The sequence below is a fragment of the Camelus bactrianus genome, chromosome 9 (assembly GCF_048773025.1).
Source record: "Camelus bactrianus isolate YW-2024 breed Bactrian camel chromosome 9, ASM4877302v1, whole genome shotgun sequence".
Lineage (NCBI taxonomy): Eukaryota > Metazoa > Chordata > Mammalia > Artiodactyla > Camelidae > Camelus > Camelus bactrianus.
Genome location: NC_133547.1, coordinates 40,838,310 through 40,982,488, shown reverse-complemented (window position 1 = coordinate 40,982,488; position 144,179 = coordinate 40,838,310). Strand labels below are relative to the sequence as shown.

Sequence of the window (144,179 nt, the reverse complement as noted above, 5' to 3'; positions counted from 1 at the left end):
GAGACCCCAGGACATATGTTTTGAAGGCTGGTAAGGCTTAATTTCAGGAACCCCTAAAGGACTGGGGGAAACAGAAACTTCACTCTCTTGGGAAGTGTACACAGTATCTTGCATGCACCAGGTCCAAGGGCATGGGCAGTGATTTCATAAGAACTTGGGCCAGACCTGCCTGCTGGTTTTGGAAGTTCTCCTGGGGAGGTAGGGGATGGCTGCAGCTCAACCAGGGGACATAAAAGCTGGTGGTGGACATTCCAGGAGTGCTTATCTACATGAGCTTTCCTGGAGGCTAATATCTTGATTGGATCATTAGCACCAAGACCTAGCCGTACCTGACAGCCTGTAGGCTTACGGACTTGGAAGCTTCAGGCCAAACAACATACTGGGTGGGAATAGCCTGACTCATCAACAGACTTCCTGCCACAAACACCTCTAGATAAGCCTCTATATATGGCCCTACCCACCAGAGGTCCAGGACTAAGCTTCACCCAGCAGTGGGCAGGCACCAACTGCTCCTGCCAGGAATCCTGCATAAGCCTCTAGTCCAGCCTCATCTACAATAGGGAAGATACCAGAAATAAGATTCCTTCCTGTGGAAGGAATCCACAAACACATGCCAGACTCTACACTGGAACCAGCTGGAGTCTTGGGTGACAAGAGAGGAGTGTAATGCTGGGACACATAGGATCTCTCCCACAGAGGGCCACTTCTCCAAGGACAAGAAACATAACTAACCTACCTAAAAATACAAATAGAAAGATAGACAATTCAAGGAGGCAGAGGAATATCTTCCAGGCCAAGGTACAAGATAAAATCCCAGAAGAAGAAATAAGTGATGAGGAGATAGATAATTTATCCAAGAAAGAACTTAGAGCAATGATGGTGAAGATGTTCAGAGAATTCAAGAGGAATATAGATGCACAAAGCAAAGTTTTTAGCAAAGAGTTGGAAAAATATAGAATACCCAGAGTTGAAGAATAAAATTACTGAAATGAATAACACACTAGAAGGAACCAAGAATAGACTAAATGAGGCAGAAGAACAGATCAGTGAGCTAGAAGACAGATTAGTGGAAATCACTACTGCAGAACAGAAAAAAAGAGTTGAATGTAAAACCTGAAAGCATAAAATTCCTAGAAGAAAATATAGTCATAACCTCACTGACATTGGTCTTAGCAGTGTTTTTGTGGATCAAATTCAAAGGCAAGGGAAACAAAACCAAAAATAAACAGTTGGAATTACATGAAACTAAAAAGATTTTGCACAGTGAAGGAAATGATCAACAAAACAAGAAGGAAACCTACTGAATGGGAGAAGATATTGACAAATCATATATCTGATAAGGGATCAATATCTAAAATTTATAAAGAACACACACAAATCACTATCAAAACACCAAGCAACTTGTTTAAGAAATGGGCAGAGGATCTGAATATTCATTTTTCCAAAGAATACAGATGGCTAACAGGCATATGAAAAATGTTCAACATCACTAATTATCAGGGAAATGTAAATCAGAACCACAATGGGATATCACTTCACACCCTTTAGGAAGGCTATTATCAGAAAGACAAGTAACAACTATTGGAGAGGTTGTGGAGAAAATAGAACTCATATACTGTTGATGGGAATGTAAAATGATGCAATCACTATGAAAAACCACATGGAGATTCTTCAAAAAATTAATAGAACTACCATATGATCCAGCTATTCTACATATGAGTATTTTTCTGAAGAATATAAAAAGGCTAATTTGAAAAGATATATGCACCCCTGTATTCATTGCAGTGTTATTTATAATAGCCAAGATAGGAAAACAACCTAAGTGGTCATTGATGGATAAATGGATAAGGACAATGTAGTGTATATATATAAAATGGAATATAATGGAATAAACAGAATAAAATCCTGCCCTTTGTGACAACATGAAGGGACCTTAAGGGCATTATGCTAAGTAAAATAAGTTATAAGTCAAAGGTAGAAAGATATCATATGATCACTCATATTTGGAATCTAGAAAGCAAAACAAAACATAAAAGCAAAATAAACATAATAAAATTCACAGATACAGAGAAGAAACTGGTGTTTATCAGAGGGGAAGAGCATTTGAGGGTGGGCAAAATGGTTGAAAGGAGTTAATTGTATTGTGATGGATGGTAACTAGACTTACAGTGGTGATCACTGTTGTGTATGCAGATATTAAACTATAATGCTGTGCACCTGAATCTTCCATAATAAAAAATAGTTAAAATAGTAAGTTTTATGGCATGTATAATTTAGCCACAATAAAAACACTTAAAAATAAAAATAAAACAGTACAGAACAAAATTCAAAAAGGCAACTGACACAATGGGAGAACATAGTGGTAAGTCATATATCTATTAAGGGATTGATATCCAGAATATATAAAGAACTCCTAGAACTCAATTTAAAAAGACCCGACCCAGTTCAAAAAAGGGCAAAGAACTTGAATAGACATTTGTCCAAAGAAATTATACAAATGACTGATAAACATGTAAAAAGATATTTGATTCCATTAGTCATTAAGGAAATGAAAATCAAAACCACAATAAGATAACATTTAACACACAGGAGGATGACTATAATAAAAAAAAATAGGAATGTAATAAGTGTTGGCAAGGATGTGGAGTAATTACTGTTGTTACTATAAAATGGTGCATCTGCTGTTGAAAATAGGTTAAATATTCCTCAAAAAGTTAAAATTACCATATGATTCAGCAATCCTAGGGAACTGAAAACAGATATTCAAAAAAATACTTGTACATAAATGTTCATAGCAGCATTATTCACAATAGCCAAAAAGTAGAAACAACCCAAATGTACATCAATAGATAACTGCATAGACAAAATGTGGAATACTCATTCAATAGAACATTATTCAACCATAAAAAGAAATGAAGTATTGATACATGCTACAATGGATAGAAACCTAAAAAATATTATCCTATGTAAAAGAAGCCAGACACAAAAGGTAACATATGAGGATTGTATTTATATTTTGGTAATATACCTATTACCAAAATAGGTAAATCCATAGAGGCAGAAAACAAATTAGTGGTTGGCAGGAGCTCAGGGGAGTGGGTAATGAAAGGTTACTGCTAATTTGCATCGGATCATTAAAATGTTTTGAAACTAGAGGTAATGGTTGCACAACCTTGTGAATGTGCTAAGTGACACTGAATTGTATACTTTAAATGGTTAATTTTATGTTACATGAATTTTACCTCAACAATAAAATTAAGCCAAAAAAGTAAGATTCCTAGAAATTTATGTAACAAAGATATGCAAGATCTTTAAGAAGAGAACTATAAAATTGTATAACAAGATATCAGAGAAGATATAAATAAATTAGGCTATATAACATCTTCATGGGTAGGAAGCCATAACACCATAATAATGCAAATACTCCACAAACTATAGATTCAGTGAAATTCTGAACACAAAACCAGTTTTTAAATGAAATTTGCAAGCAAATCTAAAATTCAGTTCACACAATGTATATCATGTGACCATAATAGAATTAAGTTAGAAATCAATAACAGAAAGATATCTGAAAAAAACTCTCAATATCTGAAAACTAAGTAATACAATTCTAAATTACCCATTGGTCAAGAAAGAAATCAAAAGGGAAATTAGAAGGTATTTTTTAACTGAATAAAAAAAGACATCAAAATTCATAGGATACTCTTAGAAGCTAATGTCAGAGAAAATCCAAGTGACCTTGGATGTGTTGATGACTTCTTAGTTACACTAGAAGCATAAGCCATAAAAGGAAAAAAAAAAGGTTAAACTTCATTAAAATTTAAAACATCTGCTCTACAAAAGACATTGTTAAGAGAATGAAAAGACAAGCAACAGACTGGGAGAAAAATCTTTGCAAAATACAAATCAAATGAAGTACAACTATCCAAAATATAAAAGAATTCTTAAAACTGAACAAAAATAATATGAACAACCCAATTTAAAATAGGCAAGTGGTCTAAAAAGACATCTCCCTGAAGAAGATATGCAGATGGCAAATAAGCATACAAAAAGATGTTCAGGATTATACGTCACTAGGGAGTTGCAAAATAAAACAGCGAGATACAACTACACACCTATTACAATGGCTAAAACCTAAACAATTGACAGCATCATACACTGGTGAGGACGTGAAGCAATGGGAACTCTCATTCATTGCTGGTTGGAATGCAAAATGGTAGAGCCACTTTGGAAGACAGTTTAGAGGTTTCTTACAAAATTAAACATACTCTTACCATATGATTCAGCAATTGTTCTCCTGGGTATTTAACCAAATGAATTGAAACTTTATATCTACACAAAAACCTGCACACGAATGTTTATAGCAACTTTATTTATAATTCCCAAAACTTGGAAGCAACCAGCATGTCCTTCAATAGGTGAATGGATAAACAAATTATGGTATATCCATGTGATGAAATAATGTTCAGTGATAAAAAGAAATGAGCTATTAAGCCATGAAAAGACATGGAGGAAACATAAATATATATTACCAAGTAAAAGAAGCCAATCTGAAAGGTTACATACTGTATGACTCCAATTATATGACATTCTTGGAAAGGCAAAACTATGGAGACAGTAAAAAGTTTAGTGGTTGCCAGGGGCTTTGGTGGAGGGAGGGAGGGAGGAAAAGAAGGAGGGATGAATGCATAGAGCACAGGGGATTTTGAGGGCAATGAAATATTCTGTATGATTCTGTAATGGTGGATACATGTCAATATACATTTATTAAAACCCATGAAATTTGCAACAAAGAGTGAACCCTAACATAAACTATGGCCTTTAGTTAATCATAATGTGTCATTGGTAAATAAATTATAACAAATGTTCCACAATAATGCAAGATGTTAATAAAAGGGGAAACTGGGAAGGGGGGAGACAAAGGGGTATATGGGAGCCCTCAGTGTTTTTCAATTTCCCTGTAAACCTAAAGTTGTTCAAAAATAAAGCCTATTAATTAAAAAATTAATTCAAATTGTACTTAACAGGAAATTTATGGCAGTAAATGTCTATATTAGAAAAGAAAAAAGTCTGAAATCAATTACATCAGTTTGCTTCTTGTATTGTTCAGGATTCAGGATTCTGCAAAGAACCAATCTTATTCTCCTGTAGAATTCTCCAGAGAACAGAGGTGTGTACACACACACACACACACACACACACACACACACACACGTGATTTAAGTAATTGTCTCACACAATATGGAGGCTGGCAAGTCCAAACTCTGCAGAATGGGCCAGCAGACTGGAGATCCAAGGGAGAGTCAATGCTAAAGTTCAAGTCCAAAGGCCGTCAGTTTGGAGAATCCCCTCTTGCTCTGAAGAGGTCAGTTTTTTGTTGTTGTTGTACTATTCAGGCCTTCAACTGATTGGATGAATGCCAACCACATTGTAGAGGGTAATTTGTTTATTCAAAGTCTACCAATTTTTTTCACCTTCCAATTTTATTGAGATATAATTGACGTACAGCACTGTAGAAATTTGAGAGTAGCATAATCATTTGATTTATACATTATGAAATAATTATCACAATAAGCTTAGTGAACATCCATCATCTCATATAGATTAAAAAATTAAAGAAATAGAAAAAACATTTTTTCCTTGTGATGGGGACTCAGGATTTACTCTCTTAACAACCTTTACATGTAATATACGGCAGTGTTAATTATATTTATCATGTTGTAAGTTATATCCCTAGTATTTACTTTATAACTAGAAATTTATACATTTTGACTTCCTTCATCCAATCCCTGCACCTCCCCTGACAACCCTAGCCTCTGGTAACCACAAAATCTGGTTTCTTTTTCTATGAGTTTGTTTGTTTTTGAGGTGTAATTGACTTACAACACTGTATTAGATCCTGTTACAAAACACAGTCATCTGATATTTGTATACACTTCAAACATAACACCATAAGCCTGGTTATGTCACTGTACAAAGATATTACACAGTTATTGACTATATTTTCCACACTGTTCATTAATACCTGTGACTCATTTATTTTGCAACTGAAAGGTTGTACCTCTTAATCTCCCTCACCAATTTCTTTCCTACTGCTCTTCTCCCCTCTGGAAATTACTTGTTTATTCTCTGTATCTATATCTTTGTTTCTGCTATGTTCTGTTCATTCATTTGTTTTGTTTCTTAGAGTCCATATACAAGTGAAATCATATAGTATATTTCTTGGTCTGACTTACTTCACTTAGTATAATATTCTCTAGGGCCATTCATGTTGTTGCAAATTGCAAGATTTCATTAATTTTTCTGGTTGAATAATATTTCATTGTGTGTCTAACCCACACCATGCACACATCACATCTTCTTTATTCATTTATCTATTAATGGACACATACATTGCTTCTGTATCTTGGTTATTATAAACAATACTGTAAGGAACATATGGTTGCATATATCTTTTCTAATTAGTGTTTTAATTTTCTTTGGATAAATACCCAGGAGTGGAATTGCTGGACCATATGATAGTTCTATTCTTAGTGGCTACACCATTTTACATTCCCACAAACAGCGTATGGAGAGTTCCCTTTTCTCCGCAACTTCTTCAATACTTAATTTGTTGTCTTTTTAATAACAGCCATTCTAATGGGTGTGAGGTGATATCTCATTGTAGTTTTGATGTGTATTTCCCTGATGATTAGTGATGTTGAGCATCTTTTCATGTGCCTGTTGGCCATCTTTATGTCTTTGGGAAAATGTCTGTTCAGGTCCTTTGCCCATTTTATAATTAGGTTGTTTGGGTTTTGTTTTGTTTTGTTTTGTTTATTTTGATGTTGAGCTGTATGAGTCCTTCCTATATTTTGAATATTAACCCCTATCAGATATATTATTTGCAAATATCTTCCCTCATTCAGTAAGTGGTCTTTTCATTTTGTTGATAGGTTTTTTTGTTTTTGTTTTTGCTGTGCAAAAGCTTTTTAGTTTTATGTAATCCCATTTGTTTCACTTGCTTAAGGGGACATATCCCAAAAAAATTACTAAGACTGATATCAAAGAAATTACTGCGTATGTTTCCTTCTACGAGTTTAAAGAATTCTGATCTTACATTTAGGTCTTTAATACATTTGAGTCTATCTTTGTATATTGTGTGAGAAAATATTCTAATTTTATTTTTTTTTTACATGTAGTTTTCCCAGCACCACTTATTGAAGAGATTGTCTTTTCCCCAAAGTACATTCTTGCCTCCCTTGTCTACTAATTCAGCATAAGTGCATAGGTTTATTTCCGGGCTCTCCATTGTATTTCACTGATTTATGTGTCTGTTTTTGCACTAGTACCATACTGTTTGGATTACTGTAGCTTTGTAGTATAGTCTGAAGTCAGGGAGCAATTTCTTTCTCAAGATTTTTTTGACTATATGCGATCATTTGTGTTTCCATATAAATTTTAGAATTGTTTGTTCTAGTTCTGTGAAAAATATCATTGGTATTTTAATAGGGATTACATTAAATATGTAGATGGCTTTGGGTAGTATTGTCACTTTAACAATAATTCTTCCAATCTATGAACATGATATGCCTTTCTATCTCTTTGTGTCATCTTCAATGTCTTTGATCAGCATCATATAGTTTTTAGTGTACAGGTTTCTTGCCTCCTTATGTAGGTTTATTTCCAGGTATCTTATTCTTATTGATGTGATGCTAAATTAGATTATTTCCTTAATTTCTCTTTTTGATATTTCATTATTAGTGTATAGAAATACAACAGATTTCTGTATATTAATTTTGTATCCTGCAACTTTGCCAAATTCGTTGATGAGCTCTCGTAGTTTTCTGGTAGTCCCTTTAAGATTTTCTATGTATGGTATCATGTCATCTGCAAACAATGACAGTTTTACTTCTTTTGAATTTGGATGACTTTTATTTATTTTTCTTGTCTATTGCTGTGGCTAGGATTTCAAAACCTATATTGAATAAAAGTGGCAATAGTGAGCATCCTTGTCTTGTTCCTGATCTTAGAGGAAATACTTTAAGATTTTCACTGTTGAGTTTTGATGTTAGCTATGGGTTTACTATATATGGCCTTTATTATGTTGAGTCATATTTCCCCTATACTTATTTTGTTGAGAGTTTTTTTTTCAACTTGACGAAGGTTGAATTTTATCAAAAACTTTTTCTGCACCTACTGGGATGATCATAATATTTTTATTCTTTTTTATTCTTCATTTTGTTAATGTGGTGTATAATTATTCACATTAGTCTCAAGATCCTATGTATTTCTGTGGTGTCAGTTATAACTTCTCTTGTTTCATTTCTGATTTTATTGATTTAGGCCCTCTTTATTTTTTACTTGATAAGTCTGGCTAAAGGTTTATCAATTTTGTTTATTTTTTCGTAAAATCAGCTCTTAGTTTTACTAGGTTTTTCCCTTATTTTTAAGTCTCTATTTCATTTATTTTTGCTCTTATCTTTAAGATTTCTTTCCTTTAATTTTTGAGTTTCATTTGTTCTTTTTTAAATTTCTTTAGGTGTAAGTTTAGGCTATTTATTTGAGATTTCTTTGTCATGAGATAAGCTTGTATCACTTTAAAATTCTCTTATAACTGCAATGTCCAACAATTTATTTATTTTTAAATATATTTTATTAAGTTATAGTCATTTGACAATGTTGTGTCAAATTCCAGTGTAGAGCACACTTTTTTTCAGTTATACATGAACATATATATATTCATTGTTACATTTTTTCCTCTGTGAGCTACCATAAGATCTTGTATATATTTCCCTGTGCTATACAATATAATCTTGTTTATCTATTCTACATTTTGAAATCCCAGTCTGTCCCTTCCCACGCCCTGCCCCCTTGGCAACCACAAGTTTGTATTCTATGTCTATGAGTCTGTTTCTGTTTTGTATTTATCTTTTTTTTAGATTCCACATATGAGCGATCTCATATGATATTTTCTTTCTCTTTCTGGCTTACTTCACTTAGAATGACATTCTCCAGGAACATTCATGTTGCTGCAAATGGCGTTATGTTGTCAGTTTTTGTGGCTGAATGGTATTCCATTGTATAAATATACCACTTGTTTTTTATCCAGTCAGCTGTTGATGGACATTTAGGCTGTTTCCATGTCTTGGCTATTGTAAATAGTGCTGCTATGAACATTGGGGTGCAGGTGTCATTTTGAAGTAGGGTTCCTTCTGGATATAGGCACAGGAGCGGGATTCCTGGGTCATATGGTAAGTCTATTCCTAGTCTTTTGAGGAATCTCCATACTGTTTTCCGCAGTGGCTGCACCAAACTGCAATCCCACCAGAAGTGTAGGAGGGTTCCCTTTTCTCCACAGCCTCTCCAGCATTTGTCATTTGTGGACTTTTGAATGATGGCCATTCTGACTGATGTGAGGTGATACCTCATTGTAGTTTTGATTTGCATTTCTCTGATAATTAGTGATATTGAGCATTTTTTCATGTGCCTATTGATCATTTGTATTTATTCCTTGGAGAATTGCTTGTTTAGGTCTTTTGCCCAATTTTGGATTGGGTTGTTTGATTTTTCTTATTAAGTCATATGAGCTGCTTATATATTCTGGAGATCAAGCCTTTGTCAGTTTCATTTGCAAAAATTTTCTCCCATTCTGTAGGTTGTCGTTTTGTCTTATTTCTGGTTTCCTTTGCTGTGCAGAAGCTTGTAAGTTTCATTAGGTCCCATTTGTTTATTCTTGCTTTTATTTCTATTGCTTGGGTAGACTGCCCTAGGAGAACATTTTTGAGATGTATGTCAGATAATGTTTTGCCTATATTTTCTTTTAGGAGGTTTATTGTATCCTGTCTTATGTTTAAGTGTTTGATCCATTTTGAGTTTATTTTTCTGTATGGTGTAAGGGAGTGTTCTAGCTTCATTGATTTACATGTTGCTGTGCAGTTTTCCCATTGCCATTTGCTGAAGAGACTCTCTTTATTCCATTGTATATTCTTGCCTCCTTTGTCAAAGATTAGTTGACCAAAAGATTGTGGGATCATTTCTGGGCTCTCTATTCTGTTCCAATGGTCCATATGTCTGTTTTTGTACCAATACCATGCTGTCTTGATGACTGTAGCTCTACAGTATTGTCTGAAGTCTGGGAGAGTTATTCCTCAAGCCTCTTTCTTTTTCTTCAGTAATGCTTTGACAATTCTAGGTGTTTAGTGGCTCCATATAAACTTTATTATGATTTATTCTAGTTCTGTGAACTATATCCTGGGTAATTTGATAGGGATTGCATTAAATCTGTAGATTGCCTTGGGCAGTGTGACCATTTTAACAATATTGACTCTTCCAATTCAGGAGCATGGGATATCTTTCCATTTTTTAAAGTCTTCTTTTCTTTCCTTCATCAATGGTTTATAGTTTTCTATATGTAAGTCTTCACCTCCCTGGTTATATTTATTCCTAGGTATTTGATTACTTTCAGTGCTATTTTAAAGGGAATTGTTTCTTTACTTTCATTTTCTATTGATTCATTGTTAGTGTAAAGAAATGAACTGATTTTTGAACGTTTGTTTCATTTTTTTATGGCTGAGTCATATTCCATTGTATATATACAATGGATATATACAATGGAATATATATATATATATATACACACACACACACACACACACACACACACAATGGAAAAAAGATATATACATATATCTATCTCACATCTTTATTCAGTCGTCTGTTGATGGACATTAGGTTGTTTCCACGTCTCAGCTATTGTAAGTAGTGATACTATGAACATTGGGATGCACGTATCTTTTTAAATTACAGTTTTCTCTGGATATATGCCCAAGAGTAGGATTGCTGGGTCATATGATAAGTCTATTTTTCATTACTTAAGGAAATTCCTACTGTCCTACATAGTGGATGCACCATCTTACATTCCCACCAACAGGGTAGGCAGGTTCCTTTTTTGGCATGAGAAACTTTTAATGTAATCTCTGTAAAGTTAATCTTGTAACCTGCTACCTTGCTGAATTCTTCGATCAGCTCTAGCAGTGTTTGTGTGGACCTTTTTGGGTTTTCTATATATAGTAACATGTCATCGGCTTATAGTGACACTTTTACCCCTTGTTTTCCAATTTGGATCCCTTTTATTTCTCTCTCTTGCCTAATTGCTGTGGCTAGGACTTCCAAGACTATGTTGAATAGGAGTGGTGATAGTGGGCAGCCTTGTCTTGTCCCAGATTTTAATGGGAAGCTTTTGAGTTTTTCACGTTGAGTACTATGCTGGCTGTAGGTTTGTCATATATAGCTTTTATTATGTTGATATATGTTCCCTCTATACCCACTTTGGTGAGAGTTTTTATCATAAATGGGTGTTGAAGTTTATCAAATGCTTTTTCTGCATTTATTGAGATGATCATGTGGTTTTTGTCCTTTCTCTTGTTCATGTGATGTATTACATTGATTGATTTGCGTGTGTTGAACCACCCTTGTTTCCCTGAGATGAACCCCACTTGATCATGATGTATAATCTTTTTTATGTGCTGTTGGATTCTATTTGCTAATATTTTGTTGAGGGTTTTTGCATCTATGTTCATCAGTGATATTGGCCTATAATTCTCTTTTTTGGTAGTGTCATTTCCTGGTTTTAGTATCAGGGTGATGGTGGCTCCATAGAATGAGTTTGGGAGTATTCCCTCCTTTTCAATCTTCTGGAAGAGTTTGAGAAGAACTGGTAAGAGTTCTTCTTTGTACGTTGGTAGAATTCCCTGGTGAAGCCATCCAGTCCTGGACTTTTATTTGTAGGGAGGTTTTTTATTGCTATTTCAATTTCATTTCTAGTGATCAGTTTGTTCAAGTGGTCAGTTTCTTCTTGGTTCACTCTTGGTGGACTGTATGTTTGCAGAAACTTCTCCATCTCCTCTAGGTTATTCATTTTGGTTTCATATAGTTTTTCATAATATTCTCATATGATATTCTGTATTTCTATGTTATTCGTTGTAATTTCTCCATTTTCCTTTCTTATTTTGCTCATTAGTGCTCTCTCTTTTTTCTTCTTTGTGAATTTGGCCAGAGGTTTGTCGATTTTATTTACTTTTTCAAAAAAACAGCTTTTGGTTTGATTGATTTTTTTCTATGTTTCTTTTAATCTCTATTTTATTTATTTCCTCCCTAATGTTTATGATTTCCTTCCTTCTCCTGCCTTTTTGGGTTTTTTGCTCTTCTTTTTCTAATTCTTTTAGCGGGTGGGTTAGATTGTTTATTTGAGATTGTTCTTCTTTTTTGAGGAAGGCCTATATCACTATAAACTTCCCTCTTACCACTGCCTTTTTGCGTCCCATAAATTTTGTGTGGTTGTGTTTTCATTTTCATTTGTTTCAAGGTATTTTTTAATTTCAACTTTGATTTCCTCATTGACATATTGTTTTTTTTTAATAGCATATTGTTTAATCTCCATGCTGTCCTTTTTTTCTCCTTTGTTTCTCTGTAGTCGATTTCTAGTTTCATGGCATTGTGATCAGTAAAGATGTTTGAGATAATTTCTATCTTCTTAAAATTGTTGAGACTTGTTTTGTGCCCAAGTACATGATCAGTCCTAGAAAATGTCCCATATGCTCTTGAAAAGAATGTATATCCTATTTTTGAGGGGTGTAATGCTATGAAAATATCCACCAAATCTAATTTTTCTGTTGTATCATTTAATTTCTCTGTTGCCTTACTTATTTTCTGTCTGGAAAATCTGTCTAGTGATGTTAATGTGGTGTTAAAATCTCCGGCAATGATTGTATTCCTATCAATATCCCCCTTTATCTCTGTTATTGTTTTATGTACTTAGGTGCTCCTGTATTGGGTGCATATATGTTAACAAGTGTAATATCCTCATCTTGTATTACTCCTTTAATCATTATAAAATGTCCTTCTTTATCTTTCTTTATGGCCTTTGTTTTAAAGTCTATTTTGTCTGGAATCAGTACTGCTACACCTGCTTTTTTGGCTTTTCCATTTGCATGGAATATCCTTTTCCATCCTTTCACTCTCAATCTATATGTGTCCTTCTCCCTAAACTGGGTCTCTCGTATGCAGCATATTGAAGGTTCTTGCTTTATTATCCAGTCTGCCACTCTATGTCTTTTGATTGGAGCATTTAGTCCATTAACAGTTACAGTAATTAATGATAGATGTATGTTTATTGCCATTTTGAACTTATTTTTGCAGTTGATTTGGTATTTCCTCTTTGTTCCTTTCTTCTTCCTTTTGTGGTTTGGTAATTTTTGTTTGTATTATCTTGGATTTTATTTAGTTTTTGTGATTCACTTGTAAGTTTTTGGCTTGTGGTTACCCTTTTTTGTAAGTCTATTAACCCATTACTATAACTGTTTGTATAAAACAGATAGTAATATCTCAAACCCATCCTACCAAGAACAAAACATTTTAAAAAGACAGAACAAAAAATACTCTATATTTTTTTGCTTCCTTCTCCCACTGTTAATGATTTAGATGTCTTCTTTTACTAATTTTGTGTTTATTCTATTTGGAATTCATGGTAGTTATACCTTTACAGTTATGAGTTTCTCATTTCTGTAACATCCTGCTTCTTTTCTATTTAGAGTAGATCTGTCAATATTTCTTTTAGCATGGGTTTAGTGTTGCTAAACTCTTTTAGTTTTTGCCTATCTGTGAAATTCTTTATATCTCCTATTCTAAAGGATAGCCTTGCTGGATAGAGTATCCTAGGCTGCATCTTTTTTTCATTCAGGACTTTGAATATATCTTGCCACTCCCTTCTGGCCTGTAGTGTTTGTGTAGAGAAATCAGCTGAGAGCCTTATGGGGGTTCCTTTGTAACTCACTCTTTGTTTTTCTCTTGCTGCCTTTAGGATCATTTCTTTATCCATGACTCTGGCCATCTTGATTATGATATGTCTTGGTGTGGGTGTGTTTGGGTTCTTCCTCTTTGGGACCCTCTGAGCCTACTGTACTTGGATATCTGATTCATTCTTTAGGTTTGGGAAGTTTTCTGTCATGATTTCTTCCAATACCTTTTCAATCCCCTTTGTTCTTTCTTCCCCTTCTGGAACCCCTATTATGCATATTGTCATGCTTTATATTATTCCATAGGTCCCTTATGTTGTTTTCATTGGTTTTTATTTGTTTTTCTCTTAGCTGTTCTGATTGGGTGCTTTCTGTTGTCCTGTCTTCTAGGTCACTTATTCGTTCCTCTGCATTATCTAGTCTGCTTTGTACAGCCTTTAGGTTAGCTCTCATCTCAGCAAATGAGTTTACCAATTCTACTTGGTTCTTCTTTATAGCTTTAATTTCATTTTTGACATATTTTATATCTCTAAACGCTATTTATTTTAGTTCCTTCAGTAATTTGATCACTCCTTTTTTGAAATCTTGATCTAGTAGGCCATCAATGTCTATTTCATTGACCATTCTTTCAGGGGGTTTCTCTTGCTCTTTTAGTTGGGAGTGGTTCCTCTGGATCTTCATCTTGCTCCTATCTCTCTGGCACTGTGGCTTATGGAGTATCAGTTATCTATTGTGGTCCTTAAGTAGTTCATTTATTTATCTATCTAATGCCTATGCAGGAATAAAATTTAAAAAAGAGAGAGAGAAAGAGAATTTTAAAAGAAGGGAGAAAAAAAGTTTGAAAACAGTGTATAATCAATAATAGAAGAGCAATTTGAATCAGACTAGTAATCAAGTTGAGACGTCTTTTTAAAAACCTTAGAAAAGGGAAAAAGAGCAAAAAACAATATTTGAAACCTGTGTATAATCAATAACAGGAGATCAAAACCAAGAGAAATGAAAATCAAATCAGGTGGATTTTTAAAAATAATAATAACAAAAATATTTTAAAAGAAAAATTAAAAAGGGATTAAAACTAGAAGCATATACAATTGTTAGAAAGTAAAACTTAAAAAGGCAATAGAAAATACAACAGATAAAAAGAGAATAAATAAAAAGAGAATTTTAAAGAAGGGAGAAAAAAAGGTTTGAAAACAGTTTATAATGAATAATAGAAGAGCAAGTGAGGCAGAATATCAGTCAGGTTAAGACGTCTTTTAAAAACCTTTAAAAAAGGAGAAAAAAGCAAAAAAATATTGAAACCTGTATATAATCATTAACAGGAGATCAAAACCAAGAGAAATAAAAATGAAATGAGGTGGATTGTTTAAAAATAATAATAATGAAACTATTTTTAAAGAAAAATTTTAAAGGGATTAAAACTGGAAGCATATATAATTGTTTTAAAGGTAAAACTTATAAAGGTAATAGAAAATAGAGCAGATTAAAAAAAGGTTAAAAGGGGGGGGGGAGTGTTCTCGTGGAGACTGTACGCTCTTAATGAGAAGTCTTTCTGTCTTCGCCCTGTTTTGTGAACTCAGCTTGCTGCTTCCAGAGGCCTTCTGTGGCGCCCTTGTCTCTGCTGCTCCCAGTGCCTGTCGGCAAGCAGATCGCGCCCCCTCCCAACACTGGGTCAGGTGCTGCCATTCCTGCCAGGAAGGCGGGTGGCTGCCCACCCTCTCCCAGTGCTGGTCGCTCCCCTGCTTTGTGCAGCTGCCCACTCTGCCTTGGGTCCGAGCTCTGTTAGCAGCTTGGGGAAGACTGTGGAACAGCCCCACCTCTGCTCCATGCCCAAACTCAGCTCCTTGTTTGTCTTGGCAGCACAAGTTCTCTGAGGTACCAGGGCAGAAAGATCCTGTCTGCCTCTGGCTGTAAACAAGTCTCCGTCTGGCCTTTGAGGCTGCTAAGCTGTTAGGTACAGATTCAGGTTTTGACCCTGCCCCTGCCTAGGTGCTAAGTGCCAGAGGATATGGTGGCTGTGCCTCAACCCTGCCTCTCTGCAGGTTTTCAGAGATGGGGGTATGGCACACTTCCCCCCAGGGCACATCAGCCTTTTTGTTTTATGGAGGGCCCAGGTTGTTCTGCCCTGTTTACCACTCTTCCACGGCACGCAGCACCCTGTGGACCCCCGGGGCTGCCTCAGTGCAGCTGCCCCAGTCCTCCACCTGGCTCGGGCAGCCTGTCTGGTCCCCCAGCTGCCGGCTGGCATTTCAGGCTGGGTGTTGCAGGGACCCTTTGTGCCCATTTAACTTAGTTCTGTCAGTCAAGGGGTGCATCATACAGATCCGAGCCTCAGAGGCTCACCCTCTGTCCTGCTGGCCTCTCCGTTGGAGAGGGGGAGACCCAGCACACGAGCGCTATTCCTCCTTTGCCCCTGCCTCCCCACGGGACCAGTCCAGCACTGCTTTGCCTTTTCTTACTTCTTTTTCCCTTTTCTCCTACCAGATTCTTGGCGTCTTTGTCTTTTGAAGAAGGCAATGTTCTGTCAGAGTTTGGCAGGTGCTCTGGTTAGCTGAGTGGGTCCATGGTTGTGAGTTTTGGTGTAGTTGTGGGAGAGGATGAGCTACGAGCATCCTTCTACTCTGCCATCTTGGCCTCCTCCAATCTGCATTGTCCACCAATTTAAATGTGAATTTGTTCAAAACCATCTTCACAGAAACATGCAAAATAATTTTTCACTACATATCTGTGCATTATGGTCCAGCCAACTTGACACATAAAATTAATCATTACAAGTTGACTCCTTGTCAACTTCTCACCTGTATGCATCTCTTTATGCCATGCTTAATTTCCAAATAAAGATGATAACAAGATTCCACTTTTGCTTGAAGTGATGCAGCTATTCTGCATATAACTGAAAATGCAATGACCTCTTCCCCAGAAGAGGATGCAAAGTCCTTGAGTGATATTTACTCTTATTCTTGATATCCCATAACTTAAATGCTATGATGTAAAGTTAAAAATACCTAAATAGTATGATATAAGTCAATACATTTTATATTATATTAAAAAGGATAAGACAGAGAAGAAAACATATATTTGATATATATAAATATATTTATTGATATATATACTTAGTATACTTAATTGATGCATATTTGAGGCTTATCTATCTGAATAAGGCATTCTGTCCATCCACTGGTGGTAGTTTTCACAGATATATGTATCTGGAGGGATAACCTAAATCTTCATCCCTAAAAAGTCTGGTCCATTAGTATTCCTGTCTTGATTTGTTCTAATTTTCTTTACTCACAGGGCATAGTTTGACTTTACTCACAGGGCATAGTTACTAAGACACAGTAAGGGATAAATTGTATTCCAGCATGCTCTTTTATTTCTTTTACTAGATTAATTTTTTTTCCATGGGGCTTACTTTTGGGAGTCCCAGGGGACTGGGTGAAACAGAGACTCCACTCTTAAAGGATGCACACAAAATCTCACATCATCTGGAACCTAGGGAAGAAGAAGAAATATGAAAGGAGCCAGGGTCAGATGTAACTGCTAATGTTGGGAAAGTCTCCTGGAGAAGCAGGAGGCAACCAAAGCTCACCCTGGGGACATAGACACTGGTGGCAGCCATTTTTTGGAGCTTTTCCTACCACATGGACACTGCTGCAGGCAAGCCCCATTTTGGATTCCTTCCACTGGCTCATAAGCCTCAGAACCCAGGCCTACTCCCAATCTACAGCCTGTAGTTGCCAGTATGGGGACATCTCAGGCCAAGCAACTTACTGTGGTGGGGCAGGACACAGCCCTAACCACCAGCAGAAAGGCTGTTTTAAGACCCTCTGAGTCCACAGCCACCCCTAGATACATCCCTGTTCACCAGAAGGCCCAGGACCTGGCCCTACACACCAGTGTGCAGACATTAGACCTGGGACTCCCCAAGGTGCTGCAGCCAGAGACCCAGGGACCCAACTTCACCAAAAAGTGTGTAGGTACCAGCCCTAGAATCCCTGGCCACACCCAACAGTGAGCCTGCTTTAGATTTGAGATCAGCCTCATCCACCAGTAAGCAGACACCAGCCTCAGAACAACAACAACCCATAGCCTGTAGACCCAGCCCACTTACCAGCAGGCCAGAAGCCCTAGGACCAGCTGGGCCCTGATCCCACCCTCCAGAAGGCCAACACAAGCTTCAGGACATCTCAGATCCAAAGCTAGCTGTGTCAGGAACAGGCCTCACGCACCAGTAGTCCATCACCAGCTCTGGGACCCCTGGTCCCTGCAGCCAGACTCCAGGACTTGGCTTCATCTACCAAAGGGCAGGCATCGGCACTGGAGTCTCTTGGACTCTGACTGCCCACCAGTGAGCTAGGACTAGGGGCCCAATGGGGTTCCATAGCCAGCCACCTTGTGACCTAGCCCGACCAACCAGTGGCTAGTAGCTTCTACAAAAGGCAGAGCCTGGCAACCAACTAAGTCTACCAGACCATCCATAGTAGTCAGTCTGCAAACAGAAGGAAGCATGCAGCCCACATAGAGAGCACCCTAGAGTATATAGCACTGGTGATGAGAGAGGGGTGGGCAGCTGAGATGCATATGACTCTCCTACAAAAGGCCACTTCTCTAAGGTTGGGAAATGTAACCAACCTACCAGATTCATAGAAATAAAAACAGCAAGTTAGGCAAAATGAGGCAACAGAGGAACACATTACAAATGAAGGAAGAACATAAGAAGAAAAGCTAAGTGATGTGAAGATAGGCAATTTACCCAGGAAAGAGTTCAGGGTAACCCAGAATCAAGCACACAGGAAAAAGAATATGAAATGTTGAATAGGGCATAGGAGGCACATGAGAAGTTGATTAAAATAAAGGTCTAACATATGTGTAATCGCAGTACAGGAAGATATGTGGGGTGGGGGGAGAGAGAGAAAAAAAGAGACAGAGAGAGTGGGAGAAGTAATCTTTAAAGAAATACTAGGGGAATTTTCCAAAATTAAGGTTATCAAAATATAGATTCAAGAAGCCCTATAAATCCTAGATAAGATAAATACATAGAAAACCATAACTAAGGTAAAGGACTAAGCTTTAAAGCCCACTTATCATTTTTTTTGCAACATCCAATCTTTTATTAATCCAAACTAGTATGTTTTTGTATTTCAGTACTAGCTTTTCTCTCTGAAAAAAAAATGTACTTGAATCTTTTTGATATTATCCATGTCCTAACTTTTTGAACATATGGTATACACTTATAAAACCTGTATTAATATCTTTTGCTAATTCTAACACCTAGGTTAGTTTTGCTTGATTATTTTCATTATAGATCATATTTTATTGCCTCTTTTTATGCCTGATAATCTTGGATTGGATTGTAACATGCCACTATTATCTTTCAAGGTGTCAGATATTTTTATATTGCTAAACATTTTCTTGATTTTTGCTCTGGGAGACAGTTAGTTTACTTGGAAACAGTTGGATACTTCCAGGTCTTGTTTTTATGGTTCATTAGGTTGCTCTGGAGTGTACTCTACAGCATTCATGATATATGAGTTTTTCCAGTCCAGATGTGAGAACAGGCACTGTTTCCAACCCTGTGTTAGTGTTAGGTACTGTTTCCATCTATCCCTTTTGGATGGTTCTTTCTCCAGCTCCAGATTATTTCCTTATACTTATGTGTTTATTATTACTCTGCTGAATACTCGAGGGATTTTTAGCAGATCTCTGAGGTTCTACTTCTATGCAGTCATTTCCTCCTACAGTCTCTTATTAACTATAATTACTTTATATCCTGGACTATTAGTTCTATCTTCACATTCAGCTGGTCTGACAAGCTCTTCCTCAGTTTCCCCCCACCTAAGCCATAATGTGGAAATTCTCTCAAAGCAGTAATCTGAGGCAATTGTAAGATTTATCTCATTTGTTTCCCATAGTTTAGGAACTGTTGTCTGGTATGGACTGGATGTTTGTGTCCTCCAAAATTCATATATTGAGACTCTACCCACCCTGCTATCTGATGGATTTGGAGGTGGGGCCTTTGCGAGGTAATCAGGATTACAAAACAGCATGAGGATGGAATCCTCCTTAGTGAGATTAATGCCTTTATAAGAGTTAAGAGAATTTTTTCCTCTCCCTGCTCTCTTTCACTTGAGGATACAATGAGAATTTGATAGTCTGAAACCCAGAAGAGGGCCCTCAGCAGAATCTGACCATGCTGGCATACTGATCTTGGACTTTCAGCCTCAAGAACTGTGAGAGTTTAACTTCTGTTTCTTATAAGCCACCTATTTTATAGTATTTTGTTATAGTAGCCTGAGCTAAGACACTGTTCATTATCTAATTGTCTTGAAAAGTATTGTTTCATGTATTCTTGTCTGTGTTTGTTATTGTCATTGCTCTAAGTAGGAGGCTAACCTGGTCCCTGTTACCCTATCTTGTCCAGAAGTGGCTTTACAAAGGCTTTTGGTGATTATTGTAGTTAGTTCTGCTATAACATGACAAATACATTCCTAAAAATCACCACACTATTTAAAATTACACAATTAAAACCCATTTGGCTCATGGGAAGGTTATGAGCACAATCCCAAAAAATTCTGACACACTAAACAAAAAGATAGGGACCAAAGAAAAATGGAAGTACAGTTTTTCACATGTCAAATGATTAATAAATACATAAATACAATAATGAACATGGCACTTTACCTTGTAAAATACCTGAAATTTACTTACATTAAGTTCGTGCCCATTCTCCTGCCAGCCTGCCCACCTCCTACTCCCCTCATGCTGTATGTGTGAGGAAGAGAACAAAAGAGAGTTTTTTTAAGTGGAAGCATTTGGAGACATAAAAGAAAGACTATTTCCTCTGAGAAATAGTCTTCTGAGTGGACAGACATTAATTATCCCAAGGCAATGTGGGAGTGAGACAACAGAAATAAAACTGCCTTTCTCCAATCTATTCTTTCATTGTTTTCTGTAACTGTGCTCCATCCCAGATTGCAGCTACTCTCTTTTCTACATATGCATTTTAAGACAGCCTTCAGCTCCCTCAGGAGTTCTCAAAATTTATCTTAGTCCTTAGAATATATGTTTCCCTTTTACAATTTAGAGAAAGGAATCAGCAGCTCATGGTAGTTCATTGTAGCAGAATTCAGCAAATGTTACAATTGTTGTTCATAATTCTCACAAAGAAAAAAAATCTTTGCTGTACTTACAGTTGTTTCCCCTTTTCATTCTGTATTTTGCTTACTTGTATATTACTGCATTGTTTTTGTTGTTATATGCTTAACTTATTCTTCTTTGCTAATGTTACTTTCTAAAATGCTTCTAAATTGAATGCTTAAGTCATTTGCTTAAACTTTCTTATTTTATGACAAATGTATCTAAATTACTTAATTTCCACTATGATTTCATCTTTAATCCAAGGGTAACTTAGTAATAGGTCATTCAGTTTCTAACTGTGTCTTAAAGCTATTCTTAATTGTCTGAATAGCTAATTTTAATCAATTTATGGTTGGAAAACATAGTATGTATAGTACATCCTTTGGAGCTAATAGAGCTTCCTTTGCAGCCTAATACATTATTTTAATACATATTATATTTGTGCCCCAAAATAAGGTGAACAATCTGATGATAGTAGAGTTATTTACATATCTGATGGCTTGAACTGGTTCATTGTATTGTTTGGAAATTTGTTATCTATGCCTATCTTTTTTTTTTAAATTGCTTACTCAGCTTTATTAACAACTCACTAGGCAGACCATAAAACCTCAGATTTTTCACCTTAATATATGTCCCTGCTCCTGTTAGGTATTTAGATAAATAGGGGCACTGGGCAGATAGATGGAGGAGAGGGAGGATGGTCTGGAAGATGGTGTTAGGCCCCTCTCCAACATAAAGGAGCTTTACTTTCTCTAAATGAGTGCCAGCAAGACACTGATTAGAACCCAACAGCCGCAACTGTGCAGTAGTGAGAAGGACCACTGACATGACCCAGTGCTCACTGTAATATAATTAACATTGAGGTTTAGGTACCCCCATGCGTTATTCTGTGTGCATCCCACAATACTCATTGTAATGTAATTACATAGTCACTACATCTTCTTTATCCATTCATCTGTTGATGGACATTTAGGTTGCTTCTATATCTTTACTGTCACAAATAATGCTGAAGTGAACATAGACATTCATATATCTTTTCAAATTTGTGTTTTTGTTTTCTTCAGATAAATACCCAGAAATGGAATTGCTGGATTGTATGGTAATTCTGTTTTTAATATTTTGAGGACTCTCCATACTGTTTTCCATAGTGGCTGCACCAATTTAAATTTCCACCAACAATGTACAAGGGTGCCCTTTTCCACGCATACTTGACACCAACATTTGTTACCTTTTTGATTATAGCCATTCTGATAGGTATGAAGTGATACCTCATTGTGGTTTTGATTTGCATTTCTCTGATGATTAGTTATGTTGAGCATCTTTTCATGTGCCTGTTGGCCATCTGTATGTCTTCCTTGGAAAAACATCTATTCAGGTCCTCTACCCATTTTTTGATTGGGTCATTTGTTTTTTGATGATTAGTTGTATGAGTTATTCGTATATTGGGGATATATTGTTTGCGATTAACTTCTTCCATTCAGTAAGTGGCCTTTCTGTTTCATTGATAGTTTCCTTTGCTGTGCAAAAGGTTTTTAGTTTGATGCAGTCCCATTTGTTTATTTTTGCTTTTGGTTCCCTTGCCTGAGGAGACACATCCAAAAAGAATCCCTAAGACCAATGTCAGAGAATGTGCTGCCTGTTTTCTTCTAGAAAGTTTACGGTCCTGGTTTAAGTCTTTAATCCATTTTGAATTTATTTTTGCATGTGGTGTGAGAAAGTAGTCCAATTCGATCCTTTTGCATGTAGCTGTCCATTTTTCCCAACAACATTTATTAAAGAGGCTGTCTTTCCTTACTGTATATCCTTGACCCCTTTGTCTTAGATAAGTTGCCTATGTAAGTGTAGTTTTATTTCTGGGCTCTCAATTCTGTTCCATTGATCTACGTGTCTGTTTTTGTGCCAATAGCATACTGTTTGGATAGCTGTAGCTTTGTTATCTATGCCTATCTTTTGTCTGCTTCAATTATTAATTTCTCAGAGATGTACGTGTATAAAATCATCCCCTGGATTTGTTGACTTATTAATCTACTCATTTCTGTTAGTTCCTGCTTAGAATTGTCACTCTATATTCCAGCTAAATAGATCCATATTTAACATTCTTTAATTTCTTTTTGGTCTTTCACCCCTTTATCCATGTTCTTACTTTATTCTCTGTGCATGAGTTTCTTCATCTGAATGTAATCATTTTTACTAGTTGTTAAGAGTAAATAAGTTAATATTTGTAAAGCACGTAGAATAGTACTTGGCACGCAGTATTGTGTAAGTATTTGGTTAGTATAGCAATCGCTAGAGGTGGTAATTGAAGCCGTAGGCATGGCTGAAATCACTTGAGGAGCCAGGAAATAAGTTTGAGAAAATAAGAGGCTCAATGATCAAGATTTAAAGGACTCTTCTGGGTGAGGGTATAGATCAAGTGGTAGAATGCCTGCTTAGCATGCAGGAGATCCTGGGTTCAATCCCCAGTACCCTCCTCTAAAATAAATAAATAAACCAATTATCACCCCCACAAAAAAATAAAGAACTCTTCTGTTTAACGGCCAAAGAAGGGATAAATCTTCAAATCGAGAGTGAAGATATAATAATGCTGCTGAGTAAAGATTTGAACAAATGTAATAAACAGCATTAACTGCAACAGCTGAATGAGTTGTTTAATGAGCACAGTGGGTGCTATGATGACTCTCCCAGACCTCCCTTGAGAAATGAAGGTCTTATTCCACCAGTTACTGGGAGTGCTGCCTGCAGACATGCCTCAGCTATCAGCTTCTTGAGTAATTGCCTCAGCTAAGGAGATCCTCCTTGCCTAAGGTCAGACACCCCTCTTTGGCAATCCTGCATGTCATTGGGGAAAACTTCAAAAGTTCATCTTAATTTTAGAGCTGTATGTGCGATAGTCTAAGGCCTTTGTTGACACTGGGCATCACAACATAACTTCACCCTCTGCCCAATTCTACTTCTTTTTCTTCCCTTCACAGATAATGATCCCTAATAAACCTTCTGCATACCAAAGTCCATCGCAAGAGTCTGCTTCCCAGGGAACCCAATCTATGACAATAAGTTTCATTTATAAGAAGTGGTTAATGGATATGAGAAGTCAAACTGCGAAAGAAATAGTGAGAAAACGGGAACAAGCCAAAAATGGGCAACTCGTTAAAGTCATTTTTGCTTTCACAGATAAGATGATGACCAAAACCACGACAGTATAAAGGGCTTACCATTCTGCCCGCTCTGTAGTAATACGGGAGATATCTGACTGAAAGATAGATGCCAGTTATACAGACAGGATTAGATATCGCTAAAATTAACCTTTAACAAAGAGTGAACAGTAGTTAAAACATTACTTTCTGTTAATGTATCAGGCATTAAGGTCTTTCATCTATATTAGCTCATTAAGGAGTCAGGAGAATAAGTAAGCAGGATTTTTAAAAAAACAAAATAAACTTTTAAATTGGCTATCTTATATCAATCTAAATTTTAACAGTACGCGTCAGTTTACTTTTTACTGCTTATAGCTGACAAATCTGGATCTTCTAAACCACTCTTCCCACAGCTTCCTTGTAGCCTCAGCTGAACTAGACTGTCCCTCAAGCCAGAGACCTAACTTGTTTTTCGGGTAAGTGATTTAACAGCAGGAATCAAGAGACTTCTGAAAAGTTTTTTCTCTGGAAATCCAAATAAAGATGCCAAAAAGTATATTTATACGTGGAATGAAACTTTAAGAGAATAAACTAATTATAAGACAATAACAATTTCGAGCGAGGCATGAGCGTGGGGTGGCGGGAGCTGTTAGTTAAAGTCTCCAGGAAAAGCTTCACGAAAGAGGAAAAAAAACGACAAACCCTCAGGAAGTAGTAATAACACAAAGGCTCGCCACAGGCAGGCGTCTAAAATTTTCTCAAGTCAGGAGTGCATACGACTCCAAAAGATCCTGCCGATGTCTTTTAAAACACTGGCGGGGCAGGAAAACTTATACTAGCGGCGAACGAAAAGCAGAAAATTTGCGATTGACCCCGGAAACATTTTATTTTGCGTAGATATCTTAAAGAATTTTCCTTTGCGATTCGTTACTTGATCCGGAAGAAGAGACAGCAAGCATCACCTACGATTGGACTGTAGCATAAGGGCGGGGCTTTAGCGAGCCAGTCACCTAGGCAACCGGATATGACGATTCCGGAAGGTGCCGGGCTGAGCTTTGCTCGTGCAGGCGGCTTCTGTGGGTGGGGTCCACCGAGCCTGCCTGGCTTGGTCTTCACCACTGATCCGGCGCCGGTAGGGGCGGTGCCACTAAGGGCCACGCCTCCCGCGCTGATTCCGGATGACTGGAGCGGCGGCCTACGCTCTCAGGGGGCGGGGACTCGAAGCTGCTGCTCTTTCAGAGGCTAGGGCTGGAGCCGCCCCGTCAGCCGCTCCGATTCTTCCGGTTTCTGGTGGCTGCGCCGCCTTCTCCGAAGCCTGAGGATACGCCCTCCCGAGACCGCGTCGAATCCCTCGTAGTTGCTCCAGGGCAACTCCAGCCCAACATTCTCTCGCTCTGGTTCTCGCCCCTTGGAGGACCTCGGCCCCTATACTCCCCGCTTTCCTGGATGTACTGCCCCCTCCCACCTGTCTAAAATGTCCAATAACCTACAGAGGGTCTTCCTGAAACCTGCAGAGGAAAAGTCAGGCAGCGCCTCGCATTGGTAAGTACCGGTTTCGAATCTCCCTCGACACAACCCGCCCCTCGCCCGTCTCTTAGCAGGAAGTCGAATCGGCCGTCGTTTCCTGACGTTCTGCAGTTCAGACGCGAGTGGGTGAGCACTCCAGGGGAAGGGCGCGGCACTTCGGCATTTAGAGCCCTAGAGCGCTTCCCTCTTGGAAACGTAAAACCTCAGGGCCTGACGCAGTCAGCCTCTGCCCTTGCTCCGCAGGACTCCAGCGTCTGAAGTTTCATAGGCTGACAGAGTAGATCTCCACGGGAGAGGAAAAGCAACATGGCGGGCGCGTCTGTGTCACCAAATCCTTCTGGAAGATTCTCGCGCACTCGCAGAAAGACACGCAGCAAGCAGCGCGGATTATTAGCAAGTGCAGCTCAGGTGGCGCTGGATCTTCAGTGAAAATAGCTGTAATTTAAGAGATTTAGGAGGAAAAGACACGTTTTTGTTGTAATTGATGAGTACATGAATATAGAAACAAAAATTGTCCTGAAATAAGAGAAAAGGAGTTTTTTTTTTAATTTAGAGTAATATTTTTATTTGAAGATAAGAAAAGTAAAAATAGAAAAATTATGTAAAATCAATCCATTGTAACAGCGTATTTGAAGCAGGTGTAATGAGAATGCTGTCTCGAATTTGATGTATATGCCGAGGAACTACATTTGACAGGTGGAGATTCCAGTATTTTTTGGAAAGACTTATTTTTAAGCTTAGACGATAGTTTATCACTCAGTAGATTTTTTTAAAGCTTATATTAAGACGAAATAAAACAGGAACAAAATTGTTAGCTAAGGTAGAGTATTTTAAGTTGTACTCTCCATGGTTTGTGAATATAAAAGTGGTGAGAAAAAAAAGTTAATGGGTCTCTGCAGAAGGAAAATGTGAAGAAGAGATTATGGAAGTGGATATTTAAAAATTAAGAAAGAGCATTTATGCTTGAAGAAAATCAGGCTCCCTGGTTTTAATCCTAGATTTGTAATAACAAAAAAATCTGTGAGACCCAGTGACCTGGTTTCCAGTGTGTAAATAAGAGCACTTAAGAGATATTTTAAGTACTAAATGAATTAATATACTAAAATACTTAGTATACGAAAATGGAAAAGCATTATTTAAATGTTAGCTATTGTTATTATCATAAGATACAACTTTACTTCTGTACAAATTTTAGCCCAGGAAGTAGGTAGTTACGAGTAGATACAAAACCTAATTGTAATAAATACTTTGTTAAAAAGCACGCATAATATTCTGAAAAGAAATAGTCACCAGAAGTGGTGAGCTAAAAATATATTGAAGAACTGCCAAGAAAGAGTTGATTTCAAATAGTAACAAGAACCAGCTTTTGTGTACGTATATTTTTTTGGCTTATTTTTGGTGGAAGTTGAGGGTAGGGTGGGGGCGAGGGTGAGGGGAGGCAGAGACTGCCCTGTATAGTTATGCAAAAATAGAATTACTCTTTGATGATGGTTCATTTCTTCTGTCTTATTTTAGTACCTGGATATTTGATGACATCTACTTTACCCAAATCTAACACAGTTTGTTTCAGGATTGCATTCTTTTTCAATACCAGAAATCAGAAACCTTACATTTTTATTTATGGTATATTTGAACTGTATTATCCAGTTTCAGATCCTTTTGACTATCTCTATATTTTTTAAAACATTACAAATTGAATTTTGTTTTAGTTATATTCATCAATAATAAGGAGTTCACTAACTCATTGGTTTATGCATTGTTTTCATCATCTTTGAATGCATTTATTTCTTCAAATCCCTGAGGTTTTAAATCACATATTTGGGTTACCAGATGTCTTTGTGAAGCTATTTGACACTTATTTTGGTTATTGGTTTCATATTTGGTTCTATTCTGTTTTGCAAGTAACAATCTGCATGACGTCCAAGTAAACTCTTGTAGATCATTGGGTTAATGTCAGCTCGTTCGTTTATTGGAAGGTTAATTTTCTTATTTTTTTCTGGTAATATTTTTTGTTGGTACTAAGTCATTTATTTTCTTTATAACCTTAAAATGACTAAATGATTTTCTTATTTTCTTTAGATACTTGAGTTTTTCTTGAGTTACTTATTTCCTTTTGTAAAATTTCTCAGTAATGTGGTACAGAATGCTTATTGTTTAGAAGTATCCCTTACTTCATCAGAGCATAAAATGTAAAACCCAAATTTAATCTTACAGTACAAAGTAAAAATCTGGAAGGTATTTGTGACAGTAGGCATTAAGTTTATTTAGATTTGGGCTTTATATGCAAAGAACAAAGTAGGAGTCAGAATGGTACAGTAGAAAGAAGATAGAGTTAAAGAGACCTAGGTTCATATGCTAGTTCACCATTTATTATCAGTATAGTTCAAACAATTGGTTAAAAAATGTTCACTGAGTGCCTACTTTATGATAGACTGTGCTAAATGGAGAGACTTACTCCATTTAGGATATGGGCAAAGCCCATGAAAAACCTTCAAGTCTAGAGGGGAATATGATACAGTACACTTTTTCATAGTGTTATGTATACGATGATGCTTTGAGGGCATAGAGAAAGGGAATTCTAGGAAAGGTTTCTGGAGGGGCTGAGTTGGGGAATGTAAGTATTAGCCATCCAATTAAAGATGATACAGGCTATGCCCAGGCAGAGGGAATAGATAAATAAAGCACCAGTATGACGTATTACTAGTAACTGGTGTTTATTTAATACCATGCTACTAGCAGGATAAATAGATAGTTCTTAAGGATTTGCTAAAGAGGTTAGACTTCATCTGTTGGAGATCCTTCAGAGGATTTTAGGAAAAGAACTATCATGATCAGATGTCATTTTATGTAACTGATGTCAGTGTGGATTTGGGGGTGAGGGATCGGGCATATTAAAGATTCTATTTCAGTTGTCCTTTTAGAGATTCTGAGAGTCTGCACTAGCTGATATAGAATGGGTTGGATTCAAAGAAATATAGAGGGGGAAATAGGCAGACCTTGTCAGTGAATTGGCATGAAGAAAAGGGGATCAATTATGATGCCAATTTTCTGGTAGATATTGGTAAATTAATTTGAGATGAGGAACACACCAAGAAAGCAATCAGAGAGATATTTGAATTTGGAACTCAGGCAGGGTCAGAGCTGGAAATTAGAGACTTGTGAGTCATCAGCTTGGAGGTATTATAATAAAAGCCTGTGATGATACATCCTACAATAATAGCAATTAGGATGTCATGTGATTGGCAGTTGGCTTCTATCCGCCTTTGACCCTTTGTTCTTAATTAGGGAGCTAAAATGAGTGTCCTCAGCAGGGGGCTTGGTTTGATTAGAAAGATTATATTTCATTGTCAGTTCAGTGTGCCTTTATTAGTTTTGTTTAGTTTTCTACAGTGTAAGTGTTTTTATCGTTACTTTTGTGATTTGTGTGTGTGTGAGAGAGAAAGAGAGACACACATACCATACAGGCTAACTGAAATCTGTTTCTTACTTATTTCTCCATTTATGCATGAATATTTTGGGACCCTGTTATGCTGGGGTTATGTTAAAGTAAATACAGAAAAGTGGATGGGATTGCCCAAGACAGCATGTCATTCTAAATAAGTAATTTAATGTTACTGAACTTAAATTTTCTCAACTATAAAATGGAAATGGCAGTAACTACCTTGCTGGACTGCTTATTATTACAATTATTTATAAAAACGTATCTATATAGTATTATATGATTTATCTTATCATATATCCTGTTACATTATGTACTTGCATATACTATGTATGTACATAATGTTAAATCATAGAGAGTAAGATGGAAAAAGGTCTACTAGCAGTGGAAAAATATATTTTGCAAAATTATCTACAAAATGTTCATTAACCTGCAAGATTTTTATCATTCCATATTCTAATCTGTGAATGCTTCATGTAAAAATTAGAATAGTGAAAAATGTCAGAAATTACATAACATTGTAAGTATGTTTAATGTATCTTTTATTAAGGTTCTCACATTTTCAAAAGATTACATGATTCATTTATTTACTTGTTCTTGGGCACCAATTATATAGTTTAATGGAAGATGACATCTAGCATATATTGGGAGTTTACCATAATCCCAGCCAGTTATTTCATTTACTTCTCATAGCAAGTCTTATTGTCCCCATTTTACAAATGAAGAGTCAAAGAGGTTAAGTAAATTTACCAAAGTCAATCAACTAATAATTGGAAGGGCCAGGATTAGAAGCCCATAATCTTTCTAATGTTTTCCTCCATTCTCTTTTAAAGCCTTAAACTGTGTTATTTTCCCAGTGTAATTTCTCAGTTCAGATCCTAGCTGGTTTAAAGTAATTAACATGTTGATTATTCTTAAGTGATGTACTAGAGTGTAGGATGCAGAATCTGGTTCTAGATTTAGTTCTAATTTTGGCTAACAGAATATGGTCTTTAAGAAAACAGATTCTTTATAGGGTTTTAGTATCTTAAAAGGGAGGTTGGTCTCTTCTAGATCTGGAAAAAATGTATATTGATTGAAGAAATATGAACTTCACCCTGATTTATCACTTCTCTCCTTAGCATTCTGCATTTCAGTTTAACTTTTAGAATTCATTTCATTTGTTACTAAGAAATCACGGATTTTTAAAAATTATAGCTTGTGGGATTCAGTTCAGCTAATATTACTGTCTTCTATGTGCCAGTTGCTCTGTTAGGTGTAGAGAATATAAGTATGAATAGGATAACACACTCTTAAGGATTTTATGGTCTCTGGTAGATTATATGAATCTTGACTGATATATTCACATAGAAGAAACTGTATTTTCTTCCCCTTTTTAGAGGGGAAATGGGAGGAGAAGAGCGGGAATATCTGCTTAGATTTGAAAATAGTTTGTGCAATATAAATGTTTTTTATAAAGTGGAAATATAGCAGCCAAATAATAAAATATGTGAATGAAGTATCAGAAGCGTGTGTGATTTGTTTAAATACAATGCCAATTAAAATGTGCTTGCCCTGCTCAAATAATTATAAAAGCATGGGTCTTGTTTGTTGAAGCGTCTATTGTTAGCCAGCTGTTACTGACAAATGAAGTACATAAACTAAATGAGACTAAATAATAAAAGGTATTGAGACAGTTCAATATTTGAAATATTTGCTTTGTTTGAAAGAGCTGCATTATTTTTTATATAATTTTTGAGGGCCTACTATGCTTGATATTGGATGAACAGTTACAAAATCAATGATATGGTCTCTAACCTTGAAGAGTTTCAATCTCATTGAGGAAAGCAATACTTTATTTATCTTTAAAAATTAGCTAACAGATCAAAGGCAATACAGAAAGGCAACATAGAAGGCAATATTTAACTCCTAGCATTAATGGCACCAATGGGAGTGCTTTAGGGATTCCAGGTTGGAAGAAATTAATGTGAGTTTGAGTGACTAGCATATATTCCAGGGAGAAGATGAATTGATTAACAATTTACAACTGTTTTAAATTATTAGAGAAGAAAAAAAAAAAACCTTGAAGAATATTTAGAGTAAATAATGTACATAGGAATCTGGAATAGCAGAGACCTCTCTGGTAAGACCAGAGATTTTATGTTGAGAAGTTATAGGTGGTACTGTTGTAGAGGTTGGTTAGGGCTAGTTTGTAGATGATTTTCATGTCAAGCTGAGTTGGCAATGATGAATTATTGAACTTTGAGCAAAGAGGATGAAAATAATTATTTAGTTTGACAGAAATATATAATTATAATGGCAATAGTCAGAAAAACTAGTTTAAAAGTTAGAACCAAATGTGGGGATGAGATAATAAGGACTAGACACAAGGTGATGCAGGTCTGATCTAGGTAGTGGAAGTGGCAATGGTCAAGAAAGAGAACGAGTAAGAACTGTAAAAGGGGAAAAAAGCTTTATAGAATCGATAATTCAATCAGTACACATTTATTGAATGTTTACCCTTTGTAAACATCTATATAAGGTACTGTGGGTGAATCAAAGGTTAATATGGAGGGTGGTAAAGATAGAGATGGTTAGATGTTTTAAGACCCAAGTGACTTAGAGTATAGTGCTGACACATGACTGGATGGTAAGATAGAGTACTAGTTTCTAGTAGAGAGTAATTTTATCTTTAAAGTATTAAAAGTGAAAATATTTGATCAGACATCACAGATGTAGAACTGAGGTCAATATTAGGGGTAAGGAATGAAGGGATAATGACTGTGAGAGTCATTATTGCAAAGGAGATAGTTGCAGGTAATAGCTGAAGCCTTCAACATTGGTACAGTCTTTAAGGAAGAATGTCTTGAAAGAAAAACAGGGTCAAAAAAGTGCTTTAGGGAGTAGTCATAGTTGGATGCTTAAAATGCAGAAAACGAATAAGAAAGGGAACATTAAGAATGACAAAAGAAACATTGTACACAATGGAACTCATGATAGGAAGAAGTTCAAGATGGAGGGATAATTAGCTAGCTGTGCCTATTTCAGCCAAGTACCTTAGGGAATGAGGATAGAGTAAAGCCAGGTTTAACTATGAGGATATTTTTGGTAATCTTTGAGAATAAGGTAGAGTAGAATAATGGGAAAGAAAATAGATTGCAGAAGAGAGTGGGCTTCAAGACAACTTTCTGGTACATCAGTGACCAGAAGTTGGTAAATGATCCTAATTGTGGTTCATTAATACCATCTACTAACTTCCTGTCACTGAACTTGGCACTCACGACTCAATCTTCTCTCTAATCCTACATGACTTCTCTCTAATCCTACATATGGATAACTTCTTTGTCACCTGGTCTTTCAGTACAAAGATCGTTATTTCCAGTTTGTTTTCCATTCTATCACTAGCTAGTCACTTCTGTAGTTCTTGTTATCAGATGAAATTGCTGCATCTACAAAGTTCTTGATTCAGACATCCTTCTTTCCAAACACCAGTTCCTATATTTCTAGCTTAGTTGTTTAAGTACTCCTACTCTATTTTTTACCTTTATCTGGCCTTTCAGTCCATTCCCTTTATTTTCTCCCTATTTTAGCCTTCATGTTCTCATTTCCATCCCATCTAGTATAGATTTTGTATTTCATCATTTGATCATTTTTTCAATACCCTAAAATCTTTTGTTCCTCTTTGATTTTTGTTGTAGTGTTCTGAAGACACCCCAACCCTGGATGAACTCATTGACTTACTTTCTCTTTGCCTATACCCCATGAAACAAGGGAAATCTCCCAAGAGCAGAGATTGATATCACTATAAATTTATAATCATTACCAATCTCCCTGGGCAATCAGTGCTGCCTGATGAATCTAATATTTTATGAGGTCAGCTTATTTTCTCACAAAAGCTATTTCAAATCTTACAGATTTTCCTCAAGTCTCTTCCTCTTTTTGCTCCTCTTCTTAGCAGATGATGTCATGTCCTTTTTCACAGCTCAGATAAAAGGTACTAGATCAGAATTAACCTTCTAGCACCAAAGCTTTAAATTGATCTGCAGTTGAACCTCTCTTCCAGTTCCAGTGAAGAGAAATATTTCATCAGCTCTCTTTATGATTCAATCTCCACCTGTCTTCTGGTCCCAATTTCCTACCTCCTTTTCAAACTTTACGTTATTAATTATCCCTCTTTCTCCTTTATTAACAGTCTCTTCCTCTTGATGACTAACATGAGCATTTATGCTCTGGTTCACCTAACATTAAAAACAAGAAAAAAGATATTTTCTTTGACCCCATTTAACCTCCAACTATTTACCAGTTTTTCTCTTCCCCTTTATGGTCAAAGTTCATAAAAGAGTTGTCTGTCCTTGCCATCTTCATATTCTTTCTTCATAATTCTCTCCTGGCAACTTCTTTCCCCACCAAACTGCTCTTTTAAAGCCATCAGTGATACTTATGCCATTAATTTCAGTGTACATTTTTAACCTGTATCCTACGTGGCCTCTCAGAAACTTTCAATAGACTTGGCCAATGTTTTTGAAACTCTCTCTTCCTTTGACTTCCATTGTATCAGAATCTCTTGGTTTCTTTTCTACCACTCAAAGGAAATGGGAAGCTGCTGACATATTTTAAGCAAAGAAGGGACAGCTTTCAAGTGTGAAATAATTTGAAAAGGAGAAGATATGAAGCTACTGTAAATGTCCAAGCCAGAGATGATGTCTGTTTGGACTATAGTAGTGACAGTTGATTTGAAAAGAAATGAACAGATCAAGAGAAATTTAAGAGGTAATATCAATAGGATTTTGTGATAGGTTAAATACAGACAGTAAGAAAGCAGAAATTAACTTGTTCGGACATAGGCTTTTAAGATAGTTGGGATGCCACTTACTGAAGGAAAAACACTGGGGAAGGCCATGTTGAGTTTTAAGAGCATTTGAGATTCTGAGTGGAAATGTCAAAAGCCTGAATCTCAAAAGAGCTAAGATACAAATATTTGAATTGTTGATATTGAAATGGTAATTTAACTGATGTCATGCATCTAAAATAAGTCATCTAGAGAGAGCTTACAGAGTAAGAAGAGAAGAATTCACTCTAAACTTTGGTGAATTCCAATGTTTGAAGGTTGATTCAAGTAGGATGAGTTGGCAAAGAAGATTGAGGAGTCATACAGGGGTAAACGTGTCACATCTAGGAAACCTTGAGGAGAGAATGTTTTAAGAAAAGGTGAGCATTTTGGTACTCATCCAAATACATCATTTATCTCACTTAATAATTGCCTATCTTCATGTCCATGTTTCCAGCAGTTTAAGTTCTTTCAGGAATTGTGAGTTGAACTAGCTTGGAGGCTAACAAATATTTTCTGTAAAGGGCCAGATAGTAAATATTTTAGGCATTATAGGCCATGTGATCTCTGTGGCAACTTCTCAACTCTGTTGTTGCAGCATGAAAGCAGCCATGTACAATGCATAAAAAAATGGATATGAGTGTGTACTAATAAAATTTTATTTATAAATACTGGGTTTTGAAACTCATGTAATTTTCACATATCACAAAATATTATTCTTGTGATTTTTTTCAAATTCAAAATATAAAGGCAATTCTTAGCTTGTGTACTGCACAGGAACAAGGTGGGGGACAGATATAGCCCACAGGCTATAGTTTATTGACCTTTTCCCCATAACTAAACCTACTACCTCAACCGTAACAGACACTTTAAATTTTGGTTTAATACGTTAAAGTTGAATGAGTTCTGATCCAGTTTATATTTGCTTTTTGGGGTATGGGGAGGTGGTGAAGGTGGGTTTTTCTCTTCACGTCATTAAAGCAAGAACTCATACTTTTCTTTGTTCGTGTGTCTCTTTAAAGATTACCTTTTAATTTATTGAAAGTAATAGAACATTTTGAAGTACTGTCAAATGGCAAGAAAACTGTTTTAAACATTTGTAAAGATATAATTATGTTATTTTGGGTTGCAGAAAGGTAAAACTGAGTTCCAGTGCATCCTAGGATGCATAGAATTTTTGGCTTTGATTCGTGTTAATACCCGAGGGTTTAAAAGTACCTGTAGGCAGTAAAACACACCTTTGCACTAATGAGAAGTCTGCTTATTATATTTTGTTAAGTTTTTTTCTTCATTGACCTTAGTCATAGAAGGTCATACTGGGTCTGTAAGACATGGACTCTTTACCCACGTTGCTGGAATTTAGCATAAGAGACAGTGTGTTGACTAGTGAAAAATATTAATATATGATGACAACTTGTGGTACCATGAAGGAAATTGATAGATGTAATACTATTAATTATAAAGGAAGGTCAAGGGTAGTTAAGGTGGCCTGAGAATGTATCTCCTGGGAAGTATCATTTATGTTGAGACTTAAGTTATGTGGATGGGAGAGAAATACCTAGGTAGCATGTGTGATGGCCCTGAGTCCTGTGAGGGCTTAGTATTTTCCAAGAACTGAAAGGTGATTTTAGGTATCTACAACTTGAAGAGTCTGCATTCAAGAAATCTACGAATAATTGATTATACAGAGACTGTTATGTATTAGATTTTAAAAAAAAATCAGACAACCTGTGCTAAGAACTAGTTCATAAGTATCAGGATTAAAATAGGCTAGGTTGAAAAAAAATGACTTCCGGTGTATTCCGTGTTCATTGAAAACCTTTCAGCTAAATGATGTTGCTGTTATAAATACGGACTGACAGACAGTTGGAACTAATATGAGTAATTGCCACACCAAGATCTATTTAGCACCAAATATCAAAAATGTGCTGAAACAATAAATCAAAGAAGAAACTGGTTCCTACATGAGTAACTAAGTTTAGTCTCCAGAAATAGTGGCACCCTAAGGTATCAACGTAAGAGATGCCTTAAGCAAAGAAGTATGGCTGACAGTAGAACTTGTGAGTCATTATTAGAGGGAAGAACATAGAACAGATTGGGTGAAGGGAGAAAAGAGTGAGGGAAGTGGAATAAGCATAAATGGAGATGAAATGAGAGTCCTGATTAGTAATAATAAAGGAGAAAACAAGAGGAAAGAATTTAAGGAAAAGGAGAAAGGAAAATGCTAATAGTGTAAGAGGAGCATGTTCTAGTAGGCAAAATTTTATCCAGCATAAAACCTTAGAAAAGTCTACTTTTAGTTTTAGGAATAAATGCTAATATCTTATACCTATTGCCTAATCATGTGAGAAGATCTAAATCAAAGCTGATCATATCTTTGATTATTTCTTCTACTTCTTCAAAATCTTTGTTTTGCAGTATATCACTTTGAAAATGCAAAGTGACAAATTACATTTATTTTATGAATTTTTGTATTTTAAAAATAATATTTGCAAATATGTTTTTAAATAAAATGTATATACCATGTAGTATGTTGTATTTATTTACTCAATGTTCTTTTAAGTGTTTCAGGCTGCATGTACCAAGTAGTTCAGACGATTGGCTCGGATGGAAAAAATCTTCTGCAATTACTTCCAATTCCTAATTCCTCTGGAAATCTTATACCGCTAGTTCAATCTTCAGTCATGTCTGATGCTTTGAAAGGGAATACAGGAAGCCCAGTTCAAGTTACTTTTAAGACTCAGATTTCCAGCTCTTCCACAAGTTCATCAGTTCAATTGCCCATTTTTCAGCCAGCCAGTTCTTCAAACTATTTTCTTACAAGAACAGTAGATACAGCAGAAAAAGTTAGAGTTACTTCTGTGGGAACTGAAAATTTTACTTCATCAGTTTCTAAAGTTCAGAGTCATGGTGTGAAAATTGATGGACTCACCATGCAAACATTTGCTGTTTCTCCCTCCTCAACACAAAATGATTCATCTTATATTTTAGTAAATACCCAGAGTCTTCCAATGACTGTCAAGTCTCCAGTTTTGCCTTCTGGGCATCATTTACAGATTCCAGCCCATGCTGAAGTGAAATCTGTACCAGCGTCATCATTGCCTCCTTCAGTTCAGCAAAAGATACTTGCATCTGCAACCACAAGTACCTCAGGAACAGTTGAGGCCTCCCAAATACCGACTGTTATTTATGTATCTCCTGTAAATACAGTGAAAAATGTAGTTACCAAGAACTTTCAAAACATTTACCCAAAACCTGTTACAGAAATAGCAAAGCCAGTGATACTAAATACCACACAAATTCCAGTGAATGTTGCTAAGGAGACACAATTAAAAGGTGGTCAGCATTCTCAAGCTGCTCCAGTGAAATGGATTTTTCAAGAAAATCTACAGCCTTGCACTCCATCTCTTGTTCCTGTTAAATCTTCAAATAATGTGGCTTCAAAGATTTTAAAAACTTTTGTAGATAGGAAAAGTTTGGGAGACAATATTATTAATATGCCACCATTGAGTACCATCAGTCCTGGTGGGACACAATCCAAAAGTATGCCTATTAAAGATAATGCTTTGGTTATGTTTAATGGGAAAGTCTACCTGTTGGCTAAAAAGGGGACAGATGTTTTGCCATCACTAATTGACCAACAGAATTCTGTTTCTCCTGATATTCCAAGAAAAGATACATCTCAGATAGTGAGTTCAAGTCCAGTCACAGAAATATCCAGAGAGGTTGTAAATATTGTTTTGGCTAAAAGTAAATCTTCCCAGATGGAGACAAAATCACTTTCAAATACCCGACTTGCTTCCATGGCCAATCTAAGGGCAGAGAAGAATAAAAAAGTGGAGAAACCATTTCTTTCTACCCCAGATCCACATAATATGAACCAATCCATTAACTGCTTAAAACAGAGTAAGACTTTATTCACAAAGCCAGACTTTCCAGATGGATTTAGTACAGGACAGAATGCCCCCAGAAAAGGAAATATCATCCAGAGCGTAGAGAAAATAAGTTCCTCTGTTGATGCAACAACTGTTACTTCACAACAGTGTGTTTTCAGAGACCAAGAACCAAAGGTAATTCTCCCATGTCAGGGTGTTCTTTTTATCTATGTATATAGAAATCTTTTCTTTCTTAATTCTCAAAAGTTATCTGTGATACCTCTTTTCCACTCCTCTCCCAACCTCCTCTTCATCACACACATACCATACAGACATGAATGCTTAAATAAGTCAAAGCTTTCATCAGAAGAAAACTCTTCAGGAGTGTGATAGAGAGAACTCAAGCAATATCTTTCTCTTGAATCATTTGGCATGCCAAGTCTTTAAAACAAAATTAAACAAATCACAGAGCAACAAGGTTTAGAAGAGTTGGAGAAGGACAATGTGAATTCAAAGCTTAGTAAAACTGTGTGTGTGTATATGTGCATACTTATATTTGTACACCGAAATACATATACACACATAAATATTTCAGAGCCTACTTTGAGTATATGCACAGATTATTATTATGCATAGAGGAGAGCTGGGATTTGTTTGTTTGTTTGTTTTGTGTGTTAGGGAGATATCTGGCAGTTTTTTTTTTTAGGTAGGTGGTGGAAGGGGTAGGACAGGGCTTATCTTTCAGTCATTTGTGGAAATAGGATTTATCAACGTCTTGATTGGGTTGGGTTTTTTTTTTTTTTCAGTAGACGTGTCCTTTTCCTTTTTTTAGCCCTTCTTTCTGACACCTCATTCAATTATCCAACATATTCACATAGTTACCTTTCTGTTCTACTTAAGATACGTGTGTCTGTGCTCACTAAGTATTTGTACCCACCTTTTCCTTCTTAGGGGTCTACTTAATAACGTCAGCATTTCTCCCCTTCAGTACAGAATTCACTGAACTTCAGAGATGTAAGGAGGTACATTCTGATTAAGTATAAGATTGATTAAAGGCATAAGAGTTTTCCAAAACATGACAGTTTCCAAAATAAAGCCATATAGATTACTTTTAACTTGTCATTAGTCTCTATTCTCATTTCATTTGTTTCAGAATTGACTACCTGCTACTTTTCTAGTGCAAGGAAGTAAAATTGCAAGGGAACATTGTGGATTTGCTTAGTTAAGTTCAGGTTTTCAAGTGTGGGTAGTAAGGCAAGAGTAAAGCAGTCCAACCATTTAGGACTTTAAAGCGTGACATTTTAAGTAAGATGAGATAATCACTTAGTTGCTAGTCTGATAAAATAGCTTAAGTAATTGGCAGTATTGTTTGTGTGTTTTTTTTTCCTAATTCCAGATCCAGAATGAGATGGCATCAACATTAGAAAAAGTTACTCAAGAAAGAAATAACAGGAAAAATTCTCAAGGAAGAAGCAATAAGGCATATCTGAAGAATGATGCTGAACTTAAAAAGATATTTGGTCTCACTAAAGATTTGAGAGTATGCCTTACTCGGATTCCTCACCATTTGGGCTCTGGAGAATGTTTTGATTTATTTAGCAATTTGGTGAAGAGTGATACTTACAAAGAGACACAATTTATAGTGAAGGAGGAAGGGAGAAAACAGGTAATAGATTTTAAAGTGTCCTTTGTATGTACTCCAAAGATACATAAATGTATTAACTTTCTTGATAGGGTTTTTTGTCTTGTGCATTAATATGAATGATAGTTGTTACCAAATTTGAGTTATATATGTATTATACCAGAGTGGTTTTGAAAAGAACCATGTATGCACAGATAAAAATACATTCCCAGTTAATTTTTTTTTAATTTTAAGTATTTTTATTCACCTGCTGTTTATCATAAAATTATAAGAAAATGACTTTTTAATTAGTTATCCTACTTTGAAGACCATATCTAAAATAAATAACAGAACTGTAGAGGAAATATAAGCATGCAAATATTCACTACAGTATTACTCTTAATATAAAAAACAGCTTAAGAAATCTACACAATAATGATGAAAAAAAATATCCCTCTAGCTTTGCCTTCTGTCATTCTACTTATAAATATTTTACCATTGTTTAATATCCTGAGCTACAGATCAGAGACCAGTCAGTCTTTCCCAGTGGTAAGCTATATATGCCTACCATGCAGAGGAAAAAATAAATTCTATTTCTTAGACTCTTCACAAATTGTTATGTTTTGGTAGTAGACCAGTACAGCTCCTAATACTCAACTTAAGCAGGAAAATGTGAATTAAGCAATTCTCAGTGAATACCATCAGGACATTGCTATTCACTTTGATACCATACAGTAGTAAATGCTAATTTCTTGCTGTAGTTGTTCTCAATAGATCTTGTTGAGTTGAATTTAATTGCTAAATATTTATATCTGCAAACTTCATTAAATTTGAGAGTACACTATATATACAGCGATAATATTTGTTTTTCTTTTGGAATCTTACTCACAATTGCAACAGGGTTTTGATAAGAAAAGAAAAGCAAAAACAGCTAAGAAGATGGATCACACAAAGAAGAGAAAAACTGAGAATATTTGTAACACAGCTCTAAATGGAGGAACTAATGTCACTAGCTCGCAAGACTTTAGCAGTATTTTACCAACTTCAGATGTATCACACTGTAGCAATCTCTCAAGCCTCAGCAAAACCAGGGAAGAAGAGAGACCTGAGATAGAAGATTGTACCCAAGAGAACCAAGAGAAAGGCACACTGAGTTCAAGTGCAGCTTTTGAACAAAGCCATTCCTTCAATAAAAATTATACTGATGATATTTTCCCCATGACACCACCAGAGTTAGAAGAAACCATTAGAGATGAAAAAATAAGAAGACTTAAGCAGGCGCTGAGAGAGAAAGAAGCAGCTCTTGAAGAAATGCGTAAGAAGATGCACCAAAAATAATAAAATATTGCTATGCTAAAAGACTTGAATGAAATAGCTGTGTTTTTCATATACTTTTGCATTAAGTTAATTATAGATGCATTCTGAAAGCATCTTTGAAGATGAAACTTGTCTTTTCATTATAAAATTGATTATAAAATTTTATTTAAGGAGTACGGAAAAGGTTGATTCACTTTTGACTTTTGTGAATAATCTACATGGGCTATCTGGGTCTTTGTCCAGACCTTTTTTTGGAAGGAGAATTTTTCTATTTTTCTTCTACTTTAACTAGAATTCCCCAAGTTGGAATATTTGTTATTGTTTATATCTTTAGCTAAATTGCACAGATGTTATTCCAGCAATAGGTATTTATTGTGTACTGCTGAAATTAATAATCCAAGAGAGGAAATCAGCTCTAAACAGCTTTGTCAATTGACTTGTGTATGTATATGTCTTTTTATCCATAAAATGATGATAGCTTCTACTCACCATTGATGTAAATATTTTTTTAATTTCATGAAAGAAAATGTATTATAGCAGCATTACTTAAAAATTCAAACATTTCTCAAGCGTGAGGGACACTTGTTTTGTAACTTTGACAAAGTAGTTTCATATAATCCAAAATGGGTTTTAGAATTTAGGCTATATAATGTATTGTTTGCTTAAAGTGATATGTTATTATTCCTAGGTGAATGGTTCCTTGTTTTTTTTTTTTTTTGATATGTACATATGTGATTTGGATTGTATGAGAAGTAAATCTGAATATGGCCATATTTCATACTTTTTAAAATTGTAAAGTGTAGTTTTCCTAATAGAGGCAAACAAACATTTTTCTATCTGGTTGTCTTTGATTTGGAGAGTGGTGTAGAGATAGAGATTAAGGAGAAGGAGGAAAAGGTTATTTTTTTTTAACAATTAACAAATTCCTGGAAGTAAGTCAAATAAAATCTGTACATTTCCAACAAAATAGAAAACAGTAAATCAGAAAATACTGAGAAGGAGCAGAACAAATGCAAACTGAGCACCAGCCAGATTCTCATGCCTTTTTGGTATTTTTGTAACAGCTTTATTGAGATAATTCACATACCATAAAATTCACCCATTTAAAGTGTATAATTCAGTGGTGTTCATTGTATTCACAGAGCTGCACAGCCATCAAATGATCTAATTTTAGAACATCTTTATTCCCTTAGAAATCTCATAAGCATTAGCAGTCACTCCCCAGACTCTCCTTTTCCCAGCCCTTGGCAGCCACTAGTACACTTTCTATCTGTATATTTGACTATTTTGGACATTCATATGCATAAACTAAATCATTCAGCATATTTTCTTTTGTGACTGATTTCTTTCACTTAGCTTAATGTTTTCAAGTTTCATTGTGCTGTGTCAGGTCTATTAGTACTTAATTCTTTTTAAAATTGCTGAGTAATATTCCATTGTATGGATATACCACACTTCATTTATCCATACATTTGTTTATAGACTTTTGGGTTGTGTACATTTTGGCTAGTAGGATGTTATGTTTCTGTGTTGCTATGAATATTTGGTACGTGTTTTTGTGTGGACATATGTTTTCAGTTCTCTTGAGTACATACGTAGGAGTGTAATTGCTGGGTCATATCCTCTTTGAAGGACTGCCAAACTTTTCCAGGCAGGTTTTGCTCCCCTTACCACACCAAAATAGATCTTGTTAAGGACACCAGTGACTTCCATGTTGCTATAACTAATGGTCACTTGTCAGTCTTCTTAATTTATCTATTAGTGGGAATATAAGTTCATTAATTACCACCTATGAAAAATTTTAACATTTTATTATTAAAGAAACGTGTGCTTTGTGGGAAAAATTAAAACAAGTTAAAATATTAAAAATTAACATTTCATATTCCCATCAAGCTAAAATATTAAATTTGGGCACTAGGAGATACATAGTTATAGGCCATCAGTAAACAGATATTATTTAAAGTCATAGGTCTGGATATATTCACTTAGGGAAATAGTATAAACGAATAAGATACAATTGTGGGCTCTTATATCTGAGTACATTTAAAGGTTTGAAGAAGGACAATCTCAAGTGGAATTTGAGGATTGGAAGAGATTATTGAATTTGTATTTATAAATCCTTCAATAGTGCCTGACACATAGCAATGTATCATTGTTTTTAATTCTTATTTTTTATTGACATGTCAATTTACAATGTTAGTTTCAGGTATACAGCAAAGTGATCCAACTATACATATACTATCAGTGTTTGTTAAATAAATTCAACTAAAATCATCCTAAGAGACATATTGCCTCCATCCTCATTTCATTTCATTTTTTTCTTTAACCTCTTTTCAGCCTACTTTCTCCTTTTGATTTTTTGGCTTATTATTAAGATTTTTTTGTTCATGGAATCAAGCACCCACATTTCTTCTCATAATGTATTTCATGATATGGAAATGTGGCTTGAATACTTTACAGCAAAATTCTTAAAATTTGTCTATACTGATGATCTTAAACTCCTACCCTCTCATTCTAAAATTCACTCAAATTAGGGTTTTATTTTTACCAGTCTACTAAAGCTGTTTTTCTCAAGGTCTCCAACAGTCATTGTATTGCTACATCTAACAGTCAATTCTTAGTCTTTATCTTACTTGACCTGTCAGTAGCATTTGCTACTTTTTATGTCTGTCTTTGAAATTTTTTCTTAACTCTGCTACCAGGACACCATATTTTTTATTTCCTACTACCTTATTGGCTGCTCCTCTTCAGTCTCTTTGGCTGATTCCTCCCCTCCTCCTTGATCTCTTATTGTTGGAGTTACTTATTGCTCAGGTCTTACATGTCTGTTTTACACCTATATTCACTTGTGATAATCTCATATAGCTTTTTTTTTCTTTTTTTTAAATTGAAGTATAGTCAGTTTACAATCTGTCAATTTCTGGTGTTCAGCATAATGTTTCAGTCATACATATACATACATATATTCCTTTTCTTATTCTTCATTATAGGTTCACCTGGAATCTGACCATTGTTTACCACCTCCACTGTGACAACCTTGCATTATCTCTCATTAGAATCATTGAAATAACTGTCTCCCTGCTTCCACCAGTGTCCTTCTACAACCTTTACTTAGCACAATAGCCAAGTAATTGTGTTAGAAGTGTAAGTTAAGGAGGAGGAAAGGACCAAAAACCAAATAGAAAAATGAGGAAAATATATGAACAGACAATTCGCCATGAAAGATTTTTTTTTTAAAAAACCCTCAAACATATGAGAAGTATTCAAATTCACTCAAAATGAAATAAATAAAAATTAAAACCACTCAGATACCATTTCTCATTGGTCAGAATGGAACATTTAAGAATATAGCAACACATTCTGTTGGCAAAGCTGTGAAGAAATAGGCATGTTCATACATTGCTGATGAGAATGCAAATTGGTACATGTAAATTGGGAATGCAAATTCTTCTGGAGGGAAATTTGGCAATGTCTAACCAAATTACATATGTATTTACCTTTCAATCAATGGGGCCAGCAATTCTGTTTCTAAGAATCTATCCTGAAGCTATACCTCCAACAATATGAAAATATATAGCTACAAAATGTATTAGCTACAATGTTGTTTTTAATTGCAAAGTATTGGAAACAACATAAATGCCCATTAATAGGAGAGTAGTTGAAAAAAAACATACTATAAAATGAAAAAAAAAAAAGCAAAGCACAAAAGAGTATTCATCACATGTTACCCTTTATATTAAGAAGAGCTGTGAGAACATACATAAACATCTGTTCACTTGTGCAAAAAAAACACAGGAAAGGTAAACTAAAAACTATCAAGACGGACTACCAAAGGGGCAGGGATAGAAAGAAGAGGGGAATGGCAATGTGTTAGCAAGGAATATTTCTCTATCTTTTTGTATAGCTCTTAGAATCATGCTAATGTCTTGCATAATCTTCACATAATCCTAAATAAATGATTAAAACCAAACAGGAAATGGGGGCAACCCAAACTGGAATACAAATGCTAACAAATGAAAGTAAATGTATTGTGAAAGAATACATGATAATACTTAAGGGGATGAAAAAGAAAACTAACTAACCAAAGTAACCTAGAAGCAGTAAAGACACTGGGCACAAAGCTAAAGACTTAAGCACTGTAATCTAGTTAGTAAAAGTTTTTCTCAGGGGTATGAGTCAGCAGTCCTGAACTACTTTTGCGTGTACGCTAGAATTGAACAAATGAGTACATATATTGCAGATAATGAGAGCCAGGTTTCTGACTGTTGGAGGAAGACATTATGAGGAAAGGAAGAAAGCAAAAATAAATCCTGTAGTATTGAATTGGAACAAGAGGCATCAGTATAAGCTCGTGGTTTTTAATATATATTCAGACAGATAAAGAAATACACATATGGGTCTATGTGTGGCATACATTCACGTATTTCCTAACTCATTCACTGAGGGCCGAGAAGCAGTGATACTCCAGAACAAAGAGCACACCCAGCATCAGTTTTTGGCTTCTAAATACCATTCTCCAACGTAAGGAACCAGGGCTCCTTGAATAAGTTGATTCCAGGGTGGGCTGGAGCAAAGGAAATACAAGATGATCCTAGAACATTTTGTGATGTCAGAAGGTAAGGGGGAATGTTCCTCCTAAAGATGGAGGCTCATCAAAAACAGAGAAGACACTCTGAAAAAGTGCCTATTAACCAAAACTGGAATAATTTGAACAACAATTATGATAGTGTTTGACTTTAAACCCTGGAATAAAATATACCCAGTGAGTCTATGCTATATATATATATATATATATATATATATATATATATATATATATATATATAATCAAATGCATAAATGAGGGAGAAGGCCCCCAGTGCCTCAGGGCCGCACCCGGGAGCAGGGCGGCTGGGAGCCACGGAGAGGGCCGCAGGAGGGCCGCGGCCCGGGCTCGGAGTGGGCCGCTGCCAGGGGCCTCGAGTGGACCTTGGCGGGTGGCGAGGCGGCGGCGGGGCGGGTTGTGCAGCGCGAGGCCTGCCCCCCGGGCTGGATGCGAGGCATGTCGGGAACCGCACTTCCTCCTCAGTGGCCTTGAGAAAACCATAGGGCGCAGAGACAGGCAGGCCGCCCCCGGGGAGCCGACAGGATGGCCGAGGGCAAGGCGGGCGGCGCCGCCGGCCTCTTCACCAAGCAGGTGGATAAGAAGTTCAGCAGGGCCCAGGAGAAGGTACTGCAGAAGTTGGGGAAAACTGTGGAAACCAAAGATGCACGGTTTGAGCAAAGTGTCAGCAACTTCTACCAACAGGCTGAAGGCCACAAGCTATACAAGGACCTGAAGAACTTCCTCAGGAGCCGTCAAAGTGATGCGTGAAAGTTCAAAGAGAGTGTCGGAAACCCTGCAGGAGATTTACAGCAGCAACTGGGATGTTCGTGAGGAGCTGAAGTCCATCGTAGCCAATAATGATCTCCTTTGGGAAGACTATGAACAGAAGTTAGCTGACCAGGCTTTGAGGACCATGGAGAACTATGTAGACCAGTTCAGTGAGATTAAGGAAAGAATCGCCTAGCGGGGCCGGAAACTCGTGGAGTATAACAGTGCCCGACACCACCTGGAGGCAGTGCTGAACGCCAAGAAGAAAGATGACGCCAAGACTGCCAAGGCAGAGGATGAGTTCAACAAAGCCCAGATTGTGTTTGAAGATCTGAACCAGGAACTACTAGAGGAGCTGCCCATTCTTTATAATAGTCGTATTGGCTGTTATGTGACCATCTTCCAAAACATTTCCAACTTGAAGGACGTCTTCTACAGGGAGATGAGCAAGCTGAACCACAATCTCTATGAGGTGATGAGCAAACTGGAGAAGCAACATTCTGACAAAGTCTTTGTGGTGAAGGGACTCTCAAGCAGCAGCAGGCGCTCCTTAGTCATCTCTCCCCCGATCCGAACAGCCAGTCACCAGCCCTCTGACTTCACCTACCAGCGCCTCTGCACTTTCCTTGAAGAGCGAGAGGGACTCCATCTCAGCAAGTGAAGAAGAACTGGCGTCTGATCCAGGCCAGAGAGAAGACAACTCCAAGATTAAAGAAGAGCCCTTGCAAAACAAGGAAATAGAGGAGGAGGCCGAGGCAAGTTCCTCTGAGGAAGAAGAGCCGCTGCTCGCCTGTAATGGCCCCACCCAGGCCCAGGCCTCCCCCACCACTGACAGTGGGGAGTCCCAGGAGGAAGTTTTTTCTTGCTCCCCAGCTCCATCACCAGGCAGAATCCTGATCTCTTCAGAGCAGGCTTCATTTTTCCCAGAAGCAGTCGTCCGAATCCACACCTCAAGTGAAGGATCTGAATGGCCAAAGAAGACAGCCTCAGTGCAGAGGGCCTCTGCACCCCACAACAGGCCGCCTCTGCCCAGGGCCACTCCCAGCCCTAGGTTCTCCTTGAGAAATGCACTCTCCAGCCCTTCTGCCTCCGAACAGGGTTATCTGCCAGCCCTAAGGCCTCCTCAGGGGCTGAGGCCCCAAGTCCTAGGGCCTCCTTAGAGGCCTCTCCTGATCCACAGCTGCCAAGAGAAGCCAGCAGGAACTCCTGAGGCCAGAAAAAAGGAAAACATTGACAATCTGAACCCAAAAGAACTTGGTTCTTCCCCTACCGTGATGACCTCTCAGCACCAAGCTCTTCAGCTTCCTGTGTGTGCAATTCCAGGAGAGAGCCACATCACAGCACCTGAGCCCCAAGACGAGGTATCTATGATTGAAAATGCACAGCTCTGAAAAGGAACTGCCAAGACCTCCACACACACACACCTCCCCAGAGAAGCTCCTCAGCTGGAGGATATAGGTCAGAGGGACTTAAGATCCAGCATTCATGTCTGGTTTCCCAGATAGTATGAACACTGGCGGTCTCTAAAGATCTAGCATTAATGGAGGTTTTAGCACTGTTAGACTAATAAGACTTTATATGTTAGTTAAAGTGGGGCTAAAATGACTATAAAAAGCAAAAGCTTCTGCAGACACAAACATTCGTCCACACAGAGACATATAAGCACACATACTCAGAGAATAGTGAACAGATCTTTGATTTACCACTCATTTTGTAAGATTTAAAACCAAACGAATGGATTTTCAGATTGTTATATAAAGTATTACCCTGAAAAATACTAAATAAATGAGGGAGAAGGGACACCTCTTCCTTACAGTTGAAATTCAGTTAATAAGTGTAGATGGAAAGGGGAAATAGAGAATTATCATTGTAAGTGTCCTAGTAGTAACTGTTGCAGACAAGATTCATCAATGAGTGCTACAATTAGTGGGCAGAAGTTAGAGAAGAAACAGGATTTGCTGCCTCAAACTATCTCCCCCAAAATACTCTTTACTTATAGTAACTTTATAGGGGAGAAACCTACCAGACACCAACCTATCCAAATGATCAAGATAAATACAAGTAATAAGACACACCAATATCATAAATCCCTTGATATGCTGCATAAAGTCTTTTGTGTGTGTGTGGTAGTCCTTCCAAAAATACAAAACCTTTGTTATGGACTGAATTGTTGTGTCCTCCCTAAAATTAATATATTGAGGCCCTAACCCCCCCCCCCAGCCAGTGTGGAGATGGGGCCTCTAAGGAAGTAATTAAGGGTAAATCAATGAAGTTAGAACACTCCCTCACAACATACACAGAAATAAACTCAAAATGGCTTGAAGACTTAAATATAAGACAAGACACTATAAACCTCCTAGAAGAAAACATAGGCAATACATTTTCTAACATAAATCTTAGCAGTCTTCTCCTAGGGCAGTCTACCCAGGTAATAGAAATAAAAGCAAAAATAAACAAATGGGACCTAATTAAACTTTTGCACAGCAAAGGAAACCATAAATAAAACAAAACAACATATGGAATGGGAGAAAATATCTGCAAATGATGCAACTGAAAAGGTTTAATTTCCAAACTATACAAACAGCTCATACAACTTAACAAAAAAACAAACAACCCAATCCAAAAATGGGCAGAAGACCTAAACAAGCAATTCTCAAATGAAGACATACAAATGACCAATAGACACATGAAAAAATGCTCAATATCACTAATTATCAGAGAAATGCAAATCAAAACTACAATGAGGTATCACCACACACCAGTCAGAATGGCCATCATTAAAAAGTCTACAAACGATAAATGCTGGAGAGGGTGTGGAGAAAAGGGAACCCTCCTACACTGCTGGTGGGAATGTAGTTTGGTGCAGCCACTGTGGAAAACAGTATGGAGATTCCTCAAGAGACTAAAAATAGACTTAGCATATGATCCAGCAGTCCCACTCCTGGGCATATATCCAGAGGGAACCTTAATTCAAAAAGATACATGCACCCCAATGTTCAAAGCAGCACTATTTACAATAGCCAAGACATGGAAGCAACCTGAATGTCCATTGGCAGATGACTGGGTAAAGAAGTTGTGGTATATTTATGCAATGAAATACTACTCTGCAATAAAAAAGAATAAATGCCATTTGCAGCAATATGGGTAGACCTGGAAATCATCATTTTAAGTGAAGTAAGTGAAAAAGAGAAAGAAAAGTACCATAGATATCACTCATATGTGAAATATAAAAAAGAAAAGAAAGAAAAAAGGACACTATGAACTCATCTACAAAACAGAAACAGACTTGCAGACATAGTAAACAATCTTATGGTTACCAGGGGAAAGGGGGTGGGAAGGGATAAATTTGGGAGTTTGATATTTGCAAATGTTAGCCACTATATTTAAAAATAGATTTAAAAACAAATTTCTGTAAAGCACAGGGAACTATATTCAATATCTTATAATAACCTTTAATGAAAAAGGATATGAAAATGAATATATGTATGTATATGCATGACCGAAGCATTATGCTGTATACAAGAAATTGATACATTGTAACTGACTATACTTCAAAAAAAAAAAAAAGATGGTAAAATGAGGTCATAAGGATGGGGCTTTGATCCAATAGGATTAGTGTCCTTACAAGATGAGACATCAGAGTGATCCCCACAACACCACTGCCAAGGAGAATGCACTGAGACAGCATGCTCACACCGAAGATCAGTGAGGACATAGTGGGGATGCTGCCATCTGCAAGCCAGGAAGAGTACTTTCACCAGAAACTGAATTGGCTGGAACCTTGCTCTTGGACTTGCAGCCTCCAGAACTGTGAGAGATAGATAGCTGTTATTGAAGCCACCCAATCTGTGGTATTTTGTTATGGCAGCCTGAACTGATTAATACTCTTTCCAACCATGAGAAAATATCAGATGAACACAATTTGAGGGGCATTCTACAAAACTGCTGATTAGTGTTCTTCTAAAGTGTCAGGGTCATGGAAGAAGGAAAAGAGTAACGAACTGTTGCAGACTGGAAGAGGCTAAGAAGGAAAGAAACAAAAAGAACAAAACTGCATGCAATATGGGAACTAGGATAGGATTCTGGAAAAGAAAAAGGCATAAGTGAAGAAAAAATGTGAAATTTGAATAAGAATCTGAAGTTTGGTTAATAATATTGCACTAGTGTTAATTTCCTATGTTTGACGTAGGTGTTAACACAGGGTAAGTGGGATAAGGGATATAAGGGAACTTTTTGTACAATTTTTGCAATTTTTCTGTAAGTCTAAAATTAAATCAAATCAAAAGTTTAAATACAAAGCAAAAGAAAAGCTTTTTAAAATGTAAATCATTTTAAAATTTCCCCCCTGTTCAAAATCCTCTATTAACTATCTATCTCATTCATATTAGATGACAAATTCTGCACAATAGCCTAAAAGCCCTCCACTTCCTCTCTAACTTCATCTCCTGTTAGTCCACCCATCCCCACTGAACTTTTCCAAACTAGTTTCTTGTTTTTCCTTGAATATAGCAGACACATTCCTGGCTCAGACCTTTGCATTGGTTTATTCCTCACTACCATTGGTTCCTCCTCTAGCTAACTGCATGGCCTGCTCTCTTTTTTTGTCTTTAGTCAAATGTTATCCTATCAGTGAAACGTTCCTCATCACCCTATTTAATTTTGCACCCACCAGTGTCCTAGAATTCCATATTCTGATATTTTTTCATTGCTTTTATTATGGTCAATATTCTTCATATTTTACTTATTTAATTATATTATTATATGTTGATATACAGCAGAGTTTCAGCTGAACCAATGTTTAAGTTAGAGAAAATGTCTTTGATTGTTTTGTTCACTGGTGTATTGCAAGTGAACATTAAGGGAGAAGGAATAGTCACATGGAGGCTGCTCCACCTCCAATGTCTCATTCCAATTTCAAGATCAGGAATAAAGAAGTTAAAAAGAAGAGATCACTGGCCAAACTACACGACCACCTCTAACTACACTGAAGGCTGGGAATTTTTTTTTGGCTGGGAACATTATTGTTCAAACAAAATTTAGTTTCTGATGGATAAAGAAGCAAGGGAGTGGATACTGGGTAGGCTACTGATAATGTCTGCTGCAAGAACCATATCTACCACATTTTGACAAAAAGTTTACATTATAAGGACAAAAAATGAATACTACAAGCTATTCAGACAAAAAAATAATATTGCTTAAAAGGTAGCCAAAAACTTTCATGAATTTCTGCTTTCATTTCAGTAATATTAAGAGGAAAAACACAGAACAACTTTTATAGAGTTCTGAGGGAAAAAATAAAATCAAGAATTTTCTCCATACTTAAGTTTTTAATGAAATATGATATCAAGAAAAAGATATTCTCAAATACTTAAGAGCCCAGAAAGTATACCTCTCATCTTTCCTTCTTAAATAAAAATTACTTAAACATGTGTTATTACAACTGTTTATTGTATCTTCTCTAAGAAAAGTATTTCCATCTCTGGTGGTTTGTGTTATGTCAGCTTGGCTAGGCTAAACTACATTTCCCAGAATTCCCTTGTGTATAGTATTTCTAGTTAGGTTAGATTACTAGAAAAACTGTCTTGTGGGAGAGTTGGAGGACAAAAGCAAGAAGCAGCCACTTTGTAGATCACACACATTGTCTCTGATTTACTAGATCATCTCAATGATGTGAGGTGTGGCCAGAACTCAAACTACTTTATCTTTCCTTGGCACTCTCTACATCTTCTCTTACTTCTTGGCCAGGTGACTGTGTTTAACTCCGTGACATTGAGGACATGGCTTTTGGAGGATATGTGTACCATCAAGGTCAGAGACAACAAGAACTGACACAGATTTCAATCTGTCCTGTGGCCCTCAGCTTGCCCCTGTGTGTTTCATTTTGTTCTTCCTCTCCCTCCTGCCACGTTCATCTTTTCTTCCTGATTTTCTGCCCTGTGGACTTCAAGTCCCAGGATCAGATAAGGAGAAATATCTCCTCACAGGGAGGCAAGAAGTCCAGATTCCTGGAACAAGTCCTTTTATACATACAACAAACACATACACATATTTCACATTCTAGTGGTTCTGCTTTTCTGATTGAACTCTGACTTATACACTACTCTGAATTTATTTAAAAAATTCTCCAATCATTTCTGCTAAGAGTTTTAGAATTTTCCCTTTCAAAGATTGATTTTTAATTCACCTCATATTGATTTTTTGCATATATAGTGTAAATAAGGAGTCCAATTCCATTTCTTTCCAAATAGTTAATCAATTGTTTAAAGATTCTTAATTGAAAAGTCCATCTGTCTTTTCTCGACTGGCATATAATACCTATTTTATAATATAGCAAGTGTCTGTACATGTGTGGATTTATTTTCTGGTCTTTATCTTAGTATTACAATAGCTTTAATATAAATCTTGGCAAGTACCCTATCTTACTCTTCATCAAGAATATCTTGGCATTTTTATCCTTTGCACTTTTGTATATATTTTATAATTATCTTGTAAAATTCCATAATGTAATCTGTTGGGCATTATTCAGGTTAAATAAAATTAATAGATTAATTTGCAGATAATTGACATGTACATAATGTTGATAGATAACAATCTCTAAGCATGGTATATTTCTCCATTTATTTAAGTCTTCTGCAATGCCTTTCAACTGAGTTTTAAAATATTCTCCAAGATTCCTTAAAAAACTAAAAACAGGCTTAGCATGTAACCCAGCAATCCCACTCCTGGGCATTTATGTTGAGGGAACTCTAATTCAAAAAGATACATAACATGCACCCCAATGTTCACAGCAACACTATTTACAATAACAAGACATGGAAACAACCTAAATGTCCATTGACAGATGACTGGATAAAGAAGTGTGGTATATTTATACAATGGAATACTACCCAGCCATAAAAAAGAATAAAATAATGCCATTTGCTGCAACATGGATGGACCTAGAGATCATCATTCTAAGTGAAGTAAGCCAGAAAGAAAAAGAAAAATACCATATGATATTACTTATAATTTTGAATCTTTAAAAATGAGACAAACTAACTTATTTACAAAACAGAAACAGACTCACAGTCATAGAAAACAAACTTACGGTTACGAGAGGGGGAAGAGGTGGGAAGGGATAAATTGAGTTTGAGATTTGCAGATATGAACTACTATATATAGAATAGACAAAAAATAAGTTTATACTGTATAGCACAGGGAATTATTCAATATCTTGTAGTAACCTTTAATGAAAAAGAATATGAAAATGAATATTTCTATGTATACGTATGACTAAAACATTATGCTGTACACCAGAAATTAACACAATATTTTAAACTGACTATACTTTAATTAAAAAATATTCTTCTCCAAAAAGGTCTTGCATAACTTCTTAGAGATTTATTTCTAGATACTTGATATTTTTGATATATTAAAAACGATAATTAAACATTTGGGGTATGAAATATAACATACATAACTCTAAAGGTACTTAAAAAAAGCATACTGCATATATTTGTCAGAGGGCTGGTTTTTTGTTCAATATTATGTTTTAAAAATTCATCCATTAGTTCATTCATTTTTATTGCCATGTGGTATTTCATTGTATAAATACGTCACAATTTATCCATTCTATTGTTGATAGTCATTAGGACTTTTCCCAATGTTTAGCTGTTATAGACAATGCTTCTATAAAATGAATTTATACTTGTGTCCTTGTGCAGTAACTGCATTTCTGTAGAATACTTATCTAAGAGTGGAATTACTGCATCATAGAAAATGTCACACTGTTATAAAAGGAGTTATATTAAACTATATACTTAACAGCAGCGTATAACAGTTCCCAATATTCCATATCCTATCTCACACAGGAACAAGTCAGCTCTTTTATTTACTTAGCCAAAGTGATGTATGCAATGATATTTTATTTCCCTGACTCCTAATCAGTCTGAGTAATTTATCATATTTACCAGCCATTTGAATTTCATTGTTTAGGAAGTGCCTTGTCCAGTCTTTTCTACATTTTCTAAATATTGTATTTTTCTTATCCATTTGTAGGAATTCTTCACCCATTCTGGATATAAGCTCTTTGCTGATTATCTGTGAGCCAGATATTTTCTCCTCCTCTGTGGTTTGTCCAGTATTTGGGGATGTTCTTTGATAGGTAGAAGATAATCAAATTCATCAGTTTTTTCTTTTTGTGATTATTGTCATGTTTTCAAAAATTCCTTATCTACCCCAAGATCAAGAATGAATTTTCCTATATTATCTTCTACAAAACTTTGTTTCTCTTCTTTCATAGTTAAGGTATTTTTATCACCTGGAATTGGTCTTTGTAAGAGTACGATTGTTTATTTCCATAGTGGTACTCAAATATCACAGCACCATGTGTTAAGAAACCCATAATTTCTCCAGTGCTCTATAGTGCCACATCTGTCATATATCTAGTTTCTATGTATGCATGAGTATGTTTCTCTATTTTGTCTTCTATTCCAAAGGTCTGTCTATCTGTCCCTATGCCAACATTATCTTGATTACTCTAGCTTTATAATGTGTTTATATTTCATCGATCAAGTCTCCTACCTTACACTTCTTCAGGAGTATCTTGTCTATTTCCAGTTCTTTCAGTTTCCATATACATTTTAGAATCATTGAAAACTGTTGCCTTACACATACACAATATTGTGCTTTTGATTGTATCTTTTACAATATTTATCTTATAAATCAGCTTGGGGGAAATGACATTTTTATCAATCTTTTCAGTTCATGAGATGGTGTATCCATTTATTTAGGTCTATCTTAATTTCAATAAAGTTTTGTGGTTTTCTCTGAATAATTATTCACATCTGTTTTTAGATTTGTCCTCTGATTTACTTGATTTTAAAATGTTTTATATCAGATTACAATTTTATTTTCTACCAGACTGTTGTTGGCATATAAAAATGTAAATTATTTTTTGTTTGTTGATTGTGTATCTTATTAATTCTAATAGTTTATAAGTAGATGCTTTAGGTTTTCTACATATACAGCCACATATCATATGTAAATAATGGTGGTTTTTATCCTTCCTTTCTCATCCTTTTATCTCATTTATTTTCTTTGCCTTATTCACTTGCTCTAGCACCTCTGACATAATACTAAACAATTATTTCCTCCTCAATATAAAAGAGAAAATTTTCCCATGAAAACCAATGTTGTATTTTTTTGGTAAATATTCTTTTCTAGGTGTATCAGTCAGCATTCTTCAGAGAAACCAGTAAGGTGTATGTATGCAGACATATGTGTATATATCTATTATATGTAGTTGACCCATGAAGACATGGATTTGAACTGTGAGGGTCCACTTATGGGTGGATTTTAACCAATAAATATATAGTTGGCCCTTTGTATTTACCAGTTTTGCATCCATGGATTCAACCAACCTCAGATTGATATTTCCATCCATAGTTCATTGAATCTGCAGATGCAGAACTTAAGCCCTTCAGTAAGGGCTGACTATGGGACTTGAACATCTGGGGATTTTGGTATCTACAGTGGCTCTTGGAACCAATCCCCTGCAGATACCAAAAGAGGTCTGGAAAGATAGGGAGAAGGAAGGGAGAGGGAGAAGGAAAGAGAGATTTATTTTAAGAAAGTGGCTCATGCAATTGTGGAGGCTAGAATATCTGCTGGGAGGCTGAGAGTTTCAGTTTAATTCTGAAAGCAGTCTGCTGACAGAATTCCCTCTTCTATTGGAGGAGGTCAGTATTCTTAAGACCTCCAACTAACTGAGATCCACCCACATTATGTAGGGCATTCTGGTTTACTCAAAATCTGCTGATTAAAATGTTAATCTCAAGCAAAAGTACCTTCACAGAAACATCTAGAATAGTGTTTTATCTAGTATCTGGGTGCTGTTACCTAGCCAAGGTCATATAAAATTAACCATCACAATAGGTTAAGAAAGTTCTCTTCTATTACTAGTTTATTAAGAGGTATTTGGTTTTTGTTTTAATAATTAATGAAAGTTAAATTTTATCAAATGCTTTTTTTGCATCTATTGAGGTTTGTTTTTATCCTTGGTCAGTGTGGTGAGTTACATTGATTTTCTAATGCATTCTTAAGATAAGCTTAACATGATCATGATGTTTTATCCAGAAATTTATTCCAGAATTAATTCTGCTAATATTTTAAGATTTTTGGAGATATATTCATCATTGAAAATGGTTATTAATTTCCTGTCTCATATTGTTTTTTAAGTTTTTGGTGTCAAGTTCACCTTGAGGAGTATTCTATCTTATACTTATACTCTGGGCATTTTTTTTTTTTTTGCAAGATTAATTGCTTACTTAAATATTTGTTAAAACTCACTCATGAAGCCATCTGGGCCTAGATTTTCTTTTTGAGAATATTTTTGATTATTGATTCAATTTTATAAAGTTATTAGACTATTCATGTTTTCTACTTAAAATTGTTTTGATAAATTATTTCAAGACTTTTCCCAATTCAACTAAATTTTTAAATGTATTATCATGAAGTTATTCACAATACTTTTACTTCTGTTTAATGTCTCTGGAATCTCTGAAAATATCTCCTTTTCATTCGTATTTTTAATTTGTGCCTTTTTCTTTTTTTTCCCCTAACACAATCTTACCAGAAGTTAAAATACTAGATTTTTTTAAACAAAATCTATTTCTAGTCCTATTGATCCTATCTGCAACATATTGTTATGTATCTAATTCCTGTTTATATTTTGTTATTTATTTTGTTTTACTTTCAGGTTATTTTGCCATTCTGTTTTGACTTCCGGAGGTGAATGCTCAGTCTTTTTAATCTTCTAATACATGAATTTAGGAAATAAATCCCAGTGTAGCACTCATTTTAACTCCATCTCATACATTTCATCTGTTCTGAAAAATTCTCAGCCATTATTCCTTAACAATATTAAAAAAATGTTTAGTTTAAATATTTCCTAATTGTCATTGTTTACTTCTTCATGCATGGAAGTTTAGGCATGTACTTCTTAATTTCCAAATATATAGACATCTTCTTGCTATTTTTTGTTATTGATTTCTTGCAAAATTGCATTATGGTTTTTAATCCCTTGATAATTTTTACTTGATTTATGACCCTTATATAGAGTCAAATTTAATAAATGTTTATTTATGTGGTAGACTACATAATTGAGCCCTAAAGATGTTGATGTCTAGAGCCCAAAACCTATAAATATGTTACCTTACACAGTAAAAGGGACTTAGTAGATGTGCTAAGAATGAACCTTGAGGTGGGGAAGTTATGCAGGATTATCCCTGTAGGTCCAATGTAATCACAAGAGGAGGGTGGGTTAGATTTGACTATAGAGGGAGTAAGGCCATGAAGCAGAGTTTGGAGTGATGCAGCCAGAAGCAAAGGAATGCCACAACCTCTAGAAGTTAAAAGAGGAACATATTCTCCCCTAGAGCCTTCAGGAGGAACCAGACCTACTGGCATCTTGACTTTAATCCCTTAAGACCCATTTTGGACATTGGATATCCTGAACTATAGGAGAATAAATTTCTGTTGTTTTGAGCCACTAAATTTGTGGCAATTTGTTACATAGAAATAGGAAAATAATATTATGTATGTTTGAAAACAATCTATATTGTTCAGATTGGAGGGATAGCATTCTGTAAGAGTCTGCTAGGTTGATTTTATGAATCATGCTTCCTAAATCTTTACTGATTTTTCCTATGTTTGTTTTTGTCTATCACTGAAAGAAGTTTGCTAGAAATATTTCACTATAATTATTTATTTGTCTATTTCTCCCCATGGTCCTGTCAATTTTTGTCTTTAAGACTATATAATTAGGTACATACAAAATTTTAAACTTATATATATTTTTCTAGGGAATTGAAGTGATACTTCACCTATAATAATGCTGTTTTCCTTAAAGTATTTTTTGACCAATTTAAAGACAGCTTTTGTTGTTATTGTTAGTTTAATTTTGTTTTTACCAAGTTTAATGATGTTTTAAAAATTGCACCTTTAATCATTTTTCATTTAGTTTTTCTATTGAAATAGTTGGGCTTATCTTCGCAAATTTATTTGGGGCTTTCTGTTAGTCCTACTCATAGAAAGTTCCTTTCTTGATATTTTTAGATTGAGAAATATTCTCTCTTAATCATTTCACTTTTTATCTCTACTAGTTTGGAATATTTACCAATATTTCTGTTCTTTCGTTGGCAACTCACCAATGACAACGTGTAAACTTAATTTACCAAAGTCTTTATTTAATGAAACTCCCTTTGGTGAGAATGGTTGATTTCTACTCTTTTAGCAGTTTTCAATTACACAATATAGTGTTATCAACTATAGATACCATGTTATACATTAGATCATCAGACCCTATTGATCGTATAAGTTGGTACTCTTTTACCAGACTCTCCCTAATTCCCCAACCTCCCAGCCCTTGGCAACGACTTTACTACACTCTGTTTCAATGAGTTTGACATTTTTAAAGAAGTTTCCACAGGGAGGAGGGTATAGCTCAAGTGGTAGCTTAGCACGCATGAGGTCATGGGTCCAATCCCCAGTACCTCCTCTAAAAAAAATTAAACCTAATTACCTCCCCCACCCCTGTCAAAATGAAATAAATAATAAATTTTTAAAGAAGTTTCCACATATAAGTGATATCACACAGTACTTATCTTTTTCTGTCTGTCTTATTACACTTAACATAATGCTCTCCATCACGTAAGAGAGAGAAATAAAAAGGGCCCAAATTGGAAAAGAAGAGGTTAAAGTGTCACTATATGCTGATGGCATGATACTGTATATAGAAAACCCTATAAGGTCCACACAAAAACTACTAGAGCCGATCGAAGAATTCTGCAAGGTAGCAGGTTACAAGATTAACATTCAAAAATCAATGGCATTTCTTTACATTTACATTTCTAACAATGAATCAACAGAAAAAGAAAGTAAAGAAATAATCCCCTTTAAAATAGCACCCATAGTAATAAAATACCTAGGAATAAATCTAACCAAGGAGGTGAAAGAATTATACACAGAAAACTTTAAACCATTGATGAAGGAAATTAAAGAAGACTTTAAAAAATGGAAGGATATCCCATGCTCCTGGATCGGAATAATCAATATTGTTAAAATGGTCACACTGCCCAAGGCAATCTACAGATTTAATGCAATCCCTATCAAATTACCCAGGATATAGTTCACAAAATTAGAATAAATCATAATAAAGTTTATATGGAGCCACTAAACACCTAGAATTGCCAAAGCATTACTGAAGAAAAAGAAAGAGGCTGGAGGAATAACTCTCCCAGACTTCAGACAATACTATAGAGCTACAGTCATCAAGACAGCATGGTATTGGTACAAAAACAGACATATAGACCAGTGGAACAGAATAGAGAGCCCAGAAATGAACCCACAAACTTTTGGTCAACTAATCTTCGACAAAGGAGGCAAGAATATACAATAGATAAAGACAGTCTCTTCAGCAAATGGTGTTGGGAAAACTGGACAGCAGCATGTAAAGCAATGAAGCTAGAACACTCCCTTACACCTTAGACAGAAATAAACTCAAAATGGATCAAACACTTAAACATAAGACAAGATACAATAAACCTCCTAGAAGAAAATATAGGGAAAACATTATCTGACATACATCTCAAAAATGTTCTCCTAGGACAGTCTACCCAAGCAATAGAAATAAAAGAAAGAATAAACAAATGGGACCTAATGAAACTTACAAGCTTCTGCACAGCAAAGGAAACCATAAGTAAAACAAAATAACAACCTAAGGAATGGGAGAAAATTTTTGCAAATGAAACTAACAAAGGCTTGATCTCCAGAATATATAAGCAGCTCATACGACTTAATAAGAAAAAAACAAACAACCCAATCCAAAAACGGGCAAAAGACCTAAACAAGCAATTCTCCAAGGAATAAATACAAATGATCAATAGGCACATGAAAAAATGCTCAAAATCACTAATTACCAGAGAAATGCAAATCAAAACTACAATGAGGTATCACCTCACATCAGTCAGAATGGCCATCATTCAAAAGTCCACAAATGACAAATGCTGGAGAGGCTCTGGAGAAAAGGGAACCCTCCTACACTTCTGGTGGGATTGCAGTTTGGTGCAGCCACTGCGGAAAACAGTATGGAGATTCCTCAAAAGACTAGGAATAGACTTACCATATGACCCAGGAATCCCACTCCTGTGCATATATCCAGAAGGAACCCTACTCCAAAATGACACCTGCACCCCAATGTTCATAGCAGCACTATTTACAATAGCCAAGACATGGAAACAGCCTAAATGTCTATCAACAGATGACTGGATAAAGAATAAGTGGTATATTTATACAATGGAATACTATTCAGCCATAAAAACTGACAACATAACGCCATTTGCAGCAACATGGATGTTCCTGGAGAATGTCATTCTAAGTGAAGTAAGCCAGAAAGAGAAAGAAAAATATCATATGAGGTCATTCATATGTGGAATCTAAAAAAAAAAAAACATAAATACAAAACAGAAACAGACTCATAGACAATAGAATACAAACTTGTGGTTGCCAAGGTGGCAGAGGGTGGGAAGGGAGAGACTGGGATTTCAAAATGTAGAATAGATTAAACAAGATTATACTGTATAGCACAGGGAAATATACACAAGATCTTATGGTAGCTCACAGCGAAAAAAAATGAGAATGAATATATGTATGTTCATGCATAACTGAAAAATTGTGCTTTACACTGGAATTTGACACAACATTGTAAAATGACTGTAACTCAAGAAAAAAATGTTTAAAAAAATAATTGCCAAGACCAATGTCAAGGAGCTTATAGTCTCCATTTTCATCTAAGAGTTCTATGGTTTCAGATCTTATGTTCAAGCCTTTAATACATTTTGAGTTGATTTTTGTGTATGGTGTAAGACAGGGGTCAGGTTCCTTTCGTTTGCATATAGCTGATTACATATAGTTTTCTCAACACCATTTATTGAAGAGACTGTTGTTTCTCCATTGTATATTTGTGGCTCCTTTGTCCTAAATTAATTGACCATATATACATACATTTATTTCTGGACCCTATTCTGGTCCAGTGATCTATATGTATGTTTTTATGCCAATACCATTTTTTTTATTATTATACTTCATAAAATAATCTGAAGTCAGGAAATATGGTGCCTCCAGCTTTGTTCTTTCTCAAGATTGCTTTGGCTATTTGTGGTCTTTTGTGGTTCCATATAAATTTTAGGATTGTATTTATTATTTCTGAGAAAAATATCATTGGAATTTGTAGGGACTACATTGAATCCATAGATTGCTTTAGGAAGTATGAACTTTTAACAATATTAATTCTTCCAGTTCATAAACCAGAACATCTTTCCATTCTTTGGATTTTCTTCAGTTTCTTTTAGTTTTCAGTGAATAGAACTTGCAACTTCTAGGCTAAATTTATTCCTAAGTATTTTATTCCCTTTGATGGTATGGTAAATGGGATTCTCTTCTTAATTTCTCTTTCTGATAGTCATTGTTGGTGTATAGAAACATTATTTTTGTATACCAGTTTTGTATCCTGCAACTTTACTGAACTCATTTATTAGTTCTAACAGTGTTTTTGGTGGGGTTTTCAGAGTTTTCTATGCATAATATTATGTTAAATGCAATAGAAATAATTTTACATCTTTCTTTCTTTTTTGGACGCCTTTTATTTCTTTTTCTTGCCTAATTGCTCTGGCTGTGAATTTTAGTACTACATTGAATAAAATTGAAAATAGTGAATATCTTTGTCTTGTTCCTTGTCTTAGAGAAAAAGAATTCAATATTTCACTATTGAGCATGATGTTAGCTGTGGGCTTATAATATATAGATTTTATTATGTGAGATACATTCCCCCTATAGTCAATTTGCTAAGAATTTTTATCATGAAATGATGAATTTTGTCCTTTTTTCTGTATCTATGAAGATGATCATATAATTTTTATTTTTCAGTTTGTTAATGTATCACACTGATTTACTTGTGGATGTTAAATCATTTTTATATCTCTGGAATAAATCCCACTTGGTCATGGTGTGTGATATTTTTCAAATTGTTAATATTTTATTGAAGATTTTTGCATCTATATTTGTCAGGGATTTTGGACTGTAATTCTCTCTTCTTGTAGTGTTCTTGCTTGGCTTAGGTATCAGGGTATTGTTGGCCTTACAAAAAAGATTTGGAAATGTTCCTTCCTCTTTAATTTCTTGGAAGAGTTCTCAAAGGATTAGTATTAGTTCTTCAAATGTTTGGTAGAGTTTTTCAGTGAATGCTTCTGGTTCTGAACTTTTCTTTTTTGGGAGGTTTTTGATTACTAACTCAACCTCTTTACTAGTAATTGGATTGTTCAGATTTTTTATTTCTTCAATATTCAATCTTGGAAGATTTTATGTTTCTGGGAATTTATCCATTTCTTCTAGATTTTCAATTAGTTGGCATATGCTTGTTCATAGTAGTCTCTGTATTTCTGTGGTATTAGTTGTAATGACTCCTTTTCCATTTCTGATTTTATTTATTTGAATTCTTTCTCTTTTTTTCTTGTTAACTATAACTAAAAGTTTGTCTTTTTCTTTAAAAAAAGCTCTTGGTTTCATTGACTTTTATATTTTTTTTTAGTCTTTATTTCATTTATTTTTATTTTCATCTTTATTACTTTCTTCCTTCTACTATCTCGGGGCTTAGTTTCTTCTTATTATTCTAGTTTCAGTTAGTTTATATCTTTTTTCCTTAATGTAAGCATTTATTGCTGTAAATTTTCCTCTTAGAATTGCTTTTGCTTCATCCCATGAATTTTAGTATGTTGTGTTTCCATTTTCATTTGTCTCAAGGTATTTTTAAATTTTTCCTTCCATTTCTTCTTTGACCTTTTGGTTGTTCAGGAGCATGTTGTTTATTCTCCATGTAGTTGTGAATTTTCTAGTTTTCTTCTTGTATTTGATTTCTAGTTTCATACAGTTGTGGCAGGAAAAGATGCTGGATATGATATCAGTATTCTTATATATATTAAGACTTTTGTGACCTAATTTATGATCTGTCTTGGAGAATGTTTCATGTGAGCTTGAGAAAAATGTGTATTCTACTACTGTTGGATGGAATGTTCTGTAAATATTTGTTATGTTCATCTGATCTAATATGTAAAATCCAATGTTTCCTTATTAATTTTATGTCAGGATGATCTATACATTATTGAATGTGCATTATTTAAGTTCTCTACTATTATTTTATTGCTGTCTGTTTCTCCCTTTAGATCTGTTAATATTTTCTTTATATATTTAGGTGCTTCTACATTTTGGTTCAGAACTATTTACTAATAGTATATGCCCTTTGATGAATTGACCCCCTTTTCATTATATAATAACCTTCTTTGTCTCTTGTTATAGTCATTGGCTTAAATCCTGTTTTGTCTGATATAAGTATAGCTACCCCTGATTTCTTTCAATTTTCATTTGCATGGAAAATCTTTTGTCTATCCCTTCACTTTTAGTCACATGTGCCCTTAAAGCTGAGATATATCTCCAGTACATAGCATATAGGTGGGTTTTTTTTTTCAATCTAGTTTTTCTGTGTGTTTTAAGTGGAAAATTTAGTCCTTTTACATTTAAAGTAATTATTGATAGGTGTGGACTTACCATTGCCACCTTTTGTAGTGGTATTCTTTGATTTCTTCCTCTTTATCTTCTTTGTATCTACTACAATTTTTCACCTTGTTGTTAGCTTGATGTTTATTTAAAATATATTATATTTATAACCATCTCTTTTAAGTTGATAATAACTTAAAATCTTTGGATATATACAAACCTAACATTTTTACACTCCTTCTCCCCACATATTGTTTTGATGTCACAATTTATATCTTTTTACATTGTTTATCCACTCACAAACTGTTGTTGTTCAAGCTGTTTTTAATACTTTAGTTTTATACTTTTATATATTTTTCTGTTATTAGAGTCCTTTTGTTTCAGCCTGAAGACTTTCTTTAACATTTCTTATTAGGTTAGTCTAGTGGTAATTAACTCCCTAAGCTTTTGTTTGTCTGGAAAACACTTTATATTTCCTTCAGTTTTAAAGGCCTACTGTGCCAGGTAGTGTAATATTGGTTGGCATTTTTTTGTTCAGCACTTTGAATACATCTTCTGGCCTGAAAAATTTCTCCTGAAATATCTGCTGAAAGTTTTATGTAACAAGTTGCTTTTTTCTTGCTGCTTTTAAGACTCCTTGTCTTTTTGACAATTTAGTTATATGTCTTGGTATGGGTCTTTGGGTTTATCTTACTTGGACTTCTATCTGGCCTTCCTGAACCTGGATGTCTGTATTTTTCCCCAGGTTAGGGACATTTTCAGGCATTCTTTTCTTTTTTTGCCATTATTTCTTTGTTTTAAATATTTTTAAAAATTTTATTTATGTGTAGTTGATTTACAATGTTTTATAGTTTCTGTTCTACAGCATAGTGATTCATATATATATATATATATATATATATATATATATATATATATATATATATATATATTCTTTTTCATATTTCTTTTCATTATAGGTTACTATAAGCCTTTTAATATAGTTCCCTGTGCTATAGAATAGGACCCTATTGTTTATCTGTTCTGTACATAGCAGTTTGTATCTGCCAGTCTCAAACTCCCAATTTATACCTTCTTCCCCTCTTTCTCCCTGGTAACCATAAGTTTATTTTCTATGTCTGTGTGTCTCTTTGTTTTATAAATAAGTTCATTTGTGTCATTTTAAGATTCAACATATAAGTGATATTATATGATATTTGTCTTTCTCTGTCTGACTTCACTCAGTATGATCATCTCTGAGTCTCTCAGTATTGCTGCAAATGGCATTATTTCATTCCTTTTTATGGCTGAGTAATATTATACACACACACACACACACAATATATGATATATATCCCATTTCTTCATCCATTCATCTACTGATGGACATTTAGGTTATTTCCATATCTTGGCTATTGTAAATAGTGTTACAATGAACATTGGGGGTGCATGTATTTTTTTGAATTAGAGTTCCCTCCAGATATATGCCCAGGAGTGGGATCGCTGGATCATATGGTAACTCTATTTTTAGTTTTTAAAGGGACCTACATACTGTTTTCCATAGTGGCTGCAGCAATTTACATTCCCACCAACACTGTAGGAGGGTTCCATTTTCTCCACACCCTGTTCAACATTTATTATTTGTAGACTTTGACTATGTCCATTCTGACTGATGTGAGGTGATACTTCATTGTAGTTTTGATTTGCATTTCTCAAATAATTAGTGATGTTGTGCATCCTTTCATGTGCCTTCTGTCTATATATCTTCTTATTTGTGAATTGTACCTTTCATTGCTTCTGGAATATTCTTAGACATTATAACTTTAAGTATGGTGTCTACCATGCTTTGTATCTTCTCTCTCTGTAACTCTAGTCATACTTATGTTAGATTATCTAACCCAATCCTCATCATTTTTTGACTTCACTTTCATATTTTTCACTCTTTCTATGTGCTACTATATTCGTTTACTAAAACTGTTGGAACAAATATCATGAATTTGGTGACTTCAAACTACAGAAACTTATTCTCTCATGGTTTTGAAAGCTAGAAGTCCAAAAATCAAGGTCTCTTCAGGGCTTGTTCCTTCTGGATGCTCTGAGGAAGAATCTGTTCCATACCACTCTCCTATCTTCTGGTGTTTGTTGACAGTTCTTGGTGTTCTTTGGCTTATAGACACATCACTCATATCCTTGCCTCTGACTTCACATGGTCTTCCCCATGGGTCTTCTCTTCTGTATCTGTGTTTCAAATCTTCCACTCTTTTCTCTTATAAGGACACCAGACATTGGATTTAGGGTCCACCCTAATTCTAGGACGATCTCATCCCAAGATCACTAACTTAAATCACATCCACAAAAACCCTGTTTCTAAATAAGGTCATATTCATAGGCACCAAGGGTTAGGATTTGGATATCTTTCTTAGGTGTGGGGGACATGATTCAACACACTGCAGCTACATTCTGATTAATTTACTCATATAAATCTTCCTATTTATTAATCTATCTTTAGTTATATCAAATCTACTATTAAATATATTCATTTATGGTTTTAAATTTTCAATTATTAAATTTTTATTCTTCAAAATACTTTTGTCTTTTTAAAATTTTTCTCTGCATGTTTTAAAACTGTTCTTAATTTTTGTAAATATATAGAAACATGGCTATTTATATTTTGTGTCAAGTAACTACAATATCTAAAGTTTTGTGGACCCCTTCCTATTTTGCTGTTTCTCTTGGTTCAGAGTGCCTTCCTTGTTTTCTCATGTGTTTGGTGAATTTTGATTGTGAGTAGTTCAATTTCACTGAAAATTTGCTTTTTGAGATTCATGGAGACTTGGTATTAATGTGAGTTCCTTCAGAAAGTGTGTGTATTGCTTCTGCCAGAGCCCAAGATAACTTACTTGGAACTACTTTAAATTTTTAGTTTGAGACTTTGAGAATGATTCAGACTATAAATTTGTACTTTAAGTCAACATGGTAGCTGGGTTATAAATTCAATTTCTTAAGGATATTGCCTTCCTCTGCCAAATTGCCAAGTTTCAGACAAATTTTCATGTAATCTTTGCTGAAAGTGGGTGGTATTTCTAGTTCCCTCTTACATTAAGGTAAAGCCCTTTGGAGTCTTTGATTTAAAAGAAGAAAAATCTCTGCTTAGGCTCTCCACCTTAAGCATATTTTGAAATTTGCTTCCTGTACTCCAGGTGCCACAAGACCATGAAAGCTGATACCCAAGTTCACCTAGTTTGTCAAATGTCCTCAAATTCCTCTTACCTCTCTGGTTCACATCATCACTATGTCTCTGGCTTGAGAATTTCTTACTTTGAAGCTCAACAGTTCTCATAATAAAACATTTTAAAGGTTTTATCTGGCATTTTAGTTATTTAAAAAGGGGAGTTTAGCCTACTAACATTGTCTGTTGTCTTATCAGAAACAGAAATCTTATTTTTCTTTTTGAATCAATATGGATAATTTCTGTGATTTTAGAAAATTACCTATAGCATCTACATTAAAAAATGATTAGTCTAATTTTTTAATCATATTCTCTCATGGACTTCAGAATCTTAACTATATCTGTGGTTATGGCCCAATTTTTATTTATAATTAATTTTAATTTATGGTTAGTTTATTTATAGGTGATCTTTTCTCTCTCTCTTTCTAACTTGATCAGGCCAATGATTAATAAAGACAAAAAGTGATTAAAATAAAATGTGATAATATCTATGAAGCTTCTGTGAGTGGGTTATGGAGGTAAACACAAGAGACATTTTGTGAAGAATTAAATGAGAAGATGCATGAAAGCTTTTAGCACATTGTCTCATACTTGGAAAAACCTCAATAGCTGTTAAACTTTGTAGTATTAGGAAACCTTACTTAGAGAAAGGAGAGAGTAAGAATTGCCCAGACAAAGGGGAACAGTGGAAGAGTGGGAAAAAGTTGATTAGTATTGATAAAGCCTAGAGTAACTAAATGAACTTTAATATAACTAAAGCATAGAGTAGAAGAGTGATAATTGCAGGAGGTGAGACTAAAGAGCTTAGAGTAGAGCATATCATGTAGGGTTTGGTAGACATAATAAGGAATCTGGACTTTATCCTAAGAGAACATAATTATTGAAGGGTTTCAAGCAGGAAAGTATCCTGATTATATTTATCCTTTAGAAATATTATTTTGGCTACTGTATGGAGAATAGCTTAGATAGGGTTAATAGTGGGTACTAGGAGAACAGATAGTGGATAACTGAAGGAATACAGTAAGAAATGAAATGAGGAAATGGAAGAATTTGATATTTTGTAGATGAATCCTTAGAACTTCATGACTGACTGGATGTTGAGAGTGAAGGACAGGCTAGGGTTAGGACAAAACTCAGATTTATGGCTAGGGCAATCAGAGGATTGTCTTATTCATTGATATGGGGAGCAAAGAAGAAGAGCAGGTTTGGAAGATACAATGGTAAGTTTTATTTTGTACATGTTGAATGTGAGATACTTTTGATACTCACAATACTCATGAGAATGTCTCCTCTGCTTCTTTGCCTCAGGAAAGTGTAAAAGATACAGGTTTCTCTATAAATAGCTAAGAATTTGATCAATTTTCCTTAAAGGGAGGTGGGAGAGCCTACACAAAACTTTGAGAGTAGAAACCAATTCTTCCATTCCTTTCTTTGACTCCTCTACGTTTGACTTTGTGTTAAATATGGTCTCATCGTTGGCTTTACAGAATATGGCTATCATGTAGACAATTCAATTTAGCTTCTCCTGACCCAGCAAACATGGTATAGTTGGATACCTCTCAGATAGCCCCCAGTGATCTCCACCCCATAGTATCCACACCCTTGTGAAATTTCCTCCCCTTGAATGCGGGCTCAATTTTCAACTTACTTCTAAGGAATAGAGTGCGGCACAACTGATGTGATGGCTCTCCTGAGTTAGAATATTAAAGGACTATGGCTTTTATGTTTGGGTTCTGTATTTCATGCTGTCTCTTAAATGTCTTGCTATGGGGGAAGCCAGCTGCCATCTCATAAGTCAGTGCTGTGGAAACATGCAATGTGGCAAAGAACTGATGCCTACTAAGAGCCGTAAGAGAGCTTGAGATTGTATCCTCTGCTAGTTGAGACTTGAGATGACTGCAGCTGACTTTTTGTTTGTCAAGTGAGAGATCATGAACCAGAATCACCCAGCTAAGCTGCTCCCAGATTCATGACTCACAAAAACTGTAAGATAATAAATGTTTGTTGTTTACAACTACAAATTTTGGAGTAATTTGTTATGCAGCAATAGATAAATAATATCCCTAACTTGCTCGTAAGGCAATCAGGCTGAGTCATGAAGATTGTATTTGAGATATAAGAATAAGCATGTAATGATTGAGAGATCAAAGCTATTTTATTTATTGAAGTATTAAAATAGTACCTGAACAGAATCTTATCTGACATAGAAATAACACCAGAACTCTACTGAATGTGATTATCACCTAAGCCACCAGAGATACTGATCCTGCTGAGTTTCTTCACAGTTATGTAAATCAAAGGCTGAGAGACTGGCTGAAATCAGGATGTAAATCATTGGATAGTTTCTTTTGGAAAGCCTTACAATGAATCAAAAGGAATTTTTAATAAGAAATTGAAATGAAACCTCACCTTTGGAGAAAGAGTACTCTGTCATTCCTGTAGCCAAGGCACCCAGTCAAAGAAAACATAGGATTATGACAACGATCCTGTGAATTGAGTCCTGGGGCTCTCTTAACCTTGTTTCTTACTTGACTCTGGAGAGTGGACTGGGCATGATTTAGAGGCTAAAGACTGGTTCAACAATGGGAAGATGCAAAAATTCAAGTTGCAGACCCATCCTTTGATCTTGAGCCATTAGTACCACAGATCCTCTTGGCCTTTCATGTCTGACAAATTCTCAGGTATTGGTGACATGACTGCTGCTATGAGTGGGTAAAGGACTGTCCTGCTGTCTGAAATGGGAAGTGCCTGGCCAACACCCTCTTCTCTGGTTGTATGAGACAGGGACCCAAACAGGGAAGAGATGGGAGGGGGACAAAGACACCAGTTCAGAAGGTGATCATTTAGGGCTTCATGCTACAAGTGATTTTGGATTTCCAAAGATGAAACAAGTCTCTCCAGTACAAGGCAGCTGCAGGTCACAGTCCTAGGACCTGGCTGGTTTTGTCAATCTGGCAGTTCAGAGTCAGCGCAAAGGACATCCCCAACACCTGAGAAAAGAGTTGGGAAAATGTGAGGTCTTTACATGTGGAACTATCTCACCCATGAACCCTGGGATCAGCCCCAGAGAAAAAGAAAGTGTCCGTCACACTGAGACTACTCTTGCTATCACTTTCAATTCCTTCTCAGGGTTTTGTCCTTTAATTTTAGAATGGCAATGGGGAGACAAGTGAGGGTGATGATGGCAAGGCAGTAGGGTATGAAGCATTGGGACATCTTTTGTGTCCTTAAGAAATCATAGAAGTCCTGCTGCTAGTATAACAAGTTCTGCACAAGTCAACACTTTGTGCAATGAGTCACCTCTACTCATGTCTTAGGCCTCCAAGGTTTCCAAGAAGAGAAAAATTGTTTCTCTCTCAGCTTTTTGATTAAGTCTTAGCTAATTGTGATATACTCAAGACACTTGGTATAAAAATGGTAGAAATCTCACATAATAAAAAAGAACACAAAACTACCCCCTAGCTACCAATGATTTATCAAACTAAGCAGAGAAACAATGTGGAAGTTGATTACAATTTCCATCAGCAACTTCTGCTTAGCATATAAGGCCAATTTTTCCAGTGGAATATTTTATTCACCACACGCTTTTCCAGACCAGCTGAGTGAGGGACCACAGTAAGGTTCTGCCTGGTGACATTTAACTTGATTATGAGACACTCTTATCTCTTAGGGATAAGTTGACCAGATAGATCTTACAGCATATTTTTGTATGCATTAAATTGGTAATAATGTCATTTGCTACTTGACTGGGGGAGCTCATATTTATTGAGCACATACCATGTATCTGGTACTGTTCTAAAGATTACATGACTTAACTCATTTAATCCTCAAAGTAGTCCTGTGATTAAGCTCTTACCTGGATCACACATACACAGATAGTGATGATTCCAATATACAGGAAATTGGAGTGAAACCACAGTTTTGCTTTTACATAGCAACCCTGGAAAAAATTACAAGTACAAATGATACTACTATATTATTCAACTTTGTATTAGTAGGTTTATTTGGAGAGTTTCTATTTTGCCTTATGCCAAGAGACTTAGGCCCAGTATTATATTTTCATTTTCTTTAAATGGATGAAAAAACAGGAATAAAGTAAAGAATATTAAACTACAGACTTTTCTTGTATCATTATCATTATAATTATAATTGCACCTAAATTAGAAGTCTTAGGTGTTTACTCACTGAGTTAAAATGGCTTCCAAGAGGCAGGTCAGCAACATATGTTCTGGTGGTCTTTGAACATTCACTGCTGACTTGGGGTTGACAAAGGGGACTATAGGCTATGCAATCCTAGGACTGGTTGATTTCAGCTTCTATTTCAAAAGCCAATAAACCTACCACAGCCCTACCAAGCTCCAGGCAGGTGGCTGATTGGTGGGTGTCCCAGTCTTTCTTCACAGTCTTCAAGACTGGGAAAAATTGCAGAAATGTCCAAACCATCCAAGTGGGTAACATGGGATAACAGGACCTTAGGGACTTGTTCTAGTTAGAAGATGATTTTGGATTCTTCTGTGGGCCTCATCTGAAGGTTCAAATTAAGTCAACAGTTCCATCAACACTCTCTCTCCCAACTCCTTACACCTTTGCTTATGATTCATTCTGCTAAGGAGCTGGAGGATGCTGCCATCTCCAAGGAAGGAGAGCAGGGGAACAGGTAGAAGGAGATTTTCTGCCTCAACCTTAAAATTTTACTTTCAACCATAGGAAGACCTCAATTCTCATTCTTGCTCAAGAAAAATCTAGACATAGTCTTCTGCCAGTATCACATAAACGTTTCTTTGCTAATGTCATAATTTAGAGTAAATAGATAGATTCTTAATGGCATTTCTAGACTAAATGAGCTTGTTCCTTTTTTTCTGATTTGTCTAGTTACCTGGGTTATTTTTCTGGTCTCTATTTTGTTAAAGGCTTCCTCTTTCTGGCTGGGAGGAGTAGGTCCTGTATGACTAGAGTTTCTAAGGTAATTAAAAGTTTAACCAAAGGAGTCAATAGCAGAAAAGTCTCCCCCCCACACACACACAAATTACCTTAACTTGCGGATCTGGGGGGCAAGATGCTGGTGGGCTGCCTATCCAATCACTCGTGCCATTTACACCACAACACTTCAGCTAAAAGTCAAACCCCAAAAAAGTTATGGTTAGAAAGCTAACAGAAATAAAACCACAGGTCTTGGGAAAAAGGTGGACCCTTCAGCTCTGACTCTATAGCAGAAAATCTAGAATTGGCCTGACTACAATGTTCCTTAGAACTAAGCACTTTCAAATCTGTTATACCATTTCACTCACATAAAACTTCTTCAAGTAGAGAGGTAATACTTAATTTATTCACATTTTACAGATTAAAAAAACTCAGGCATACTGGGGACTTTATAATGGAAGGATCAGACTGACCATACCTAGACCCCTAGGCTGTTAGCATACTGATGCCATCTTAGGCCTTTTATAGTTTTTCCTGTCCTACAGCGAACCCTACCCAGGATTGTACTGTGCAGTAAATCATTTCTCTATCATCAAGGGCTTTGTAATTAATAGATATTGTGGTCTCTATGCTCTGTTAGTCCACAAATAATAATGAAAATCTTTGTTGACATATGCTCAGCTCCCACAAGACTAGATACCCATTCATGAATCTTGACTTAGGAATGGCTGTTCTGTTTCCAAGCACTTACCTTCAAACCCTCAGTTAACTATAAAATTGTCCCAGTAACCCCTTGGCAGTGCAGAGTGCAGCTGCAAATGCTTCCAGATTATTGTCCACCTGATTCCAATCCCTGTGAATAAGTCACCCTATAACAAACTGATTCAGTGATTATATGGAGCTGTCTGCCTTGTTTTTTGGCCTAAAGATGTCTTTTGAGTTCAGTAGGCACTTTTCATTCCCTCCATCCCTGGACAATTGGTAGGCCAGGCAGGAGACAGAAAATGATGCAGAAATGGATACGGGGGCCAAGCAAGGAAAAGCTCATTATCAGTAGGGGAAATCACACACTGGCCAGCCATTTCCATGTGGCGTGATCTGGTTACGTTTATGGAAAACTTCAGGCTGGTGCAAGAGTACCCTGAAAAAGTGAAGGGCTCACTAGATCTATTAAGCGGTTGGAAAATGCAAATGGAAAAAAAGTGAGCAAGCTATTGCAGCTGTTGCATGGCCTTTGTTCTGCGGTTTAAGGATGAGCGCAGACAAGGAATTACAGTTCAGCTGGGAACTAGAGAAGACTAAAGAGGCACTAGCACTAGACAGGGATGTCTGGATGGCATGTTCTGCCACTTCAGACATTTTTTCAAAGAAAATACAACAGGAAGAATATAGTGAAGTGATGGGATGTAAGATAGCTAAATGTAGGGCCATAGGCTGCCCTGTTCAAAGGTGAGGACTATTATTTCACAGGAGAACTGGGACTCGAAGAGGTGGAATCCTTGGGCTAATGACTTGTCAGAAGACAAGGACATAACTATGGAGGAGGAAGAGGACCTATGGGCCTGGCTTCTGATCCAAACTAAATCACAGGCCACTAGAGAACGAAGAGATAATAGAGAGGAAATCCTTATGAGCCAAAAAGCAACCATGCGGGAATTTTCCTCCCTGAATTAGTAGAATTAACCAGCAGATTTAAACAAGAGTGAGGACTGCATTGCAGCCTAGGTGCTCCATTTATGGGATACTAGGGGAGATGGCATTATGTTAAACGGGTAAAATGGCTTTGGTTACAGCACAGCCTGCCTTCTGGCACTGTTTGTATGTGACTGAGGTGGGAGAAAATTGAGGGCACCCAGCCAACTTGATTGAATGGATTCATGTAGGTATAGATATGATTTGGCCAAATGAGAGAGAAGAGCTGTCACCCCCTAAGATGGGCATCTATGGAAAAGTTACAAGAAATAGTGAGGGAATTAGGAATGAAGTGTGCTATCTATGCTCTTAATTTCCAAAGACCTAAAGAGGAGTTATTTACAACAGGCATGAAGGATTGTATCTTGCAGTCCACTCCAAGAGTTTGGTAGGGAAACTTAGATTCAGTTTTGGCTCCAGTGGTTAATCCACTCATTCATATGGTGGTGGCCATGATAGCTGATCTAAATGACACTGAAAGGATCCAACATAGGGAAATAGATAATTAGACTTAGATAAAGCCAAAGAGAAAAAACAAAACATGAGGAAACTAAAGAAAGGGGCCTGACTAGAATTTCTTGCAAGCAATTGTGGCAAGACCTGGTATTAGCCAGGACCCCTAAGGAGAATACAGATAAACAACCTAAGTCGGTCCTTTTAAACTTATGGAAAGTATTAACCTAAAGAAAAACAGTTTAAACTGAAAAATTGTGCTCTACGCTGGAATTTGACACAACATTGTAAAATGACTTTAACTCAATAAAAAAAAGTTTTAAAAATAAATAAAGAAAATAAAGAAAAACAGTTTACTCCTCTGGCAACAAGAGAAAAAGAAGAATGGCACAACCCAGTGGTCTACCACTGAGAGAAGATGAAGAACAGGGGTGGATACCCCCAACTCCTAGGGAGTAGGAGTGGGGTCAATGTTGCTCCTTGGAGGGGATGAATGGAGGCCCCATGATGAACAGACTATTGTTCCTGCATCAATAAAAAGATTGTTCTGGCTTTAGTGGATACTGGTGCCAAGTACACCCTGATTTGTGGGAATCTATCCAAGTTCCAAGGGGAAAAATGAGCCATTGATGGAAATGGAGGCCAAATGTTGTAGTGAAACAAATGAACTTGTATTTACAAATTGGAAGATTGCCTCCCTGATTCCTTTTGTTTATTTTTACCCATACCTGAGTATACTTCAGGTATGGATGTCCTACAAGACCTGGACCTCAAAAGGCAAGTTCTGCTTTTGGATCAGAGAGCTCAAGCCTGTAATCAAGGGTTATGCTAAATAAGGCCCCATGAAGTTGCCTATCCCCTGGAGATTGATGACAACAAAACAATATCACTTACCTGGGGGACAGGAATAAATAACAGCTATCATGAAGGAATTAGAGAAAGTGGTGGTATATGACTAGCACAAAGCCTTTTCAGTAGCCCCATGTGGCTGGGGGAAAAACCAAGCCCCACCTGGTACATGACAGCAGACTACAGAGAATTAAACAAGGTAGTACACCTTATCTATGCAGCAGTTCCATAGAACTCTTGAGTATGCTCTCTTCCTCTCTTAAAACATAGCATTGTGTCTTTCTTAGATTTGTCTAACAACTTTTTCAGCAAACTCTTAGATAAGAGGTCCCAGGACCAGTACACCTTCACATGGTAAGGGAGACAATGGACTTTTACTGTCTTACCCCAAGGTTATCTGCATAGTCCTGCTATATGTCATGGGATGGTGGCCCTGGGCTTGGAGAAACGGGCTCTCCCTCCCTCTTTAGTTCTCTGTCATTACATTGATCATATTTTGTTAGCCTGTAATGGCTTGTTTTCTCTTTCCTAAGCCTCTGCATCTCTTCAGGAACATTTAAACATGGGGATGGGAGTTAAACCCTGAGAAGGTGCAAGGACAGGTACAATCAGTAAAGTTTTTTAGCTGATTTCTTGGCAGAAACTTTGCAGGCCAGAAGGGAGTGGCATGACATATTCAAAATGCTGAAAAGGAAAAACCTGCAACATAAGATACTCTACTTTAGGATGGAAGGAGAGTTTTAAAATTTCTTACATTAGCCAAAACTAAAAGAGTTCATTGATACAAAACCTACCCTAAAATAAATTTTAAAAGATTTTCTCCAAGTAGCAAAGTAAGGAAGCTACAGAAAAGGGAAAATCTAACTAGAAAAGGCAAATATATAGTAAAGACTAAGGATCAACCACTTAAATAAGCCAGTATAAAGATTAAAAGACAAAAAATATAAAAGTAATTATAACTATAATAAGCAGTTAAGAGATAAACATGAAGATGTAAAATAGGACAGCAACAAATACAAAATTTCAGTTAAGGGAGTGAAAAAAAGTAGATCTTTTAGAATGTGTTTGAACTTAAATGACTACCAGTTTAAAACAAGTAGAAATACCTATAGGTCAACATATATAAACCCAATGGTAACCACAAATTAAAAACCAACAATAGACACACAAAAACCAAAAAGAAAGGAACACAAGATGCTACTAAAGAAAATCATCAAACCACAAGGGAAGAAAGAAAAAGAAGAAGAAATGAACAGAGAAGAACTACAAAAACAACTGAAAAACAAGTAATAGGATGGCAATAAGCACATATCTATCAATAATTACTTTAAATGTCAATGAACTAATGTTCCAATCAAAAGTAATAGGATGGATGATTGGATTAAAAAAAGGCTCTTCTATGTGATGCCTATAAGAGATTCACTTGAGAGCTAAAGTCACACACAGACTGAAAGGAGGAGATGGAAAAAGATATTTCATTCAAATGGAAATGATAAGAAAGCAGAGGTAGCAATACTCATATCAGACAAATGGACCCAAAAACAAAAGGTGTAGCAGAAGATAAAGAAGGGCATTATACAATGACAAAGGGATAAATTCAAGAGGACATTACACTTGTTAAATGTATGCACTAATACAGGAGCATCTAAAAGTATAAAGCAAATACTAACTGTCATAAAGGAAGAAATTGACAATAATACAATATTAGGAGACTTTAACACCCCACTTACATCAATGGAGAGATCATCCAGACAGAAAATCAAAAAGGTGATACTGGTCTTAAATGACACAATAGACCAGTAGAACCCAGTAACTATCTATAGGACATTACATTCAAAACCATCAGAATACACATTCTTTTCAACTATATTGGAGCTTTCACCAAGATAGATCACACACTAGGCCACAAAACAAATCTTAACACATTTCAGAGGATAAAAAATTATATCAAGCATTTTTTTGTACCACCATGGTATGAAACAAGAGATCAATGACAGAAAGAAAAATGGGAAAAGAATACTAAAAAAAAAAAAAAAAAAAAAAAAAAGCTACTAAAAAAAAAAAAATGAGTCAATGAAGAAATCAGGAGGGGATTAGAAAATATTTTGAAACAAATGAAAATGGAAACACAATGCTCCAAAATCTATGGGAGATGCAGCAAAAACAGTGAAAAAATGGAAGTTTATAATAATTCAGGCCTTCCTAGAGAACAAGAAAAATCACAAATAAACAATCTTACCTACCACCTAAAGGTCTTAGAAAGAGAATGGCAAAGCCCAAAGTCAGCAGAAGGAAATAAATAACAAAATCAGTGAAGAAATAAATGAAATAGAGATTTTTTAAAATAGAAAAAAATCAATGAAACCATAGATTTTTCTTTCTTTCTTTCTTTTTTTTTTTGAAAAGTAACTAAAATTGATAAACCTTTAGCTAGGCACACCAAGAAGAAAAGAGAGAGGACCCAAATAAACAGAATAAGGAATGAAAGAGGAGAAATAACAACCAATACCAGAGATAGAAAAAATAATGGGAGTACTACAAATAGTTATATGCCAACAAATCATGCAACCTAGAAGAAATGGACAAATTTATAGAAACAAAGAACCTGTCAAGACTGAATCAAGAAGAAACAGACAATTTTAACAGACTGATAACTAGAAGTGAAATTGAATTTGTAATTTAAAAAAAGAGCTTCCCAGAAAACAAAAGTCCAGGACCACATTTTCACGAAGGGAATTTTACCAAACATATAAAGAAGAACTAATACTACTCTTCTTAAGATATTCCAAGAAATTGAATAGAATGGAACAATATCAAATTCATTGTATAAGGCCACAATTATCCTGATATTAAAACCAGAAAAAGATACTATAAAAAATACAGGACAATATTTTTGATGAATATAGATGCAAAAACACACAACAAAATATTAGCAGAGTAAATCCAACAATATATAAAAAGGATCATACACCATGACCAAGTTGGATTTATTCCAGGGACACAAGGATGATTCAATATTTGAAATCAATCAGTGTGATACACCACATTAAGAAAGAGAAGGATAAAACTCACGTGATTATCTCAATAGATGTAGAAAAAGAATTTAACAAAATTCAATATCCATTCATGATAAAATTTCTCATCAAAGTGAGTATAGAGGAAACACACCTCAGCATAATAAAAGCCATTTATGACAAACCCACAGCCAGTGGTGAAAAGCTGAAAGCCAGCATTATCCTAATAGCAAAATCAGACAAATATATTACAAGGAAAGAAAACTAAGGACAAATGTCTCATGAACATAGATGCAAAAATCCTCAAAAATTTGAAATTGAATCCAAAAAGTATGTACAGGAGCATACACCATGACCAAGCAGGATTTATTCCAGACTTGCTGATTCAACATTTAAAAATGAATAAGCTCTAGAGATCTCCTATATAACCTAAACACTACTGATTATTGTACCTATAATTAACAATAATGTGCTGTTAAGTTTGTAAAGAAGATAGATCTCATGTTAAATGTTCTCATCACAATAAAATTGAATTAAGGCTAGGTCAACATTAGATAATCAATTAATGTAATTTGTTGTATCAACAAACTGAAAAAGAAAAATCATATGATTGTAGCCAGCCATAGATGCAGGAAAAGCATTTGACAAAATCCAACACCCGTTCATGATTTAAAAAAAGACTCAGCAAACTTGGAATAGAATGGAACTAGCTTAACTTGATAAAAAAAAAAAAACTACAAAAAAAAATACAGTTAGCATCATGCTTAGTGGTAAGAAACCTGAAGCTTTCCCACTAAGATCAGGTACAAGTCAAGGATGTCCCCTCTCACCAATCTTCTTCAACATTATACTGGGAGTCTTTGCTAATTCAATAAGGCATAAGAGGCATAAAGAAAGGATGAAAGAAAGAGAGAAAGAGAAAGAGAAAGAGAAAGAGAAAGAGAAAGAGAAAGAGAAAGAGAAAGAGAGGAAGGAAGGAAGGAAAGGAAGGAAGGAAGGAAGGAAGGAAGGAAATACAGATTGGAAAGGAAGACATAAAACTGTTTTTGTTCACTGGTGAAATGATTAATTATGTAGAGAATCTGAAAGAATTAACAAAAAGATTCCTGGAACTAACAAACAATTATAGTAAGGTTGCAGGATACAAGGTTAATATACAAAAATCAGTTGTTTTTCTATATTGCAACAATGAATAAATGGAATTTGAAATTAGAAACACAATACCATTTACATTAGCATCCCCCCAAATGAAATACTTAGGTATGGATCTAACAAAATAGGTAAAAGATCTGTATGAGGAAAACTCTGATAAACAATCAAAGAAGAACTAAATAAATGGAGAGATATGCCATGTTTATGGATAGGAAAACTCAATATTATTAACATGTCAGTTCTTCCCAACTTGATCTATAGATTAAATGCTACATCAATCAAAATCCCAGCAAATTATTTAATGGATATCAAACAACTGATTCTAAAGTTTATGTAGAGAAACAAAAAACACAGAATAGACAATACAATATTGAAGGAAAAGAACAAGATGGAAGACTTACACTACTCAACTTCAAAACTTACTATAAACCTACTATCAAGACAGGATGGTATTGATGAATAAATGGACAAATAGTTTTAGAGAGTCCAATAACAGACCTGCATATAGTCAACTGATCTTTGACAAAGAAGCAAAGGCAATACAATAGAGAAAAGATAGTCTGTTCAACAAATGGTGCTGGAATAACTGGACATTCACAAGCAAAAAAAACGAAAAAAAAAAAAAAAGAAAAGAAAAAGAAGAAGAATCTAGACAGATAGCTTACACCCTTCACAAGAATTAACTCAAAATAGATCATAGAGCCAAAAGTAAAACACAAAACTATAGAAATCCTAGAAGATAATATAGGAGAAAACCTACATGACCTTGGTTGTGATGATACATTTTTAGAAACAACACCAAAGGTCTTATCCATGAAAGATGTAATTAATGAGCTGGACTTCATTAGAATTAAAATTTTCTGTTCTGCAAAAGCGGTGTCAGGAGAATTAGAAGACAAGCCATAGACTGGGAGAAAATATTTGCAAAAGACATCTGATAAAAGACTTTTATCTAAATAGTTATATATTTTTAAAAACCACTTAAAACTTTACAATAAGAAAACAACAAACCTGATTTAAAAATGAACTGGACCAAGTGCCAAGATGGTGGAGTAGAAGGACGCTCATAGCTCACCCTCTCCCACAAGTACACCAAAACTCACATCCACGGACCCACTCAGCCAACCAGAGCACCTGCCAAACTCCAACAGAACATCACCCTCTTCAAAAGAATCTGGTAGGAGAAAAGGAATAAAGAAAGAAGAAAAAGAAAAACAGTGTGGGACTGGTCCCATGGGGGAGGGAGCAGCAAAGAAGGAATAGTGCTCATTCACTGAATCTCCCCCTCTCCAACAGAGAGGCCAGCAGGACAGAGGGGGAACCTCTGAGGCTCTGTTCTGTATGGAGCAGCCCTTGACCGACAGAACTAAGTTAAACAGGCATAGAAAGTCTCCGAAACTCCCAGCCTTAGAGGCAAAGTGGCAGGTGGGGGATGGGACAGGCTGCTCAAGACGGGCGGAGGACTGGGGCAGCTACACTGAGGCACCTCCGGGGGACTTCAGGGTGCTGTGTACCATGGATGAGTGGGTACACAGGGCAGAACAACCTGGGCCCTCCATAAAACAACATGGCTGATGTGCCCTGGGGGGAAGTGTGCCATACCCCCATCTCTAAAACCCACCCAAGGTTTTTGGGAGAAGAGGGGCAGGGCTCAGGCACAGCTGCCATATCCTCTGGCGCTTAACACCCAGGCAGGGGTGGGGTTGAAACCTGAATCTGTACCTAAGGGCTTAGCAGCCTCAAAGGCTGGACAGAGAATTGTCTACAGCCCCAGGCAGATAGGATCTTTCTGCCCATGTACCTCAGAGAACTTGCTCCACCAAGACAAAAAGACAAACAGGGAGCTGAGTTTTGGCACGGACCAGGGGCAGGACTGTCCCACCATCTTCCCCAGTCTTCAACAAGGCCACCTACAGAGCGCAGACCTCAGGCAGAGTGGGCAGCTTCACAGAGTAGGGGAGCAACCTGCGGCAGGAGAGGGCAGGCGGCCACCCGCCTTCCTGGCAGGAGCACAGCACCTGACTGCAGTGCTGGGAGGGGATGCAATCTGCTTGCCGAAAGGCACTGGGAGCAGCACTGATGAGGGGCGCAAACAGAGGGCCTCTGGAAGCAGCAGGCTGAGTTTGCAAAACAGTGAAGACAGAAAGACTTCTCAATAAAATCATTAAGAGCTTACAGTCTCCACAAGAAAACATCCCCCCTCTTTTTTTTAATCTTTTAAAAAATCTGTTATATTTTCTATTGCCTTTTTAATTTTTACTTTTTAAAAAATTGTATATGCTTCCAGTTTTAATCCCTTTAAAATTTTTCTTTTAAAATATTATTATTATTATTTTTAAAAATCCACCACATTTCATTTTTATTTCTCTTGGTTTTGATTTCCTGTTATTGATTATACACAGGTTTCAAATATCATTTTTTTGCTCTTTTCTCCTTTTTTTTTAAAGCTTTTAAAAGATGTTTCAACTCGACTGATAGTCTGATTCAAATTTCTCTTCTATTATTGATTATACATGGTTTTCAACCTTTTTTTTCTCCTTTCTTTTAAAATTCTCTTTCTCTTTTTTTTAAAGTTTTATTCCTGCATAGGAGTTAGATAGATAAATAAATAAACTCCTTAAGGACCGCAATAGATAACTGATACTCCATAAGCCACAATGCCAGAGAGATATGAGCAAGATGAAGATCCAGAGGAACCACTCCCAATTAAAAGAGCAAGAGAAATCCCCTGAAAGAACAATCAATAAAGACATCGATAGCCTACTAGATCAAGATTTCAAAAAAGGAGTGATCAAAGTACTGAAGGAATTAAAAGACATAGTATTTAGAGATATAAAATATGTCAAAAATGAAATTGAAGCTATAAAGAAGAGCCAAGTAGAATTGGTAAACTCACTTGCTGAGATGAGAGCTGACCTAAAGGCTGTACAAAGCAGACTAGATAATGCAGAGGAATGAATAAGTGACCTAGAAGACAGGACAACAGAAAGCCCTAGTCAGAAAAGCTGAGAGAAAAAAGGTAAAAACCAATGAAAACAACATAAGGGACCTATGGGATAATATAAAGCGTGCTAATCTTCACGTAATAGGAGTTCCAGAAGGGGAATAAAAAACAAAGGGGATTGAAAAGGTATTGGAAGAAATCATGACTGAAAACTTCCCAAAACTAAAGAAGGAATCAGATATCCAAGCACAGGAGGCTCAGAGGGTCCCAAACAGGAAGAACCCAAATAGACCCACACCAAGATGACATAATCAAGATGGCCAGAGTCACAGATAAAGAAACGATCCTAAAAGCAGCAAGAGAAAAACAGAGTGAGTTACAAGGGAAGCCCCATAAGGCTCTTAGCTGATTTCTCTACACAAACACTACAGGCCAGAAGGGAGTGGCAAGATATATTCAAAGTCCTGAATGAAAAAAGATGCAGCCTAGGATCCTTAATCCAGCAAGGCTATCCTTTAGAATAGAAGGAGACATACAGAATTTCACACACAAGCAAAAACTAGAAGAGTTTAGCAACACTAAACCCATGCTAAAAGAAATATTGAAAGGTCTACTCTAAATAGAAAAGAAGCAGGATGCTATAGAAATGAAAATCTCATAACTAGAAAGGTGATAACTCATGAATTACAAATAAAATAAACACAAAATTGTAAAATAAGACATCTAAATCATTAAGAGTGGGAGAGGGAAGCAATAAAATATAGAGTATTTTTTGTTCTTTCTTTTTTAAGAAAGCTTTTTTAAGTTTTGTTTTCAGTAGGATGGGTTTGAAATTATATTACTATCTGTTTAATACAAACAGTTATAGTAATGGGTTAATAGACTTACAAAAAAAGGGTAACCACAAGCCAAAAACTTACAAGTGAATCACAAAAACTAAATAAAATGCAAGATAATATAAACAAAAATTACTAAACCACAAAAGGAAGAAGAAAGGAACAAAGAGGAAATACCAAATCAACTGCAAAAATAAGTTCAAAATGGCAATAAACACACATCTCTCATTAATTACTGTAAATGTTAATGGACTAAATGCTCCAATCAAAAGACATAGAGTGGCAGACTGGATAATAAAGCAAGAACCTTCAATATGCTGCATACAAGAGGCTCACTTTAGGGAGAAGGACACATATAGATTGAGAGTGAAAGGATGGAAAAGGATATTCCATGCAAATGGAAAAGCCAAGAAAGCAGGTGTAGCAATACTGATTCCAGACAAAACAAAGGCCATAAAGAAAGATAAAGAAGGACATTTTATAATGATTAAAGGAGTAATACAAGATGAGGATATTACACTTTTTAATATATATGCACCCAATATAGGAGCACCTAAGTACATAAAACAATTAGTAACAGAGATAAAGGGGGATATTGATGGGAACACAATCATTGTTGGAGATTTTAACACCACATTAACATCACTAAACAGATCTTCCAGACAGAAAATAAATAAGGCAACAGAGAAATTAAATGATACAACAGAAAAATTAGATTTGGTGGATATTTTCATAGCATTACACCCCTCAAAAATAGGATAAACAGTCTTTTCAAGTGCACATGGAACATTTTCTAGGATTGATCATGTACTTGGGCACAAAAGAAACCTCAACAATCTTAAGAAGATAGATATTATCTCAAGCATCTTTACTGACCACAATGCCATGAAACTAGAAATCAACTATAGAGAAACAAAGGAGAAAAAAAAGAAAGCATAGAGATTAAACAATATACTATTAAAAAAAAAAAACAATGGGCCAATGATGAAACCAAAGTTGAAGTTAAATATACCATGAGACAAATGAAAACACTACCACACAAAATTTATGGGATGAAGCAAAGGCAGTGATAGTGATATAGGCCTTCCTCAAAAAAGAAGAACAATCTCAAATAAACAATCTAACCCACCCGCTAAAAGAATTAGAAAAAGAAGAGCAAAATACCCCAAAAGGCAGCAGAAGGAAGGAAAGAATAAACATAATAAACATTAGGGAGGAAATAAATAAAATAGAGATTTAAAAAAATTGAAAAAAATCAATCAAACCAAAAGCTGTTTTTTTGAAAGAGTAAAATTGACAAACCTCTGGCCAAACTCAAAAGGAGAAAAAATAGAGAGCACAAATAAGCAAAATAAGAAAAGAAAATGGAGAAATTACAAATAACATAGAAATACAGAATATCATACGCGAATATTATGAAAAACTATATGGAATCAAAATGGATAACCTAGAGGAGATGGACAAGTTTCTGCAAACATAAAGTCCACCAAGAGTGAACCAAGAAGAAACTGACCACTTGAACAAACCTATCACTAGAAATGAAATCGATTTTGCAATAAAAAAAACCTCTCTACAAATAAAAGTCCAGGACCGGACGGCTTCACCAGGGAATTCTACCAAACATACAAAGAAGAACTCTTACCAGTCCTTCTCAAACTCTTCCAGAAGATTGAAAAGGAGGGAATACTCCCAAACTCATTCTATGAAGCCACCATCACCCTGACACCAAAACCAGGAAAAGACACTACCCAAAGAATTATAGGCCAATATCACTGATGAAAATAGATGCCAAAATCCTTACCAAAATATTAGCAAATAGAGTCCAACAGCACATAAAAAAGATTATACATCATGATCAAGTGGGGTTCATCCCAGGGACACAAGGGTGGTTCAACATATGCAAATCAATCAATGTAATACATCACATCAACAAGAGAAAGGACAAAAACCACATGATCATCTCAATAGATGCAGAAAAAACATCTGATAAAATTCAACACCCATTTATGATAAAAACTCTCACCAAAGTGGGTATAGAGGGAACATATCTCAACATAATAAAAGCTATATATGACAAACCTACAGCCAGCATAGTACTCAACGGTGAAAAACTCAAAAGCTTCCCACTAAAATCTGGGACAATATAAGGCTGCCCACTATCACCACTCCTATTCAACATAGTCTTGTAGTCCTAGCCACAGAAATCAGGCAAGAGAGAGAAATAAAAGGGATCCAAATTGGAAAAGAAGAAGTAAAAGTGTCACTATATGCTGATGACATGATACTATATATTGAAAACTCTAAAAGGTCCACACAAAAACTACTAGAACTGATTGAAGAATTCAGCAAGGTAGCAGGTTACAAGATTAACGTTCAAAAATCAGTTGCATTTCTTTACACTAATGATGAATCAACAGAAAAAGAAAGTAAAGAAACAATCCCCTTTAAAATAGCACCCAAAGTAATAAAATACCTAGGAATAAATCTAACCAAGGAGGTGAAAGAATTATACACAGAAAACTTTAAACCATTGATGAAGGAAATTAAAGAAGACTTTAAAAAATGGAAGGATATCCTATGCTCCTGGATCAGAATAATCAATATTGTTAAAATGGTAACACTGTCCAAGGCAATCTACAGATTTAATGCAATCCCTATCAAATTACCCAGGATATAGTTCACAGAACTAGAACAAATCATAATAAAATTTATATGGAACCACAAAAGACCTAGAATTGCCAAAGCATTACTGAAGAAAAAGAAAGAGGCTGGAGGAATAACTCTCCCAGACTTCAGACAATACTATAGAGCTACAGTAATCAAAACAGCATGGTATTGGTACAAAAAGAGGCATATGGACCAATGGAACAGAATAGAGAGCCCAGAAATGAACCCACAAACTTTTGGTCAACTCATCTTCAACAAAGGAGGCAAGAATATACAATGGAATAAAGACAGTCTCTTCAGCAAATGGTGTTGGGAAAACTGGACAGCAGCATGTAAATCAATGAAGCTAGAACACTCCCTTACACCATACACAGAAATAAACTCAAAATGGATCAAACACTTAAACATAAGACAAGATACAATAAACCTCCTAGAAGAAAATATAGGCAAAACATTATCTGACATACATCTCAAAATTGTTCTCCTAGGGCAGTCTACCCAAGCAATAGAAATAAAAGAAAGAATAAACAAATGGGACCTAATGAAACTTACAAGCTTCTGCACAGCAAAGGAAACCATAAGTAAAACATCAACCTACAGAATTGGAGAAAATTTTTGCAAACCATGAAACTGACAAAGGCTCGATGTCCAGAATATATAAGCAGCTCATACGACTTAATAAGAAAAAAATGAACAACCCAATCCAAAAATGGGCAGAAGACCTAAACAAGTAATTCTCCAAGGAAGACATACAAATGATCAATAGGCACATGAAAAAATGCTCAATATCACTAATTATCAGAGAAATGCAAATCAAAACTACGATGAAATATCAGGTGTAGCAGTCAGATAGGCCATCATTCAAAAGTCCACAAATGACAAATGCTGGAAAGGCTGTGGAGAAAGGGGAACCCTCCTACACTGCTAGTGGGATTGCAGTTTGGTGCAGCCACTGTGGAAAACAGTATGGAGATTCCTCAAAAGACTAGGAATAGACTTACCATATGACCCAGGAATCCCACTCTTGGGCATATATCCAGAAGGAACCCTTCTTCAAAATGACACCTGCACCCCAGTGTTCACAGCAGCACTATTTACAATAGCCAAGACATGGAAACAGCCTAAAGGTCCATCAACAGATGACTGGATAAAGACGATGTGTTATATTTATGCAATGGAGTACCATTCAGCCATAAAAACCGACAACATAATGCCATTTCCAGCAACATGGATGTTCCTGGAATGTCATTCAAAGTGAAGTAAGCCAGAAAGAGAAAGAAAAATACCATACGAGATCACTCATATGTGGAATCCAAAATAAACGAACAATAAAAACACAAACAGACTCATAGATATTGAATACAAACTTGTGGTTGCCAAGGGGGTGGGGGGTGGGGAGGGAAAGACTGGGATTTCAAAACGTAGAATAGATAGACATGATTGTACTGTATAGCACAGGGAAATATATACAAGATCTTGTGATAGCTCACAGTGAAAACAAAAATGTGACAATGAATATATGTATGTTCATGTATAACTGAAAAATTGTGCTCTACACTAGAATTTGACACAACATTCTAAAATGACTATAACCCAATAAAAAAAAGTTTAAAAAAATGAACCAAAGACCTTAACAGATACCTCACCAAAGAAGATATACAGATAGCAAATAAACATATAAAAATTCACATCAGATGTCATCAAGGAAATGAAAATTTAATCAGTAAGCTTTCAGTATCTATCTATTAAGATGGTCAAAATCTGAAACAATGACACTAAATTCTAGTGAGCATGTGAAGCAACGGGAACTCTCATACATTGCTTGTGGGAATCAGAAATGGTAGAGATGCTTTGAAAGACAGTTTGGAGGTTTCTTAGAAGATTAAACATACTCTTACCATATGATCCAGCAATCATGCTCCTTGGTACTTAGCCAAAGGAGTTGAAAATTTATGTCACAAAAAAATTGCTCATGAATGATTAGAGCAGCTTTATTCATAATTGCTGCAACCTGGAAACAACCAAGATATCCTTCAGTAGATGCCTGAATAACTAAACAATGGAATAGTAACACCAAAAAGAAATGAGCTGTCAAGCCATGGAAAGACATGGAGGAATCTTAAATGCATATTACTAAGTGGAAGAAGCCAATTTGAAAAAGCTGTACATACTGTGTCGTTTCAACTATAGGACACTCTAGAAAAGGCAAAACTATGGATACAATAGAAAAGATCATTTGTTGCCAGGGAAGAGGGTAGGAGGAGGGATAAACAGACAGAGCACAGAAGATTTTTAGCATTAGTGAAACTATTCTGTATGATATTATAATGTGGCATATATATTATAAATTTGTTCAAATACATAAGAGTGTGCAACACCAGGAGTGAACCCTAATGTAAACCCTATGGACTTTGGGTGATAACTATGTGTCAATATAGGTTCATCCTTCATAAAAAAAATATCATCTGGCAAGTGATGTTGATAATGGGGAGACTATGCAGCATGTGTGAGAGTATATGGGAAGTCTCTACCTCTCATTTCTGTTGTAAACATATGACTGCTCTGAAAAATAAAGTGTTCTTTAAAAAAGAAGCAATTATCTTTATATTTTATTTGTGAAATGTCTATTATTTGTTTTAATAAATTCTAGCAAAAAAGCAGAGAGGATTAGCTAAAACAACATTGGTAAAATGTTGACTGTTGAAGCTGGGTGATATGTACCTGGAGATTCATTTTGCTAGTCTTCTTTCTTTTGTATAAGTCTAGAAATTCTATAAGAAAAGTTTCTAAATTTAATTTAAAAAGGGAAGTAAAGAAGTGAGGATCCAGAGAAGTTAAGTGACTTTTCCAAGGCCACCCAGTCTGGTCTCCGGGCTTTAATTCCTATGCAATTTCTTTTACTCCACACTGAGTAGGCATGGCAGGGCCACAGGTGGCTCCATGTAGTCAAAATGGTATTGTCTGAGACACAGACTATGGTGTCATGCTGGCTCCCTTACTCTAACACACCAAGCCAGGAATGCCAGGTTAATATTTATGTTTCTTGGTAGGGAGGAGCATGAGGAATGGGGTGCTGGTGAGCTAGGGAGCAAGAATGATTTGGGTTACTCAGGAAATTAAGAGATTTCTGATGTTATTTTCAGAAGAATTTTGGAAAATACATAAGCTAATCCAGTATGATACAGGTCTTTCTTACATCTTAGTAGGGGTTAAACAGTGAGGCTGGGTGAAGGATAAAAAGAGAACAATAGACAGTTTTGTACTGATCAGGTTGATTCCCGTGCTCTCCTGTTTATGACAGCCAAGCATTATTCTGAACCTAGGGGCTGATCTGTCCCAGGGAACTGAGGTTGGAAAATTAAATCCAGGCTGAACTGAGGAGGATTCCTCTTGTACTCACATATGTCTGGATGGAGTCCCACGCCGCCTTGGTGCTGTTGTCTGAGTGGTATCGCTTGATGCTGTCGGTCAGACCCTCAGCTACATAGTCATTCAGCTGGGTGGGCATATTCCAGCAGAGGAGACATTGTAAAAAGCAGGTGAGTTGAAGGAACAAAGAATTTCTAGCATAGGCTAGTAAAGTGGTTCCACTTGCTCCTCCCTTCCAAATGGTCTCCTCAGAACTAAGGAAGTGAGGGGAGGGAGCTTATATATAGGAAGGAACGCTGAATATGAAATGGCATTGAAGGAAGAAATACACGGTTGTCTCTTGTCCTTCTAGAACTCTGGTTTTACGAAGGAAGAAAAGAGACAATAAAAGCATGGGTGTCTTGGGCTCTGAGACAGATATTCTGTACTGCCAAACACTTGGAGAAAAATGAGTAGGAAGGAGATAAATTTGTTTTTGCTGTTCTTTACGTTTATCCTTTAAAACGCCACTCAAATGAAATTCCCTTCATGAATTTTTTTCTTTCCCCAAGTACAGTTAATCTCTCTTTCCTCCATCCTTACACCTTGATTCTACCTCTATTATAGGACTTATTTTGTGCCAACTTCTTCCCCACTGCACACTCCCCGCTCTTAGCAATACAACACTGAGTTGTGTTCTCTATAACTTACCTTCCGTTCATAAACGAAGAGCAGGATGGCCAAGGTCACCTCAGCAAGGAGGATAATCAGCAGCAGGACAAAGAACTGGGGAAAAGCAGAGAGATGCTCACAGCATTGATCCCAGTTCTTCCCCCACTCCCACTTTACCCCTGCAGCATCCGGCATGTCTCTGTGCATGTGCAGGAGGTTCTGTTCCTGCCTACTCAGGCCTTTAAAAGCCTTCTCTAGTTCTGTGAGGAATATTTTTCTTTTCCTACAGCTAGTCTCCAAGATTCTGGAGGGCAGATCAGCTGTCTTCAAACTTTGTTCTCTTATTCCCATTGTGAATATTGAGTTCCGTGCGCATTATGAATATGCAATACCATTTGTTGACTCAATGAAGCATTTTTGGCATCAACCTATTGAGACAATTGAGCAAAAGACTAGTAAATTAAACCATGTATCTTTCGAGTTTGGGGCGTGGTCCTTTCTGCAAGTGCAGGGCTACTTTGGGGTGGAAGATGGTGGAGATTGAGAGGAACCCTGTACAGATGGGGAGAAGAGATGCTCTAATCATGGTCTTAACTCATATTTATCTCCAACTTTAGATTCTTATGCTAATCACAGTTAATAGAAAACCCATTTTCACTTATTCACTTTCCCTCACCTTTTTACTCCAACACAAATTGTGGCTACTTAAACCTGTTCTCCATGTCTATTATGCCATTAGTCTTTTGCCATTAGTCTGGGAACTATTTGAGAATAAGGACTTTCTTATTCTCTCTCTTGGCTCCAGTTTAACAGTGGATCCATAAGGGAGAGAAGATTAACCACATGGCTTGAGGAAGAACCACGGTGTTGGGGAACCCATACTTATGGCTAGAGTGGCACTGTTATACCAAGCTCTGTTCTGGGCACACTAGAGAAATGAGGAGTTCTTCCTTCACAGAGCTTAAGTGCAAAATCCAAGTCTAAAGGCACTCCTTAGGGTAATTAACTGACAGGGAGCATCTCTCGTGTTAGAACTCAGTGGCTGCAGCCTAGGCCCTCCTCGCCTGGCTGGGTCACTCACATTGTGACAGATGTGAGACAGGTAAGCATCCTCTGCCATTTTAGGAGGGTCACAGAATTCAGAAGAATTTAGAGACTATATTTTCCATCAGTTAGTGACTCTGAGTCAGATCCTGGAAATACATACTAATGTCACAAGGATTTAGGCAGAAGGATGACACTCGATTTCAATCAGATATAAAGGAGAAATAAAAAGCTACAAAGGCAAATTATAATGACAGGTGTCATTATTAACAGTGTAAAATGGATGCCAAGGAGGACAGCAATACCCTCTCTTATCTATCCCAGGGAACCTTGAGGAAAGCAAATAGTATTGGTCTAGACAGACGTGACTGACCTGAGGTGCGAATCTCATGTTCCTATGATTTCCCTGTGCTAACAGGAGAGATATCAAAAAACATCTTGTCTGTTGGTTAAGGCATCAGGTCCCCCTACTTAGAGCACCACATCAGCTGTGAGAGTAACTCACCGACATAAGCAGGCACTTGTTCTCCTTGATAGATCCCATGCAGCCCAGGAAGGCGACCACCATGATAATGGAGCCCACGATGATGAGCACATTGCCCAGTGTCAGAGAGGGGAGGTTATGGAAGAGCACCCCAAAGTTGTTGTGGATCAGGAGGTAGATCCCAAAGCCCAAAATGCAACAGCCGCAGAACTGAAAGGAAGAATCACAGAACATTCTGAAGTAAAACATGGTTCTTGACTGTCTCCTCATATTCTCACTTACTTGAGATCAGAATCACCTTTTTCCGTGGACTCTACCCAACAAACTCTTTACTCAGATTTCCTCATGCACCTAGAAAAAAAGTTATCATCTCCTGTGATGTCCCACCCATGCATTATCCTACCCATATCAGACACCAAGGAAGGTTCATTCCTATCAGTAACACAGTTATCTTCATGCTTCAGATTCCTGCTCATGCTTCATATCTTCACAATTCAGATTCCTACTTCTTGTTTCTTCAACTGCTTATACATGGTCTTCGCTTTGGAAACCAAGACCACGTAAAGGGGATGCCCTGATGAACTTGAGAAGTTCATCTTCCTTGGCAGAAAACTAGAGAAGCCAAACTTTTAAGATCTTCTCATAGAAGTATGAGTATCAACCCATCTTATGTCTGAAATTCAATTGCTGAATTTTGTATAGTGAAACCTCCCCAGAAAAGGTGACTTCCCTTTCAATCAGCTATTTTTTCCAAGAAGCCAGGGTTGGAGGTAGAAAGAGAAAGAAAAAGGGGCACACAATACACAGAATATAGAATCTTAGGTTTCTCACCCATAGATGTCAGCAATGAGCAGTGATAGCTTAAAGCTCCCAGACAGAAACAGCATCCCCAACTGCACTATATCTTTCAAATTTTGTAGGCTTATACTGTGGCAGGATGGGAAGAGGGGAGCAAATTATTATTTTCTTGTTCTTGGGCTGGGTATACTGTTCATGACCTGGGCATGCATGGGTTGCATTCCACACCAGGCTCTTCAGGAGAAGAGAAAGAAGTAGAGTGTAGCTGGGAAAAGGTGAGCTCAACCATGCTTAGAGGAGACACACTTACCCAAAAGATCAAATTGAAGAAAAACAGGACATACTTCAGCAATTTCAAGCTACTCATGCCCATGCTGAGATATTCTTGCCCTAAAAAGTAGAAGTAAGAGAGGAAGTAAGTGACCTGGCTCCACTAAGTGGCACCAGAGATCAGAGGCCACAAAAGTCCAGGGTTCAAAGATCTCCAGCATTACCTTGAGTTTGAGCTGTGAATTTTCTCTGAAAAGCTTCCCTGAACTTCTTGTTCTTTTAGTCTCTAAACTGAGTTAAAAATTGGCTCATCTTGAATACTCACTTTTGCTTCAATTCAGCAAGCCAATGATTCTTAATATTGGATTAAGCACTCTAGAAGGAAGCGATGGAGCTATTCTAAGAGGAGGATTAGGCACAGTGACACACACCAGGCCAGTGTTCAGAGACTGAAGGCAGTCCTGGGGTCAAAGATAGGCTGATCAATCAGCTGCTGTGGAAAAGGTCAGTGGGCTGGCTTGATCAGCCAGTTTCTTAAATGCACTGAGATACATATGCATTCTACATTTGGTCTATAACTCTCTCCACATGAAAATGAGGGGAACAGATCTATGCCTCACTCATTCTTTCACTGAAGAAACATATATAGTGTTTTCTGTTCTAAATGCTGTGGGAGATGCAAACATGACTAAGCAGTAGCTATCCTCCAGAAACTGTCAATATGAAAGCAGAGATAAAATTGGCCAACAAATATCCAATGGAGAAATGAAAAGAGATAGCAATGAGAACTTGAATTTTTAAAATATAAAATTTCATTTCTCAGTGAGGACATATCAATATCTAAAGTCTGGTCCTCAACTCTAGAGATCCAGATACACAATTCTGAATTTTCTCTCAGAAGTAATGAGGTTCTATAGAGTGACATATTTTAAAACTGTGCATAAGACTGATACAGAAAGCAGAATGTCAATTTATTGGATTTTTTTCCCATTAGAACTATGCCTTTTCTAGTGCACAGATTGCTTTTATAATCCATCATTCCTTCTTTGCAGTGCCAAGGTACCTGTAAATCAGATGGTCTTAAGAGATAGTTCATTCAGGCTGTAGATAAGCCTGATGAGCTACTTATGTTCCATAATAGAGTAATGTTCTCTGTTAAAAAGATAAAATACTTATATTTATCTCATACCTGTTCCTTTATTTTGTCCTTCTCTTTTCCCTTCCTTCTTGTCTTGACCCTCAGAGTTACTCTTTTTTAAATTGAAGTATAGTCAGTTTACAATGTTGTGTCAGTTTCTGGTAAACAACATAATGTTTCAGTCATATATGTACATACATATTTCCTTTTCAGATTCTTTTTCATTATAGGTTACTACGAGATATTGAATATAGTTCCCTGTGCTGTACAGTATAAACTTGTTGTTTGTCTATTTTATATACAGAAGTTAGTATCTGCAAATCTTGAACTCCCAATTTATCCCTTCCCATCCACTTTCCACTCTGGTAACCATAAGTTTATTTTCTATGTCTGTGGGTCTGTTTCTGTTTTGTAAGTAAGTTCATTTGTGTCTTTTTTTTTTTTTTTCAGATTCCACATATAAGTGATAGCATATGGTGTTTTTCTTTCTTTTTCTGGCTAACTTCACTTAGAATGACAATCTCCATCCATGTTGCAGCAGATGGCATTATTTTATTATTTTTTATGACTGAGAAATAATCTATTGTGTATATATACCATATCTTCTTTATCCAATTATTGCCAATGGACATTTAGGTTGTTTCCATGTCTTGGCTATTGTAAATAGTGCTGCTATGAACATTGGGTTGCATGTATCTTTTTGAATTAGAGTTCCCTCCAGATACATACCCAGGAGTGGGATGGTTGGATCATATAGTAAGTCTATTTTTAGTTTTTTAAGGAACCTCTATACCATAAGAATTAATAATTCTTACTTTGTGTATGTACATTCCTAAAAATTCATGTATGTGTGAAATGATAGTATTTTGTATTTCATGAGGTAACTAAAATATATTACTAAAATGTATTTCACCTTTTTAATTTTAGCTTTTTTAATGTGAACATGTAAAATTACATTTTGGGGATGAATTGACAGGGATCAGATTTGCCCTCTCACTTAAAACAACTCCAAAATGTTCAAACTATAAAATGATAACTTGCAAGACACTGACCATCAGACAATGAAGGACAGTGATCACTGAGAGATGGCAAATAAATGATGTGAAGTCTATGATTTCCCCAGCTTACTGAATTGACATAGTTTCCAGACCATGGGGCAGAAAGAGGAAGCCTGGCAGATTATCTGAGTTGAGACAGAACTGAGATTCTTAGGAGAGCAAGGCAGCTAGAGGTCACAAGACAGAGTAATGTAGAGGAGCGAGCTACACAGAGAACGAACCACAGAGCTCTGCAGCGGATGCCTACATTACTAGTTTTCTCTTTTGTCTGTAACAAATTACCACAAACTTAGTGTCTCAAAATAACATAAATGTATTCTCTTACAGTTCTGAAGGTCAGAAGTCCAAATTCAACATATTGGCAGGGCTGCCTTCTGTCTGAAGGATTCAGGAAGAGAATCTGTTTTCTTGCATTTGTCAGCTTATTTGCATAACTTGGCCCCTTCCTCACTACACTCCAACTTCTTGCTTTTGTCAAACACATCTGCCACTTCCCACTTTGATCTACTTCTTTCTTATAAAGACCCATATGATTAGATGAGGCCTACCCACATAATCCAGGATATAGTATCTCCAGTTCAAAATGTTTAATTCAACTCTCTATAAAATTCCCTTTGCCCTATAAAGCACATGAACCTATCTGAGGGTCCCATGAATCAGTCAACCATAATGTCTATCAGGAATTTAATGGAATATCGATTAGTGCTACATGTGATAAACTACCCAAGACTGAATATCATATAAACAGTGACTGGCACTCACCCAAAAGTGGGATTAATGCCTATTCTCACCAACCAGAGTAGAAAACCTCAAGATTCACAGGGTAGAGTACACAGAAGGGTCTTGCTTCAGTTGGCAGGGAATAAAGAGACCTAGACTGAACACTACTCTAGATCCACCTAACAAATCTTAACAGCAAGGCCTGAAAGTATCAAACACTTTCCAAGTAACTTAAATGCATCTCCAAACAAAACTCAATAATATTTTATAGAAATATAAAAATATCCAGCACCCAGCAAAGTAAAATTTGCAATGTCTGGATTCACTCAAAATACCAGGCATGCATGCAAGAATCAGGAAGTACAACCCATAATGTGGATATAGATTCATAAAATAAAACTGACCCAGATGTGAGACGAGTGGTTTAAGACATTAAGTCAGATATTATATGTTCAAAAAAATTAAGTAGAAACATGGAAAATATTTTTTAAAAGACTTAAATTGAGCTTCTAAAGAAGAAAACTACAATGTGTGAGATGAAAAATACACTGGGTTGAATTGATGGCAGATTAGGGGTTGTAGAGGAAAAGGTTAATGATCTTGAAGACAGCAAGGGAAAGTATCTCAAAAGAAACACAGATAGAAAATTTAAAAATTTTTAATAAACCAAGTATCAATGAGTTGAGAATGTTAAATGGCCTAAAATACATGCAATTGGAGTCCTCAAAAGGGAAGAGAGATGGGGCTGGAGAGAAAAAATATTTAAAGAAATAATGACTGAAAATTTCCTAAATTTGACTTAAAAAATACACCCACAGATCCAAGAAGCTCAATGAACAACAAGCACAAGAAAAATGAACACTACCTCAAGACATTTTACAATCAAATTACTCAAAACCAGAGATTAAAAAAAAAAAATTTAAATGGAAAGAGAATAAAGAGACATTTTAGGTACACAGGAACAAATCTAAAGATAAAAGCAGACCTCATTGGGAAATAGGCAAGCCAAGAGACAGTGGAGAAACATATTTTAAAATATAAAAAGAAAACATAATGTCAACCTAGAATTCTACACCCAGTAAAAATATATTTCAAAAACTAAGAAAAAAATAAAGACTTTCTGACACACAAAAAACTGAAAGTATTCCTCACCAGTAGATCGATGCTATAATAAATGTTAAAGGAAATCCTCCAGGTAGAAGAAAAAATGAGATCAGATGGAAATACAGATCTACACAAAAGAATGAAGAACACTGGAATCAGTACACTGATAAATATAAAAGGTTTTTTGTTATTTATTTTTAAAGATGCTGGACTATTTAAGCAAAAATAATAACAATGTTTTATGTGGTTAATAACACGTGTAGAAGTAAAATTTATGATAACAGTAACATAGAGGTTGGAAAGGGAGATATGGAAGCATACTATTGTAATGTTCTTATGTTATATGTGAAATGGTCTATCTTGAATTGGTCTATCAGTCTTTCCTAAAAATAGAATGTCATGAGTTAAAGATGTACACTCTAAACCATAGGCAATCACTAAAATGTTTTAAAAACCCAAAGAATTATAACTAATAAGCTAGCAAAGAAGATAAGAATTATTTTTAAAAATACTGGATTAATTTTTTCAAAACCAGAAAAAGAGGAAAAGAGAAACTGCTATGGTCTGCTATGGTGATTTTGTGTCCCCACCAAATTCACATGTTGAAATCTTAATGCTCGATGAAACAGTGTTAGGAGGTAGGATAATTTGGGTGTTCCGTCATGAGAATGGAGCCTATGAATGGGATTAGTGCTCTTATAAAAGAGAACTCAGAGATCTCCCTAGCCCTTCTACCATGAGAGGGTATAATAAGTCTGTGACCCAGGAGAAAGTCCTCACCTGACCATGCTGGTACCCTAATCTTGGACTTCCTGCCACCAGAATTGTGAGAAATAAATTTCTATTGTTTACAAGTTACCCAGTCTGTGGTAATTTGTCACAGCAGCCCATACAGACTAAGACAAAAGCAAAGAAAAGATGGAGAAAATAGAAAACAAATATATTCAACTCCAACCATATTAATATCACCAAAAAAAAAAAAAAAAAAAAAAAGAAATGGTCTAAATACTCCAAGGATGAGGCAGAGATAAACAAATGGATTAATTAGGAGGAGGCCAAGATGGTGGAGTAGGATGCTTGTAGCTCATCCTCTCCCACAAATGCACCAAGACTCACATCCACAGACCCACTCAGCCAACCAGAGCACCTGCAGAACTCCAACAGAACATCGTCCTCTTCAAAAGATAGAGATGCCAAAAATCTGGTAGGAGAAAAGGAAAAAAGAAGAAAAGGCAAAACAGAGCGGACGGGTGCCGCGGGGAGGGAGTGGCAAAGGAGGACTTCTGCTTGTTCGCTGGGTCTCCCCTCTCCAACTGAGAGGCCAGCAGGACAGAGCGGGAGCCTCTGAGGCTCAGATCTGTACAGAGCAGCCCTTGACTGATAGAACTAAGTTAAATGGGCACAGAGGGTCCCCGCGACACCCAGCCCAGAGACGTGGGCCGGCAGCGGTGGGTAGGGCCAGGCTGCACAAGCCTGGTGGAGGAGAGGAACGGCTGCGCTGAGGCAGCCCCGGGGGACTGCAGTGGGTGGTGCGCCGTGGTTGTGGGTGCACAGGGCAGAACAACCTGAGCCCTCCATAAAACAGCACGGCTGATGTGCCCTGGGGGGAAGGGTGCATACCCACAGAAAGTTTTCGGGTGAAGAGAGGTGGGGCTCAGGCACAGCCGCCATATCCTCCGGCGCTTAGCATCCAGGCGGGGGCGGGGGCGAAACCTGTATCTGCACCAAAGGGCTTAGCAGCCTCAAGGGCCTGACGGAGACTTGTCTACAGCCCGAGGCAGATAGGATCCTTCCGTCCTAGTCCCTCAGAGAACTTGCTTCGCCAAGACAAACAAGGAGCTGGGTTTTGGCCCGGAGCAGGGACAGAGCTGTTCCTTGGTCCTGCCGGAGCCCGCCTGCAGAGCGCTGACCCGAGGCGGAGCGCGCAGCCGCACAGAGCAGCGGAGCTACCGGGGCCGGGAGGAGGCAGGCGGCCACCCGCCTTTCAGGCAGGAACGCAGCCCTGATTGCGGTGCTGGGAGGGGGCACGACCCGCCCTCCTACCCGGCCAGTCTGTAACATCTGACTGCAGCATCGGGAGGGGCAGTGACCTGCCCGCCCACAGCAAAGGAGAGCTGCACCTGACCCAGTGTTGGGAGGAGGCACGATCTGCTTGCCGACAGGCACTGGGAGCAGCACAGACAAGGGTGCCAACGGAGGGCCTCCGGAAACAGCAAGCTAAGCTTCCAAAACAGGAGGAAGACAGAAAGACTTTGCATTAAAAGCACAGAGTCTCCAGAACACCGACCCCCTCCCTTTTTTTTTAAATCTATTTTTACCTGTTCTATTTTCTATTACCCTTTTAATTTTTACTTCTTAAACAATTATATATACCCCCAGTTTTAATCCCTTTTAAATTTTTAAAAAATATTTTTATTATTATTATTTTTAAAAATCCACATCATTTGATTTTTATTTCTCTTGGTTTTGATGTCCTGTTATTGATTATACACAGGTTTCAAATACATCTTTTCCTCTTTTCTCCTTTTTTAAAAGTTTTTGAAGGATGTCTCAACCCGCTTGCTACTCTGCTCCAACTAGCTCTTCTATTATTCATTACACAGTTTTCAAACCTTTCTTTTCTCCCTTCTTTTAAAATTCTGTCTCTCTCTCTCTCTTTTTTTTTTTCTAAGTTTTATTCCTACATAGGCAATAGATAGATAAACTCCTTAAGGACCACAATAGATAACTGACACTCCATAAACCACAGTGCCAGAGACGTATGAGCAAGATGAAGAAGCAGAGAAACCATTCCCAATTAAAAGAACAAGAGAAACCCCCTGAAACAATGATCAATGAAATAGACATCGATAGCCTACTAGATCAAGATTTCAAAAAAGGAGTGATCAAAGTACTGAAGGAACTTAAAGAGATAGTGCTTAGAGATATAAAATATGTCAAAAATGAAATTGAAGCTATAAAGAAGAGCCAAGTAGAATTGGTAAACTCACTTGCTGAGATGAGAGCTGACCTAAAGGCTGTACAAAGCAGACTAGATAATGCAGAGGAACAAATAAGTGATGTAGAAGACAGGACAACAGAAAGCACCCAATCAGAAACTGAGAGAAAAACAAATAAAAAACAATGAAAACAACACAAGGGACCTATGGGATAATATAAAGTGTGCCAATCTATGCATAATAGGGGTTCCAGAAGGGGAAGAAAGAACAAAGGGGATTGAAAAGGTATTGGAAGAAATCATGACTGAAAACTTCCCAAACCTAAAGGAATCAGATATCCAAGTACAGGAGGCTCAGAGGGTCCCAAACAGGAAGAACCCAAATAGACTCTCACCAAAACATACTATAATCAAGATGGCCAGAGTCATGGATAAAGAAATGATCCTAAAGGCAGCAAGAGGCAAAGAGTGAGTTACAAAGGAACCCCCATAAGACTCTCAGCTGATTTCTCTACACAAACACTACAGGCCAGAAGGAAGTGGCAAGATCTATTCAAAGTCCTGAATGAAAAAAAGATGCAGCCTAGGATACTCTATCCAGCAAGGCTATCCTTTAGAATAGAAGGAGAGATAAAGAACTTCACAGACAGGCAAAAACTAAAAGAGTTTAGCAACACTAAACCCATGCTAAAAGAAATATTCACAGGTCTACTCTAAATGGATAAGAAGCAGGATGCTACAGAGATGAGAAACTCATAACTGGAAAGGAGATAACTGCCATGAATTCCAAATAGAATAAACACAAAATTGTAAAAGAAGACATCTTGATCATTAAGAGTGGGAGAGGGAAGCAAGGAAAGCCACTGTGGAAAACACTATGGAGATTCCTCAAAAGACTAGGAATAGACTTACCATATGACCCAGGAATCCCACTCCTGGGCATATATCCAGAAGGAACCCTTCTTCAAAATGACACCTGCAACCCATTGTTCATGCAAGCACTATTTACAATAGCCAAGACATGGAAACAGCCTAAATGTCTATCAACAGATGACTGGATAAAGAAGAAGTGGTATATTTATACAATGGAATACTATTCAGCCATAAACACTGACAACATAACACCATTTGGAGCAACATGGATGCTCCTGGAGAATGTCATCCTAAGTGAAGTAAACCAGAAAGAGAAAGAAAAATACTATATGAGATCACTCATATGTGGAATCTAAAAAAAAAAGCATAAATACAAAACAGAAATAGACTCATAGACATAGAATACAAACTTCTGGTTGCCAAGGTGGCGGGGGGTGGGAAGGGACAGACTGGGATTTTAAAATGCAGAATAGATAAACAAGATTATATTATATAGCACAGGGAAATATATACAAGATCTTGTGGTAGCTCACAGTGAAAAAAAAATGTGACAATGAATATATGTATGTTCACGTATGACTGAAAAATTGTGCTCTACACTAGAATTTGACACAACACTGTAAAATAACTATTACTCAATAAAAAATATATAAAAAAAGGAAAAAATAAAGATTAAATACTTGATGGAAGTAATTATAGAATCAGTAGACAGAAGATCAGTAAAGATAAGGTAGAAATAACATTGTCAATGAACTTGAACTAATCAATTGTATTAGAACAGCCTACCCAACAACAGAATTCACATTCATATCAAGCATTCATGACACATTTACCAAGATAGAATATTCTGGGCCCCATAACAACTTTCAATAAGTTTAGAGAAATGAATTTAGAAACCTATAACAGAAATATCTCTAGAAAATCCCCAAATATTTGAAGACTAAATATCATAATTCTAAATAGTCCGTAGGTCAAACAAGAAATCAATGAGAAAATTAGAAAGACTATACCAAGGGTTGATGAAGATGTGATGGAACTGGAAATCTCACACACTGTTGGTAGAATGTAAAATGCTATATTCACTTTGAAAAACAGTTTTCCCGTCTTGTAAAAAAGTTAAACAGACACTTATATTATCCAGCTATTCCACTCCAAGGTATTTATCCAAGAGAAATGAAAATACATGCCCATATGTACATATATACAAAGACTTGTACAGGAATGTTCATAGCAAATTTATTTGTGATAGCCAAAAACTGGAAACAAACTGCGATATTGTGATATATATATATGGTCATTCAGATGACTAAAATATATTTCTTAGATATATTTGGTCTTAATCCATTGTTCCTGGCTCACAGCTCCCATAACCCTTGGAACTTACTGAGTAATAAGAGCAATGGGAACATTTTTTGACGTACTATTTGGTCTCATCCTGAATTCTTAAAAATGCTTCAGAGCCATAAAGGTATCTTGTTATTCATAACAAGCCGTTTCTACCACAAATGGGTTTATGTTAATGGAGGTGGCTTTTACAAAGAACCTAAGGCTAGGGGCCTATTGTCAGGAGAATCAACTATGAATAGAGGATTGGAACTTTCAGTCTTAACTCCCTAATTTTCAGGGAACAGAGAGGGGCCGTTGGTTGCATTAATCACCAATGGCCAATGAGGTAGTCAACCATGCCTACCTAAATGGAGCCTACATAGAAACCAAAAAAGGAAGGATTTAGAAAGCTTCCACCTAGGGGAACCAGAACACTTTCATGTGCCATCATGCCAGGCTCCAAGCTTCACGAGAACAGAAGCTCCTTTGTTAGGGACTTCACCCTATGTGTCTCTTCATTTGACTTTTATTACATATCCTTTGTAATAAATCAGTAATCTTGTGAGTGAATAGGTTTCCCTGAGATCTGTGAGCCATTCTAGTAAATAAGTTGAACCCAAGGAGGGGGTCTTGGGAACCTCTGGTTTATAGCCAGTAGATCAGAAGCACAGATAACAGCCTGGGCTTGGGGCTGGTATCTTAAATGGAAGGCAGTCTTGTGGGACTGAGTCCTTTCCTTATGGAATCTGATTCTATCTCTGGGTATATAGTATCAGAATTGAGTTGAAGTCTTGGATACTCTGTAACAAGAATTTCCTGTTGGTGTAGGGGAAGCCTCCACACATACACACACGTATGTTGGAATTAGGTCCAGGAAACTAATTGACAAACTAAAGCTCCAACAACAGGTGAATGGATAAATAAATGGTGGTATAACTATATAACAGTATACTACTCAGGAGTAAAAAGGAATGAACCGTTGGTACACACTAGAGCAGAGATGAATCTCAGAATGATTAAGGTGAGTGAAAGAAGCTAGACAAAAGAAGAGTACATCCTGTATGATTAGTTACATAAAATTTTAGAAAATAAAAAATAATTTATAGCAACAGAAGACAGATCAGTGATTGCCTGGGGACTGGGGTAGAGAATCATAGGGGTGAAGGTAAATAGAGAGGGAGTAGGCAAGAGCAGGAGAAAGGGATCACAAAAGGCCACAAATAATCTTTTGCGAGTGATGAATATGTTGTCTTGACTGTAGTGATGGTTTTATGCTTGTGTGCATGTGTCAAAAGGCCCTTCCTGATTTACTCCTGTCCATCTCCCCAAATTCACAGCAACATTCCTGGTCTTATATTTTAAAATCTAGCAAGTAACACTGAAAAATGTTCTCCATGCTTCCTTCCTTACCTTTGCTCAGTGGTTCTTTGCTGGAATTTGCCCCTTTCTTCCCCCTCTGACCCCTTAATTTGGTTAGCTACTAATCAACCTGAGACTCAGCTCAAGTGTCATTTTTTCAAGAAAACTTCTCTGACTGTGTCTAATTCATCACACCCAATCCGCACTTTGTTTTACAATGATCTCTTCCCTCACTAGAATGTCAGCTCCTTGAGGGTAGGAGCTAATTTATTCATCTCTGAATCCTCAAGGTCCAACACAGTACATGATTCGATTAAAAAAGTACGGCTGTTGAGTGAATAAACGACTGGAACTTTGCTCGTTAACTCTGCATAATCTGGTGTAGTGGAAAGAAAATGACACTGAAGAATGAGGAGCCTTGGGCTTGAGATTTATTGTGCCATTAAACTAATCTTTTGGACATGGGAAAATAATTGACACAAAAGGAGACTGGGCCAGGTGCCACCTAGAGTCACCACAGGCCCAATATCCTTGGCTGTGACAGCTGCTTCAGGGCCCCGTAATCTGTTGTCCCCAGAGCGCCAACTCGTGAGGTGCCTACAAACCTGGGAATATCCCCACCGATTCTTTCCTTCACAGGCAGGAAATGGAACCTCTTTCTCCTTCCCTGATTTTCCACTTACTCTCACACCTCACTGAAGGAGAAAAGCTGCCCATTTTGTGAAAATTGTTACTACTCTCACCACGTGCAGTGATGATCCCAGGTTTTACACAAACTGAGAGAGAAGGCCACTCTGTTTCCCCTTTCCTTACTTCACCGTGTCTGGCCAGTTACTGAGTTTCACCCCTTTCAATCCCACTGTCTGGAAAAACTGATGCCCCTCTGCAGTCAAAATCTGTGACTCATGTCGCCCTGTGAAGAAAGTCCCTGACGTCAGCTTCCAGGAAGCCTCCATGACTGAACCGAAGTAATTGTGGCCACCTCCCACAGCCCAGTGTGGAGGCCAGGGAGGAAGCTCGCCCTTTAGTTTTGCAAACCAAAGAGCTCCGGCTGATAAACTGTCTCGTGGCCTTCTCATTCAATCTCTCTCTTTCCTTTGACCCGTCCTTGCAGCCATCCAAGCTAGTCTTGAATCTAACAGAGCTTAGAAGTGGCTCTATTCTGTTCTATTCTTAGATAAGGGATAGAAGTTTCAAGAAATTACCAATTCTTGATCTGATCCGATCTTAGATTTGGAGCTACAACAAGACAGTTTCGGTGTTACACAGACTATTATATGCATGAGAAGTTAAAAAGTATTCCTCCAACAAAAATAAACAAACAAAACCATAGGAATCCATAGTCAATAATTTTGGAAATAAATGAGATTAAATAAAATAAAGCAATAAACAGATTTTAATGAATGACGTCTGAGAAACTTGTTATATGTTAGTGTACATTGTGGATCTCTAAAAGTCTACTAATATAACTACAAACCTATTCTTCTATCGCAGATGACTTGTTAGCAGCTCAGAAAACATAGCGTTCCATGGAACACAGTTTGACAAACACCAGTGATGGCCTCCGGCAGGTCTAGTTTTGAGTCCTAGTAGGGCTGCATACCAGAAGCATGGCCCTGGGCAACTTGCTTAAGTTGTTCTGAGGGTTTAATGAGAAAATATTTCCTGAATAGCTCAGTATCAGATTGTCGGGGTTCAGTGAATCCTGAGGAAAAGATCAAGTTCAGAGCTTCCCTGACAGTCCATTTATAAGGGTGACTCTGGGATTTCTGCTAGATTTTTCAGGAATAAAATGCATCAGGATCCAGGAGGCCTTTAATAATCCTTTGCTTGTTTCATTTTTTGTTTTTTAACTTTTAAAAAGATTTGTATGTTCCCTTTGTGAAAAAGTCAAACTGTAAAGTACAAAGAACACTTAGTATCTTCTGAAACTTCACATCCATGAAATAACCACCATTAATATTTTTGGTGAACATCTTTCCAGCCATTTCTGTCTATACAAATCTATTTGCTGATTTACATAGAAAAACTTGGTATTTAGCAAGAAAATTATTGGCTTCCCATTTCTTCCTACACAGAACTGTAGAGGTCTTTGATTCATCAGTGAGGAAAATTCGGGACTTTAATAACAAAAGTTTTTTTTTTCCCTAAATAAGAAAGAAAATCTTCTTCATGAGGGCCCCCAAATTATGGCTCTCTTGACAAAATACATATAGATAAATGATGTAGTTCACTGGATCCTGAAAAATGCCAAAGCTCTTTATAAATATATTTTACTTATAATACTCATATCCACCCTGCAACTTAGATGTCAAAAGTCCCACTTTGCAAGCAGGAAATCCAAAGCTCAGACAGCTTATGCAACTGGCACAACATCATCCAGCTAGTAGTCAGCAAAGCCAGGGCACAGGTCAAGGTCTTCCAGCCTCCTAAGCCTCCATCCTTTCCACTGTCCCAGGCTCTGGTTTCATACCTCCTGCTTCCCAACTCAGCTCCCTCCCTGCAATGTGATGAGCGTCCAGGAGGACTCCCTCCATCTTTCTAGGTTCAAACCCCTGTGAGCAGTAGCTGAGGCAGGATGGAGGTTATGCAAGTATGTCTCTTCAGGGAGTAGTGAGCAGTTATAAGGGGAGGGGTGATACTAAAATAAAACCAAATCAAACCATCAACTTTTATGCATCAGTTTCCTCTCGTTTCTCCATCACTTTGTCAGAGGAATGTGTCTGTCATCTTATTCTTCCCTGAAATTGTGGTCTGATGACAATTTTTTTCCTTTCAAGGCTGTTCTCAGGGGAGAATTGGTGATTTGTAAAAGAGAGAAAGAAGAAAGAAGCAAAGAGAAGAGAAAAAAATGAGGAAAAACAAATCCAAATGATTTTGGGAGCTCATTTCACTCCATTTGGGAGCTTAGCAAGATACTGCTTAACGAAAAAGCACTGATACTCCTAGCAGCTGAGCTGAAACAGGGACCTTTATAATAAGGCCACTTTCTGACTCCGGAACAATTACATAAAACAGTTACCACTGTTACAGAGTCAATGGACTAGTGGTTTCTTTCCTTAGCTGAAAAATATGTAGAATTTTGCTGTGGAGGGTCCCTCTCCTGGAGACCTGTCCGTGGTGCACGGTGCATACAGGCAAGCTATGGCCAGTGTGGGCAAGGCTCTCTGTGGGGTAATGAAAGCCATTTCTGTGGTATTCCTATCAAAATTTGGAATAGCCTGAATCTAGTAATGAGGAAACATCAGACAAATCCAAATAAAGAGACATTCTAGGAAATAACTTGCCTATACTCTTCAAGAATATCAATATCGTGAAACACAGAGAAAGACAGAACTGTTCCAAATATAGGGTGACTAAAGAAACGCCACAATTAAAAGCACCGTATGATCAAAGATTTCCTTTTGCTATAAAAAATATTAGTGGGCAATAGGTGGAATAAAATCTATAGAGTTTTAATAGTATTGCATCAGTGTTAAAATCCTGATTTTGATCATTGTAAAGTGGATATGTAAAAGAATTTTTTTTTGTTTGTAGAAAATGCACTTAAGGGGAAAAGATACCAAGTTAGCAATTCCTGTCAAATGAGAAAGCTGGGGAAGGATAAAGAAAATGTGGTAAAATATTAGTATTTGATAAATCCTAGTGAAGGGGGATCAGAAATGCTTGGTACTGTTTTTGTAAACTTTCTGTAAGTATGAATTTCGTCAAAATAAAAAGTGAAAAAAGAAGTTGAACATGAGTAAATGATCTGAGGTCTTCTGCTCTTGAAATCATTACAACTTAAGTCCCTTGTGGTATAAATACTGAAATTCTACAATAGTTATTTTTGCAGAATAAACCATGAGCTAATTCTCTATTTGCTCCTGATATAGAGTAAATATGAAGCCATGAGTTCAAATTTACTTGAACAAATTTTGAAAGACGTGACGTATCAAAATCATTTCTCACCTTTATTCCTCAGTCTAGTTCTTCTGAAATATAAAATGTCAAACAAAATTTGAAAAAGTAAACAAATATTAAATATCTGATTTGCTAGCATATTGATTTCAGACCTTTTGGATTTATAATTAAGTTGTGTTTTCATGTTTGCTTATGTTAAAATGCACTGAAAATTTCTGCATGTGAACAAATAACACAGTGTAATGATGCCTATTTAATAAGTCTATAAGAAAAGGGAGAATAGTGCAGAGGAAAGAATATTTCCTAAAGAATCAGAGACATTCTAAATAACTAGTTAAATAATTTTATGACTTTGGACAAGTCACCTGACCTGAAAAATAAGCAGATTGGAATGTTATAAAAGCAAAATTGGGCTCTCAATCTGAGTTGGACATTATATTTGATCCTGAATAATCTCTAAGTTCCCTTTAAATATCAACATTCTAATACTTAGAACATAGTGCTTGCATTTTAAATGATTATAGAAATGTTTCCTTGTGGCATCTTTGCTTTTACAACAAGGTTTGGCCACAGCTATGATGGATTGACGCTACTGCTTGGGTAGAAACTCCACCATGCGAAATGAATAGAGGACTTGCCTCTATAGTCCAACACAGAGATTGATAGCCTCCTCTCTGAGCGCTCACCCACTCGCTTTAGAAATGCATTATCTTCCCTTCTCTCAAAGCCTGCTTCCAGACAACCTTCCCAAACAGGCCACCCAACCTCCAGCTGCAATCCTCTCCTCCTCTGCCTCGGCAGCCGCCCGGAGGCCCACTCTGCACAGCTGTCTAACTTCTCTGCATTACTTTGCTTCAGTGCTCTGCACCTGCAGTGCCAGCTGGGTCCCGGAGCTTCCTGAGGGCAGGTGTCTCATCTCCAGGCTCAGGGTCAACCATACACATTGGACACTCACTCAGTAAAAGAAGTACCGTGGGCTGACTAATTCAGGAACATAAACCAAACCACCGTAACTAAAACAACACAGCGTTTCCGGAAACAGAAGCTGAGAGAAAGAGAACGGTTGTAACTGCAAAAAGCTCCATCCTTCACTTCATTCTAGGGGAAAACCTAGGTTGAGGAGGAAGAAATCTGCCTCTTCACCCTCACTTCAAGCCACGTTCCATCATTTCTCTCATGGGGTGTTTCAGGCATAGCTCCATCCAGGGCTGGGCCTGGGACTGGCCTGATTAGTGATCTTGCTTCCACTATCAGATGCTAGGGCTCTAGAAACAAGTAGGAGAAATGTCCTACTTCCTGTGGTCCTGTAACCACGGCCTGTCATACTCTGATCTCGTTTGCTTACTCCTATTTCAAGCATGCCTGGGTGTTCACATTTCCTTGAGTTTGCATACACTGTGCCCTGTCTTGAAGGCCATTCGTTACCCCCAGTGTCCATAGAAAACTCATCCTTCTTTGAAAATGAACACAAGCGGGCACCTCCTCTCCCAGGGAATCTTTGACACACTCCTAAACTCCTCCTACATTTTGTGTAACTCTTGCTCCATTATAGAAAAAATCCCCCGGTGTCATTCTTGTGTATTGCTATGTCTGTCCATCATGCTACTCTACAAATGATTTGAAACCAATAACCACATCGGCTCTCCTTGTATTTCCAGTGCTTAGCACACACCTAGTCCCTGGTATGTTTCAGGGTGGGAGTGAGGAAACTGAACAGGTCAGAGTCTGAAGACTTCCGGTGATCAGAAGTCAACCTGAGGACACAAGAAACTAAAGACTAACAGAGTTCAACATTTCCAGTTTGTGCCTCTTGTCAATTACCAAAAGCAAGGTCATTTAGGTAGTTGTAGCTGTGAAGGGATTGGCTTTGAATTATTCTTTGCGGATCTAAAGATGCCCAATGCTTTCATTTAAAGGCTAAATGCTCCTAACTGGCCCACACAGGAAACATCACAGGAAATCATGTTTCAGCTCAGCCTCTGCTCCAATACAACCGCAGTTTCAAAATGCTGCAGATTCTGGTGGAGATTGAGAAAGCAAAACTTCTTTGTTTAGCCCGCAGCTAAGATTCTGCTTTTGCTCAATTCTCTTCCAAAGCATTTGCATGCATATCTGATATTTCTTATCTCCCAAGGGAGTGCCTTAAGGGCAAGACTGTTTGCAGGACAAATACTTCCCTTCTACTTGCCTTTCCTCCTTGCCACCTATATCTTCCAAAGCACAGGGTCCGGGCCTAGGAAGTACTTAACATCTGATTATTAAGTAAATTCATTTAAAAAGTCTGGTCTTTGTTTTTAAATTCAAGGCTTGATAGCCCCTGAGGTGCTTTGGGAATCTAGAGCCCTTGGTTCCATTCCCATCCCTCATTGTTAGGTGGGTGGGTGTGGTTCTGTGGGACTTCCCTCGCTATTCCAGGGAAGATTCTTGCAGGTCTTGGAAGGAGAAAGCTATGATCTAGAGTTCCCAGTGGTAAACTGACCCCCAGCAATAACAGTGGTCACAGAAAGCCAGGATCACAGCTAGCTATCACTTTCTGAGTCCATAAGACCTCAATCATTAGTTATGGAGCGTGAATTAGAAATCTTGGAATATCAAATTTTGTTTTGTAAGTCATGCAGATTTGGTGCATGCCATATATTGATTGATATTCATGTTTTAAACACTAAGGATAAGTTTATTTGAGGAAACCCTGAGGATCACAATGCTCTTCCTGCCCTTTAAAAACAACCAATCTAAGCATCTGTTAGACACATCTAGCTTTTTGAAATACAGGTACAGAGCATGTCCTGTGTTCTTGACTCTGAGCTGGGTGTAGCAGTTGTAATGCCTTCTATTTAGTGGCTCTGAGGAATCACAGTGCGAGTCACTAACTCTAGAAATTTCTCAAATGAAGAAGATCTGCACCTCCCTGCTGCCTTTTTAAATGGCTCTGGCTGTTGATCCTCTCCTCACTTTAAAATCACAAGATGAACTTTCTAAAGACCACAGCATGTAGGAAGTTCCCCCAGCTTCATCTCTCACAGAAGGCTCTGGTCATCAGAAATGACCACACACAGAAACTTAAGTTCTGAAGCAATTTAAGCACATAAATGCCCTGAGCCAAACAGATCACGGGAACCCAGTTAATTGAAACTCCTTCTGGCCTAATTGCCTTTTGAGAGTTACAAGGGCCTTGCTGATCATTTTACTTCCTGCAGTATATATTTACGAAACAGAAGTTACAAAAGATTTTAGAGTTACTAGAGGTATACAGAGACTCCAGCCCACATAATACAGTTCAAGTCTTTGTTCTCAAACCAGATTAAAATGTCACCAATCTTACCTTTGGCAGACACTTTTCCTCAGTCCTTCAGATAGAATTTGTGACTATCCTCGAGGTAGCTTGACAAGGCTGGTAACAAGGATGTCCGGGGCTATTTGTGTAAAAGGAGAAGTGAAGAGGGAATAAATGTGATGACACCGTGATGACAGGAAGCCCAAAAGAGGCAAGGGAGGAAGTGAGGCTGGGCCCGCCCTCTTTAGCGTCAGAGATGCAACCCCTCCCTTGTGGTTTTTTAGAAGCTTATACCTACGACCCACCCAAATGTCTAAACCAGGGGAAAAACTCCAAGGCCAAATTGGTTTAGGCACAGATCTGTGAGCTTTAGTGGGTTCTGGGGTGATTTGGGCATTGCTTTTGTTTAGGAAATGACAGTGCCTCTCAATGAAGGTGGCATCTCAGAATTACCTGTGGATGAGAATAAGTGTGCCTGGCCCCACTGTGCTTATGCAGTCCCATTCACGTAGACTGAGACCCGAGGGGAACCCAAGAATCAATATTTTAAGAAGTTTTCTAGGACTGAGACTTAGGAAAGTCTCTTAAACAACTCCACCTTCTCCCCACTAGTCTCCAGTTTGATTGGGTCACCATTTTCAGAATCTTGTGTCTCAGAAGCTGGACTGTCCTGATGTAAGGGGATTGTCAGGGACAAACTTCAAGGCACAATCCAAGGGTCACTGGTAAATGACTTGGTTAATAGAGGGAGCCCGAGACTTAGAGTCCAAAGATACGGGTTTCCATCCCAGCTTTATTTCTGTTAGCTGTGAGATACTGAGAAAATGTCAACCTCTTGGCTTCAGTTTATTAATAGTAAGTCCAAGAATAATCCTGCTATCTTCCTTCACCCTGAGACATAAAGATTCTGGAATAAACTCTGACCAGGATTGGCTCATGGGGAAAGCTGAGTGGAAAAGTTCTTTAATGTAGAACATGTCAGTCATTAATAGTCTCTTAATTAATATTCTCCAAATATGTAGATTTTCACAAACTTATTTGACCATAGAACAATATGTGTGTGTGTGTGTATTATTTCTAAGGGAACAGTTTTTCAGTGTAACTACACTTTAGGAAATACTGTTATAAACTCTCCTGTCCTTGGCTGGCATCACTCTGAGAAATCACTGCCCCTCAGTCAGGGCTGCTGTCATACTGACAGTCCTCCAAAGTGGAGTAATTGAGGGGAGAACTTTTGATGGCTTTGATTACTAGCTCTCTGTACCAAAGATTCACATTTCTATGTGTAATCTGATCTCTCATTTGAGCTCCACGTAGGCACCTCCAGTACAGTGTCCAAAATTCAGCTTAGTAAATGTGGCATCCTCCCTCTCAGGCCTGCTCTTCCCAGCCCCACCCCGTTACCATCTCAGGGAAAGCTGGACTAACCTCTCAGTTGCCCCAGTCAGAAAACAGTCTTCCTCTTCAGCTACTCTCTCTCCCACATCACCACATATTATTGCTAAAATAATGATTAAAGAAGATAATTTAGGTGACACAAACTTTTTTTAAACACTTCTTGAAGTGGACAGTCTCCATCTGGAGAACTACAAAGCGGGGCAGAAGGCAGGAAGCTTTTACAGAATAGAGGATAAAGAAAAAGAAAGAGGAAATACCTGATTGGCTGAGGCCACATTGTTGAAATTGTTTCGGATGAGAAGGAACAAGGAAATAAATATAGAGCCTAGAGTTGACTTGGCTGATGGATGAAAGCAAAGCATTTACAGAGACATGAAAATTGTAAAAATTTCAGTTTGCTGACAGGGCATCCAAGGGGCAGGAGCAGCTCCGTCCTGGGCCTAAAGAGTTATTTCAACATTGTCAACCACCAAAGTCTTTCAAATTTTACCTTTGCTTATATATTTCTCAAATCAGGCTACTTCTTGCCACTCCAGAACCATTACACTAATCCTTATCTCTCACCTGAGTTACTGGACCCCAGCCTCCTTCTCGATCAGCTTCGATGTTTTCTCCTGCAGTCCTGAGAAGGAGAGTATTCTAAAAATGCAAATTTAATTATGTCATTCCCCGGTTTAAAACTCTTCAATGGATTCCCATAGGTTTTGAACAGTTCCTGTTAACTCCTAAGCCTCAGCTGGCCATTCCTTATCCATCCCCACCCCCATGGTCCTGCCATACTGGTTACTGAATTCCTACCAAATTCCTTTGAGTTGCTTGAACAAGTCAATCTAGATTCTCTCTCTCTCCTCTCTTCCTTCCTTCCTTCCTTCCTTCCTTCCTTCCTTCCTTCCTTCCTTCCTTCCTTCCTTCCTTTCTCTTTCTGTCTCTGTCTCCCTGTCTCTGGAATATTTCCTCAATCTCTAGACTCAAAGATCTGTATGTAGGTTCTGTGTTGCTCTGTGTATGTTGAACAACTGGGTCTGGCACATAAGGGGTGCCCCTACAAATATCTGAATACCTCAGGTAGTGTCAGGCCTGAACATTAGGAGAACTGGAGATTTATGGATGGAAGAGAAAGTAAGATAAGGAGAGAGATATGTAATGTGAACATCTATGGAGAGAGAAGTGGTTATTAGAAGGGAATTTTAGAAACAGCAGGGAGAATATCACAAGATGAGAGGTGCTCACAGAATTGAATGACCATTTTAATGGAGAGAACTTTTCCTTTAATTACTCTTCTCCATCATCCCACTGGCAAGAGGGATCCAAGTGCTTGACAACCAGTGGCACCTGTGGTCTGGGAGTCAGGGAATGGTAGAGAATTGTATATTGACTTAGACCCAAACCTACAAGATTTCATTGAGAACTAATGCTCTTTATGACCATCAGATATTTACAATCCATTTGGAGGAACAAGGGAAAAATGAAGAATAAGGCAGTTTCAGGGCAGCCCATGTTGTTGAATAATCCAGAAGAATGCTCCAAAACTTTGGGAAAAAATAAATAAATAAGAAAAGGAATTTAGCTGAAGCTCAGACTCATGGTTTGGTCTTCTCAGTGCATGGTATTGATCAAGCATCAGAGATGATAATGGAACCTGGGAGTTTAGGAGACTTGCAGCTGGCCTGACAAGGAGTGGAAATACAAATTATTGTTGCTTCATTATCATGCAGTAGTATCTGCCAAAATGCCTCCTGAATGGACAAAACCTCATGGAGAAATCATAGGGTTCCCATTTAGAACTTTTTTTTTCTTTCAGATGAGTGAGTCTGTTTTTAATGATTGGAAAATAGGCACTATTGAAATATGAGAAGAATACAGATGGAACCCCCAAGCTGAGGGTAGACAGTATGTTTTTTATTACAGCTACAATAACCAGCAATGATACTGCTGTGCCTTTGAGGTTTAAACCAATGTGGCAGGGACTAGCAAACTTGCATCCATAGCTGCCCCTTACTAGCATCATTGTCCCAGATGCCATTTTGCCAGAAAGTTTGGCACCTTTTAACACAATGTTTGTGATATATTATGGCTACTTTTATTTAGGCCCTAGGAATGATATGGGCTCTAGAAGTAGAAATATAATGTTGTATACATGAAACTTATATAATGTTATAAACCAATATTACCTCAATAAAAAATGATTTTTAAAAAATGTTCTCTTAGTCTGTTCAGGCTGCTATAACAAAAATACCATAGATTGGGTAGCTTATAAACAACAGAAATTAATTCTTCATGGTTCTGAAGGCTGGGAATTCCAAGATAAAGGCACCAGCAGGTTTGGTATCTGGTTAGAGCCTGCTTTCTGGCTGATAGATGATCATTTTCTCGTGTCCTCAAAAGGTATGAGAGAGTGATAGAGCGTTCTGGGGTCTCTTTTAAGGGTGCTAATCCCATTCATGAGTGCCCCCTCATGCCTTAATTATTTCCCAAAGTCCTCACCTACTAATACCATCACACTGGGGGTTAGGGTCCAACATATGAATTTGAGAAACTGTTTCAGTTTATAGCACATACCTTGAAGAGAAGAACTGAATTATGGAATCTCACAGCTAGGAGTATGATGTAAAGGAAATAACAGAGGGCTGGAAATCAGAAGGCATTCACAGAGATAGTTTAAGGAAGTCATTTAATGTCTCTGTGTCTTAGTTTTTTCCTCTGTGCTGTGGGATCATTTCTTATAGATCATTTCTTTATTTTCTATATGGAAAAGCTTTATAAAGTTTCAAATATGAAATGAACATTAGCTGTTATTCGCAGTATACTCCTAAGAAAATAGCTAGGCAATCTTCTAGATTTTTCAGATTCAGAACCTAAGACTTAAAGAGCTGAAGAGACCTTCCCCAGGTCTCTCAGCCAGGAAAGAGCTAAGCAGATTACCATGACCTCCACTCCCTCAGTGGTTGGGGGATGATCAGGCCCCAGGAGGAAGCAAAAGGAATGGACCCCTTATGCTGAAGATTCTTGACTTCTACCTGAAAGTTGTGACTCTCTCTTAGTAAGGTTCCATCTTCTTTGAGCTCAAGTAGGTGTGGACCACTGAGAAACCACCAAGGTCATACGACACTGTAACCCAGACTAGATGGGTTTCCTTGCCCTCTTGCCTGAGTTGAGACAGAACAGGGTGACAGGTCTCTGTGCAAATACAGCTACTCCCTGTGATGGCAACAGTTGCTATGACCGTCTCTCCTGACCCTCATCTAATCTTGGCTGTACCTCTGCAGTCCTCCCATCTATCAGCAAAGGTCTGCACAGCCCTGGGGCAAGAATCAGAAACTTACATCACTGTGTAGCCTCCCCTTCACTTTTCCTCAGAAGGACTCTAAGTCTGTGGATCACAAGAGGCTCCTTTTCCAGGTCAATCCAAAACAAAATCTAAGACAAAAAGCACAGATATGTCAGGGTTTGGCCATGCTACCTGGATATGTCCAGTGTCTCACAAGGACGAGCATCCTTGATAAACCTGGGAAAGTTGTTGGCAAGTGTGGCTTTGCAACTCAACCTTGTAGAAGTCAGTTACAGAGACTCAGAGGCTTAAAAAGCACAGTGCAAGTAACTGTGACGTGCAGAATTATCTGCAGAAGCTCATCATTCTAGAAGCCGTAGCCTTGTCTCAATACTTTCTCCTTATTCTCCTTTCAGTCAGGGCACACCAATTGTCCTTGACCTTATGAGACTAATCCAAACATAACTTTCATGTTTTTGTATATTTTTCCAGTGGGGAAAATAAGGGAAACTATAATGAAAGGAGAGGTCTAGAAAAAAAAATATGTGTTTGTGTGTGTGTCTGTACACCTACATAGCAGCAGAAGTCTTCATTCAAATGAAGTTTCAACTGGAACAGCAATAAATAAGATACATAAAAATAGAACTGCTCAGTGAACACAAGGGTGGGGCTCAGAGACTGCTCATCCTCCTCTCCCATTTGGAGGCTTCTTAGACATCTTTGCCCAACTCCAAAGTCAGAAAACCAGTGATCCAGGTGAGCTCAGAACCTCTGGGTTCCTTGCCAATGTTAGGATTTATTTTTAGTTGTGGGACCAGGGCTGTGGCTGCTCCAGTCCTGCAGCCCTCACTAACCAGGCATTGTGTTTCATTGCCATGTCTCAGTGGAACCAGGAAGCCCCAACATCTCCCCTTCCTCATTCGAAAGGCTGGGAGTTGTGGCTTCCTGCAGAAGGAATAGTTGGGAAATTTCTCCCAGGTGACAGCAGTTGTGCTGCCCACAAATACCCTAAGGCTTTGTTTCCAGATTGGAGCTGTGAGCCTGTGGGAGGTGCAATGTGGGGCCTGGAGCTGGAGGGGCAGGTGAATGGCTCTGGCATGTGCTATGATACATTACACTCTCTCCTGGCCAACTATAACAAAAAGGTGATGCTACAGGCAATTTTTGTCATATACAGGGGAGTTCCTTATGTGTCCCTGGGCAAGGAGAAAAGCCACTGAGTTGGCAGGTGGTGTGGTATAGGGGATAGAGGCCTGGATTCAGAAACAGAAGTGCTGGATTCTTACCTGTGTTGTCCAGGGAAAGTCCACTTACTCCCCTAAGGGGTCACTTCTTTATCTGTGCAAGAAGATAGATTGGGTAATCCATACACTCTCTCTGGGCCTTAAATATTTTGAATATTTATTACTTTGTAATATCAAAAAATGAATTTCTACTAGCTAATAGCTTTGGCTAGGATTTGGTACAGAAGGTGGAATCTAGAAGAAGCATTATAAGAGATACCATTTATTGAGCATTTCCTATGGGCCAGAGCACTGTACATGTCCTCAGTTAGGGGCAGTGTGAGATAGGCATGGCATTTCCTTCTTTACAGATGAGAAAGGCTAAACTCGGTGGGTTTAGGTACCTTGCTCAAAGCACACTGCTAGAAAGTGAAAGAGTTAGAATCAAAAACATGCCTGCTCTCCTATCCAGCTTCCTGCACAGTTAATCTGACATTAATACTTGCTGCCGATGAGCCACCTGTGCCCGTTGAAAGCTGACAGCTTTCACTTTTACCAGGAGAACCCTAAGATGAGCTCACAGTATTTTCCTTGTTTACAAGAGGAGCAGGAAGAGGACAATTCTCTCTTCAGAAGGCAAAGTCTGAGAATGTTTTCAGATACCCAGTACAATCTCACTTGTGCTTTTCCCAGCCAGAGTTTTGAGTAACCCCCATGAGTGTTGAACCTAATCTCTTTTCTTAACTCGAAAAAAGAAGAAACTTCAAAAGAAACTTTAGGCAAGAGATCATCTTATCCTTGGCACTGAGGGAGCATAATTTGTAGGAGCCAAAAAATAAGGCAAGCAACATCTGAGTGTGCAATGCTGACCTCAGCTTTTCGACCATAAAGTCAACTCAGCTCTTTAGAGTTGCATAGAGCAAAGAACACATGCCCACCACGCCCTGTGTTCTAACTACTGAGAACATGCACCAGCAGGGAGGGGAGGAAGTGAAGGCAAGAGCCTGGTAGAGTGTCTGGCAGGAAGAGGTAGAAATCAACAAGTATGAAGCCTTAGCTTCCAACTGAGCCTACCAACCATAGCCGCAGGGCAGATGGAGCATCACAGATTTGTCATGAGTCCTTTGCCTAGACTCATTTCCCCAAATCTTTATTTCCACTTCCAATTCTTCAGTGCAAAGAATAAGAAAATTCTTTGCCTAGGCCAAATCTACTGCAGAAAAAGGAAATGAAGTTCCATATTCTTGATGTATAATTAACACCTTATAATAATTATTACTATTATTTTTAATTTTTTTAGAGTAGTTTTAGGTTCTGAACAAATTTGAGGGGAAAGTGCAGAGATTTCTCATATACCCCCTTCCCCTCCATATGCATAGCCTCCCTCACTATCAACATCCCACATCAGAGTGGTACATTTTTTACAATCAATGAATCTACATTGACACATCATGATCACCCAAAGTCCATAATTTAAATTAGGGTTCACTCTTGGTGTTGTACAGTCTACTGGTTTTGACAAATATATATACATATGTATCCACCATTATAATGTCGTACAGAATTGTTTCACTGTTCTAAAAATCCTCTGTGCTCTGCCTATTTAGTCCTCCCTCAAACCCTGAACTCTGACAACTGCTGATCTTTTTACTGTCTTCAAAGTTTTACCTTTTCCAGAATGCCATATAATTGGGTTAAAACAGTATGTAGCCTTTCAGATTGACTTCTTTCACTTAGTAATAATGCATTTAAATTTATTCCATGTATGTTTATGGCTTGTTAGCTCATTTCTTTTCAGTGCTGAATAATATTCCATTATCTGTGTATGACAGTTTATTTTTCCATTCTTCCACTGAAGGACATCTTGGTTGCTTCCAAGTTTTAGCAATTATAAATAAAGCTGCTATAAACATCCATGTGTAGGTTTTTTGTGTGAACATAAGTTTTCAAGCCATTTGGGTAAATACCAAGGCATGTGATCACTGAATCAGATAGTAAGAGCAAGTTTAGTTTTGTGACAAACTTCCAAACTGTCTTCCAAAGCATCTGTACCATTTTGCATTCCTACTAGCAATGAATGAGAGTCTCTGTTGCTCTACATCTTAGCCAGCATTTGATGTTTTCTGTATTCTGGATTTTGGCTATTCTAATAGGTATGTAGTAGCCATCTTATTATTTTTAATTCTGAATCACAAGTATAATTATTTTGTTTATATGTAGTTTTACATTAGTTATTTGATTAACGTTTGTCTTTGCCCTATATATTGCCTCTATTTTTGTTTATTTTGTCACTTATATGTCAAACAATGCCTTGGAAATAGTAGACTCTCAATGAATATTTAAATGAATGAATGACCAGCCTTATCAACTAATTTTGTAGGTGAGCTTTTACACAAGGATCCAGGTTTACTGAAGATAATGGAGAAAAATCTGACCTATTTACATCAAACCTGAGACACCAGTTCACCTGTCAGCTTCATTGTCAGAATTTAGCAGTGTCCACAGCCTCAGTCAGAGGCATCTGGTCATCAATCTTTGGTGGTTACTGGTTTAGGTAGTTGCCTTTTACATAGAATCTAAATTATTTAATCCAGTTTATCAATCATCAGACAAATATAGCTCTTTTCCTTTTTGCATTATCTAAGGAAACTTGGCTTCTTATTCAAGCATTTCTTCAGGGCTTCATGGATGTCTCTGTTTCTCAGGCTATAGATGATGGGATTGAACATGGGTGTCAGGACGGTATAGAGCAGAAAAAACCCTTTGCACAAGAGTTGGGAAGAGTTGGCTGAGGGCACAAGATATGTGGCAATCAGTGTCCTGTAGAATACTACAACCGTGGTGAGGCGGGAAGAATGAAGGAATAGGAAGCTGTTATGAGGAGAAATGGGATCAGAGTCCCTGCAGAAGAGGTGGCATAGGCAATGGTCTCAGTCAGTGAGGTGTCCATGCAGGAGAGATGGACTAGAGGTGTGAAGTCACAAAAGAAGTGATCAATTTCATTGGGTCCACAGAAGGTTAGTCTAGACAGTAGGACCATAGTAATTGCTGTGAGAAGGAAGCAGCAGAGCCAAGAGCTGGCAGCCAACCTAATGCAGAAGGGGCCAGTCATGAGGATGGGATAGTGCAAAGGTTGGCAGATGGCCAGGTAGCGGTCATAGCACATCACAGCAAGCAAAAGGCACTCTGTTGCAGCCAGGGATCCGAAGAAGTAGAACTGTGCCAGGCAGCCAGCCACAGAGATAGTCTTCTGTTTGGCTAGTATAATCAGCAACATCTTGGGGACAATATTGGAGGTATACCAGATCTCCAGAAAGGACAAGTTCACCAGGAAGAAGTACATGGGGGTGTGGAGGTGACGGCTGAATAAAACTAGCAGGACAATAAGAATGTTTCCAGAAACAATTAAAATGTAGAAAACTAAAAACATCATAAAGAGGAAAATATTTACCTCTTGGATGGAAGAGAATCCCCTAAGCACAAATTCCACTATTGTTTGGTTTTTCCAGAGCAAGGTCACCATGGCTTGGCCTCCCTGAGCACTCAGGGATAGAACACACAAAAGGCAGAAAGTTCTAGCTCACACATAGAGCACAGACTGACAGTGGATGATTTTCATTCCCACTCAGGTTTTTGGAAGGTTTTTTTTTAATTTTCATGAAGGAATATCTTCTTTTTTGTTTCAAGACCTGAAATGGGAAAGAAAAGAATTTGCAATAAAAACTTGTGACCACTTCAATCCTCCCTTCTTATCAGGAGCAATGTCAGGATTTGGGAAAAGCAGGAAATGGGAGAAACGGGAAGAAAAATACAAAAGGGAGGAAGGACCCAAAAAAATGAAGAAGGAGAAAGAGGAGGTGGGGGAGGAAGGGAAGGAGAAAAAGAAGAAGAAGAAGGAGGAGGAGGAGGAGAAGGAAAGTGAATCACCTGCTCTATGCTCATCTTGAATATGCTATGGTAGCCTGGGGAGTTATGGAAAGAAAGGAAGAAGATCTAAAAGCAAGGTGGGCACATTCCAGAGGGTTTGTGAACTCTTCGACAGAACCTAGAGATACAAATGCCTGGGATCCTCCCTTTCATCCCTAAGCACTGTTTAGCTTTAGGGATATAGCCCTTATCATATCTATTATCTATTCTTTTCTTTTCATCTTCTTAGTGAATTGAAAGGTAAGTTTCTTATTTCTATTTTGTTTTCCATAGTGCTAGCAAGAGAAAAGTTGTGACTGTGAGGTTTGAGAGTCTTTGATTCTGAGGTCAGTGCCCATGCTGGTGTAATTCAAAGGCAAGAATGCTTTCTTTTGAAATTTTAAATAGATAAAATAAAAACCAAGCCATTAAAATTTTTTAAATCTGGGGCTGCAGTAAATGCGAAAAGAAGATTCAGAACCAGGTAGCAAAAGCACTTTGTGCAACCAACCAAGTGAATGTAGGATAGCTGCAGGTTCTTTTGAGTGTGATAAGGAAGCCCATGTTTCTTCCTCAATTCTATCTCAGTCCAAACATTCTCTTCACCACAAAGTGTAGGCCAGTTGGAGAACTTGCTCAAAAAGCACTGCCGTCCACAGATACAGTTCTAGGCTGAAACCATTTTAGTATTCTCAACCCACGTGCAGATATAGAAAACTCTGTGGGAGTATAATAATGAAGTAGTTATTACAGGTGACCAGGGAGACCTAAACAAAGCCTGGGGCTCTGCTCTATGAGTCAGACTTTGGACAAGTTGTTTAACTTCCCTGAGACACAGTTTCTCATCTGTAAAATGGGATACAGAGTGGGAGAAGAACTTAACATGTGCTTAGTATGTACAAAAAGAATACACGTACAAAGATTGGGAAATCACTGGCTATTCAGGGCTGCTAACATTACTTACATTTACCAAGAAATTGCCTTACTCTGAAGGGGGCATTGGCAACAAACCCCAGTGACTTTTGCTGTATCTTGTAGTGCGTGTGCCTGTAATTGTGTGAATAGTTAAGGTCTTCCTGCAATCTCTTATACAGCCTTCAATACATTAATCCCATTTTAAAACTGATCCATTGCCTAGATATCATTCTGTGGAGCCCTAGCTCCAGCTTTCCAAAGGGGCCCACAGACTAATCCAGAATCTGTGCTGATCAGCAGTCCTGGTGCCCAGAGAATGCCCAGCAATTGGTGATTCAGACTGAGACCATTGAGAGGAGCAGGGAGAAGGCACAAATAGAGGACTTCTCTCCATCCCCTGCAAAGCACAAATACCAATCTGAGATCTCAGAGAGAGGGCTTCAGTTCTGGCAGAGTACAGCCAAACTCTTGGCTGCTGCCGCTGTTGCTGCTAATGATGGTGATAGTATTTGATCCCAGGCACTGTTCTAAGTGCTGAAAATATATAACTCACTTAAATATCACAACAACCCCATGTCATGGGTATTCTTATTATTCTTACTTTCCAGATGGAGTCACGGAGAAACTAAATAACTTAACCATGGGCATCAGCTAGAAAGTGACACAGAGGAGATTCAGACTTGCTCTGGATCCCTCGCTCCTAACCACTAACACTGCCTCTCACGGGGCTTGGGTATGTAGGCTAGTTTGTGTTATCTCACAGATGTGGGAAGAGAAATGGTTCCAGAAGGTAGACTTTCATCTGAGTTTTAACTTCAGGGCAAGTGAGATTTGTTTTGTTGGTTGATGAGGGAACAATCCCATAAAGGGTCACAAACTTTGACAACCTTTTCTACTAGTCTTGCTTTCACACTACTACTTTTATGTCCTTTCTTTATAATCTTAAAAAAAAAAATCAGGTCAGCCCATTATCTCAAAAAACAAAAACAAAACAAAACAAAAAACAAAACAGAAAAACAACTAACACTTTCTGGGTATGGGCACATGGAATTACTACTTTCTCTCTACCATGCAATTGTAAGGCAATTGTTGCTACCAGGCACTTGTACCTTGATGCAGTGCGGGAAGGCATTACAGAGAATAGAAAGCCAATGAAGGGTATGAGAGGACTGAATAGTAAGACAGTGAAGCTTGGTTAAGAGCACAGGCTCTAAAACTAAACAGGCCTGGATTCAAATCCTACTCAATCATGAAGCTATGTGAGCAAAGGCATTTTATAACCTTCAAGGGAAGAGAAACTCTGTTACCTACAGGTCTGGGCAGAGGAGGCTTTTGAGGGCAGCAGAGAGGACAGTAATACTAACTACCCCTTCTCTGACCCTAGTATGCAGCCACTATCTCTCCCTCTTTCTCCTTAGCAGAAGTGAGGAAATTAAAAAAATTAAATTAAAAAATATTATTGAAAAATTTAGAGATGTGGACGCTGCTAACGTGCTCCTACATTAAGTCTGCTCATGCATGCTGCTTGACTCTAGAGCTACAAGCCAAACCACATGGTATTTCTGTAATTCATGATGGCACAGAGCTGAGGCCAGAGTAAGTGCTCAGTAAATTGTAGTGCTTTCTCCTCCTCCTCTCCTCTCCTCTTAATCTCTTTCTCTTCCACTCCCTGCTTCCTCCCAATTATGCCAGCCCAGTTAGTGCTATCTATAGATAAGTTCTTTTAGGAAGGCGTCTACTTTCCTTCAATGAAGATGTTCAATAAGAACAATTTATGAAAACAATTAAAGGAGACTAAAGCACTAGAGAATTATTTGGATTTGATGATTTTTAACATTCCTTCTGTACTTGATTTTTTTCCTAATTGGAAAGCATTCCATTCCCCCAGGACACACACACACACATCACACCACACACACACACACACACACACACACGAAGCAAGCTTGTGGGAAAGAGAAGAGGGTTATCACAAAGCAAGGTGAAAATACAAATACTCAGTGAATAATCACAGGTTTTGTAGCCTCCAGTAACAAAAAAGCAAGGGAAGACATGAAGTGATTTAGGTGTTATCTGAAAGGGAGCCATTCTCTTAGCTGAATTCAGTGATCAATTAATTAACCAATCAATTCAGCCAACATTTGACTTATTGATGAGAGTTGTTGATTCTTGCCAGCTGATGGTTAATTCAGGTGAACAGCTGGAAAACCAGATAGGCAAATATTCTGATTTTGTCACTAAACTGCTAATTGATTTAGTCTGCTAGGTAGTTGTACCCTGTCCTTATCTAGCAAAACACAGATTAAAACAGTAAAAACTAACGTGCACACAAGCAGAATAGGTAAACATTACCTGTCAGTGCCTCAGAGGGGTCCATACCAACTTTGGGGAGCCAGGCCACAGAGACAATGCATGTCCATCTCCCTTGATTCACAGAACTGGGATAGACATCTGGAATCCTTCTTTTATACAAAAATACATCTCCCTATGCACTTGACATAAGTGAGGCCTGATCTGTCTTTCTGCATGACCTTTAGGAGGCTGGTAGAGTTTTGGCCCCTCTCTTAACCTCCCTCCTCTGTGTAAACTTGAGTCCCTCTGTGGGCAAAGCCGTAATCTCCCCTGATATTGGTGCTCATGGGCATTTCCCAAATGACATTTGTGGGGAATTGTTATTTTGAAAATTAGAGGAAATCTCTTTTTTCCCTTGCTTTGTCTTAGGCTTCTACTTTAATAATGATTCTCTGTGTGTGTGTGTGTGTGTGTGTGTGTATATATATATATGCATTTATATATTACCTTTATAAAGAGCTCTAATTTAATAATTGAAAATGCATGATTATGTTATACTTTGGGGGAATAAATTAAAATAATATATTGAAGGAAATATTCAATTTTTTCTATCCTCAGGAAGAAAAATTAGTGTGCATATCCTTACTATGTAGATTTGGTAGAAAACTGAAACAAATGTCCATGATAGCAAACATTTATTGTCAAAGCTGTTGATTAGGATTCTAAAGAACTTGTGTCCTCCTGGAATCTTGTTATGGATTAAAAATAGTAACTGAGGCTAGTCTTGTTCTAGGAAATGAAAGTCTGTGACTGGCAACCTTGTAGAATTTGAGTTATCATTTTCTGATAGGCATTAACAAACTGGAGAAATATTTGCTCAAGCTAACAAATTAATATAGCTATCCAACAAGTGTAACAAATGAAACAGTAATAAAATAATCAATGAACTGAAACAATCTCATTTGTTCTTTAGAATGAAGTATTTTTTCTATGAACTAGTACCCAGGTTTCCAGAAGCCTTGGTATGTGCCACTGTTTTAACTCACAAGTGACAGGTATCTGAATACATGAGGTCTTTGGGTAGAATGTCTTTATTGAAATCTACTAAGTAACCAATGGATGCCAGGCATTGGGCTAAGCCTGTACTATCATCTGTAATCCTTATAGCCCCTCTGCAAATTGCCTGTTATACACATGTGGAAATCCAGGCTTTCAGAGATGAAATGCCTTGTTCAAAATTACCCAGGTAGAAGAATGTGAGGGAACTGAGGCTGGACTGAAAGCTCCATGAAGATAGAGCATGTCTCGTTTAGTCACTACTGTATCTACCTCAGAGCCTATGTTAAGTTTTTTTTGAATAAACAGTTATAGTAAGATTTTTAATAAATAGTTATAAACTATTATATTTTTATATTATTTGTTTACACATAGTTATAAATAGATGAATGCATAAATGTGTGAGCAAATGTCTGACTTCAAATCAAGTGTTCTTTCTGTTTTAGCAAGCTCCTTCCTCCACATCTTCACAAAATGGTAGTTACCCTATTAAGTTAAAGAAGGGCTCCAGCACTTGAACTGAGGTTAATTAGGTAATGGAGGCAGTTACTGATGCTAAACAAAAATTTTAAAGGCAAATTATATCTAAAAATGTCAATAGAGAAACCTGTTTAATATTTAAGCCAATTAGTTATTTTGCAGAAAGGCTACTTCTCAATTTCTAAGAGGTTGTGAAACCATTTTCTATTCTTAAAAAGGACAGATATTTATTTTTTGGAAGCTAAGCCACTGATAAAACTTTTGCAAGAATACAAGCTTCAGATATGTTCTGTAGTGGGTACAGATTCAGCTGAACACTTTGGACTCTCAACTCATACAGCACAGTGCAAGAAGCAATTACAGTTCTGATTCTTTGACTCCAGGAAGAATTTAAATTATAAAGTCTATATACTTAAAGTCTGAAAAAGGTGAAAAATTCTAAAAAGAATATTTAAAGGGTTAAAATAAACCGGATTTTTGAGCATTATCTGTTAACTTCAGTTATTCAATATGATTAGGAATGTGACTTTGTGGATATAATGGAAAGTTAACTGTATGTTTGGCTGCCTATTTTTCTTTTTTACTCCTTGTCCCCATCCCTTATCTCAGAGACTTTGTAATTGTTGACTCTGTTTAGATTATGCCCTGTTTTTATTTCTTTGTGTCAGGTATCATTATTTCAATTCATTTACTGGTTTATTGGCTTATTGACCGTCTCCCTCATAAGACTATAATCCTACAGGAGCTGGAAACTCTTCTGTTGTTTTTGCTACTGTGTCCCAGGGCAGATACTATGTGTATCTACACATAGTAGATAATAACTATTTGCAAGAAATAATGAGACAAAAATCTATAGTATTACTACAAAGTTTGCACTTATTCTTAGTGACCGGATTCCCAAGGCCCACCCTTTAGAGGCTGGTTATTTTCTTTAGGGACTTTGCCCTCAGGAGGGGAATGGTACTTGTGTGACTATTGTGACTTTGTTAAATGAACATCTGTTAAGCATAGCCCTGGGTATCTGGCTGTTGAGCCACAGTTCAAGAAAGACCACAAGGGAATTGAAATAGAGAAGTTTATTGCTCACAGATCTTAGAGGAGATACACTGCATGCCTTAAGGGGCCATGCAAGGAGGTCAAGGTGGGGTGCTGGCAAAGAACACGGCAGGACCTGGGGCACATGTCTTGATTAGGGTCTACAGATGAAGTGCTTTGGTATTCCCTGCCTAAGTCTAGATTGGTCAATTCAAAAGAAAAAGAGCGGGATGGTGTGTGGCCTTCATGGGGGGTGGGGGGGTTGGGGGTCTTATCTAGGGGATGCACAAAGCGAAGGCCTTAGGAAGCAGAGGAGAGCAGGGGAGAGTGCTTACCATGAGTGGCTGGGAAAGTCATACCAGGATCTTACATTTACTTGTGACTCTAAAAGCTGTTATTATCTAGGACATGCACTTACGGGATGGGCTAGAGTCAGTTCAAGGCCCCTGCAGGCTGGCTGGCCACATAAAAAGGATGCCAGGGCAGCAATATTAGGGAGTAGCTTAGCTAAATTCTCAGCAGTGGCAAGTAGCCACGCTGTCCTCACATGCAGACTATAGAGAGAGGAAGTGTGGACCAGACAACCCCATTCCTTAGCCTTACTCTTTTTGTTGTTATTGTTGCCTGAGGTTTATTGAAAATATTACAGCACCACAGAAAGATTCAAATGGCTCTGGGTGGTGTTTTGAAATTCATCCCAGCTGCAGGCTGAGTGACCTGCAGGTTAGACAGACTGCCCAAGTCTAAGAGTTTCAGCATGTCCCTAGTGTCAGTATCTACTTCACTCATCTCCTGATTCAGGGCTGAGACCTCAGGAACGTAATTATCTCTCCTCTCCCTCTCCTGCCCCTGCAGCTGGATGGAGATGCCCCTCACTGGGCCTCTCTGAATCCGCTTCCTTGGGTGTGTGACACAGTCTGCTATCTTGTTGTGGAGCTTCTTGCTGGGAATAGTGGCGATCACCTCACACACGTGCTTGTTGGTGGGAAAGTCATTACCCAGGCGTGTGTGGTACTTCTCAGTGATGACGCAGGCTGCCTTCTTCACAGTTTTGGTGGGGATGTGGCCCATGTTGGGAGGTCCTTGGTAAAAGAGGAGGCCTTACACTAAAATATACATGTGAATAGCAAAGAAATAAATTACTTGCACTGTACAAAAGTTAAGTGAAGATAAAGATTTTAAATATATATATATATATATATATATATATATATATATATATATATATATATATATAAACTCTAGCTACAGATGAGTTCTCATAGGTTATTTTATTTATTATCTCAGTCTCATAGCAAAGTTAATATTTGCTTGAGGCCAGCAGCACTGTGGGGAATGTGGACTGCTCAAGCACCTGGGCTTCAGGCTCTGTTGATAGGTAGCTTCAGTCCACTCTCACTTCCCTGTTTATAACCTATGAGAAGAGAAGGTACTAACTTACCTTCTTAGGTTTTTAAGTGACTTGTGAACGATATTTAAAAGATGAGTGAGGGGGGTCTCTTTTTACTTTATAAGGCTTTATTTCAAAGCTCTTCTTCATCTTTATTCCTTACTGTTTTCTTTGTGAAATGGAAGCAGGAACAGAACTATTTCTCAAGGTGACTCCTTGAGCCTACCTAAATTGTTTGATTGAATTGATTGGTTCCCTTCTAATCAGAAAAGGCTTTCTTGGTAACCATTTACTCATTCCAAATTTATCTTGCTCAAGCTGTTTTCCAGACATTGTGCTTGAAGGTTCAGAAGGAAAGGACCTGTTTACCTACATTATTACTAGGCTCTCTGGTTCCCTTTGGTTTACATGTTTGTTTGTTTATTGACCGTGTACACTGTGCTGATTATGTACAGCAGATAGAAAATTATGAAGGTACACTCCTTACCATCATGTTATTTAGAGCCCAATTAGGGATTTTGAATACAAAGAGATAATGTCAATAAAATGAGACACAAGTAAAACTATTTTAAAAGAAGATTGAGGAAAAGAGGGATCAGCCAAGGTGGTGACATGAGGCTCTTAACTCCACACTGAATGCACAGCTGCTACACGCAGAGCAATTACTTCTGAGAGAAATCCAGAAGCAAGCTGTGTGATTCCTGCACATTAGGTGAATGAAAAATACCCACAGCAAAACAGGTAAGAAAGCTGAGTGAGACAAGTTTGCCATAAACTGTACCCTCAACACAGTGTCATAGAGTGAGAGGGAATGTCCCATTCCAAACTTCTTCCTGAGGAGTGAAGGGTTTGGACCCCATAATTAGGGCCCCAACTTTTAAGACTCCCACCTGAGTAACAGGCTTCCAAAACACCTAGCTCTGAAAGCCAATAAGGTTTGTATCCATGAGACAATGAAACTATCACAAAGAGGCAGTTGCTAGCAGGCTAAGGTGCAAGAACTCACCATGGCTGTTTCCCCAGGGCTCAGCACAGAGGGAGCAGGCAAAATCTATCCATCTTTCCTGAAAAATCTCTGAATACTTTTAAACTTTCTGCCTGAGGGTCAGGCTTCTAATCTAGCTTGCATCTGGAAGCTGGCTATGGTCCTCCCCAGAAATTGGGAAAGATGGCGGACACCTTCCCTGCATTCTCCTTCAGCCCACTCAAAAGTCACAAGTTTTTCCCAGGAAAGAGCTTATACACAAATCTGGCTTCCCAGCTCTTGTGACTGCTGCCTGAGGGATGGGCCTCTGGATTGTCTGACTCTGATAGCCAATGAGGTTTGCATTAACAAGTCCCATAGTGCTATAACACACGAAGAAACAATTCTTAAAAGGTGCAGGAGAATCCCTCTGCAGCTATACACTTGGACCCAGCACAAAGAAAACAGACAAAAAAAACCTATATCCCAATTTCTTCTCCCTTGGAAGAAGCTTAACTACATACTTTCTCAGTTGTTGCTAGAGGATCTGACTTCCATTCAGCCTGCACCTACGTGCTGAATGTAATTCTTCTCTTTGGGACACTGACAGGTCTTTGCACACCCTCAGGTATGGAGAGGTACTAAGAACAAGCTTGGACAGCACCTTGGCCAATCAAAGATTTGAGAAGCAATCAGGAGTTTTGGCTGGACCAGTAGACAAGGTTCATCTCCTACACAGAAACACTCTGTCAAGATGGGGAGAAGTGGCATTTTCATCTAATGTACAAAAACCAACACAGAGTGTCAAGGCACATGAAGAAAGAGAGAAATATATCCAAACAGGACAAGATAAATCTCCAAAAACAGATTTTCTTGAAGCAGAGATAAGTGACTTACCAGACAGAGAGTTCAAAATAACATTCATAAAGATGCTCATTTAGTTCAGGAAAACAACACATAAACAAAGTGATAATTTTAATGAAATTATAGAAAATATTTAAAAGTACCAAACAGAAATCATGTAACTGAAATATACAGTAATTTAATTTAAAAATTTAATAGAGGGGGTTCAATAGCAGACTAGACCAAGCAGAAGAAAGGGTCATTGAACTCGAAGATAGACAGTTGAATTAGCCAATCAGAGGAGAAAGCAGAAAAAATAATTTTTAAAAAGTGAAGATAGCTATCAACAATAGATAGATCATCCAGGCAGAAAAATCAATAAGAAAACATTGGACTTAAACTACATGTTAGATCAAATGGGCCAGAAGACATTTATAGAACATTCCATCTAATAGCAACAGAATACACATTATTCTCAAGTATACATGGAATATTTTCCAAGACAGATTATATGTTAGGCCACAAAATAAGTCTTAATACATTTAATGTTGAGGATCATATCCAGCATCTTTTCTAACCAAATGGTATGCAATTAGAAATCATTAATAAGAAGGAAATTGTAAAATTCACAAAAATGCAGAGATTAAACAACATGCTCCTAAACAAACAATGGGTCAAAGAAGAAATAAAAGAGAAGTTAAAAATATCTTAAGACATATGAAAATGGCAATACAACATATGAAAACTTAGGATGCTAATTATTAGAGAAATGCATATTAAAACTACAATGAGGTATCACCTCATACCACTCAGAATGGCCATTGTCAAAAAGTCTACAAATAATAAATGCTGGAAAGTAGTGGAGAAAAAGGAACCCTCCTACACTGTTGACAGGAATGTAAATTGGTGCAACCACTATGGAGAACATTATGGAGGTTCCTTAAAAAACTAAAAATAGAGTTACCATGTGATCCAGCAACTCCATTCCTAGACATATATCTGGAGAAAACTCTAATTCAAAAACATACATACACCCTGATGTTCGTAGCAACACTATTTACAACAGTCAAGACATGGAAGCAACCTAAATGTCCATTAACAGATGAATGGATAAAGATGAGGTATATATACACAATGGAATATTGCTCAGCCATGAAAAGAATGAAATAGTGCCATTTGCAGCAACATGGGTGGACCTAGAGATTATCATACTAAGTGAAGTAAGTCAGACAGAGAAAAACAAATATCATATAACATCACTTACATGTGGAATCTAAAAAAATGATACAAATGAATATATTTACAAACCAGAAATAAGCTTACAGACATAGAAAACAAACTTGTTGTTAACATAGGGGAAAGAGACAGGGACAGATAAATTAGAAGTTTGGGATTAACAGATACACACTACTATATATAAAACAGATAAACAACAAGGACCTATTTTATAGCAGAAGGAACTATATTCAATAGCCTGTAATATCCTATAAAGGAAAAGAATCTGAAAAAGAATATACATGTATACATATATATCTGAATCACTTTGCTGTACACCTGAAACTAATACAACATTGTAAATCAACTATACTTCAATTTTTAAAAAGAAAAAATGGAAATCAAAATTGTCATCATCTCAAACAACAGTTAACATCATTACATTCAAAATCAGTACCAGCAATCAAGAACATCAAACTACAACATTCAAAAACAAGCATTACTGAGTGTTTACCATGTGTCTGGTTCAAAGGAAATAAAGGAAATAATAAATTAAAAAATCAGAAAAGTTGTACCCAAAATAGAAAACTATGAATTAAAGGAAAGCATTGAGACATATTTATCTGCCTGTAGGAACTAAAACTCTGAACACTTACACTGTGTAAATAGTTAAGCTCTTAATACTGTTGGAGGCTTTTTTTACAATGTAAATTTGGTCAAGTTACTAAATTTTTTCTTAGTTTTCCCAATGGGAAAATGAAACAATAGAGATGAAAAGTTTTGTAAACTATAAAGCGATACAAATTATTATCATTATTATTTTATGCAGAAATCAGATAACAGTAGAAAGTCAGAACTGAAGCTAGAGGAATTTGGAACTTAGCATTGGATTGATCTGTGTAACACAAAGTCTCACCTCATCATTTTGCAAATAAAAAAATTAAATGTGAAGTCAAAGATGGACTGAAAACAAAAGCTTTTTAAAGGTTCATTTTTAAGAAGAAAATAAAATTACTACTTCCCATCACCTAATGATAACTACTGTTATTATTTGGTGTATATTCTTTCAAATTTTTCTTTCTCTCTATGCTTCTCCTTCTTCGCACACAGACGCTCATATCACACGTATTCTTACAAAAACACTGTTCACTGTTTCATAATAATTTAATGTAACACTAATAACCCTACATATTAATAAATATATCTCAACAACAATATTCTTATTGACTGATTTTTATTTCATTGTATGAATTTGCTCATTATTTATTTAAATAATATACTATTGTTATTATTTGTTTCTTTTTTGTTATTTTAAGAGTGCTTTGGTTAATATCTGTATCTGTTGGTCTATTTTAGTTTTCTTTTAAAAATAAACAATGTATAAAGATATAACAGGAAGTACAGAGGTTGGACAAGCTTCAGGGTGGTTTGGTTCAGCGGTACTATGATTGCGTCAGAGAGTAATTTGTCTATAGTTCTGCTGTCCAAGTGTCACTTTTATCTTTAGACTGGCTTTCTTCACAGGCTTAATATAGCCGTAGTAGTTATAGAAGCCATGTGCTTCTCTGTACACATCCAGAAGAACAGAGAAAAAGTAACTTTACCTAAACAATAGAACAAGAATTCTTTTCAATCTGGACAAACTTAAGTCATATGCCTACCTCTGGACCAAAAACTGTTAGTAGAGAATGCTATGGAATAAACGGCTTACATCATGGTTTCTGGGCCACTGCCTAGGGGAATAAACTGTCATACTTGATTTAATCAGGGGCCAACTCCAAAGTTGAACTAATTCCTCTAATCTGCAGCTACACAATGAAGGAGAAGTAAAAATAAGGAGTCCACTACACTTAGTCCTGAACTTCTCATAGTTTAATGTAAAATTGGGAAATTCATATAAAATAGACTGTAATATTGGTTTCTGTTGGAGATTCTTATAAAATCATAAAAAATTTTTAAAACAAATTTGGATTACGTACTCTATGAGTATACAGACTGAAACTGACAGACATACTGTAGGACTTTATAAACCTTATTTTCTTTGGGGACACCATCTTTTTTTTTTCTGGAAACCACTGGTTTCTTGTCAGTTATTCTGCTTACTTTTCTTGTACTCTTCCCCAAGACATACATCTCATCTGCAGTTTTTTCCTAAGGCAAATATTTCTCTCCCAAGAACTTAGACTCATGCTTCTAATCATCCTGAATTTCTCTAAGCAAAATACGATCCTCCACTAATGCCATGCTTACTGTAGTTATCTTAGTACATTTTGGCTGCTATAACATAAATACCTTAGACTCAGTGTCTTACAAACACCAATTTTTGTTTCTCACAATTCTGGAGTCTGGAAAGTCCAAGAACAAGGTCCAAGCAGATTCAGTGTGTGGTGAAGACCCACTTCCTGGTTCATAAATGATCCTCTTCTGGTTGTGTCCTCACATGGTTAAAGAGGCAAGTTTGTTCTCTGGGGTCTCTTTTATAAGGGCACTAATTTCATTAATGGGGGTACCTCTTTCATGACTTAATCATCTACTAAAGACTTCACCTTTAAATGCCATCATCCTGGGGATTAGGTTTTAACATACGGATTTTGAGGAGACACAAACATTCAGTCCATAGCAGTGATGCAAACTTCATTTGGCTTATTATGAAGGTATTTTTCCCAACTTCTAACCAACGCAAGTATCAAGTAGGCTTGTCCTTTAGTTCTGTGTTGCATTTGTCTTGGAGAATGTATTAGATACACTTTTGATCCAAGCATTTTGTTCTTTCACTTGTGGGAAAATGTCTTTCCACAGAGAGGAAGAATAATTTTTTTTTCCTGGGATAAGTGGAGATGATATAGACCTTCAAAAAAACCACTCTCCCTCTTATTACTCCCTGGGATGTAATTAATTTAGGACTCCCTTACTCCCATTCAAAATATCTTATGAAAACAGCCATTTCCTCCTATCTGCAACAGCAATTTAATTAGTCCAAGACACCAACCTTGGGGACTGTAGCAGCTTCCTAACTGGTGTCTGTACTTATACTTTTGCTTACTTCAATTCTTTACTTTGTGGGCAGAAAAAAAAAAGTCTATCTTTTCTGGTTAAGATCTTTCTATGACATCCTTATTATTAGGAGAAAGTCCTAAATCTCTACAAGTCACTACATGATCCCACTATAAGTCCCTCCCCAGATTCATTCTGCCTACTCTCCTGCTCATTGGACTTCAATCTTGCTAGCATTCCATAAATTCTTAAAAGGCACTATGCTTCTTTCAATTTTAGGGTCTTTTCATGGGCTGTTCCTTCTGACCACAAAGTTCTTACCCCAAATTATCATTTGTTCCATTTTTTTAACATGAGTAGTTCTATGGGTTATTTATTTCCATCCTTATATTTTCAACCACTGTCTTAAACGGCTCTCATTAATATAATTTCATTAAATTCCTTCAGTCTAATATAAAAAACTTCATTTTCCTCTTCAGCAAATTTGTAATTAATTTATTTTTTATTTAAATCTATCATCTTATTTTGGTTTTGTATTTACCCTGTAGTCTTGTTTTATTTCTCTCTCTTTTCTTGGTTTCTTTTGGATTTTCTGAGTTTATATTTCCACTCTTCACATACTGGAATCAAAGTTATGCTTTCTATTTCTACTCTTTTAGTAATTGCTCCATAAATTAAAATATATGTTGATTTTAATCTCCTTTCAAGGCTCCTGGGGAGAAATTTCTTTCATACCTTAACATTAGAATGGTATTGCTTTTCCTGAGCTATTTGCTTTTTCCCAAGAGTCACAGTTTTCAAGGGTTGTAAGTTTTTATCAGGTTTTACCAGGTTAAATCTATTATTTCTCTCAGCAAACACCTACATGGAATGCATTTTCAGCTCTCTATCCTAAAGGAAACAATTCTAAATATTGAACATTGAAAAACTATTTAGTATAAAGTATATACTATGTTTTTTCCTAAATATACCTACCTATGATAAAGTTTAATTTACAGATTAGGCCCAGTAAGAGATTAACAACAATAACTAATGATAAAATGGATCATTTATAACAATATACAAGTTATGTGAGTATTGTCTCTCTCTCAGAATATCCTATTGTACAAATGTAATATCTTTTCTATCTTAACACTTACCATCCACCACGGCTGTGACTTTTGCAATTTGAGGTACAACAGCAAAACTAGCATGAATTTCTTTTTCTTTCTTCACAATTTCATGGATAAATTTGTTCTTACCATAGTTCTTAACAACTTCAGCATAAAATTGTTTTTCTTTCCTTTTTGCCAACTAAAAACTGACACTTGCCATCTACCTCTGCTTGGATTAAATCATGAGCCACTGCAGTCACTGACCTTCAATACTCCCTGAAAGAAGTTCAAGGTGAAGATCAGGAATGGGGCACTCTGTGCTCTGGGGAAAACTTGCAGAACAGGCCTTCAGGTAGTTAGATATTTTCAGAAAAATTTATGAGCCCTAATTCTTGCATCTCCTCATATTTAGAAAATCACAAAAATAATTAACGATGGCATCTGCTCCTTGTGACTAGTAGCAAGCCTCTGCCTAAATGTGTTTTTAACTGCATGTAATCTCCCTTCACTAAAATAATATGTAATACTGAGTTCTCCTCTGCCTCTTCGGAGCAGTTACTCAGAGCTAATTAAAATGCTGTCTCCTAGGCTTTAGTCCTCATTTAGCCCCACTTAACTCAGAACTCTCTTGTTGTGTGATTTTGTTTCAATCGACACTTTTTAAGTTGAGAACTTTCACCTTTTCCCTTAAAGGAAATATTTTATAGTTTAAGAGGCAAGGTAGGTACACTTCAGAAAACTCAGAAAAACTGTTGTATCCATGGGGTGTCACATGGCACTTATCATATAGAAATAAAACTTAACTCACAACTCTCATGTTGTGTGATTTTATTTCAGCCAACACTTTTTAAGTTGAGAACTTTCACATTTTCCCTTAAAGGAAATATTTTATAGTGTCTCTTTGGCATATACTAAATTCCCAGCATCACTAATCCTGTGCTTTGGGATCATTATTAAGTAAAATAAGGGTGACTTAAACACACGTACTGTGACAGTGGGTCTGATAACCCAGATAGCTATTAAGTAAGTAAAGGGTGGTCTACACTGGGCAAAGGAGTGATTCGTATCCCAGGCAGGACAAGTTAGGACAATGGAAATTTCACGATTCACCATGCTACTCAAAAGAGCATGTAATTTAAAACCTATGAATTATTTATTTATGGAATTTTCTATTTAATATTTTTAGACCACAGTTGATTACAGGTAACTGAAGCCATTGGAAGTAAAGCCACAGATAGTGGGGAACTACTGTAGTTCTATAAATATTTTAAATAAAAAAATACCCAATTACATGAGCATGATTTGGTCAATTATGGAACAGAGAATGATAAAATGTTATGCATCTAATTAAAAAGATGAGCTCAAAAGATGAATAATAACTAGAAATGCATGTGCCACTATAAAAATAACAATGTAAAAACTTGCACTGAACATTCAGAATGGTCTCAAATGTGTAAAGCTACATATTCTACATACACATGTAGAATGTAGAAAACCACAAATACGTAGATCTAGATGTTTTCCATAGTTGCTTAGAATTAATGGGTTTATGGGTGTTTTTTTTCTTTTTCTTTTCTAATCTTATAATCAGAAGACAAACTTTACCTTAAACATTTGGTTTTTTGTTTTGTTTTGTTTTGTTAATTGTATACTGTATCATAGTGTAACTAGGACAGGCACAAAGACAGAAGATTCTGCTATACTGGGTCAAAGATAAAGGCAGAGGCAGATCAGTACCCTGGACAGCTCACGGGAAGTGAGGCTTTTCCTGAGGTGTGGAAAACAAGTTTTAATCCTAATAATGTGAAATTTATGGAGCTGGCTATATGAAAGTAAAACATTATTTTAAAAGCATTCTTGCCTACTTTTTGCCAGCTTTTCCCCTTGGAGCTATGAGGTCAACTTCATATTTTCAGGCTTTTCTTTAAAACAGGGGCTGATATTGTAGACTATAAAGGTTGTTTTTAATCACAGACTGTTCTAGATGTCACTAGCTAATCTGTTTAACCCTGGCTGTATGTGATCTTACAATATTATTCAGTCTTCAACAGCAATTTTGATTAAGAGCTACTTTCTTTTTCTCCCCCTTTCCTCCTCCTTTTCTTTTTCTTTTTTGTTTTATAGTTACTTTCCTCTCTCTGAGATCACTATGAGAAATATACTGATAGAGCAGACAGAGAAAGCTGAATCTTTTGTGGGTTTGGACTAGAACTGTTTAGTGATGTCATGTTACAATCATAGTAAAAGAAGTCAAGATAAATAAGAATGAAGCTTTATATTAACTAGAGTTTTAAAAGATTAAAAATCTTTTAGAAACCAGAGGAAAATTCAAATGGTTTCTCCTAAAACATGTTGGTTAGTTATAATTAACAAGGAAGAAATCTAAATTCTCCCTGGAAACGTAAAAAAAAAAAAAAAAAAACTGCGTAATGGCCCATACATGCCCCCAAGTCATGTTGCAATGAGGAGAATGACCTCATGCTAAGTTTAGTGGATCAAAAAGATACAAACAAGCCTGGGTCCTTGTGCCATCTTTGATTCATGGTATCATCTCTGGATTGCTTACTTCTGGGCTTCTCAGTATTTTAGAAAAAAATAAACCTAGAATTTTTAAAAGCACTTTAGAGGGTTTCTCTAACTCACAGCTATACACCTTCTTCTGAAAATGGAAGGTGCTCACTCTTGAACTGGGTTCATTAAGTACTTAGCATTTATTTATTATCTGTTTCTATATGATAGGCACTGTGTGGCACCCCATGGATACAAAGAAGGTTGTTCTGAGTTTTCTGAAGTGTACCTGCCTTGCCTCTTCAACTGCTGGGAGGCTGGGATCGAATAGGCATTCCTGTGTCTTATTGGTCTTCAAAGGGTTGCACAGCAACAGCAGAGTACTGTGACCTTGGAAATAATTTTAAAGAGAGGATATGGACTCTGGTCACGAGGATTCTAAAGTCTAGTAACAAGAAATTGATATTACACAGTGGTTAGGGGTATGCACTCTGAAATTCAAGTAGGAGGAATTCTGGCTCTACCACACATTAATTGGAAGATTTAAGTTAGTACGTTGACCTCCTAAACCTAAATTTCTTTAACTGTAAAATGGGAATGACAATAGTACCTACCTCATAGAACTATCATGTGGGTTAAATATAGATAAAGCATTCAACAGTGTCCTTGGCATGAGCTAAGTGGTCAAAATGTGAGGTATGACTATGATTATTATTATTTAAATAAAAACATAAAAATAGAGATATAGTCTACATACATTAGAGGGAGAGATGACTTATGGATTGCTCTGAAAGATGGGGAACAGATAGAGTGGGTCAGGGAAAACTTCATGAAACAGCTATATTTTAGCAGTAAACAAAAACCTGTTTAGCCACATTCCATTCTAGCCATCAGCCAAGTTATTGGCTATAATGAGTGATGCACATCCTGGAGAACTGAGGACCAGTCCTGGGACTCATGACTTAGTGACCGCATTGCCATCTGACAGAAGCATCAGAGGACTCAATCACAAAGCTTGCTGCCACATATCTAAGTTTCATACTCCCTGAGGGTGTCCATTTGTAAGTAATACACTCTCTCTTCAAAGAAGGAAGGTCTTTAACTGAAACTGCTGTATCATTCACATTCTTCCAAGCACCCATATTTAAGTAATTTTAAGAAGCTGCCCATAGGGGATTATATTTAGTCATTCTAGTAGTATGTACAGAGGAGGAGCTGATTCCTAAATCTTAATTATATAAACATAATCATGGGGCTATTTTCTCATTAAAACCAGATAAGTCTTCTTTTTTAAATCTGAATTCCCTGTTGTTTAATGCTCCTTTTAATGAAGTCCCTCTGGGTTTAAGGTCAATTTAAACGAAGAGAAAGGTATGAAACTTTCAAACAATGATTCATAGAACATTATAAGTAATTATCTAAGTTCCCTCCCCTTACCAGTATATTCTAAAATCATCAATTGTTAAAAGCTGTCAAATCTGCTCTCTTCTTAAACTAAGCTACCCCAGGATGAGAGATACAGATGTCTAGAAAAGATTTTCTTCCCCTCTATTTGTGTTCCTTTACCAACCTTCCCTCTCTCATTCATAAGCATGGATTAGGAAGGTTCTGGATGATTACTTGTGTTATTCCCTTAAGGGGTAGAGTTAGATAGTTGCACGGTTTCTTTAGCAGTTTAATCATGGCAGAACTCAGATGCTTTCTCTGCATTTTTAAAAAATATTTCTCCAGTGGTTACAGACTGCTTCAGTATCTCCAAGCATTAAAAAAAAAAGTTCTTGAACAACTATACACAAAAGCAGACAAAAAAAGCAAGGGTTTCCTCTGAGTTCCTCATCAGGGTGGAAAGCTTCCTAGAAATCCCCCAGGAGACTACTGCGTATATTTCAGCCAGGCTTAGGTCTATCTTATGTACAAAGCTTTGGCGTTTGACTCACCAATGTAATGTTCACTTTTATCATTTTATGAAAACTTCAGTGTCAAAACACCCTAGCATTCCAGTTTCTTGACCTCCTCCTTTTTTCAATCACTGTATTCCTGACCACATCTTTTGCATTGTCACATTCTATCTCTGAAATGATGAGTGATAATGACTAAAGCCTCAAGAACTTCTATTTCTCTCCCTCTCTGACTGCCATCATACTTGTGGGCTGACATTGGCATTCAGTTACTTGGCCTTTGTCTCCCTCTTGTCCTCAGAATTCAACAGCCCCCTGTAAATTTTACTGTTATCTTTCTCCAGCTGAGACACGCACGGTATAACCCTCTGTTCTCAGCATCCTCAGCTCTCTTGTCTCAAGAGTCTTCCTGTGACATCTGCTCAACACGGAGTAACCCACCGAATATCTGGCCTTTCTACTCTTATTTGGACTGATGGCAAACATAGGACAAACATGCAGACTTTAAATATATGGTGTCAATTCTCCACTGCACTGCTTGGATATTCTCTTACATACTAGAAGTCAGCCTTTTCTCTTATTTTCAATATCTGTTTACAATATTTACTTCTCTCCTAAATCCCAAACATCACATCTATTTCCTATCTTTTGTCAGATAGACTTACTTCCATTTCAAGGAAAAAAATAAAAAAGTTTTGTGTACAGAAGTAACAATAGTCATTCATACACATTATTAATAAGATAGTGAATCCACAAGTCTTGTTTGTTTATAGAGAAAAAATTTGAGACTTTTCTGAAACAAAGACAATATATATATTCACATAGGGATGCCTGCAATTTACCATAAAATGAATAAAAATAAGAAGGATTGCTAAATAAATAGAGGGATGGATAGACATATGGTAAAACAAGTATCATGTTATAGATAGAATCTAAGTAGTGGATATGCAGATGTTCATTATAAAAATTATTTCAACCTTTATGTATGTTTGAAGATTTTTATAATAAAATGTCAGTGACTAATTTATATCTTCAGAAATCAGAGATACTCATTTGAATATTATTATCTAGGGCCTACCAATTATTAGACAGCATATGAAAGCAGATTTTAGGTTGCAGCAGTCCTCTCTGAAGGAGGCTGTCACAAAAATATGTCCTTTGTTGTATGCACAATGGAAGGCTAACTTTTATTTGTTAGTTAGTTACTTAGTTAACTAATTTTCAAACAGAAAATGGAACAGAATGGTTACAACTTAAAAATTTTAACACAAGTCCTTATACTGGACACAGTGATAGATTCAATATTATTTTAAGGTTTTTGGTCCCCAACTTTATCTTAACATTTTTTCTTAAATGGCTATATTGTCTGGAGTTTCACTTTATTTCACATGTGCATCAACAGCTCTTTCCTCCCTTTTGTCTTTTCAAAATTTCCTTCACAAGGAGCTGCTAATCAGATGGGCCATATTCTCAAAGTTACTCCCAGGAATTCCATTTGTCAGCACTGGATGAAAAAGAGTAGGTTTAAGGAAAACTAGAGACTTACAAATAAAAAGAAAATACTATTTTAACATGTGAAATGTGGGGTAAATAATATTCTACCTCATTAGTTGGGTCAAGTCTGGGAGCCATGAAAAAGAAAGGGTTCAGGAGATGGGGGAAGAAGGGGCAAGTTTGGAGAAGGTGAAGACAGATAACACTTTATCAAATGGCTCTAGAATGATAGCCATGCCACCCTAAAGTATTTGGGGGATAAGACAGAGCTTATATAAATAGTTGACTTTTATATTTGTTTTTCTTCTTGAGAATCTATGACCCTATGAGATACTGTACTCCAATTGTGAGACCAGCCAGACATTAGGAGCCCTAGGTCCTTCTCAGACAGGAAGGGACAGAGGATGGTCAGGAGGTCACCCAAACAGCAACCACCTGTCCTTTCCCTCCCAGAGGTGAATTTTTTGTGGAACAGTATAATTAGCTATTGCATCAAACTCCTTAATTTGTATTCCTTGGGTTTTCTTCTCTCTCATCACATATTTCTTTCTTTTATCTCCATGTCCCATTCCATTCTCCTCCTCATGGGCAAGTACTCTAACACATTAATAAGAATCTTTAGTTTTTATGAATTCATGCCAAATGTTTTAACTTACCTAAATAATGTTGCTATACTATATATGACACACATGTAATAAGATTACATATATACAGTGTATAATATATAATACATACTATGTATTTCTAGACATATAGCACACACTATATATACTATTCCATACTTATTTCACTGAAGATTCTATTTTTATATATGTAGAAGCAGTTGCTTCTAACTGCTGCTGAGTGCTCTCTGCCTTGGGATTTAGAGCAGTCTCCAGTGCAAGTATTCATGGTATGCTGCGGTCATTTTCCTAAAGACTCGTTCATGGAGCACCTTCATCATTCCACTTATCTGCTCGGAAGGCAAGCCCTCACAGCTCCTTCTCCAGGACCTGTCATCCACAGAACTCAGCTTCACTACCCCCAAAGGCTGAGATCCACACTGTTTCATAGTTGATACCACGCAGTGGTAGAACCTCTTCTCCTTGGGTACAGTGGCACTCTATCTGTTAGTAACTTTTCAGGGGCTCCCTCTAAAAACTCGATGAAACTTACGAGCATCTCCACGGGGAAAAGCCCATTTGCACACACACACAAAATTTTGCACGTGACTTCAGAAGGTTCACTGACTTCTAGAATCCTAGTCATGCACCTCTCAAGATTTGACAATCCCAGCTCTAGGGTTGTTTGCAAGTGTTCAACAAGTAACACACAAATTGAATTGAAGATAAAGTTGTTAAGAAAGATCAGGGATAATTTCATAAGTTCTTTTAAATAGTACCATATATAAAATATAAATCGGTCAAGTTTAGCTGTTTCTTAAAGATATTTTAAAGTCATATTTATTGAGATATAACTTTTATACTATAGGAAAATTCATCCTTTGTAAGCTTGCATATTGATGAGTTTTGACAAATACAATCATGTAACCACCACCACAATAAAAAAGAGAAAAATTGTTCTATCCTCTGGAAAATTTCCTTTGAACCGTTTTGTAGTGAATTCAATCCCTCGCACATACACATACCCCACTTTGGCAACCACTGATCTGATTTCTGTAACTATAGTTTCGCTTTTTCCAGAATATCATATAAATGGAATCATGCCATTTGTAGACTTTTGTGTCTGGCTTTTTTTCATTTAACCCTGTGCTTTTGAGAGTCATCCATGTTTTTGCAAGTTATCAGTAGTTTCTTTTTATTTCTGAGTTGTATTCTATTGTGTGAATACACCACAACTTATATGTCAATTTACAAGTTTATGGAAATTTGTGTTGCTTCCAGTTTTCACTACTAAACTGATATGCAGATATATAGATATATAGACACATGTTATAAATATTTATTTATGGGTCTTTGTGTGGACATATGCTTTCATTTTCTCATGTGTAAATGCTTAGGACTGGGGTTGGTAGATCATATGGTAAATATATGTCTAACTTAGAAAGAAACTGTCTTAAAGATATTTTAAGAGAAAACTGAAAATTTCTTATGACACATCTGAGAAATTGAGCTAGATACATAAGACCTCTGAGCCTCAGTTTTCTCATCTGTAATGTGGTGATAATATCTACTTTATAGAGTTGACAGTATAATTAAATAGCTAAATAAATATTAGTGAGCCAACATACTTAAAGGATTAATGAGTTCAATAAATAATACTCAAAAATTGGTACAAACACAAAATGAAATTTTGACTCTATCTCCATCTGGTGGCAGTATATGATATTTTGAGAAGTAGATTCTATTAAAGGATCTATAACCTTCAATAAAAATGTATATAACAGAAAAAATACATATAACCCATTTAAATATCTCAAGTGGGATGAAATCTCACAACTCTCCAAGACTGTCAAATGATGGCTGTTGGAAGTCCAAAGTGCTCTGTGTAAGAAGCCTCCACCAATATCTGAGCCACCTTGTATCTGGAAAAGAGAAAAAGTACCTCGCATGGACACACAGGCACAGCCAGCGGGGGAGCATTAACCCTTCCTGGAGCCTTCCAAGCGTGCACACTGTATTCTCCACAGTCCTCTTCTAAGAAGTCTGAGGGTAGGGCCATCCACAACATCTCAACAGATTAGAAGTATCAGATTGGGACCACTCTGTGCTTTTGTACTTTCATAATTGTCCCAGCTTAGTGGTCTTGAAGAATGAGCCTCAGTAGAAAATTAGAGAGTGAGTTTGAGTGTGGGAACATGATTTTGGGAGACAAATTCCCTAAAGGTGAAAGAGAAAGGATAAACTGCAACATGACCATCCTGAATTGTATGTGCTGAGGGTGCAGAAAGCCAGGAATTATTGACAGCCCAGAGTGAGAGTGTGGGATAGTCCAAGATCCACCATTTATTCATTGAATGCCTATTACGGATGTCAGAAACTTACTGGATGAATGGGCAACTGAATACACATTGAGTCTGAAAGCAGATACTCAACAGTCTGGCTTCATGAGCATGACTCACATGTGACGCCTAGGGGGAAACGACCTCAGAATTCTGTGGGTGGCTTCCCCAAGCTGGCCAGGCAAATCCCCAGGCAGCCAGTTCTTTGCTACTCCTCCTTCTGCTAAACTTATCTATTGCGTTGTATTAAAATCAGGTTTCCCTCTGGCTTGGTGGTGTCAAATCCTATCCAATGAGGATTTTAGGAAAGCTAGGGAGTTGAAGTCTGTACTGAAGGATGCCCTAAAGCAGTTTGAAGAATGCATATGGCTTAGACCATCAGGAACTTTGGGCTGGAGTCAAGCACCAGCCTTTGCCCAATTCCTGCAGCACGTCCTCTAACCCAGCAGAGTCAGTCTCTTTGCAAGGGATGGAATCCATCACCACCATCAAAAACACACTTACTTGGGCTCCATCTCCAGATTTTTAAGAAAGACAAGAATCACAGGGAGGACAGCCATGTATGTAAGAAGGGTAACCTGCTGCCTAAATGGCTGGAACTATGTGCACGTATATTGGAAATTCATAAAATTTCTTGAATTTATCTTTGGATATTTTTCAATTTACTGATTCTTTCCTCAAAATGTTTTTCTCTTTGAGCTCTCTTAACTTAAAGACTTTCTCTCAATTTGTCCGTAGTTCTCTGTGCATGTTCTCTACCACTCCTTCTCAAGGCAGTATGTTTCCTTATGTGGCTTGTAATTTTTTTTATATCATGAGCTCATCTTCAAAGAGAGTTGTTTTCTATGGAAGTCCCTCAGGTCCTGGGACCTAGGAACCATCTTGGGAGGCAGTTTCTAATTTCCCTACTGTGTTCCTCTAGGTTTCATTGGTTCCAGAGAAATTTTATAATATATCTTGACTCTGAATTTCTGTACTCCTGGGGTGTGCAATTATGGAGGTGATTTATGCTGATCTAGCTGATCTGACTTTCTAGCCATATTCTCATGAGATTATCAAGCTTCCTTGTAGTGTTTCTGGGCTATATCTTTCACAGATAAGAGACTCCCAGCTTTATTTCCAGCTGCCTGACATGCCGAGGTCTTGGTCTCATCAGCCATTCCTCTGCTGCCCCTAAAACCCCACTATCCTGGCATTTATCTGGTTCCGATACCCTAAAGGCACTCAACTTCCGCTTCCTGCTTCCTTCTCAAGTTTTGTGGTTCGTCTTCATTTCTAGCACCTGGGAAATTTGCTTTCTTATTTTACTCAAGACTTCCATTATAAGTAAAATTCTATCTATAATATCTTATCTGTTTGGGGCAGGGGAGGAATTACACAGCCAATTCAAATGGTCACATCATCCACAAGTTCCAGAAAGATCTTTCTAAAATTCAAAACATCATATTCTCCTACTTAAAAGTTCTTCAACACTGTTTCATTGACCTTGAGATAAAGTCTAGAATCCCTTACCTGGGAAATTAAGAAAAGCAGCTTAGAGCTTGACCTTAGGAGTTCAAATGATTTGAGTCTGTATCCAAGTATTGTTTCTTAACTTTGTGACTTTGTACAAGCTAGTGTCTTAGCCACAGTTTCCTCATCTGTAAAACA

At 37.0% G+C, this 144,179-nt stretch overlaps 3 protein-coding genes and 1 pseudogene across 6 annotated transcripts; 2 read left to right on the top strand and 2 right to left on the bottom strand.

Moving 5' to 3' along the window:
• The first annotated feature begins 25,123 nt into the window (after positions 1 to 25,123).
• On the top strand, positions 25,124 to 42,906 carry LRIF1 (ligand dependent nuclear receptor interacting factor 1). 3 transcript variants are annotated; one of them, XM_045511655.2, is made up of 4 exons: positions 25,124 to 25,588; positions 36,391 to 37,889; positions 39,091 to 39,360; positions 40,216 to 42,906. In XM_045511655.2, the coding sequence occupies exons 2-4, from the start codon at positions 36,396 to 36,398 to the stop codon at positions 40,651 to 40,653; spliced, it is 2,202 nt and encodes a 733-aa protein (XP_045367611.1). In that variant the 5' UTR covers positions 25,124 to 25,588; positions 36,391 to 36,395; the 3' UTR covers positions 40,654 to 42,906. The 3 variants fall into 3 exon arrangements, with proteins under 3 accessions (XP_045367611.1, XP_010946587.1, XP_010946588.1); XM_010948285.3 differs by having other exon boundaries at positions 36,383 to 37,889; XM_010948286.3 differs by lacking the exon at positions 36,391 to 37,889 and having other exon boundaries at positions 25,133 to 25,588.
• Positions 42,907 to 43,045: 139 nt separating this feature from the next.
• On the top strand, positions 43,046 to 62,968 carry LOC141578625 (bridging integrator 2 pseudogene; annotated as a pseudogene).
• A 5,947-nt stretch (positions 62,969 to 68,915) lies between these two features.
• On the bottom strand, positions 68,916 to 109,813 carry CD53 (CD53 molecule). Of its 2 annotated transcripts, XM_074370143.1 has the most exons (9): positions 109,664 to 109,807; positions 93,112 to 93,218; positions 91,963 to 92,042; positions 90,876 to 91,064; positions 89,366 to 89,440; positions 88,707 to 88,802; positions 71,810 to 71,890; positions 70,636 to 70,719; positions 68,916 to 69,769 (listed from the first exon to the last, which is right to left on the bottom strand). In XM_074370143.1, exons 3-9 carry the CDS (start codon positions 92,023 to 92,025, stop codon positions 69,698 to 69,700), a joined length of 660 nt encoding a protein of 219 aa, XP_074226244.1. In that variant the 5' UTR covers positions 92,026 to 92,042; positions 93,112 to 93,218; positions 109,664 to 109,807; the 3' UTR covers positions 68,916 to 69,697. The 2 variants fall into 2 exon arrangements, with proteins under 2 accessions (XP_074226244.1, XP_010946586.1); XM_010948284.3 differs by lacking the exon at positions 93,112 to 93,218 and having other exon boundaries at positions 109,664 to 109,813.
• A 16,038-nt stretch (positions 109,814 to 125,851) lies between these two features.
• On the bottom strand, positions 125,852 to 126,259 carry LOC105063711 (small ribosomal subunit protein eS17-like). The gene has a single exon (XM_045511697.1). The coding sequence runs from the start codon at positions 126,257 to 126,259 to the stop codon at positions 125,852 to 125,854; it is 408 nt and encodes a 135-aa protein (XP_045367653.1).
• Positions 126,260 to 144,179: the final 17,920 nt, after the last annotated feature.

What these genes read in the sequence shown, in the direction of transcription:
- LRIF1 (XM_010948285.3), top strand. Translation starts at nt 25,521, where the DNA reads ATGTCCAATAACCTACAGAGGGTCTTCCTGAAACCTGCAGAGGAAAAG. An exon ending in TCAGGCAGCGCCTCGCATTG is followed by an intron (nt 25,589 to 36,382) that starts GTAAGTACCGGT and finishes TGTTCTTTTAAG; the next exon opens with TGTTTCAGGCTGCATGTACC. An exon ending in AGGAGGAAGGGAGAAAACAG is followed by an intron (nt 39,361 to 40,215) that starts GTAATAGATTTT and finishes CAATTGCAACAG; the next exon opens with GGTTTTGATAAGAAAAGAAA.
- CD53 (XM_010948284.3), bottom strand. Translation starts at nt 92,025, where the DNA reads ATGGGCATGAGTAGCTTGAAATTGCTGAAGTATGTCCTGTTTTTCTTC. An exon ending in TCTTCGTTTATGAACGGAAG is followed by an intron (nt 88,803 to 89,365) that starts GTAAGTTATAGA and finishes ATGCCCACCCAG; the next exon opens with CTGAATGACTATGTAGCTGA. An exon ending in TCTGTGTATGTGTGATCCAG is followed by an intron (nt 69,770 to 70,635) that starts GTAAGAGCTTAA and finishes CTCTTTTCTCAG; the next exon opens with GTGTTGGGGATGTCCTTTGC.
- LOC105063711 (XM_045511697.1), bottom strand. Translation starts at nt 126,259, where the DNA reads ATGGGCCACATCCCCACCAAAACTGTGAAGAAGGCAGCCTGCGTCATC.